At 38.0% G+C, this 144,179-nt stretch overlaps 6 protein-coding genes, 2 long non-coding RNA genes and 1 pseudogene across 12 annotated transcripts; 2 read left to right on the forward strand and 7 right to left on the reverse strand.

The window, feature by feature from the left end:
• Positions 1–15,541: 15,541 nt before the first annotated feature.
• Positions 15,542–18,520, reverse strand: LOC103401898 (probable glycerol-3-phosphate acyltransferase 8). Its single transcript, XM_008340616.4, has 3 exons — positions 18,124–18,520; positions 17,708–18,020; positions 15,542–16,655 (listed from the first exon to the last, which is right to left on the reverse strand). Exons 1-3 carry the CDS (start codon positions 18,441–18,443, stop codon positions 15,786–15,788), a joined length of 1,503 nt encoding a protein of 500 aa, XP_008338838.1. The 5' UTR covers positions 18,444–18,520; the 3' UTR covers positions 15,542–15,785.
• A 3,157-nt stretch (positions 18,521–21,677) lies between these two features.
• LOC103401899 (uncharacterized) lies at positions 21,678–24,213 on the reverse strand. 4 transcript variants are annotated; one of them, XM_008340618.4, is made up of 5 exons: positions 24,057–24,213; positions 22,832–22,973; positions 22,618–22,737; positions 22,250–22,352; positions 21,678–22,169 (listed from the first exon to the last, which is right to left on the reverse strand). In XM_008340618.4, the coding sequence occupies exons 2-5, from the start codon at positions 22,924–22,926 to the stop codon at positions 21,918–21,920; spliced, it is 570 nt and encodes a 189-aa protein (XP_008338840.1). In that variant the 5' UTR covers positions 22,927–22,973; positions 24,057–24,213; the 3' UTR covers positions 21,678–21,917. The 4 variants fall into 4 exon arrangements, with proteins under 4 accessions (XP_008338840.1, XP_070680860.1, XP_008338841.1 ...); XM_070824759.1 differs by having other exon boundaries at positions 22,832–23,079; positions 24,057–24,210; XM_008340619.4 differs by having other exon boundaries at positions 22,832–23,073; positions 24,057–24,200.
• Positions 24,214–25,956: 1,743 nt separating this feature from the next.
• On the reverse strand, positions 25,957–63,054 carry LOC114825865 (aquaporin PIP1-3-like; annotated as a pseudogene).
• On the reverse strand, positions 46,635–47,483 carry LOC114826060 (uncharacterized). Its single transcript, XR_003774884.2, has 3 exons — positions 47,253–47,483; positions 47,051–47,164; positions 46,635–46,945 (listed from the first exon to the last, which is right to left on the reverse strand). It is a non-coding gene; the product is annotated as an uncharacterized lncRNA (long non-coding RNA).
• Positions 63,055–68,835: 5,781 nt separating the features above from the next.
• Positions 68,836–69,201, reverse strand: LOC139197857 (uncharacterized). The gene is made up of 2 exons (XR_011583230.1): positions 69,084–69,201; positions 68,836–69,004 (listed from the first exon to the last, which is right to left on the reverse strand). It is a non-coding gene; the product is annotated as an uncharacterized lncRNA (long non-coding RNA).
• Positions 69,202–79,724: 10,523 nt separating this feature from the next.
• Positions 79,725–86,458, reverse strand: LOC103401900 (signal peptide peptidase-like 4). Its single transcript, XM_029105692.2, has 14 exons — positions 85,931–86,458; positions 84,170–84,328; positions 83,912–84,023; positions 83,600–83,719; positions 83,239–83,390; positions 82,932–83,114; positions 82,761–82,795; positions 82,409–82,571; positions 81,593–81,646; positions 81,166–81,258; positions 80,899–81,041; positions 80,480–80,550; positions 80,173–80,256; positions 79,725–80,031 (listed from the first exon to the last, which is right to left on the reverse strand). The coding sequence occupies exons 1-14, from the start codon at positions 86,063–86,065 to the stop codon at positions 79,922–79,924; spliced, it is 1,614 nt and encodes a 537-aa protein (XP_028961525.2). The 5' UTR covers positions 86,066–86,458; the 3' UTR covers positions 79,725–79,921.
• Positions 86,459–90,933: 4,475 nt separating this feature from the next.
• LOC103401901 (U-box domain-containing protein 33) lies at positions 90,934–98,139 on the reverse strand. The gene is made up of 9 exons (XM_008340622.4): positions 97,058–98,139; positions 96,567–96,688; positions 96,205–96,326; positions 95,796–95,900; positions 95,080–95,536; positions 94,791–94,928; positions 93,746–94,273; positions 91,512–92,276; positions 90,934–91,320 (listed from the first exon to the last, which is right to left on the reverse strand). Exons 1-9 carry the CDS (start codon positions 97,320–97,322, stop codon positions 91,138–91,140), a joined length of 2,685 nt encoding a protein of 894 aa, XP_008338844.3. The 5' UTR covers positions 97,323–98,139; the 3' UTR covers positions 90,934–91,137.
• A 24,976-nt stretch (positions 98,140–123,115) lies between these two features.
• On the forward strand, positions 123,116–123,712 carry LOC139197745 (uncharacterized). The gene has a single exon (XM_070825698.1). The coding sequence runs from the start codon at positions 123,116–123,118 to the stop codon at positions 123,710–123,712; it is 597 nt and encodes a 198-aa protein (XP_070681799.1).
• Positions 123,713–131,318: 7,606 nt separating this feature from the next.
• LOC103401937 (putative recombination initiation defects 3) lies at positions 131,319–135,601 on the forward strand. 2 transcript variants are annotated; one of them, XM_029105693.2, is made up of 12 exons: positions 131,319–131,476; positions 132,343–132,490; positions 132,730–132,883; positions 133,070–133,204; positions 133,484–133,536; positions 133,626–133,829; positions 134,093–134,164; positions 134,260–134,309; positions 134,440–134,638; positions 134,913–134,994; positions 135,125–135,227; positions 135,429–135,601. In XM_029105693.2, the coding sequence occupies exons 1-11, from the start codon at positions 131,412–131,414 to the stop codon at positions 135,223–135,225; spliced, it is 1,263 nt and encodes a 420-aa protein (XP_028961526.2). In that variant the 5' UTR covers positions 131,319–131,411; the 3' UTR covers positions 135,226–135,227; positions 135,429–135,601. The 2 variants fall into 2 exon arrangements, with proteins under 2 accessions (XP_028961526.2, XP_070681951.1); XM_070825850.1 differs by having other exon boundaries at positions 131,331–131,476; positions 135,131–135,227.
• The last annotated feature ends 8,578 nt before the right edge of the window (positions 135,602–144,179 follow it).

Genomic DNA, 144,179 nt, shown 5'->3' on the forward strand with positions numbered 1-144,179 from the left:
TTTCAATGTGATCTAAACACGAGATGGTTATTATACAACTAGTGAGATATGTGTGTTAAAAAGTTAATAACTTAAAAAATAAAATTTCCCACCACTTACATAAAAACACGTGATGTACCATCCGTGTTCATGTTACAATGAAATATTTCTCGTTATTATGGGAGCGCCCCTAGAGATAGTTTAGGTTAATTTTTATGAGATATTTTTATGTAATGGAGATGGGAGAGTCTTTTTTGTTGTAGGCCTATTTGATTGAATGATCTATGGTTTAGAGAGAGGGGGGCCGGCTATGGTTAGAGAGAAAATAGATTGATTTAATTGCGGGCTATGTTTGATTCACCCCATTGTATCTTTACTTATAGTAGTAGGATAGGTAAAAACTTTTCCCCTTAGGATTACAATATTTAATAGGTAGTCTACTCTTAATAGGAATATAAGATACATTATCATATCTACTAGGATTTATACAATCACATTCCTATTCTAAATATGATTACAACGCTCCCCCTTAAGTGTGTAAATACTCAACAAACCATCGCACCAGATCTTCAGCAGATAAAGTAGAATAGTTGATAAAGTCATCGGCACAACGGGTGATCACGAGTATCAAATTTAAGTGAAGTATGCATTTGTAGTAAAACTCACAAAATCTCGCTATGGTAAAACCCAAGGCATGGGAAAAACCCATAGACTAAGGAGAAAAGTGAGAAGTATGCATAATGTTTAAAACAAACGTCAAACTGGACGAAAGTAATGAACTTAACGGAGTATGATCATCCCAGGATGGGTGCCTCATTCAAACCTTATTAGGTAGTAAAACCCCAATGGGAAAAATGCTCATAATCGTAGGAAAAAGAGTACATTAAGATCATGTGAGTATGCTTCTAGATACTCCCCTTGAGTTAGACATAACTTCAAAATAAGAGAACTACAAGCGATTCAACTCAGATAATTTACGCATACTTCCTTGGACGAGCTTTTGAAAAGCATACTTGGGCAATGACTTGGTGAAAAGATCAGACAGGTTATCCTGGGAACGAATTTGCTTGACTTCAATGTTCTAATGCTGCTGCTGGTGTGAGTAAAAGAACTTCGGCGCTATATGCTAGGTGTTGTCTCCCTTGATGTATCCCTTCTTCAACTGCTAGATACATGTTGCATTGTCTTCAAAGATTGTCGTAGGAAGATCAACGACTGATGTAAGACCACTAGTGCTTCGAATATGTCCCATAACTTCTCTCAACCAAAAACACTCATACGATGCTTCATGCAGGGAGAAAATCTCAGCATGGTTAGACGAAGTCACAACTAGCGTTTTCTTGGTAGACCTCCAAGATATAGCGGTGTCTCTAACGGTAAAGACATAACCCGTTTGAGAACGTGCTCTATGTGGGTCAGACAAATATCCAACATCTGCATAACCAACAAGGCAAGAATCAATCTTAGGACCATAGAGGGCAGCAACACTTGGAGATTTGTGGGTAAAGAACAAGCCCAAATCCATTGTACCATTGAGGTAGCGAAAAATGTCTTTAACACCATTCCAGTGTCTGCGTGTGGGCGCATTGTTGTATCTTGCCAAATGATTCATAACGAATGAGATGTTAGGTATAGTGCACTGAGCTAAGTACAATAAAGCCCCAATTGCACTTAGGTAAAGAACTTCAGGTTCCAAAATCTCTTCCTCATTCTCATTTGGACGGAAAGGGTCTCATTTAGCATCTAGAGTCCAAACGACCATAGGTGTACTCGAAGGCTTCGCTTTATCCTCCTTAAAATGACGTTACACCGTTTAAGTGTCGTTCGATTGATGTACTAAGATTTCATCCGAACAATGCTTGATCTCTAGGCCGAGACAGTATCAAGTTTTCCTAAGATCTTTCATCTCAAATTCCGATTTCAAGTATGCAGCAATTTCCTCAAGCTCTGCAGGAGTCCTAATAAGGTTCATGTCATCCACATAAACTGTAACGATTGCAAATCCAGAAAGTGACTTCTTTATGAACATGCATGGGCATAATTCGTTGTTCGCATAACCCTGACTTGTCAAATATTCACTCAGACGGTTATACCACATCCGCCCGGATTGTTTCAATCTATAAATTGACTTTTTCAACCTAATTGAGAGAGTGTTCCATGGTCTAGAACTATTTGAACCAGTCAATGGAAGTCCTTCTGGAACTTTCATGTAAATTTATGTATCTAGATCCCCATAGAGATACGCGATTACCATGTCCATAAGCTGCATATTCAGTTTTTTGGAAACTACTAAACTGATTAGGTAGCGGAATGTTATAATGTCCATTACGGTAGAATACGTCTCCTCGTAATCAATCCAGGACACTAAAAGAAGCCTTGTGCTACGAGGCGTGCTTTGTATCGCACTATTTTATTCTTCTCATTACGCTTCCTCATGAAAATCCATTTGTAACCAACAGGCTTCACGCGTGATGGTGTAGGAACTATAGGTCCAAACACCTTACGTTTCGTGAGCGAATCGAGTTCGACCTAGATTGCTTGTTTCCATTTTAACCCATCAGTTCTACGTCGGCATTCACGAATGAACGTGGTTCAATGTCATTGCTACGCATAATGTCAATAGCTACTGAGTACACGAATGTATCGTCGACGATCATCTCATTCTTATTCCAAACCTCATCTAATACTGCGTAATGGATCGATATCTCACAATTTTCAGAAGGCCGGCATGTTTCGTCTAAGCATCATCGTAATCTAGAATAACCTCATGCGTTGGAAAGGATGAGTGAGCGATGGTCGGATTCAAACTAGGATTACTAGTTAATGTCATTTTCTTTTTTCAGGGTTGTGAATCCTTTGAACCAAGAGGTCTACCACGCTTCAGGGTCGGAGCAAATGATTGGCTAGTCGCCAATGTACCTTGCCGCGTGGAAGGTGCGGCCTCCCCACCTTTGGGGACGGTCCTGCCTTCCCATGCGGGTTGTTGACGTACACGGGGTACATCTATCCTTGTAAGTGTGTTTGCAGCGGTTTATGTGATCTTGTCACCTTGCTAGATCATTAAAACATCTAGAATGCTTTAAGCAATGCTCTAAATATCTATAATTCGTCGCACCTCAATTTCAGACTGGTGCAGTGCGGGAATCTGAATGAGACATAATGGGAGCATACCACGACAATTTGTGGTGTTCTACGGGAACGTTAGCATGCTTATCTCCCCATAACGACGGGACAACTGTCTCATTAAAGTGACAATCTGCAAAACATATGGTAAAGAGATCTCCTGTCAAGGGTTCTAAGTAGTGAACAATTGATGGCGAATCATAACCGACATAGATTCCCATTTTTCTGTAAGGACCCATTTTGGTACGTAGTGGCAACGCTATTGGCACGTAAATGACGCACCCAAACATCCGTAAATGCGAGACGTCAGGCTCGTATCTAGTGACCAACTGTAATGGTGAATGTAGTTGAGTAGCAGTGGGCCTCAAGCAAACCAATATAACTGCTTGCAATATTGCATAGCCCTAGGCAGATACAAATAATTTGGTTCTCATAACCAAAGTCCGAGCTATCAATTGAATGCGCTTTATGAAAACTTTTGTCAGGCCGTTTTGGGTGTGAACATGGGGTACAAGATGTTCTACATCAATCCCTACTAACATGCAATAATTGTCAAAAGTCTGTGACATAAACTTTCCAGCATCATCTAGTCAAATCGACTTAATCGGATAATCAAGGTGGTGAGCCCTTAGCTTAATGATTTGAGCTAGGAGTTTAGCAAATGCAGCGTTGCATGTAGACAACAAGCAAACACGTGACCATCTTGCTGATGTATCAACCAACACCATAAAGTATCTAAACCAACACCTTAAAGTATATAAATAATCTGCATATTGGTTGGATAGGTCCACAAATGTCCCCTTGAATCCTCTGAAGAAACTTAGGAGGGTTGTGAATAATCTTTGTATATGAAAGTTAAGTATTCAACTTCCCTAAAGAACATGCTTTGCATGGCGGGAGTTCAACATAGGGATGTAATTTATACCTGTGTGAAGATTTGAGGATACGGCGTATCATGTCACGTCCAGGATGTCTCAAACGATCATGCCAAAGCAACAAAGTGTCCTAGAACTCAAGCATAAGGCCAGCCACACTGTAGGCTTCTATGTCGCGAATGGTTGTGATGTACAACCCACTCAGCAGATGTTCCAACCTCTCATGAATACGCTTATGACCCTATTCTTATGAAGTGATACAAAGAAATTCAGAACCATTATCTTCAGTGGTTTCAATATAATATTGATTATCTCGAATGTCTCTAAAACTTAGCAATGTTCTTTCGGAATGTGGAGCATAGAGGGCCTCCTTAGTGGTCAAGATTGTACCATTAGACAACATGATACGTGCACTTCCGTATCCTTCAATCGGGTTGGATGAGCCTGAGAAAGTTGTCAAATGAGCTTTCTTGGGTATTGAGTTAGTAAAATAGTGTTGTTCATGCAAGATGGTGTGCATGGTTGCACTATCTGCCAAACAACTAACTTCTCCACTAGACATACCTAGAAATAAATTGATTGAATTGGTCACATGCATAAATATAAGTCCATTCATTCAATTAAGCAATTCGAGAAAATAATATCCATTCCAATAACAATCCATAATTCAAAACAAACTAAAACCAAACAAATTATTCCAAATACTTAGAAAAATTGTTCAAAATTACACCATAAACCTAGAAAAATAGGGGGTAGGGCCAGCCACTCCTAGTGGGTTCGACCACTAGGGGTAAACACCCTAAAAACATGTCTAATTTATTCATCCATAGGCGTTGATGCCTCTTGAAAATCCAATATCTCAACTGATGTAGTTACATCTTCCGGATGATCCACATGTGCAAAGTTAGACTCACGACGGGAATGATACTTAGCAATAGCCTCAGGGGAAGCTTGGCATACGCATGACCAATGATCCCTTAATCTACAGCGATAGCACATTTCCAGTTCAGTAGAAGTGGGCTGAATGGGAGCTTTACCCTTATTCTTGAAGTTTGGGGCCTTAGGGGCGAGTGGTGGACACTGCTGGGTCACATTTCTTCCCTTAGGTGTGGCACTCTATTGACCTTGGGCCCATGGTTGGGCTTGCCACCCATTTCTATGGCCATGACTATTCTTTCGTCGTTTATGGCTGCTAGAATAGGTCGCATGCGCTTCAGGCGCGGCATTCGAGCCAGTGGGTCGAGCTTGATGATTCTTCATTAAGAGTTAGTCCTGCTTTTTAGCGAAAAGTAAAACAGATATCAAATCCGAAAACTTGGTGAATTTATGTGGCCTATATTGTTGCTGCAGGACAATATTGGTGGTATGAAAGGTGGAATAAGTCTTATCCAGGATATCTAATTCAGTTAGTTCCACTTTGCAGAATTTCAACAATGAACGGATTCTACAAACTTCTGAGTTGCATTCATTAACGGACTTAAAGTCCTGGAAGCGAAGATGCTGCCAGTCGTGTCTTACTTCAGGCAAGTATATGTCTTTCTAGTGATTGAATGGTCGGCCATAGCAAGCTAGAGGGTGCGTGGGTCCTCTTTAACGAGATACTCAGTTTGCAATGCATCATGGATGTGTCTTCGAATGAAGATCATTGCAGTAACCTTTTAAGCTTCATCAACAGGTTTGTCGGTGATAGGTGCCTCGATGGTGGCTCTAATGCCCTTTGTAGTCTTTTAGAGCGGAGAAATTGAGCTTGTTTAAGTTTGACATGTCCCTAAAATAGAGGGAAAAACGTGAGTAGTCATATGGTAAGCCATAGACATATATCGCAGTATATACAGGTTCTATAGACATGTATTGGTTTAACTGATGCATAAAAACTACAGGTTTCATGTGGTATGTTTTGAATGAAAACTTTGGGTTTCAAGGGCACTAAATTTGAAACTACAGGTTCAATTAGTTTTATGAACAATTAGTTCATAATAAGAGGTTCCTGCAAGAAACACATAATGCATATACTAATTTGAATATAGTGTATTTAAGGTTCTTCAGGAACTCAAGTGTGAGAGCTTCGTTACTACGAAAGTATGTGACGGCTCAAAGTATAAAAATAAATTATTGAATCGTTAATGTCTAAAAGTGATCTTCAGGTCAATAATTTTGGATTCATTATCAGATTAATGGACTGCAGGTCACTTTTAATTAATTCAATAAATCGAGTCATACAGGGTCGATTGTAGAAGCTAAATAATATGAACATATGGGTTAAAATTATTTAGAATGCTAAAATAATGGCATTTGGGTAAAAAAATATTGCCCCAAAAATAATTGGGGCTCGGGTTGGGTGCCTTGAACAAAAGTATTGCCTAAAAAGGTCCTCGGGTGTGAACTTCAGGTCACGGGGTGAGGGAGAAACCCCAGCCACAGCTGGGTTTCAATTTTGGACCGAGGGGAGGGCACGAGACAAAGCCCAACATGAGCTGGCCATGGGTTTGGCACGAGGAAGCCCAGCCACAATGGGTTGGCTGTCATGCAAGGCGAGCCGAGGTGCTGCAAGGCCTAGCAAGCTTTACTGCTTACTGATGTGGACTGAAAGCCAGGGTTGCAGGCCCTTTGCTTCTGTACAAGCCCAACAACCATAAGGTTGCGACATGCAGGAGAGTGGACTCAGCCAAACGGGGCTAGTTTCAGCGTTTTGGGCTCGGGGCTTAAGGCCCTAACGAGGTGAAGTCCAAGTCATGGCCTGGTTGCTATGTCCATAGTGATGGTGCAATGGTGTGCCACACCATGTCCAATTCCCTTCTCTCTCTCTCTCTCTTTTTGAAATCCCTTAGGGTTTAGGAAACCCTAAATGTGCTTCTAATTTATTTTATATAATTTGACTCACAAATTCCACATAACAATTTAATTGTGCGATGCATGAAACAAATATATATATATTGACAAATATATGAACATATACAATATATATATATATATATATATATATATATATATATATATATCGAAAGGAAAATATAAACATAAAGGGGTTCATGCATCATGGGGAATGTTTTCATGCTTCGTGGACGTTTCAAATATCTTCTTTTATTTTAAGCATACCAAATTAGTAGAAAACGAATAAGCCTTTGAATTTGGTGGATGATAACCTCCTTCTGCGATGCGTCAATTCCTCATCTTCTGGCAAGAGCGTGCTGACCACGTGTTGTAAGCTTATTTGATTGAACGATCTAGGGTTTAGAGAGAGGGGGGCCGGCTATGGTTAGAGAGAAAAGAGATTGATTTAATTGTGAGGTGTGTTTGATTCACCTCATTGTGACTTTATTTATAGTAGTAGGATAGGTAAAAATATTTCCCTTTAAGATTACAACATTTAATAGGTAATCTAGTTCTAATAGGAATATAAGATACATTCTCATATCTACTAGGATTTGTACAATCACATTCTTATTCAAAATATGACTGAAACACTTTTATATTTATCACATTGTATAAAAATATTTTTAAAATTTTGTTTTTTCAATTATGTGAAAAAAGATGTTGGATGTTTTGAGATAAATTCTAGACATATTTTTTTTTTAGTTTGAATTAGAACAATTCGAAACTATTAATAGGAGGAAAGAGAAAAATTCGAAACTTATGTGGCTTTATTTACTATTAATAGGAGGAAAGAGAAAAGTTCGAAACTATTAAAATAAAATAATGGTTCTCTAAACCTGTTACTCATTATGGCTACCCAGTCCTACAAATAACTAATTTCATATACATATATCACAATTCACGAATACATACTTCTTCTCTTTTTAACGCTCATTAAATTAAAAAACTATTTTGTTTTATGAATCATAAATGAAGATACATGGATGAAATAGAGTACAACAAAACAAAGAAGATACATTGACATCACCACTCATTATTTTTCTTCTTCTCTTATGCTTTTTAGATGTTAAGCTCTTTGGAAAGTATACTAAAATGAACAATTATTTATGTCATCAATATTTCATTATTGTGATTATTGATGTAGAATAGATGATCGAGTAGATTGAAGACAAAACGAACTGAAAGAAGAAAAAAGGACGCAGCGGGAATTTAAAAATTTGGCATTCGAGCTTCGTTTTGGACGCATAATACCTTTCCGGAAAGAGCACAACATCCCTTTTCAAGCTCACTATTTCTTTGTCACATAGGGTGGATTTTAGCCATCCGAGGTCGTTTAAACATCCAAAACATCGTTTTAAAGTTTGTAATAAAAATCGGACTTTTGGTTTTTTGTCCAATTTATGTCATTTCAATTTCCCTAGGACCACTAAACTTCCTCCAGGCTGAGTTTATGTCTATTAAGCCTTTTGGCTTCTTTTGCACATTCAAAATTAATCAAATACACCTTTCAGATTTCTCCTATATTGTAACATCCCACATAGTTCAAGGGAGTGGATCCTGTAAGCCTTATATGTATATTCTCATCTCTACCTAGCATAAGGCATTTTGAGAGCTCACTGGTTTCGGGTTCCATCGAAACTCCGAAGTTAAGCAAGTTCGTGCGAGAGTAATCCCATGATGGGTGACCCACTGGAAGTTCTTGTGTGAGTTCCCAAAAACAAAACTGTGAGGGCGTGGTCGAGGTCCAAAGAGGACAATATCGTGCTACGGTGGAGTTGAGCTCGGGATGTGGTGGGGGACCCGGGTCAGGATGTGACAATTTGGTATCAGAGCCAATCCTTGGCCAGAAATGTGCATACTAGGACGTCGAGCCCTTAAGGAGGGTGGATTGTAACATCCCACATCGCCCAGGGAAGTGGATTATGTAAGCCTTATATGTAGATTCCCATCTCTACCTAACATGAGGCCTTTTGAGAGCTCACTGGCTTCGGGTTCCATCTGAAGTCCGAAGTTAAGCGAGTTCGCGCGAGAACAATCCCATGATGGGTGACCCACTAGGAAGTTCTCATGTGAGTTCCCATAAACAAAACCGTGAGGGCGTGGTCGGGGCTCCAAGCAGATAATATCGTGCTACGGTGGAGTCGAGCCCGAGATGTGGTGGGGGACCAGACCAAGATGTGACATACCCAGGCCGGGATGTGACATATACACTGGTGAATTCTAGAACATTGTTTTTCTATGGTTTACATTTCTATCCCTTGTTAGCTTGTGCTGTGTCATTATCGTCATCAATCTTCATTTGCTATGTAGTCAATATTTTTTCAATAAGTTGTTAATATTTAATTTCATCAATTCAACAATTGAAATTTAATTTCTAATTATTTTGTACAATCACTCAAGCTTTTTTAAATAATGAATATAGTGAATAAACTCTCTACCATATACTGCACATTTCTACATATTCAAGCTCTAATTTTAAGGAGCTTTAATGAAAAAGGTTTAGGTTAAATTTATGTTAACCAAAAATTATCTTTTATTACTTTATTTAATAAAAACTAGCATATGGTTACACACAAAGTGAGGGAAAAAAAAATTTATTTTTGTTTTTTAAATAGAATGAGAGAGGAAGAGAGTGGTAAAGAATGTGGGAGTGTGAAGTTTTTGTTTTTTGTTTTTTTTTTAATTAGAGATATGTTAGGATTACATGTATGTGAGACTTTGAAAAAAAAAGCAACAAAATTTGGTTGTGTGAAATTACATTTCTGCTTCATATTTCTTATTCATGTTTTATTTTAATTATAGGGTTAAACTGGTAATTTCATTGGATTTTGGTTAACAATGAGTGTTTTATTAATTAGTAGAGAAATTAATAAAAATAACTTAAACCTTAATAAAAATGACAAAGATTTAATGTAATAAAAAAAGGAAAAATTCTAGGAGGACTTACTTAAAAAGCAAGTATCTGTGGACTTGCTCAAAAAATGCTCAACCTGCCAATCCCATCTCAAAACCCCATTTACTAAGAGAGAGAGCAACTGTATATTCTAGAGAGAAAAGTACAGTGGCTTTTGGGTTTCATCTGAAAGGGGAGAGAGTGAGGATGAGAAAGGGTGGGATGAGGAATACATGAAAGTTCTACGATGGGTACTAATTTAATTTAGAAGGGGGGTGAATAGGTTCCAACTTAAAAATTCAATTCAATTTTCAGTTTAATTTTCACATCCACAATACATATCAAATTATCACTCATATGCAGTTAAAATGATAAATAAAATGTGCATACAGGATTTAGGATTTAACGAGGCAAAGCCCACCACTAGGAAAATTCTCGAGCTCCCAAGTCAGGACAAACGCTAAGAGAAATGAGTACAAAAAGACTTACAAAACTCATCTGCTAGACATGCATACTAGTAGGTAGTTTTGTCTCTACACTTTGCTACTTGATCTCTCTTCAACCTTCGAGTGGAAGTGGCACGACACTAACGTGACCGTCAATCACTGTCTCCTCGAACTTTGCAAGATACTAACGCGATCATGCAGAATGTATGTAAAATAAAATGATTTTTCAAAATTACTCAATTACAAAAATCACAAGACACATTTTCATAATTAATTTCATTTAAACTCCGAATAAAAACAATGAAGAAAAACTGAATTTTGTCTTTTAAAATCACAAGGTTGAAACTGTTTTTCTCACACTAGCACCCTGAAGTAAAGATTAAATTGTAACACTCTCTGTGTCTATTAGCCTAGCTATGCTACAAGAACCAAATATATAATCATATATACTCATGCACCATGAAGTGACTATACCATCTATGAAGCACTCATAATCTCGGCCATGCTATTTTTCTCGGAGTAGGATTTTCTTCCCTCCTAGTTTCCATCTCATTCCCTCCCATCCTATTTGAATGGTTACGGTTAAGTCACATCAACGTTTTGTATTAATTTTTTAATAGCCAAAAGAAGACAAAAAACATTTTGTGAGAGAAGATGAGGGTATTGAGAAAAGATATTTTCATTCCATTGAATGAATAAGATTACAATCTGAGTATATATACCTGAGTATGCGCTTGATAGCTTGGAAATGAGACACCTTGGGAGTATGCATAAACTGACATACAAGATTTACAACAAAGCTGAGATCTAGTCTTGTCCAGGTTAGGTATTGAAGAGCACCCACCAAAGACCTATACTTGGAGGCATTATCAAGAAGAGAAGAATCATGATCGAGTTTGGAAGTGCTGAGTGGTGTGCTATAGGGTTTGGCGCTAACCATTTTGGCTTTAGTGAGCAAATCTAGAATGTATTTTGTTTGTGATAGGAAAATACCAGTAGAAGATTGTTTGACCTCAAGGCCAAGAACATAGTGTAAAGGACCAAGATCCTTAATCGAGAACAAAGTGTTGAGCTATTTGATCACAGTTTGACAATCAATGGATGAAAGACTAGTGACTAAAATGTCATCCATATACACGAGAATAAAGACCAAGGATTTGTCCTTTTTTGACAAAGAGAGAGTGGTCACTGGGAGAGCCAACAAAGCCAAAGGAATGAAGAACAGCATGTAACTTATCATACCAGGCTCGATGAGCCTGTTTTAGACCATATAAGGATTTATGAAGCTGACACACATGAGTTTGCTTGGTTGAGTCTTCAAATCCAAGAAACTGCTGCATAAAAACAGTTTCAGAGAGAGTGTCATGCAAGAATGCATTACTAACATCGAGTTGGTTAAAAAACCAATCAAATTGAGCAGCCATGGTGAGTAGGATTTAGATTGTCACAAGTTTAGCCACAGGGCTAAACGTTTTAGTGTAATTGAGGCATTCTTAGTGGTGAAAGCCCTTGGCAACCAGCCAGGCCTTGTATCGATCTATCAAGCCATTAGGTTTTCGTTTGATGCGAAAAATCCATTTGCAGCCTACTATGTTATGAGAAGAATGATGTGGAACAAGAGACCATGTTCCAGTATTTAGAAGAGCATTGATCTCCTCATGCATTGCCCAGCGCCAATGTGGGTGTTTAGAGGCTTGTAGATAGGTTGTAGGAATATAATCCAGTGACAAATGAGATGGAAGAAGATGTTTAGTGGCAATAAGAGCTTTAGGCTTGTAGATACCTGCCTTAGATCGGGTTTGTATAGGGTGATTGTTAATTGGAGTTATGACAGGGTTGCTTAGTAAAAAACCTGAGGAAGGAATTGGTGAGGAAGTGGAAGTTGATTGAGGTATAAAGTGAGATGAGGATGGGGTTGGTACAGGTAAGATAGGTGGGGAAGGCATGTTAGGATTGAAGGTAAAGGTTAAGGTTGATAGTATGACATGAGATAAAATAGGAGAATTATGGTGAGGGATAGGAGAGTGAGGATGAGGTTGACGAAATGGAAAAGTACCCTCATCAAAGAGCACATGTCGAGAGATATAAATTCTCCCTGTGATGGGATCAAGACATTTGTACCCCTTATGATTGAAACTGTAGCCCAAGAAAACACGAGATTTACTTTTGGGATCCAATTTTGAAGAGGAATAAGGCTTCAGCCATGGAAAACAAAGGTAGCCAAAAACCTTCAGTGTGTTATAAGAAGATACCTTCTTGAATAAAGACTCCCATGGTGAACAATGAGTAAGAGTAGGCAACCTGTTGATAAGATAAATAGAAGTTGCAAATGCTTCAACTTAATAGTGATAAGGAACTTTAGATGCTGCCAAAAGGGTTCGTGCAGTTTCCACAAAATGTCTGTGTTTATGTTCTGCACACCCATTTTGTTCCAAGGTGTGTGGACAAGAAAGTTGATGTTGGATACCATACTTGGCCAAGAAATTAGAAAAGAGGTTGCTCATGAATTCACCACCAGAATCAAATCGTAAAGCAATAATCTTTGTACACAGAACATTTTCAACCAAGGATTTATATTGCATGAAGATGGAGAGTACATCAGACTTGTTCCTCAGATGATAAAACCAACAGTATCTGGTAAAATCATCCACAAATATGAGATAATACCTAAAACCACCATGAGATTCTATAGGAAATGGACCCCAAACATCTGTATGAATGAGTTCTAGTGGTTTCCTTATGGTACAAGTAGTAGATGCAAAAGGTAGACTAGAGCATTTTCCTAATGCACAATCTGAGCAAAAGGATTTATTTACATTCTGTACAATTGAGATACAAAACTAGAAGCTAGTTTATTGATAATATTGGCTGAAGGGTGACCCAATCGACTGTGCCAAAGGTTCCTTAAAGCTTTGGTGGTAGCAGTGAATGCTTGCTGCTTATCATCAATTTGAGAATAGTGATGAAGTGGATAGAAACCATGTTGGACAGGACCTTTAAAACGCATCCTCCTCAAAGAAAGATCTTTCACAGTGAAGTGAGAGGGATAAAGATACATAGAACAGTGATTATCAATTAAGAATTGATTTGCAGAAAGTAGATTGTGTTTTAAAGCAAGCACATATAACACATTCGTGAGTGCAAACTTGCTATGTGAAGTAGTAATAGTAGAAGAGCCAGAATGAGTGATAGGCAAACCTTTGCCATCACCAATATACACTTGTTCAGGGCTTGTGTAAGCATCATGATTCTGGAGATTAGCATAGTTGTTGGTCATGTGAGATATAGCTCCGAAGTCAACAATCTATGTAGGAGATAGAGTATAGGCACTAGCAATCAAGGCCGATTGAGAGGACTTGCCATTGTAGTGAAGATCCATACGATGAGGACAATCGCATACTTCATGGTCAGGTTGACGACAGATTTGACAATAGAGTTTCTATTGGATGAAAAATTAGACCGAACTCCACAATTATAATGTTGATTATTGCCCCAAGGGAATGATTGAACCTCTAATTATTATTGTGCCTGAAGTTTCCACGATTGTTGTTGGTGGTGCGATTGAAATTACGCTCCATTCCACAGCTTAAAGTGTTGAAGGAAGATGTATTCTTAGCAGCATAGCCTTGAAAGGTGGAGTTAACAGGTAGAGGAAGAATACCAGTGGAGGTGTTATAAGCCTAAAAAGATGACACCGGTGCACTCTCTGCTTGCGATTATTCAGTTGGATTTCTTTGCTAAGAAACAAACCATGTAACTCACCAATTGCTGTGGAACCAAGGTGAAACTAAATGGCATCCACAAAGAAATCAAATTCTGGAGGTCAGCCGTGAAGAATTACAGAGATTAATTCAGAGTCTTCCACCGAAGCACCGGCACTAGCTAGAGCATCAACAATTTCCTCGATGCGTTGAAGATATTGAGTATCAGTGAGATCGCCTTTAGTGAGGCTTCGAATGCGAGATTGGAGTTCATGAATGTGAAAGTGTGAAGTGACGGCAAGACGCAACTCTAATTTGGCCCATAGATCTCGAGCTGAGGAAACTCCAACAGTGTAGGGAATTAGGGATTCAAAGAAAGTTGAGTTGAACCAAATGAGAATGTTTTGATCATTCTCAAACCAAGCAACATACTCCGGATTTAGGCTGCGATTTCCTAAATAATCAGTCAGAAATTGAGGCAGCGCCGGCGAAGAACCATCAATCAAACATGTGAGATTATATCGACGGAAAATTAGAGCAAAGAGAGCACTCCATGTTAGGTAATTGGTAGTAGCGAGCATAATCGGAACCATGGAGCCGATGTTCTAAATGGTAATTGAAGCAGAATTCGAGGAATAAAGGTTTGAGGATGCAAGCGGAGGAAAAGTCTGAGAATCCGATGTTGAGGACGAAGAGGCGGTGACCGCCATGGCCAAAAGGAGAGAGAAGAACTCAGAGACGATCAAGAACAAAAAATTTCACGATCGAAGAGTAGCAAGATCGAAGATGATCAATATGCAAGAAGGCACAGAAAGAAGCTTGTAGCAGAGAGAAGCGGGAAAATTAGGGATCGAATAGAGAGAAGTCGTGAGACGTCAACAAGTGATACCATATTGAGAAAAGATATTTTCATTCCATTGAATGAATAAGTTACAATCTGAGTATATATATATACAAATTGTGTAGGCTAACTAAATCATAACAACTAACAATTTTCCTTAACCTCTAAGTATTATCCCTAGATTATGCATTTACAATATTGCCCTTAATAGAGGGAATGTATGAGAATAGGAGGAAGGAGAATCCTACTCCATTTTTCTCACTAATTCTCGGTGAATGTGTAATTTAAAGTATGTGGAGAATACAGAGAAGATCTTGTTAGAGTAGAAAGAAAGAATCTTGTTGGGCAGAGAAAACAATGGACAACAGACCAAGCTCGACTGTAAATGACTAGAAATGCATACTAGCGTCTACCCTTTTTGGGCAAAGAAATTAGTGGCCAATGGTTTAAAAAATAAATTTGGAGAATGGCTACTTTTCGTTTACCTTCTTTCTCTACATCCTATCTCTCTCTAGATTGAAAAGTATGAAAGATTCAAAAATGTTGATTTTATGCAGATCCTACAATTATTTGATTATGGATGGTTTGGTAATCACTGTTGCCATTTAATATTAAGGTCTAGTAGTATTCCTCTTTATTTGTAAGTGAAATATATTAGATTCGATTCTAGTCAAATGCAAGTTTAAACCATATTATTGCTAGCCCATTATGAAACTAAACAGTAAGCCCACATCTTTTTCTTAGTGTAAATAATATCGTTTGGTAAAACAAAACAAAAACAAAAAAACAAAACAAAGTTGAGGCCAAGATTGACTTTTCCATGAACAATATTATAAATAGATCAACGTTGTTACCCCCAAGAAACGGCTACATTAAGCTGTATCAATGACATCAACCAAATTCACATATAAATTCTCTACACTTAGACCAATATACCCTTCTCAACACCTTCCCAATAGACTAGCAAAATACCCCAAACAGCCGAACATATCCGAACATATCTCGTCATCTGTCAACCGAAAATGACCACAATACCCTTACCCACAAGGCTCATCACTTCTTGTACATGGACTCCACCTTCCCGTCATTTCCTCCCAACAGCAAATATTTATCCTTCCTTGTCAATCCGGTGCGCTCGAACCCCAGCACATCCCCCAACACCTTCTGCACGTAATTCGCCACCTCAATCGACGACTTCCCGGCCTTGCACGACATGTCGTCCGGCAACCGGTCCAGAAATGTCGCCTCGTACGTCGGCCTCGGGTTCATGAAAAAGAAGTACGGGTCCCAGAACTTGACCCCGCGGACGGTGGTCCCGTAGAACATGCTCTGCTTGCAGTCGACCGCCACGGGGACGATCCTATCGCTCATCTCTGCGAACAAAGCACTGAATCGCAGCAGGAACGGCTCGCGACACGTGGTGCCCTCAGGACACACCACGAGGTCCCCCTTTTGGAGGAGCGACGACAGTCGTGCTGCGTCGGCCTCGCGATCGCGAGTCAAAGCGACGGTCGGGATTGGAGATAGGAACCGGGAGAGGCGGGACACGCTGTACGACACGCAGGAGACTTTGCGGCCGAGCGCGATGGCGATGATGATCGGGTCAAGCGCCGAGCGGTGGTTGCAGACGTAGAGGTTTCCTGGGGTGCCGGGGGAGGGCGGCGGGGGACGCTTGCCGCGGATTTTGAGCTTGATCCCGAGCATTGCGTACGTGTAGGGGACGATGCGTTCGGGGAGAGGGAGGTTGATGTACACACGCATAATGCATAGGATGAAGCCAAATGGCAGCCAGAGATAGGTTAAGATGGCGTTGAGCGGGTCCGGGCGCTGCACTAGGCGTCCGTCGTGGAAAATTATTTGGTTTTTGAGACGGTTCTTTGAAATTGGACGGGCTGATTTGTTGGGCGGCACCATGTAACCCTCCTGCTCAATATTGATCCGAACAAACATGGTGAGCAAAAATGTACCAAACGTAATTCCATAGTAATCGAGAGTTTGCATTTCACCAGAAAATAACAATGATACTCGTAATATCCGGCAAATGAAATATCAACAATGTCGTTAAGTAAATGATTTTTTTCATGTCATGAATGTGTAATGTGTTAGAAGCTGTTATTCGCGGGGTTTACTCGATGTTTCGAACTACCAGATATTTTGAGTTTTTAACACGAAAAGTCATCAAAAACTTTAGTTTTAATCAAAATGACAAAATAAAGATGTAAGAAAATGATGCCACGAGTGATTTTTCATGATAAAAATATCCTTAATGTTAAAATAAACAGTACCAAAATGTTTCATTAAGATTCCCAATAAATCTTTGGTAAAAACTACAAAATCAAAATTCTTAAAACGCTCATAATATCTTATCTTTTACTTCGTAACACCATAAATTTTGCTTATTTACACAAAAAAAATGTCATTTAACAGTGCCAATGACAACTGCCTTACATTTCATGAATGGGTACTTTATTCTTTTAGGAGAGTGCTAATCACACTTATTTTTACCATCTACACACCCTGTTAATTTTTTGATATTATTCTTTAATTCATTGACTAAAAATTAAAAAGAATATGAGAAGTAAAAATAATTGTTTAAAGGCTAAATAACACTACTCTTTTTTTTTATATAAAAAAATATCAATAACAACTACCGATATATGTAATGTAATTTATTAAAACGCTACATATATAGTTGTGGAGTACTAGAAATGTAACAATTGAACATAATAAGAGGTCACGGAAAGTGGGATTTGCCTCTATATATTTTTGCATCCAAAAGCACGATTGCCTTAATTATCTTATTTAGCTTTTGCTAGCGCGCCATAATTTCTTGACTTGACCACACCACACAGGGATCAATATTTTAGCTGGCAGGTAGTTGGGGATGGTTAAGATTATGGTGGGTCCCATGATTTTACTACAACAAATTAACTAAAAAATAACAATAATTAGATTAAATTGCCAAGTACCCATACCTTGCAAAGTGACATGTAGTCATGATCGGAGCTCCGATCGCCGATCCCGAGATCCGGCACTTCGTCGCCGAACTCCTTCATAACCGCCAACCGCTTCAATTTTCCCACCAAAACCCCGGGCTTCTTCACGAACCCGGTCGCCTTCTTCGTCTTCGGATTCACTTCGATCTCCGTCCCCAGCACCTTGTCCCCACCCAAAAAGTCCTTCACGAACGGCTCCACCATCACCGTCGGATTCGCCGTCACCACCACCTTTCTCTTGCATTTGTCGAACACCTCGAAGCTCTCCGCCCTCACATCCGCCGCGTAAAACCTAACAATCGTTTCATAAATTCAGAATTAACATTTCAAATTAAAATATTTACGTGACACGAGAAAGATAGATATATGAATACATCCATATAATTTTACTGTACCGGGGTAGGACGGCTCGGGAGGCGAGCTCGATGTCGCGGATTTTGAGGCCGGAGAAGGAGATGAAGATGAGGATCTGGATGCCGACGGCTTCGGAGAAGAAGAAGTAGGAGACGATGACGAGCGGGAGGGAAAGGAGGAGGACAAGGCCGCGGAGGAGGCTTCCGGCTTCGATAGCCACCAGCATGAAGTAAGGGAAGGAGCTCCGGGAGATGAGCAGCGTCCCGTCCAGGTCGGCAGCGATCGACTCGTACGACGCCGTTTCGCCCACGTTGCAGGCCGCGATCGACGGGAAGCTCCGCCGTTGCTTCTGCGACGACATGGTCTCTCTCTCTCTTACTAGAAAGCAACGCGTTTGTTCCGTTTGGCTAATTTTTGGAGTGAGGAGTGGCGTGAGTGAGAGGGGGAAACTAAGCGGGGGTTTTAAATGAGGGTGGTGGGAAGGAAATTACCGTGGTACCCCTAGTGGTTCTAGTGAAATTAATTAACGCTGTAAGCATTTTTCATGATTTTGGCTGGAAATATGGTTGGGTTTTGACTTTGGAGGTATTTTTTTTTTAAACGGAATAACTGATAGTAAATCATAATTATCTACTCTTTTCAGATTCGGAGAGACTATAGAAATTTCAAACCCGAAACCTCTCATACTTTGGAGTTGAATATATGCGATAGTGTTAAATGTCTGTTATTTGCTGTATTTTGTTTCCTTCGTAAATTAATTATTGTTTGCTTAATTATGGACAAATATAGAATGACAATTAAATGAACAGGGAAGACAGTCGAATGCATTACCTACGTAATGACGGTTAAATGAAAGAATGAATGGATCGGTAAGCAAATTGAGATGCAAGCAGGTAATCAGTTCAATTTATTAGTAAACAGAGATAATTGGAATGTTCGTCTTTAATTTTTAGTTGTATTGGAGCTTTGGTTTATGAACTACAAGTTTGTGAGTACAAGTCTCTCAATATTAGTCCTATCGAAGCTTTGGTCTATGAACTACTTATATGCGAGTATTCATTCCTAAACTTGTCACAATACGAAGCAATAGTCATTTTTAGTAACTCTGTTTAGGACCTCGGCCAATGTCGTTAAAAAAAAATGCTTGCATGTTAGGGTAGGCATTTTCAGCAAGAAAAAAAAAAAATGATGCAACCATTTATAAAATTAAATTAAATTCCCCACATGCTAGTTATGTGATCGGTTTTATGAGAGTGATGTCGTATGTAAGAGTTGTATCTTGTATGCTACAAAAAAGTTCATTTGCTAGGTCACACAATGCAGTTCAACAACATACAAAATGAGAAAAAATAATAATCCGGACACATTTTAAAAAGTGGTTGATGGCAAACATTGTTGTGCAACAAAGTTTTTCAACATAACAATCAGATGTTTGATGATGTGCAAGTTTGGCGACGGATGTTTCATTCTTCATAAAGAATAATATTTCTCTTCAAGTAAGGGATAGTTTAAGGACTCAAGTTTGGCGATGGATATTTCATTCTTCATGAAGAATAATATTTCTCTTCAAGTAAAGGATAGTTTAAGGACTCGTGTAATGTTAAATCTAAAACAATGAGGAGGATTCGAACTTGAGTGCAAATGAGCAAAAACGTACTGCTCCAGCCAATTGTCATAATCAACAGTTGCTCGATAACAAATTAGGTCAACTAAGTAAATATAATTAAAGTATGAATACCTTAATTCATTCCAACGAAAAATAATAATTTGTGCCATTTCTTTTATTATTTTAATATGATGATATTCTAAATTACTTTTATTTATGAAAAAAAATATTCGACCTAAGCGACAACACTGCCTTTGCAGCTCATCTAGATTTGCCATGTAATTGACTTTGTGGAGAAGAAAATTGTGTCCCAAGAAATTAAATGCCGGAAGCACAGTGGACACAGAATTTCGTTGGAGGTTAGATGATCAGTCCCAGCAAATATTAATAATATCTTCAGGGTGTTGGTTGGAGTAGGTGAAGTCTTGAAGGGGTTAAATGATTATTTCAGCTCTGCTTTTTATTGGTGGCCATGCTTTTCCCATTCGTGTTTGTTCCATCTATCTTATGATCTTATCAATCTGTCTCAACTTCTGTGATTGCGTGCAAGGTTTTAATTTTAGGACTTGTTTGGTTGCCTAGAAAAGTTTTGCTACCTTATATTATGTGTAAGAATGTTGTTAAATTCATTGTTTATGAGGAAAACCATCCATTAGGTTAAGGATAATACTTACATATTCCCATGTGGTGATGCACATATCTTCGTATTCTATATTTGCAAATGATGTATCTTGACTAAATAAAATTAACGATCGAAATCCTTAGGTTAATAGCAACTGCCAAAACATGATATTTTCAGCTATAGGAAAGGAAATGATAAGCTCTTTTGATTTCCTATCTGTTTCTGGTCATTTATGTTCTTGTTTTCTTATGGGCATCCAAAAAGAAAAAAAGTTTCCTTATTATTTTTAAGGGCATCTTTGGGACTACCCTTAAAACTGTAAATGAATCGCTTACGAGTATAAGTACTTCATACAAAAGCAATCTCAAACGAGCCGTTATTCTCTTCTGTCTCGAGTATATCGTTTATCACTCTCACCAGTAATATTTTCCTTTATACTCCTTTTTCTAGAAAAAGAAATATTCTTTTGTCAAATAATAAAAAATGTTAGAATTGCTGATAGAAGTTGATTGTTATTAAATGTGTAATTTATTAGCTGCTATTATTTGGTGGACTTGATTAAGGTAGAAGGTGACAGCGTTGAACCAAACATTGACTCTAAACAATTGTTTTTCTAGTACCTTTAATATCAAACACAGTTAAAACACCTCAACAACTTTTTAATCGAAATCAAAGGTGGAAATGACTTTTATGACCAATGAGAATCGAATACTGATAGTGGGTGTAGGATTAAACGGAACTTGCGATCATTCATGTGTAAGCGACTGATCGTATGATAGCTCGAGGTGCTACAAGTTCAGTAGTTACTAGTTAGTTTGCCTAACAATGTTGACAGAGATTTTTATGATAGGCTGAGCAGCCTTTCACCCGGGATGCATACTATATACACATTCAAGAGTAGCTGGATTCTTTCCGTCCTATCAAGCCATTCACCATGAGAGGCTTACATCGACACCAATGGTGACAGTATCTCAAGCCTGTCATCCGATATCATGTGCTTTAACGGATGGCATCATGTGATTGGTTGGTAAACAGCCACCTTAGCGTCCCCATTGGATGCAATCACACAAGTTCTCCATTGAAGTGTCCTACATTGTCCCTTCTTTACTAGCATACATATTCTTCCATCTTCAACAAGTTTGGATGCACGTCTGATAAATTAAATATGGTATGATTGATAACTAAGGATTTATACGAAATGAAACTGAAGCTCTATAAGAATTGAATTGCCCACACCGCTAATTAATTAGAAGGAGAAGTATCACTAGACCTAGAGTTGTTAGTCGCACCTTAAAACCAAGAGGTTAAACAGTTCAAACGCTGGAAATAACTATTATCGAGTAAGGCCTTACAAAAGAAGTTGCAAGTGAGCAAGAAGGAAAAGCAGTTCATAAAAATACACAAATCGGAAAATGTAACAATCATATAACGTGATTTTCACAAATGTATAGCATTTCATCAACCTTCGATAAATGGTTGCGAAAGAAAACTATTTAAGAATCCTTTCCAATGCACTTGTCTAATACTTGATCAAAAGCTAAAGCCAATCAGTAAGAAATCTCAAGAACTAACGGACCAAAATTATTATCAAAAGATGGCACTTTGAGTTACCAGGAACCTCCTCCTCCTCTGAATCTCTCCTGCGCTTCAGCTACCTTCTCCTCTTGCAATTTCCTTACAAGTTGAATAATTTTGGGATTGTAAAAGCGGTCGCGAACATACTTCTTCTCCTCAGCTTGTATTTCCTTGATAGCGCTGGGATATGGGTTGGGAGGAGGCCTCTTCCCTTGAAGGTGTGCAATTTTCTTCAAGCGGGAATATGCCTTCTTCTTCTCTTTTCTCTCCATCCGGTATTCCATCTAAAAGACAATATGAAACAAACGTGAGAAAAAAATTTAGAAAGCACATACATACAGGGACAGGAAATCCAAATACATACATCGGCTACTGCCATTGCTTCTTCCTCAGAAACCCCTTGCTCTTTCAACTCAAGCACCCGCAAACCAAATATACGGGCTGGTGGAGGATCAAAAGAAGAAATCCTGTTCAAACATAATGGATAAGTTAATACATCTTGCGTTTTCTAATAAGAAGTTAATATGTCTTCCGGATTCATACAACACACTAAATCCTGAATTACTAACCACATCTATTAGCCAAGGATAAACTCATAACAAGACCCAATTGTTATTTGTAACGAGACCACAACTAATATGCTCACACGCTTGATGGTAAACAACACATGAAATGGGATGTAAATGAACACCAAGTATTGGCATTGCAACAGAATACAAAGATAAATCATACTTTATGGCATCTTCATGTTTGGAATCTGGATGCTTCTGGAAAAACTTCTTTATGTAAACATCCTCTGGGAGAGTGATTTTCTGAATTGCATTTGCACGAGGAAATGTTACAGGCGGTGCCCTGAAAAAGCCACAATACATTATGTTTTTAACAACTAAATAAAAAGAAAAGGCATTACAAGAATAAAAGAATAGCGAGAAAGAGAGAGACAAACTTTTCCATGGCTTTGAGCCAAACAGGCTCGGCCTTGGCTAGGCCCTTCACCAGCTTTCTAGTTCTCGTAAGTAAATCTCCTTTCATGAACGACATAGTTGCCTCCCCTTGGGGATCTCCAAGCAATGATTTTTTTTTTCTACCTAGAAATGAGAAAGCAATAGATGAACTCAGCAGTGCAATACGCTGTTTGGTTGTCCATAGAAGATTAAGGATTCTTTGGTGTTTCCATAATGATATTACCTGTTACTAACCACAAAAAGAAGATAAACACAATTTTAATGTAGACTAAGCTATATTATATTTTCCTACAATATGTACATTATAAATCAAAGGGTTTACTAGGATTATCAAATTATGCAAGGCAATTTATGAAAATCTTTCTTTGCCATTACTAGGGAAACAATGCGCTGCTCCTAGTGATAACAAATCAAAAATTGAAAAGAACAAAAAAATATTCGGAATCAACAGAACAACCGAGTATTACAACAAATTAGAGGTTTAAAAATGTACCAAAAGAGTAGAATCTGTAATCCAAAGAACAAAAAAGGGAAGATGAACACCAGGAAATGATTTAAACATAGAACTGAATCATCAAAAGACGAATTCATCTTTTGAACTTGGATGACTTACAAATACTACAGCACAAGAAGAATTCCTTGAAAAACAAGTTCCATGGTCTACTAAACCCTATTTAAACTACCCCTGATATCAACTAACTTTTATGTTGGTACTAACAACAAACTACTTCACAGATATTCCAAAGATACACTAAGCACAAAAACCAGTTTAATCCATCATTAGTCAAAAACCCATCTAATTGATGTCAAATTAATCAAAATCCACCAAATCCCATATCCAGAATCCTAACAACAACTAAAATTTCAAATTTTTTAGTGAATTCGAGAGGAACAGGAACTACCCACTTCACCGAATTGTCTACCAAGATACCCAGATTGAAAAGAAAACAGTTATATTACTCGAAAGAAAATCAAAATTGGAGCTCTATACTATATGGGTTCTATTTGCTTAACATAGAATTGCATCGTAGCACAGGAGCAATTAACACAACAAAGCAGAAAGAGAGGTTGATTTGTGAGAATTAGATACGCATCGGGAAGATTGAAACCAAATGAACAAAAATACATAAATTGAATTTACTGCTGGAAAAATACCGAGAGATTGAAAAGTCTGCAATTGCAGTGGAGGGTGAGTGGCGGTGTTACCTGGCAGTGGTGGCGTGAAGGCTGAAGACGGGCTGAGAGATGATGGAGAAATGTCGAGGTAGAACCGTACAAGTGGGAGAAGGGTGATGGGAGAGTTTGGGTTATTGGAGTATGGGCTTTTGGGCGGGGTGGAATTGAAACTTTTGTTTTGGGCGTCTTGCCACCCAACTTCTCTTTTGGTTTATTTTATTTTATTTTATTTTTTTATTAAAAAAAAAAGAAATTTATAGCGTCGTCACAGAAGTCCATCTTTTTGGGGTTCATAAAAACTTATAGAGGCAGTTGAGGCTTTGAGCCTTTCCTGATCACCATCATGTGATTTTTTAGCACTAGGAATCAATTACAGCATATGCCGTGTTATATACGGGTCTGAAATTCATCATCAATCATTGAGCTACTTACATATAAGATAGCATACAAAAGATATCCAAAGGAAAATGATCCTCGCCGGATCCTTTTCCTGGGGATCCTGTAATCGTGGTCATTCATCATACATCGTACGGTTAGTTTTCGTTAGATACTATTTATATTTAATTTTATATTTTAAATTTCAAATGATTTTTTACCACATGATGCACGATGAACGGCCATAGTCTGGCAAGGATCCTTTTCCATATCCAAAACCCAAAATGTGACAATCAAGAATAAAAGTTGTGTCTTTTAAAAAGACATGATGGTTGAAAAAACTATCATAGGGCAAAACAAAACAAATTACAAACAAACGGGCACATTGCCACTTAGTACTACGGTCTAATAGTATTCTTCATCACTGGTAAGTGAAAGATCTTAGGTTTGATTGTTGCCAAAGGTGAAATTGACCCAATTATTATGACTAGATTATTGTGAGATTTAGTCCACTCTCCTACCTCTTGGTATTGATAATATCGAATGTATTAAAAAAAAAAAAAATATATATATATATATATATATATATAAACATTAGGGAAATGACTTCACAATTTTTTTTTAGCTTATGATACATCTTTCTTTATTTTTGGCCATTAAATTAAATAAATTAAACAGAAATAATGATCAGAATTAAATATGAATATGTGAGAAATTAAAAAAGATGGGTGTTTTTTTTTTCCCAGAAAAGATGTGTGTTTATCATTCCTAAAAAATTATTAAGTACGTCATACGCTCCAAATATGTCAAAATCACTTTCATTGCAAAACTCGGTGAGTCAGCACCAAATGTTTGTATGCTACCTAGTCATTGCGAGTAGGATCTCTCATGTGGGCTAGAACCGGACTCAATCTTTTCATACATCTAATTACCTTAATATCTAGCTTAGTTGTAACTTTCATTACAAACTCAATTTGAGTACAATCAATAGTACTACTCTAATTAGAGGGAAGATTTAAATCCGAGAACGCAGTCATGTGAAGATAAAAGCTCTCACCACCAGGACTAGCCACCACTTAGTGCAAACTCAATCCGAATTACCCAAAATTTTGGAAGTGCAACTCACTCTACACTATTAACCCCTCTTCATTTGTTCTCACTTGGAATTTGGACTGCTGATTGTCATCCTGTCAAGAACATCTTGTTGTCGAGTGTCGACTAACCGTCGTAAACGAAAGAAATTGAGTAAAGTGACCTTTTTAGCATACCAACATCTTGTATTATTATTTACTTGATCATCAAGCATGCTAATTTTGTTGATTAAACAATTTAAAGGGGGGTTTGCAGCTAAAGATTTCCAATGCAATAACGAGGATTAACATAATTACAAAGTATACATTAATTAAATAAAGCTTTCCATTAAGATAACAGGATAAATAACTTATATGCACATTAGCACCCCAAATACTCCACTCTCGACATTAAAACACTATGAACGAAATACACACAATCGCAGCATTTAGACAGAATCAGGCTCGATGGAGAGACACCGAAGGGGATTAATATGTCAATCTCTGGTCTTGAATGGGATGGCTCTGATGACTATCTGATGGTAGAGTGCAGCAAGTGCAGCTCCAATGAATGGTCCAACCCAGAAGATCCACTACAAACACACAACAAAATCATAGAAGATGTAAGACATGTATTCTCGTCTACGAATTTAGATCGATGCAACTTAATGACGTAACAATTTAATTTTACTCACATGATCATCCCATGCATGGTCCTTGTTGTACTTGTAGATGATGGCAGCCCCAAGGCTCCTAGCAGGGTTTATGCCGGTTCCAGTGATGGGGATGGTTGCCAAATGAACCAGAAACACTGCAAACCCAATGGGGAGTGGAGCCTGATAAGTGAATTTTATATTATATATTTAACCATATTCTTGGTATATTTTGGTTCATATTTTGGAAGAATTTTGATACTTTGAATTGTATTTTCAATATAAGACTCTCAACTTCCTCTGGAGCAAAACGTGGTCAAATGGATGAATTTTGGAGTAATTCCAGTTGGAATACGTTCGTGATTCAATTAGCTTGATTGTATCAAAATTTGGGATTTTTTCCACCACACGGTTATTTTCTGGCGATAAAATAAAGGAGCGATGCGCGGTGCTGGAAAATGATGTTTCTGGGCTTAAATTGCGTTTTTGGAGCCCAAGATGACCTCGGATGGTTTCGTGGCCTTTTGGAGATGTGTTCGGAACGTCCTGATTTTTAAAACAACCTATCTTGGGCCGGATTTGGAGGAGATCTGAGGCTAAAACGTGGTTGGACAAGTACTTGGCAGATTCTCCTAGTTTAATTAGGGTTTTATTTTCTAAGATATTTTATTATTTTTCTTAGTTTCCTAGTTGGAATAAGAAACCTATGTCTTAGGGTTTGTGAGTGCTGAGCAAATATATTGCTTTGGCCGTCTACAATTTTTCTCTACGCTCATTATTATTCAATTTCAGAGACATAGAACGTGGCTAGGGTTCTTGGAGATTTTCTACTTTAATGTGCTTTCATTCCTTTTATTTTTAATAATATTTTCTATGATTTCAATTATGAACATGCATAACTAATTCCTTTTGCTAGGGCGAAACCTTGAGCCTTAGCATGAATATGTAATTTTTATTTAATTGCTTATGATTGATTGCATGCACACTTTGAATTATTGATCACTGTTTTTAAACTATCTAATTATCTTGATGACTGGCCACCATTAGGATGGGGAAATTTGGAAAAATAATCAAAATTTGAACCCCATATAGAACTATAGCCACTTTTTTAAATTTATGATAATTATAACAAAAAATTGATATGTAAATACTAATATACCCTTAAAACAGAAATTGAGAGATAAGGAGAGAGTTTGAAAACAAATCCAAAAAACCCAAATCAAATATGAGATTGTCCTAATGTCTTACCGAGTTCTTTTTTTGGGTTCCAAAGAAAAAAATAGACCGTGTGAACAAAAGGATTTTCTTGGTTTGATTTGTGTGTGATAAGAAAAATTTATTTATTGTCGTTCAAAAATGGTCTTTTGTTGAATCCAGTCCCGAAGAGCATGGTCTGGGAAGCCATGAACACTCATGGCTAAGATCACTTGGAGAACATGTCAATATATATATATTTATTGCCCCACACCACACACATTGATTCGTTTACATTTAGCAATTTTTGTTTTTTACAAGTTTGGGGCATCTAGCAAGCATGAAAAAGAAGATCATTACCTATTAACTGCTTTTTGTCCATTGCAAATTTTGTATCAGTTTTCATTTGGCATTTCTCTTCTGCATTATTTGATTTCGATATGTTTTATGTCTCTGAACTTGTAGTAGAAGGGGATTTAATTGTCCATTTTTTGAGTTTTTATTTTGACTACAGGATAGAGGTTCAGGGCCGAAGGGGTAGAGGAAGACCTAGGAAAACTTTGGAAGAGACCCTAAGAAAAGACTTAGAGTACTTGGATCTAACGGAGAATATGATACAAAACCACGCGCAATGGCGTTCTAGGATTCATATAGCCGACCCCACTTAGTGGGAAAAGGCTTTGTTGTTGTTGTTGACAAAATTATGAAGGTGTATCAAAGGGTATATTAGTACTTTTATATCAATTTTGGGTTATAATTATCATAAATCTAAAATGGTGGCTATAATTCTATATGGGATCCAAAATTTGGTTACTTTTCCAAATTTCCCATTAGGATGTTTAGACAAGTAATTGGATGCAATTCGGTCGGAATATCAACGGAGGATTGAGTATTGCTTCTTGTGATTGATAATTGTAATTTCATCTAAGGCGAATATCACGTTCTTAGGGGTTGCATGGTTCTTCAAAAGGTTTTCATAAAACTTAATGAGTCTTGCATGTTCATATTTGATCTGAATATCACAGACGAATTGCATGTTAGATATACGTTCTTGCTTGAATATCACAAGGAGAATATACATTAGGAAAACCTAACCTTCGGAGTGGCATGTGTAAATCATAAGTAATTGGTAAAAATACATAGAATTGCTAGGTGATGGTGGAACCCTAGTGCCTTTATAAATTGGTATTTAAAACTCTTTTTTTCGATTATTTTAGTTTTTGTTTAAAATTCGTTTTTTAATATTACCCACTCTGAAACTCTCTTTTCTCAAGTTTTAATTCTAAGTATTTAATTAGGAATTGTTTCTACATAAATTATCCAAATAGTAGTACTCTATGATTATCTTTAAGAATTTCATTAAGATCCAAAAATCACAGCGAGAAGATTGACTAATCAGAATGGTAAGTTTGGCACGAGGGAAAAGTTGGTAACCATGGCATTACAACGATCATACAAGTAGACATGCATATTTATGGCATTTACAGAAAATCCTTAAGAGAACAATGTGTAAACAAGTACTCAATCAAAGGTGAGATATACTTACAGGGACATGAGAGTCTCTGGCGTTTCTCTTGGCATCAGTGGCAGAGAAAACAGTGTACACAAGAACAAAAGTGCCAACAATCTCAGCACCAAGGCCGTCACCCCTAGTGTAGCCATGGTTCACCAACAATCTCAGCACCAAGGCCGTCATCCTTAGTGTAGCCATGGTTCACCACATTAGCTCCGCCACCGAGCAACTCATACTGGTTCTTTTGGAACCACTTCACCACCCCCGGCACCAGCAATTGCCCCAAGGCTTTGCATCACAATGTAGAACACAGCTCTAGTCAGGGAGAGCTTCCTTGCTAGGAAGAGACCAAATGTCACAGCTGGGTTTATGTGACCACCTGTCGAAATTATCAATAAATTGACGATTAATATAACAAATATGAAAATTAGTTGGGAAACAGAGTGAGAATTGACAGAGAAAACTGGTAACTAAAATGAACAACAACAACAACAACAACAACAACAACAACAAAGCCTTTTCCCACTAAGTGGGGTCGGCTATATGAATCCTAGAACGCCATTGCGCTCGGTTTTGTGTCATGTCCTCCGTTAGATCCAAGTACTCTAGGTCTTTTCTTAGAGTCTCTTCCAAAGTTTTCCTAGGTCTTCCTCTACCCCTTCGGCCCTGAACCTCTGTCCAGTAGTGACATCTTCGAATCGGAGCGTCAGTAGGCCTTCTTTGCACATGTCCAAATCACCGGAACCGATTTTCTCTCATCTTTCCTTCAATTTCGGCTACTCCTACTTTACCTCGGATATCCTCATTCCCAATCTTATCCTTTCTCGTGTGCCCACACATCCCACGAAGCATCCTCATCTCCGCCACACCCATTTTTTGTACGTGTTGATGCTTCACCGCCCAACATTCTGTGTCATACAACATCGCTGGCCTTATTGCCGTCCTATAAAATTTTCCCTTGAGCTTCAGTGACCTATGACGGTCACACAACACGCCGGATGCACTCTTACACTTCATCCATCCAGCTTGTATTCTATGGTTTAGATCTCCATCTAATTCTCCGTTCTCTTGCACGATAGATCTTAGGTAGCGAAAACGGTCGCTTTTTGTGATCTTCGCTAGATTGCTCCGGTCATTAGTATGAATAAGTATATAAATGGATAGAGATAGGAAAGCGAACACAAGATGTACGTGGTTCACCCAGATTGGCTACGTCCACGGAATAGAGGAGTTCTCATTAATTGTGAAGGGTTTACACAAGTACATAGGTTCAAGCTCTCCTTTAGTGAGTACAAGTGAATGATTTAGTACAAAAGACATTAGGAAATATTGTGGGAGAATGATCTCGTAATCACGAAACTTCTAAGTATCGGAGTGTGGTATCGTCTTGACGTGCCTTATCTGTCTCATAGGTAGATGGGGCATCTTCTCTGGAAGTACTCTTCCTCCATCCCGGGGTGGTATCTTTAACTGGTGGAGATGCACAAGGTAATGTATCAATTTCACTTGAAGCTTACTTGTAGTTTCAGGCTTGGTCAAGCGCGATACAAACCATGTAGTAGGAGTCCCCCAAGTCGCCGAGCTAAGGGATCTGCTGAAAGAGGTGACAGACAAGGTAAGCAATCATAGCTCTGGCTGATTGTTCACAGTCTCCCTATCTTGCAGGCAGCATGAAGGATAAAGAGAAGAAAATGAGAAGAGATGATATGGGATACTTTTGCTTTTGAAGAAGTAACTTTCCACAGGCTTATTCTTGAACTGAGCTGGAGGGTTTTCTGGTTTCCTCCAGAGTATAAGGCCGACTGAAGAATTTGAGGGTCAAAACAAGTCCATCAAATCTAGAGTACGTTCAACCCTGCTGATATGGGATACTTTTGCTTTGACAGAGTAATGGATGTATCGGCACGTGTGCTGTTACGCTTGTCTCCACATGCTTCCTTGTATCCTTCTCCCTTGCCCTATCTGTTCCTCAGGCAGATGCGGTATCTTCCCTGAAAGCATAAGATGTTGAAGATGAGTACTCGAGAGCAATGTCAGGTAAGTAATCAGGTAAGGGGTTCCAGGCAGTCAGTTCCTGGCTGGAAGCTTGATTCCAAGTACTGACTGATTGCTCTCTTTCTCCTTGTCTTGCAGGTAAGAACAAGGTCTAAGGAAAAGACAAGGAAAAAGCATGATATGGGATACTCTTGCTTTTAACCCTGATGATATGAGATATTCTTGCTCTAGTATAGCTTGTTTGCAGAGGGATTATCGGGGGGAAAGAAAGCTGAATATTTCGAAAGGCTTCGTTGGGAGTGCCCTATCAGATATGAGGAAGGGTTGAGCATTTTTGCAGGTCTGCCTGTCCGTTTGGGATGGAGGTCGACATATATAGGAGTCTCCTTAACAACAAGTAGTAATGCTATTCCTTTATCCTACTTGGTCATAGCACGGTAGTGTGAGCTGTCAGCTTCACATGTTTTAACGCTGTCAGAGCACTTTGAAAAAGTGGTTTGTGGTATCTGGAAAGCTGATGTTGCATGTGAAGATTACAGACAGCTTTATCCAAGGAGATCCGGCTCTTGAAGTTGGGAAAGTGTTGCCTCTTCGGTTTTCGAACAAGTAATCCTATCGGGGATCTGGCTCTCGAGATTCAGAGAACGATGCCTCCTCGATTTTTGAGAAAGCAATCATGCTGGGGGTCTGGCTCTCGAGATTCGGAGAGCGGTGTCTCTTCGATTTTTGAGAAAGTAATCATGTTGGGAGTCTGGCTCTCGAGATTCGGAGGGCGGTGCCTCTTCGATTTTGGAGCAAGCAATCTTGTTGGGAGTGTTTTCTCGAATGTGAGTAAAGGTTGGGCATGTTTGCTAGTCTACCTTGCCACGAAGCACAGAGGTTGACACACAGGGACTTTCCAATTATCCAGCAATGGTACTGTTCCTTTACCCTCTTCGATTTTTGAGAAAGTAGTCATGTTGGGAGTCTGGCTCTCGAGATTCGGAGGACGGTGCCTCTTCGATTTTGGAGCAAGCAATCTTGTTGGGAGTGTTTTCTCGAATGTGATTAAAGGTTGGGCATGTTTGCTAGTCTACCTTGCCATGAAGCACAGAGGTTGACACACAGGGACTTTCCAATTATCCAGCAGTGGTACTGTTCCTTTACCCTTGTGTGTAATAATATGGTAGCTAGACCTTCAAAATTTATGTGTCTAAACTTTGTTAGTGTTGTTTCTTTGCTATTCTTTTACCCTTCTTGGTCAGAGCGATGTAGTGGGAGCTGCAAGCTTCACATGTTCAACTTTGGCAGAGAGCTTTGGCAAAGTTATCTGTGGTACCCATGAGCTACTGTTGCGTGTGGGAAGTGGGTGATTGAACAGTAAAACTCATGTGCTTTCTACTTCACCAGAAGTCTTCGACCGAATGCCCATAATTTCCGCAAAGCTGAGTGTGCGTGTGACAGGTGCTGACAAGGCTGGAAAAGTAGGTGCCTCTTCGATTTCTGAGATCGGCCCTCGTGGTCTCTGAGCAGCCCAGCTTTTGAGAAAGCAAGCGCCTCTTCGATTTCTGAGATCGGCCTTCGTGGTCTTTGCGCAGCCCAGCTTTTGAGAAAGCAAACGCCTCTTCGATTTCTGAGATCGACCCTCGTGGTATCTGAGCAGCCTTGCTTTTGAGAAAGCAAACGCCTCTTTGATTTCTGAGCAGGCACCTCTTCGATTTCTAAAGCTCCGTCGAGTGCAGATTTTTATAGGGGCTGTCATTAAGTTCCAAAGCACACTTGAATCTCCACCAGTAGAAGCTCCATTCTTGCACCTCTAAGATCTTGATTTGTCCGACCTCTTCTCTCTTCAACACCTTTGAAAATGTCTGGCCCCTCCGACCGTCGTTTTGACTTGAACCTTGTTGAAGAGGCAGCCCCGCCTTCTTCTGATAACATATGGCGTCCATCCTTCGTCTCCCTTACTGGTCCTCTTACCGTTGGGGATTCCGTGATGAAGAATGATATGACCGCTGCGGTGGTGGCCAGGAACCTTCTCACTCCCAAAGATAACAGACTACTTTCCAAACGGTCTGATGGGTTAGCTGTTAAGGATTCTCTGGCTCTCAGTGTTCAGTGTGCAGGTTCTGTGTCTAATATGGCCCAACGCCTATTTGCTCGAACCCGCCAAGTTGAATCATTGGCGGCTAAAGTGATGAGTCTCAAACAGGAGATTAGAGGGCTCAAGCATGAGAATAAACAGTTGCACCGGCTCGCACATGACTATGCTACAAACATGAAGAGGAAGCTTGACCAGATGAAGGAATCTGATGGTCAGGTTTTACTTGATCATCAGAGATTTGTGGGTTTATTCCAAAGGCATTTATTGCCTTCGTCTTCTGGGGCTGTACCGCGTAATGAAGCTCCAAATGATCGACCTCTGATGCCTCCTCCTTCTAGGGTTCTGTCCAGTACTGAGGCTCCGAATGATCCCCCTCCAGTGCCTTCTCTTTCTGGGGCTCTACCGACTGCTGAGACTTCTCCTAAGCAACCTTTGTGAAGGCTCCCTCTTGTTTGTTTATTTTGACTTATGTACATGTACATATTTGTAGCTTATCGGGGATATCAATAAATAAGCTTTCCTTCATTTCAACGTATTGTGTTAAATACACCAAAGCCTTCTTCGCTAAGTTCTTTGAATTTTCTTTTGTTGAAGCTTTGTGAGTGGAGCATGTAGGTTGAGGTAGTGTTCCCTTAATTTCCTGAGTGAGGAAAACTTCTCGGTTAGAGACTTGGAAAATCCAAGTCATTGAGTGGGATCGGCTATATGGATCTTAGAACGCCATTATGCTCGGTCCTGTGTCATGTCCTTCGTTAGATCCAAGTACTCTAAGTCTTTTCTTAGAGTCTCTTCCAAAGTTTTCCTAGGTCTTCCTCTACCCCTTCGGCCCTGAACCTCTGTCCCATAGTCGCATCTTCTAATCGGAGCGTCAGTAGGCCTTCTTTGCACATGTCCAAACCACCGTAACCGATTTTCTCTCATCTTTCCTTCAATTTCGGCTACTCCTACTTTACCCCGGATATCCTCATTCCTAATCTTATCCTTTCTCGTGTGCCCACACATCCAACGAAGCATCCTCATCTCCGCTACACCTATTTTGTGTACGTGTTGATGCTTCACCGCCCAACATTCTGTGCCATACAGCATCGCCGGCCTTATTGCCGTCCTATAAAATTTTCCCTTGAGCTTCAGTGGCATACGGCGGTCACACAACACGCCGGATGCACTCTTCCACTTCATCCATCCAGCTTGTATTCTATGGTTAAGATCTCCATCTAATTCTCCGTTCTTTTGCAAGATAGATCCTAGGTAACGAAAACGGTCGCTCTTTGGTATTTCTTGATCTCCGATCCTCACCCCTAACTCGTTTTGACCTCCATTTGCACTGAACTTGCACTCCATATATTCTGTCTTTGATCGGCTTAGGCGAAGACCTTTAGATTCCAACTCTTCTCTCCAAAGGTTAAGCTTTGCATTTACCCCTTCCTGAGTTTCATCTATCAACACTATATCGTCTGCGAAAAGCATACACCAAGGAATATCATCTTGAATATGTCCTGTTAACTCATCCATTACCAACGCAAAAAGATAAGGACTTAAGGATGAGCCTTGATGTAATCCTACAGTTATGGGAAAGCTTTCAGTTTGTCCTTCATGAGTTCTTACGGCAGTCTTTGCTCCTTCATACATATCCTTTATAGCTTGGATATATGCTACTCGTACTCCTTTCTTCTCTAAAATCCTCCAAAGAATGTCTCTTGGGACCCTATCATACGCTTTCTCCAAATCTATAAAGATCATGTGTAAATCCTTTTTCCCATCTCTATATCTTTCCATCAATCTTCGTAAGAGATAGATTGCCTCCATGGTTGAGCGCCCTGGCATGAACCCGAATTGGTTGTCCGAAACCCGTGTCTCTTGCCTCAATCTATGCTCAATGACTTTCTCCCAGAGCTTCATTGTATGACTCATTAGCTTAATACCCTTATAGTTCATGCAATTTTGTACGTCGCCCTTATTCTTGTAGATAGGCACCAAAGTGCTCGTTCGCCACTCATTTGGCATCTTCTTCGTTTTCAAAATCCTATTGAAAAGGTCAGTGAGCCATGTTATACCTGTCTCTCCCAAAACTTTCCACACTTCGATTGGTATATCTTCTGGGCCTATTGCTTTTCTATGCTTCATCTTCTTCCAAGCTACAACCACTTCTTCCTTCCGGATTCGACGATAAAAATAGTAGTTTCTACACTCTTCTGAGTTACTCAACTCCCCTAAAGAAGCACTCCTTTCATGTCCTTCATTGAAAAGATTATGAAAATAACCTCTCCATCTGTCTTTAACCGCGTTCTCTGTAGCAAGAACCTTTCCATCCTCTTTAGGTCCCTTGTCTTCTTTTCCCTTGCTCTAGCTAGTTTATAGATATTCAACTCTCCTTCTTTGGTATCTAGTCGTTTATACATATCGTCGTAAGCCGCTAACTTAGCTTCTCTCACAACTTTCTTCGCCTCTTGCTTCGCTTTTCTATACCTTTCACCATTTTCATCAGTCCTATCCTTGTATAAGGCTTTACAACATTCCTTTTTAGCCTCACCTTTGTTTGTACCTCCTCATTCCACCACCAAGATTCCTTTTGGTGTGGGGCAAAGCCCTTGGACTCTCCTAATACCTCTCTTGCTACTTTTCGGATACAACTAGCCATGGAATCCCACATTTGGCTAGCTTCCCCATCTCTATCCCACACACACTGGGTGATTACTTTCTCTTTGAAAATGGCTTGTTTTTCTTCTTTTAGATTCCACCATCTAGTCCTTGGACACTTCCAAGTCTTGTTCTTTTGTCTCACTCTTTTGATATGTACATCCATCACCAACAAGCGATGTTGATTAGCCACGCTCTCTCCTGGTATAACTTTGCAATCCTTACAAGTTATACGATCCCCTTTCCTCATTAGAAGAAAATCTATTTGTGTTTTTGACGACCCACTCTTGTAGGTGATCACATGTTCTTCTCTCTTCTTAAAGAAGGTGTTGGCTAAGAAGAGATCATATGCCATTGCAAAATCCAAGATAGCTTCCCCATCCTCGTTTCTCTCCCCAAAACCATGGCCACCATGAAAACCTCCATAGTTGCCTGTCTCCCTGCCCACGTGTCCATTTAAATCTCCTCCTATAAATAACTTCTCCGTCTGAGCAATTCCTTGCACCAAGTCTCCAAGGTCTTCCCAAAATTGCTCCTTCGAACTCGTATCCAACCCTACTTGAGGTGCGTACGCACTAATCACATTGATAAGTTCTTGTCCTATTACAATCTTGATTGCCATGATTCTATCTCCTACCCTCTTGACATCTACAACATCTTGTGTCAAGGTCTTGTCCACGATGATGCCAACACCGTTTCTCGTTCTATTTGTGCCCGAATACCAAAGTTTAAACCCTGAGTTTTCTAGATCCTTTGCCTTACTACCAACCCACTTAGTTTCTTGTAAGCACATAATATTTATCCTTCTCCTCACCATAACTTCCACTACTTCCATAGATTTTCCCGTTAAGGTTCCTATATTCCACGTTCCTAAACGCATTTTGCTCTCTTGAACTCTACCCTTCTGTCCTAGCTTCTTCACCCTCCCCCGTCTAATAGGATCAAAGTACTTCTTTTGTGTGTCCCGTGTAAAGTTGATAGGAGCATATGCTCCCAAACAACTTTGAGTGGAGTCGTTCGAAAAGAAGTTTCTATGGCCCCCTTGCTCATTTAACACTGCATCCGGGTGCCGATGGAGATACAGCGACCCTTGCTCACTTATCACTGTGCTCGGGCCACACAGCGCGCCACTTACGGGTGACGCCCTAGCTTTAGCGCAATTTTGTTCTGAATTCATTTTCATAAGGATTCGACGTGATCATGGAGTGCCGGCTGTCGACTACCTGACGCCCTCCCCCTCCTCCTTTATCCGGGCTTGGGACCGGCAATGTAAGTACATAGGCGGAGTTGGTAACTAAAATGAACACACTTTCAAAATTTTACTGCAAAGCAATTCTTTTTTCCAGAAATTTGGATTTGTAAGGTAAAGTTATAAAAGGCCAGTAAGTCCAATAAGAAAGATGAGGAACAAAGTTTGCACCTTCAAATCCAAATTTTTTTACTCTACTATTCTGATTTTCTGCTGTAAAAATCGTTAACCAAACAAGAATTGAAGAAAAATAACCCTCTGAAATTTCAGTTAATCCGAATAATATAAAGTTCTAAACCTAAGCTCACTTTTTTCTTCTTTCTTTTGGTAAGTGGTTTCTTTATTTTTCACAAACCCTAGTAAAACAGAAAATCCACCAATCCTCCAGTAGGTTCTCTCAGAAAGCTAAAGTAAAATAAAAGAAACTTTATTTCCCTCATTTTCCTGGGAACCAAACATCAACTTAAGAAACAACTCAAATATTCTTGTACATATCTGCACATATATATTTAACCCTAACTAAGGAGAAATTGGATTTTCATCCCTATTTTTACTACTCCATTGATTAAAACCTTATTCCTTTTCAATTTTTTGTCAAGATCCTTAGGTTTTAATAAACGTCATTAATTATTTAAATAATAAAATATTTTTTTTATTTCTAAATATACTAGCCTCTTGCCACACGTGTATGCGTGTGGCAATTGGCCTTTTTATATTAGACCATGTTTCATTTTTTAAATTTTTTTATTTAAATAGCTAATATACATTTTTATTAAAAATCATTCAAAAAAAATTAAGCAAAAACATGAAACCTAACCACCTAATAACGTGGGAGATTTTTTTTCTTTTCTAAAGTTTTAAATTTATATTCATTGAAAATTAAAAAGTGGTGAATCAATTAAACTTTTTTTGGTTCAATTGTAATTTTTGAAATTCTTAAAGGGCAATTTATAGTATTTTGAATGTTTCACCTTTAGAGGGTGCTGTCACATCCCGGCCTGAGACGAATCACTTCTCGAGCCCGTTCCACCACCGTAGCACGATATTGTCCGCTTTGGGCTTACCATTCCCTCACGGTTTTGTTTTTGGGAACTCACGAGCAACTTCCTAGTGGGTCACCCATCCTGAGAGTGCTCTGGCCTCCTTCTCGCTTAACTTCGGAGTTCCTACGGAACCCGAAGCCAGTGAGCTCCCAAAAGACCTCGTGCTAGGTAGGGATGTGAATATACATTTAAGGATCACTCCCCTGGGCGATGTGGGATGTTACATGTGCTCACTTTATATATATATATATAGATTCATTTAGTATTATAAATGTTACATTTGGTATATTTATATTTATGGCTAAATTTTTTATCATATATTTTTATTTTTATTTTTAGTTTATACCCATTTTTAATTTGCAACCCTTTTTTAATTTGTACCAAATTTCTTTTCAGTTTTAATTTGTACCCATATATTAATTTCTTTTTGTGCCCATATTTTTTTAAACTTTTATTTGTATTTGTACCCTGTGACGACCCGTCCCGAATAATTATATATTTTATCCTCGACAGCATGGAAATGACTATTTTGCCCTCGTTGGCCTTGTGACATGGATGTACGTAGATAATTTTAAATTATTTTTCGCTGATGTAATTAAATTGTGCTCGACGTCACGAGAGCACTGACGCGAATTAAGGTCGAATCATGTTTGTAATGAAAATGTTACAAATAGATAAAGATAATTTGGGTTGTCATCATATGCCACCAATCACCCTAATTCCTACAATTGATAACCCAATCAAAATTGGATTGGTTTTATATTCAACTGGACCCAATTGTTATGCCCTAATTTCCATATCCCAATTAGGGCTTATGATTTTGTTTATTGCTGGCCAACTCGTGACAAAACACACACACACACACACACACACACAAGTGCAACCTTCATCTTTCCTCTCTCTTCTCGAAATTTCCTTCCCGTCCATATAACTATGATTTCCAACTCCTAAACATCACCTAAACACCACATATTGAACCTTTAAGGACTTCCATTGTGTTCCTTGTAAGCTCACGATCCCATTTATACCATTTGTTTGACGTAAGGACCTTGAGAACCCTGGAACTCGTGAGCTCCGGCGAGACACCCTGTTACTTCGACGTGATCGTGGACATTCCATGGTATTTTAAGGCTAAAAAAGGGTCTTAAGTAATACTATTAGGATTTTAGGCTGATTTTGGAGTGGTTAAAACATCAGAACATTTGGGTTTGTCAAGTTTCAAATTTGGCTGGTTGTGTCGAGCTACTTTCTGACTGTTTTCTGTCGGTTTTAGGACCTTTAAGAGGTAGGACCATGTTCTTCTTGTTTAGGGCTTAAAATTGATATAAAATTCGTGGAATTTGGTTGAAAAATGAGTGAGATATTGAAGTTTTAAATTTTTCCAGAAACCGGCGACGCAGTGGCGATCGGCGACATAATCCAACGATCCACATGCCAGGCACGTGCCTGCGCATGGCCGGCGCATGTGGTTTTGCCTTGGCCAGCACGTGAGGGCGCGTGGGTCATCGAAAAGTTATTCTAAAAAATGGGGATGCTCGTGGTGTTGAGTAGGCCACGATGGTATATTCAAACACCCCAATTAAGCAATGTATGAGAAGTTATTATACGGTTTTGATTATGTGCTTAAATTAACGTTAAATCAGTGGTTTCACATATAAGCGAGACGTTCCCGGAGGATGAGCGTAGCCAGGCGAGACTTGGGGGCTATGACCCTGCAACATACTAGTGAGTGGGCTTTTGGTTTTCTATATATATATATATATATATATATATATATATATGTTTTACATTTTCCCAGAAATTGTTTTAAATGGATTTACGATTTTAAATGCCATGTCAATTGCATTACATTTTAGTATGTGTATTACTATAGCTATGCATATTATTGCATAACGTTGTGGATGCCCAGGTAAGCTTCAAGTGAGTATATATTAATGGTAGTGATTGCAGTGTGTATGGTATTGTTTAGAGGCATTTAGTGCTCATTATCCTACACCCTAATGTTAGTGCTCCACCCTAGGCCAGGCCCTAGCCTTTACGTGATCATTTACCTCCCGCACCGTACGCTCACCTTGGATCCATGGTAGGTGCTAGCCTGTCGTACAGACCACATTAGGTGGTTTCGACTCGTTCGTGACTTGCGATTCATCGCACAACCTTCACGTGATCGTAGCACTTGAGTGTATTTATTTACACCCAGCCTGTCGTACATACCACATTAGGTGGTTCCGACTCGTGTACATGATTTGGTAGATAAGCTATAGGTTCAGCCGTACAAGTCACGTTAGGTGACTGCGGCTGTCATATCACTTTATATTGATTTATTTCACTTGGCTCACTTAATTCATTGCTGAAATGCTTGACATGGCATATACTTGGTTTCACTACTTCGAGCATGATTTCTATATACATACGTATTATTTTCTGGGAAATTATACGAGTTTTACGGTGAGGGATTATTATTTTTGGAAAGAGAAATGATTCTAAAAAGCTTTGCTTTTGCCCACTCACGTTTTCTACTTTGCGCCCTTCCATGTTCTAATTAGAAGTTCGTGTTGGTGGCTCATGAGGACTCTACGGCAGTTTTGACAGACATCCATCAATGTAGGTTTTCTTCATATCCTATATAATTAGTATTTAGCCTGCTAGATTACGCTTTGGTACCTACACTCTGATTATGTGTATCTACACTCTAACACTTTCACTCGTACTTATATACTAGTCTAGTGTAAGTTAGTTAGTTTGGTTTTTATTTACCCACATTATCTTATCACCTTTACGGGCACGGCACACATGGCTACGTCACCTTCACGTGACGACCAACATGTCTCGATTTAGGTCGGGGTGTGTCAGTTTGGTATCAGAGCCTAGGTTTGGCAGTCTTGCATATTATTAGGAGTATTCTAAGCATTTTGATTTCTTATGCCAGAACCATGCCGCCTCGAAGAGAGCCACGTACTTCCTCCAAATCTTACTTTCCTGATATTGGCCAGTTGGGTGAAGCCATTGCTAATGTCATTTAGTCTTCATTGCGCCCTCCGTAGAGGTATCCCCTGGAGACAGTTTATAATTTAAAGTTGAATGATTTTGTTGGTACCAAGGGGCCCGAGAGAGTTGAACGTTGGCTCAATAATGTCGAGAAAACTTATCGAGTAATGCAGAGGCAGTGGAATTTCCCTGAGGATAGATGGGTAGAGACGACTACTTGGTTTTTAGGTGAGGAGGCTGCATCCTGGTGAAGGCAGGAATCTTTTCAATTGTCACCAGAAGAAGCCGCGGACTGGGAGATTTTTAAGCAGCTATTCCAGAAGAGATTTGTACCTCCAGAGTATATAGATATATAGATCGTAAGAAGCAAGAATTCATGGGTCTAAAGCAAGGGAAAATGTCAGCTAATGAGTACTATAGAAAGTTCACTGATTTATCTCGGTATGGTCACGAGATTGCTGAGAATCCTGCTGAGATGCTTAGAAGATTCAAGTGGCGTACTCGAAAGAAGTGGCGTTCTATGGCGACCACGACTCCCTGCTCTACATATCAGGAGTTTTATGAGATTCTATTGCGGGTTGAGGATTTTGAAAACATGCCCAGTGACAGTGAGGAAGAAGAAGAAAAAGATAATAATCAGAAGAAAAACAATAATAAAGATAAAGGTCAGTCATCACAGGGACCTCATAAAACGTAGAGTTTTAAGAGAAGTGGTACTAGTTCTGGCTCTTCTAGCAGGGGTTTGAGTTCCACGGTACCGCGGATGAGCGGCCATTCATGAGGTTCCCACTTTTAGAGACAGATGGATTTTAGTGGTTCTAGTGGTCCATTATGTCATAGATGTAATGGTCGACATTTTGGGGATTACAGATAGGGCAGCAAAGGATGTTTTGTTTGTGGTCAGACGAGATACCGAGCTATTCAATGCCTATAGAGCCAGCAAAAGCCTCAGTCATCTGCCTTACCACCACCAGTTTCTATTCAGCAGATTCCCAGGTTTAGTAGTTATACTAGACGAGTTATGGTAGAGCATATCATTATCAGGGTGATATAGCTCCATATTCTGGATGATAGTATTAGTACTCGCACGATTCGTATCATCAGAGTGGTTATGCTCAGTATTCAGGAGGTTACCCGCCATAACCATCATATCCAGCTGGTGGATCACAGAGGTATCCAGGAAGACAATTCCAGAACGTTAAGGTTGCTTCTAGTAGTGCAGGATCATCGAGGCAACCTAATCAACCTGCTCAGGGACGAGGTTTGCAGAGACTTGGAAACCAAGCTAACAGAGGTCGTGGAGGACGATAGCAGCTATAAGGTCATGTTCACCATATTACTTTGCAGGATGCCCAGAACAATCCTAATCTTATCATGGGTACGTTGAATATTATTGGCCATGTTGCTAGAATATTAATTGATTATGGTGCCACACACTCTGTTATTTCTCATATGTTTGCTCAGACGATGCAACTTTACCCCACACCTCTTGGCTATAAATTAAAGTTTTTGATGCCTAAAGGTGAGACATGCTATGTTAGCTGGGTATATCAAGGATTTCCCGTTCTAGTGGAGTACATCGTTAGGCTAGCTAATCTTGTTCTATTAGATATTGTTGACTTCGATGTTATTCTAGGCATGGATTGGTTACACTACAATCGTGTCAAGATGGATTGTTATGAGAAGACAATCACTTTTCATCGGTCAGGCTTGCCCGTGGTTACATTTATGGGTGTACATAGTGGACTAAGGCACATTATTATCTCTGCCATGAGGGCTAAAAGGTTATTAAGGAAAGGTTGTCAGTGGTATTTGGCTCACTTGGTATTAAATGAGGATACGCCTACCCGTGTGGAAGATGTACGGGTAGTTAGGCATTTCCCTGATGTTTTCCCGGATGATTTACCTAGATTACCACCAGATAAAGAAGTGGAATTCACTATTGATTTACTCCCAAGTACAAATCCTATTTTCTTAACTCCCTATCGAATGGCTCCTGCGGAGTTGCGGGAATTGAAAACCCAATTGCAGGAATTGGTTAATAAGGGTTTTATTCAGCCCAGTAATTCACCTTAGGTCAAGGCCAAGAGCCTCACACGCTCACGATGAATGGGAAGCTTTGGCAGAAGAACCTTTGATGCCAAAGTTAGAATTTAGAGAGAAAAAGTATTTGGAGAGTTTTTGGGCGTTTTGCAAGAGTGTGGAATATGTTTTTGGTGAGAATGGGAGCCAATATATTGGGCATGGCCGGTCCCTTTTGGAGAAGGAGTGGTCGACCATTAGGTAGGGTTTTTTAGGTTTTATTTTGGTTTAATTAGGGGTTATGAAATAATTAGCTAATTAATCAAAATAACTCTCTAATTAACTTAGCTAATTATTATCATAAAAAGGAAAGATGTGGTAGAAAAGGTATGAGGCATGGCTAATTTCCTTGGTGTGGAGGATAACCGGCCTTTATGGTGTTTTTTGGATATAATGGATGGTTTAATTGACAATTAATGGGTTAATTAGGTAATAAACCCATTAATTAGCCAATTAACATAATTTAAAAGGAATGTGTTTGAGAATTACCTTGTAGGAAGGATTTGATGTGGTTGGATGAAATAGGTTTTGAATTGTTACCTGTTTTGGGCAATTTTGACTTGGTTGAAAGATGATTCTCCATTACTCGCGCGTATGAATCCCAATGCACCTTAAGGGTATTATTGTCCTATGTGGTTGGATGAAAAAGGTTTTGAATTGTTACCTGTTTTGGGCACTTTTGACTTGGTTGAAAGATGATTCTCCGCTACTCGCACGTATGAATCCCAATGCACCTTAAGGGTATTATTGTCCTTTTTTATCCAAAGATCCACGTGTCGCCTTGTGATTATTTTTGGCTCCACAAATACCCCCACACCTGTTCGGCTGCTCGCAGGAAAAGGCAGTAAGTGTAGAGATCTTCTTGCTTCAGGAAACATAGGATTGTTTCCTATTTTGATGTTGATTCTCTCTTTAATATGAAATTAGATCCTTCTAGGAAAGGGAAATAAATTTCTCTCAAAGCCTATTTAAGTTCACCTTAAGTGGATTATTAAGTCAACTTTGGAGAGCGATTTATTCTACCCAACAAGAGAGAGAGAGCTTAGAGGATATTTGTTCCCCCTTCTCTAGCAATCTTCTACATCTTGTTCGTGCAAATGACCGTTTTTCGTTGATTTCTTCATCTTCTCTGTGCCACATCGATGTAAGAAAAAATTTAATTTTTTGGATAATGCTATTGCGGGGCAGCCGTCGGGGTAGTGCGGCATGTCGGTCGGCAGGGGCCAGGAGTAGGCTAAAGAGGTGTTGTGGCAGTGACCATTGCTTTGGGCTGCTCAACTTAGCTAGAGCCATGGACAGCTTGTGCAGCTGAGGCCATAGATTGAAACGCTGGGACGTAGTGCTAGACGAGCTGCATGGCTCATGTCTTTTGGACTCTTGGTCCTGACACGGGCTAGGTCGGTGATTGAGAGAAATGAGAAGGTCGCAGGCCTCATAAGCTGCTGGAATGCTGGGCATGCAGGCCTCATACCTGCTGGAATGCTAGGTTGAACTCCATTGCTGAGTACCGTGAATGGCATTGGCTGCTTAGTTCTCTTCACTGAGAGAAAGGTGGACTGCCCCGAAAGATGAGGTAAAAAAGATCAAGGCGGATGCATTGGCTCATCTGATCGCTGTCGTGGAGCCCACTATGAATGAAGGTGGAAAAAAGAGATCTTCCCCGCCTGCTCAAGAGATGACGGTTGAGAAAAACTGAAGACTTCCTCCATTGCTCATGAGGGTCTGCCTGCTACCGAGATACCTGTGATTAACGTAACTTTTTCCAATGGGAAGAAAAAATGAGGTTGCTAGATCTGTGCATGTGGCACCTGCCATGTCGAGAATGGCTAGTATGATTGTTGATAGGATTGTTCAGCGTAAAGGTCCTGTCATGCCCCTAGTGCCGAAGTCTGTACCAAGATGTCTATGGGGAGCTAAGTCTGGTTCACCTTTAGAGAGGCTTGCTACTATGAATAATGATAAGGTGGACTCTGCTGCTAAAGTGGCGCTAAGGCCCACTCCCTTTACAGTTGAGACTGATTTGCCCATGTTGAACAACAAAAATATACAACATAAAAAAAATAGAGTCCATACAAATTGGGTCGGACTATAAGGCAAAACAAAGATGTAAACCAGCCCAAAAGTTAAGAATGGGCTTTATATACAAACCAAATATCCATAAACAAATAAATAAAATATAAATAAGTAAATAAGAAAAATTTCCTACAAAAGGGGGAAGTAATAAACAGGTTCCCCCCTTTCCTGCAACAAAAAAACATGGGGTCAGTTAAGAGAGGTTAAGAGAGAGTGGTAGGAAGTCATGCCCTCCATCTTCCCCCCACATAACAAGCTCTAGAACCCTCTTATGATGCCTATAAATAGGCATCAGCTGCAACAAGAGAGCGGGGACAGAAAAAAGATAGGGGATACTCTGCTAAAAAAATAGAGAAACATTGAGAGAAAATACTCAGAGCAACGAAGTGCTGCCAAAAAGAGAAGGAATTCAATCGTTCGAGTCAAGAACCAAAGAAGAATATTCATCACCAAGTATGAAACAAGTTATATTTAAATTATTATTTTTCTCTTGTTTCGTTGTAGGAAGAACAAAAAACAGAGCAACGTAAAAAGCGTTGCAGCATAGACCACCATAGAGAAACAAATAGAAGGAAAAAATAAAAGAAAGGGAAAGAATATGCAGAGGTCCACAACAACGGATTTGTTTTTCCTAATCTTTCTTTTAGCCTTCTTGATTTTTTTTTTGTTTGGTATTTTCTTGCACCAAACAAATGGAGGTGAAGACTTTGAACAACCTAACTCCCCACTAACTGCAGCAGAAATAATCTCCAAGGATCCCATAAATTTCTTTGGGGTGGCCTAGATCACTCCGTGAAATTTTAACCAAGTCTAAAGGGTCTATACCCCCTCACCGGACTGTCATGTGCAATTTCAAAATCCCAAGCTTGGTTTCTGTAAAGAAAGACAGCAAGGAAGAGACAAGGAAAAGAAAAAATACCACATGACTGACTCATGGTTGGTCCAATTCCACAAGAAGAAAAGTTTTCAACACAAGACAAATAAAAAGAGGAAGGAGACGTGAAGAAGTTTCAAGGGGTCAAAGTTTCAAAGTTTCAAAGTTGGGACAAAAGGAAAAGGTTCACAGTTTCAAGCTTCTCTGCCATGTGAAAATGGGACAAAAGGAAAAGGTTCAAAGTTTCAAGCTTCTTTGCCATGTGAAGTTTAAACTTGAAAAGGACAAGTAACTACTATGTTCAGGCCGTGTAAAACACTTCAAAGACAAACCATATTTACTCATGCCTACTAAAGACAAAATGTTATGGAGGGCTAATATTGATGAGAAGGAAAAACAAGCAGGACAAAACTACTATTAGCACGGTTATTATAAAACCACCCACGGGACATTCAAATGGAAAAGTATAATTCCCAATCTTTAAATAGCTAAAAGAAGGTTCAAAGCCTTCTTTGTCACGTGAAGATGGGACAAAGATTTTCATTGTGTCAAAAAATTTCACTTGCTGCTTTGCCATGTGAAGAAAAAAAAAAGGTTCAAAGCCTTTATATTAAACACTTGCCATCCCAAATTTACAAAGAGGGAAAAGCTTACTGCCAAATTTCCCATATTATTTGGGAAACCCATTCACATGGTAACCTTTGTATTAAACACCAAGAAGACTTGGTAGACAAATCAAAACTACAGAAAGATTTTTGGGAAAAGGCATCACACTGTACAAATGTTAAAGAGAAAATATGGCAAGTATCGAAGGCGCAACATGAATGGGAACACAAAAAGGGTGTCAAAATGACACTGTCAAGGCCAGTCAAGTAAAATCTCTTTGTGGAAACAGAAATACCAGAGTGATAATTGCACACGAATACATCAAAACTCATTCAAAATATGGCAGATATTATGAGTGCGTTACTACAAATTTCAGAGTACAACTTTCACCTTTGGAGCCATGAATCAACAATTGTCTTCAACTAACTCAGGGCTGCAAAATGGTTTGTCCAACAACCAATCGAAGAGATGCCGTTGCATGTGACTCCTACATGGAAAAAGTTAATAAATTTATCACAGTTTAATAGCTTCATTCCACCCCCAAAGACATAGGCAAATCCAGAACTTAAAGAAAAGAAAATGGGTAACCTACTTGATAAAAGGAAGCACAAGCAAAGTGGCGAGCTTTCGATCCACAAAAAGAAGAACAAGCAAAATGGCAAGAGCAAGAAAACGAGGCAGCAAAAAAGCTGAAAGCTTTTGTGACCTGTGCAAAAATGGGTTTGCGATTTAAGGAGAAACGGTGGTAAATTGAAGTAATTTGAACAAAGAATCTGAGCTCCAACAAACCTTACCCATTTTTACTCTGAAATCAGCAGATACCCAATCCAAATAGAAGTCTGAAATATAACGAAATCCACGGGAGCCCAAGTATATCGGATTAGCTTTTTATTTCCGAAGGGAAACCACCGGGTTTCAGAGCTAAAGAGAAAAGGGAATGTTGAGGCCACCCTGTGGAGGGGGGTGATTATTGATCTGCACCTGACGTGGGAATTGACAAAGTAAGGAAGGAGAAATGGTTCACGTGGGAATTGGTAATGAATGGGAACAAATTGACAACGGTCCCAGAAAGTAAACAAGAAAAAAATAGGCAACCTCACCTCTTTGATACCAAACAAAAATTAGGAGAAAAGAAGTCAAAGCACCACTGAAGAAAATGGTGATGTGACGTGGCAATCAAAACAGCCAATTCTTTTGCCAAAAGTAGAGTATATCTACAACCACCAAAATGCACCATGCTAAATATTAGTCTGATGCTAGACTACATCAAGTTAGCTGTTACTTGCCTTCAAATCATGAGGCTAATTGAATAAACCAAATTCTAGTGGTACGAAACCACAAAAATTCTTCAATGGGTCACCCACCTATTCAATCAAAATTCCAAAATTCAAATCTCAAAATCCAAATTCCAAGTTCGTTCAAAATCAACACAAGGGCTCTAAAACCCTTCTAAATTGTTATACTTAAAATTCTAAATTAATGGGTCATTTACCTATTAATTATACAAATCCAAATGGCTTCTCATTTTTCCAAAGGTCCGAACACAAGATCAAATCAAACTTTATGAACTACGCCGGTTTGATTCCGTTAAGGATATGTACGCAGTCTGATATCAAATTATAGACGCAACCGTGAAATCAAGACGAATCCCTAGTTTATATAAACTAAATTCACTTCTAATTACAAATTCTATGAAGAGTAAAAAAGAAGCGAGCCGGTTCAAATTACGAATGATGCGAAGCCGTTTCAAATGGTACAAAGTCGTTTCACATTACAAATGGCACAAAGCCACATCAAATTCCAAATGGCATGAAGCTGTGTCAAATCCCAAAAGGCATGAAGCTGAAGAAAAATCTCAAATGGCATGAAACCGAATCAAAAGCTCCAATGGCTTAAAGTCCTCGCCTGCAAGAGCCTAAACTGCACAAGGCACGAACGCTCCAATGGCGCAAAGTCCTCACCCGCATGAGCTAAAACTGCATAAGGTATCAAATCCAAACAAGTATCAAGCATACATGAACTACGAGTGACTTGATCCCTCAAGAGGGTACGTAGGGAATCTAGGGTTCGACCTAGGTGCAGTCACAAAATCAAACAAACACCAAAATCCTCAAGTTACATTTTATTCGAATTGGAATCAAAAGGTATTCCTTTCCCAAATGAAGGGTTATAATTAATAGGCGCATAGCCTAAAATGGGTCGAACTCGAATTAATAAAACCCTCTTCAGAAAAATGAACGAGGGTGAAATTGTGTCAAGTGAATTATTTGTTTACATATTATGTACAATTTTTGCTCAACAGCCCGCTAGGAAGGAAGAGACTACTCGCGTGGGCAGCTGTGAGAAATCCATTAAGCCTGCTTCTAGGGAGGCTGCTGAGATTTGTGTGTTTTTTAAACTAGATCTGCTTGAAGACATGGACGTTTGTGCTAAGTTTGTTGATGGCGATAGAAATGTTGTTTGCCCAAGTTCCTTTGTAAAGCATATGACCCAATATAGAAGGACTGCTCTGCTTGCTATGATGCATATATAGCAAGGTTGCCAAGAAGGTAGTGAAGACTATGGCAGCTGAAGCTTATTCCTCAGCCGAGGAGATCAAGAGGTTGGATTCTTAGCTTGTTGTTTTGAAAGGGTCTAATATTTCTGCCCCCACTTCTCTATAGCTTGAGACTGTTCGCCAAGATATTGTTGACTTGAAGACCAAGCTTGACACGATCTAAGTTAAGTATGAAAGTGCAGAGAATGAGATTGGATGTTACATACCTCATATTCAAGATCTTGAGTTTGCAGTTTCTAAGCTTCGTTTCGCTGCTTATGTAAAGGATGATGAGTCGATTGTTGCTTATAATCAAGTGATCCACTTCAAGAAGGTTGTTGATAGGCTTGAACCCCAAGTGTTGGAACTTCAAGGTGTATTGAAGATCAACAAAAGTTCAAAGAATGAAGTGGATGAGCTACAATGCGTCCGTGTTGGTCTGCTTGAGAAGAATGAGCAATTGAAGGGTGAGAAGGTTGGGCTTGAGGTTTCGAGACCTTCTCTATTTCTCCGGAAGACTTACTTGCTTTTACTTTTGAGGCTTCCATTGGTAAAGTAGTTGGAGAAGTTAGTGCCTAGGCTGGGGTAGTCGGAGGAGAGGCGCCGGATGATACCGCTGCTGAGAGCGTCGCAACTGCTGAAAGTGTGGCAATCAAGTAGTCGTGGGATGTCCAAGCTGTTGTAGTCTTTTAGGTAGCCTTTAAGATTTTATTTGTTTTTCCTTCTAGCTTTTGTTTTGCTTGAACTCCTTCGACCTTTGCTAATTGTTTATAAACATGCTTCTTTCACTTTTCTTCATCTTCACTTCTTTTGTTCATGCCCTAACCTTTAGACTTGATAGACCAGTGGAAAACATGATACTTTTTTATAAGCAGACAAGCTCGCATAGCCTATGCAGTCGTAGGTGTTGATGTAGAACTTTGCCAAGTTGTTAGCCATAGGGTTGGCAGCCGGATGCCTTGCTTACAGAAGCAGACAAGTCCACGTAACCACTAGGTTATTCCTTGGCTTTCTCCAATTGCGTAGGTTGCGTAGCAAGTATCACAACAATTTAGGACTTGGTGTAGGTTGTTCCGCGCTTGGCAAAGGTGAAGCTTATCGACTACGTAACATGTCGGCAGTGGATAAAACTTCGTATATACACGCTAGCTTGTTTAACCTTTCATAAGAATGTGCGGTTGTATAAGTCTAGCACAGCTTTACTGCTCGAAAGGCAAGCCGTAGGCAGTCTTCCAGAAACCGTAGGATACCTTAGTGCACTCGGTAGCAGTTTTCAGGTTCCAGGGCAGCCGTCTGTAGGGCATATTGCATAATGTGCTCCCTCCTTCTCTAGGGCCCGGTTCCTCGCGGATTAAGCCAAGAGACCCAAAATTCTTAAGTTAGCTAAACCTTGAAAAAGACCATTGTGGCTACTTTTAGGAATCCCAACGTAAGCCATCGTGCATCTAGCCAGCGTAAGCCATCGTGCATCTAGTTATACTAAGGCAACCAGGCTCATCCACATCTAGATATTCGGAGTGTAAATTTTATCCTCTTGTCTTGGAGAGCTGACCCATGTGGGTGTCGAGGAATTGGTTTACCCTATCGCACTGGAGAGCATGGTTAATCCCTCGAGAGGTGCAATTCCTGCGATGAATCCCTAAGAATGGCACAATCTTCTTTTGAAATGCAAGAGTGATTAGTTGTTGTAAGTTGCAGCCAAGCCAAGTTATGATTACTTCTGAATTCCTCATTGAAAAACGAGTGAAACAAACGAGAACTTAGCTGTAAGGTAGAAACTGTATAACAACTAGATAGTCTTCAGCTTGTGAGGTGGTGCCTGTCGAGCTGCTTGAGTCTTCGGGCTTTGATGTAGCGGGAGGTCACACATGGTACTTCCTTAAATTGTAGGCGTTCCACTATTTTTCGATCTTTTTGTCGTTTCATGGTGGCAAGGGTGTAATTACTCTTACTACCTACTATGTTGATCTTGTATGGATCTTCCCAAATAGGATCTATCTTTTTGGAGCCTTCTCCATGGGCAGTGATGAAGGCTTTTCTTAGGACTAGATCTTCGAGCTAGAACTGCCGGACCTTAGCCCTTTTATTGTAGCTGGAGATGAGCTTCTGTTGGTAGGCTGCAAGATGAATGATGGTATGCTCACGCTTCTCCTCTGCCATATCTAAGCTTGTGACCATTTCCTTACTGTTCTGCTCAATGCTTGGTAGTAGAACGGTGATACTTGGCTTGATGACATTGGGATAAATGATTGCTTCCGAACCAAATGCCAAAGAGAAATGAGTCTCACCAGTTGCTTGTCTTTTGGTGGTGCAATATGCCCATAAACATCCGGGGAGTTCATCTGGCCATTTTTCCTTCTTGTTGGTGAGGGATTTCTTGAGGCAATTGAAGATCATTTTGTTGGATGCTTCGACCTTCCCATTGCTTTGAAGATATCTCGGCATAGACATGTGCTGCTTGATGCCATATTCTTAGAAGAACTTATCTAAATCTATGCCCAGAATTACGGGCTTCTTCTCCGCCAAGTCTTTTGCCATTCGGATGCCTGCTAGTAAGGCCTCGTACTCTACTTCATTGTTAGATGCTTTGAAGCTTAGAGTGATTGACTGCTCGAGCATTGAGTCGTCTAGGGTGACAAGAATCACGACTGCTCACGAGCCTTTGTAGTTGGATGTGCTGTCGACATGCAAATGCCAGAAATCTCCATTGAGGGAGCAGGTGCGGCTAAAGTGTAATCGGCTGCCTTCGGGGCGTCGTTGGGCCACTATGTTAGGTGGTCAAAGCTAGGCGTGAATGCGTGGTAGGGATCTATAGAGCTGGGGCCATGTTACATGTAGTAGGAGATGCTCAACTACCAGTATTGGGCCACTCTAGAGCTGAATAATGGAGCAAGGGTTGGCTAGGGCATTGTGACGTGAGCGGGAAGTAGTGCTGAACTACCGATACATGTTGCTCTTATGTAGAATCTTTTGGGGCGACGATGACAAAACATGCTTCTGAGTGTTCCTTCCAGTGTTCATTTGCCTTTGGCGTGTCTTTTGGGTCGAGTTGTTGCATTCATCAGAAAACTTTGCATCTGCCAAGGTCTACGCCTTTATCGTCGCACGTCTAGATTCGGTAAAATAGTATGTCATGATGATGACTGTGTGAGCTTGAAGTTAAAACTTGAGCTTCTGGGTTACAACAACTATCGCCAAAGTTAGCTTTTGAATTTTTAATAACAGCGATGAGAGCTTTTGAACTGTAGAATACAAGTAGTCGGGTCCTCAGCCCTTCTCGTATGATAATAGAGCTTATTGCTGCTTCAGATATCGTCAAACATGCGAATGAGTCATCCGCTGCTTCCAATTTGGATAGTAGGGAAGTGATGTCGGGTACTTCTTCAAGTCCTTAAATGTGCATTGGCGTGCCTCGTCCCAAAGTGCATGCTTTTCTGCCAAAGTGAAAGAGTCTGCCAGAGTTAGATCTTCTTTCATGATCAATTTTCTGAATAGCGGGTGGTCTGCTGAAAGTCATTTTTGGAAGGCTGCTCTAGCTATCAAGTCGTTGTATCCGACTATCCTTGCCTTATCTGCTTTGAACCTCTTCACATAATCACGAAGCGACTTCTTTGGGTTCTTCTTGATGTTGAACAAATGGTCGGACATCTTCTTGATCGAGCGATAGGATGAATATTCTTTGGTGAAAATCAAAGAAAGTTCTTCGAAACTCCGCATGGATTGTGGCGGCAGGGTGTAGAACCAATCTTGCGCCTCGCGTTGTAAAGTGGTGGTGAATATCTTGCACATGAGACTGTCGTTGTTTCAATAAAGGATCATTGTGCTTCGGTAGTGCTTTAAGTGTCTCTCCAGGCCTCCATCCCCTTTGAAAGATATGAAATGGCATATTGAACTCGCATTGAGGCTCTGCCTGCTCGATCTCATCCATGAAGGGTAACCTACTTATGTTGGTCATGTTCCGTCGTAGTGCCTCGTTGCGTTGGCAATTATGTAATTGCTTGGCCAAGATTTTCTCTACTTCTTCCTAAATTTGCCTTTGTTGAGGTAGTGGACCGCTCGATTGCCCCCAACCGTGACTTGCTGGTCTAGGCTACTCTTTCATGTGTTTGGCTAGTCTATGTCGCGGATGTGGTGCGTGTAGCTCGTTCCTAGCAGGCGAGCGAGTCCTTCGTAGGCTGCCGGTTGAACTTGAGCTGTATTGAGTGATTGATTCTCTCTGTCCGTCATGCTGCCTACTCCAATGTGAGGTGGATGATGCTCCTTGTGGGCTTAGTCGTAAATGAACACTTCGCTTGGAAGGTTGCTCATGTTGATTATCGGAGTGTGACCCCAACCCTGAATGTATGCTTGTTTGTGGGCTTAGTCGAGAGTTCACTCTTCTCCGCACTCTAAGATGGGAGTATACGCTATCTCGGGGGCCCAATCAGGAGTGTACACTGCCTGAACACTCAGTTCATGGCTAGTCGAGTGGCTGCTTGCCGAGACGCTGCTAAAGAGATTTTTTGTCAGCCCTTGTCCTACTTCGGAACACCTCGTCTGGGGCACGTTGCATCTTAGTGCGCTGCAAGAACTGGTTCACCAAAGTCGTCTATTGTGCAAGGGCGATCGTCAACTCTATGACCTGTCGAGACAAGTGTTGTTTGCTACTTGGATTGGAAGAGCTTGGAAGGAATGTGCCTCCTTGGGTAGTGGAATGGTGGTAAACTCCGGGCGTGAGATTTGAGTTAGGAAATGTCAAATCCGTGAAAAAATATAGTAAGAATGCCCCCGGCTTGATGGTAGGTCCAGATGGTTGAGAAAATCTTGGGCCGACTTGGGCTACTTGGAAAGCCACAGAAGCAGGCTGGGCCACGAGAACAAGCTGGGTCGCGAGAGTGGGCTACTCGGTGAGAGCAGGCTGGGCCACGGGAGTGGGCTGCTCGTTGGGAGCAGGCTGGGCCATAAGAGCTGGTTGCTCGGCTGGAGTAGGCTGGGCCACGAGAATGGGCTGTTCGGCGTGAGTAGGCTGCTCAATGCGTGATGCATGTGAATGCGAAGCTTGGGCTCGGGCTCGTGCAAGCTTGGATGGCAAGGCTTGGGCCATCGTGAAACCTCGTAGTGGTGGTACCACTCCGCCTATGACCATATTTAGCCTTGTGGATCGCCGCGGTCCTATTTCTTGAGTATTCGAATTTTCACTTGTGGAATTTTCTAAATTTCTAGCCATTATATTTTTCTTATACGTTTTATCAAAAGAACCTTTGCAAATAAAAAATTCTAATAATAAGAACGTATGAAAAATATTCAAATGGACTAGAAAATAGAGAAAAACCTTTTTTATGCAAGAGTCTTCTACGAGTATGGATCTCAACTCTCAATGAAAGCACCAATTTGTGGATGCAAATTTCTTCCTCCTTGATCTTAGACAAAATTGCACCTACAGAACAATTAACACCTTAGGTCAAGGCCAAGAGCCTTACGCACCCATGATGAATGGGAGGGCTTTGGCCGAAGAACCTCCGATGCCAAAGTTAGAATTTAGAGAGAAAAAATATTTGGAGAGTTTTTGGGCGCTTTGCAAGAGTGTGGAACTAGGTTTTTGGTGAGAATGGGAGCCAATATATAGGGCATGGCCAGTCCCCTTTGGAGAAAGAGTGGCCGGCCATTAGGTAGGGTTTTTTAGGTTTAATTTTGGTTTAATTAGGGGTTATGAAATAATTAGGTAATTAATCAAAATAACTCCTTAATTAACTTAGCTAATTATTATCATAAAAAGGAAAGGTGTGGTAGAAAAGGTAAGAGGCATGGCTAATTTCCTTGGTGTGGAGGATAACCGGCCTTTATGGTTTTTTTTCGATAATTAACCCATTAATTGTCAATTAGCATAATTTAAAAGGAAGGTGTTTGAGAATTACCTTGTAGGAAGGATTTGATGTGGTTGGATGAAATAGGTTTTGAATTGTTACCTATTTTGGGCACTTTTGACTTGGTTGGAAGATGATTATCCGTTATTCGCTCGTATGAATCCCGATACGCCTCAAGGGTATTCTTGTCCTTTTCTATCCAAAGATCCACGTGTCACCTTGTGATTATTTTTTGCTCCACAATTGTGAGTGGAGTTGCCAGCAACTAAAGTATTGTTTCACTCACACACCTGTCTGGGCGCTTCCAGACAAAGGTGGTAATTTTGAGATTTACAGTGATGCTTCCTTAAATGGCATATGCTGCATATTAATGTAGCATGGTAGGGTGATTGCATATGCCTTGCGAAAGTTGAAGCCACACGAGATGAACTACCCTACCCGTGATCTCGAGCTACCAGCCATCATTTTCGCCCTGAATATTTGGAGACATTACTTATATGGAGAAAAATGCAAGATTTTCACGAATCATAAAAGCCTCCAGTACCTATTCACCCAGAAAGATCTTAACCTTCAACAGCAGAGATGGATAGAATTACTCAGTGATTATGATTACACGATTGAGTATCATCATGGTCGTGCAAATGTGGTTGCAGATGCACTTAGCAAGAAATCTCGAGGCCGTATTAATGCTTTATATGCTTGCTATATCCCTCTTCTCACATAATTGAGATCTACTGAAGTTGATTTGGGAGTGATATATTAAGAAAAAAGCTTTACTTGCTAGTTTCCCGGTTAGACCAATTTTAATTGATCATGTATAAGAAGCTCAAATAGAGGATAAGGAATCCCATGAATTAGCCGAGGCAGTGTCACGAAGGAAGAAGAAAGATCTCAGAATTCAGGAATCTAATGGCATGCTTATGCAGGGAAGTCGAATGTACGTGCTGAATATTGCAGAATTAAAGAAAGATATTCTTGATGAAGAGCATATATCGGCCTCTGCGATGCATCCTGGGAGTACCAAGATGTATCACACTATTCGACCTTTCTACTATTAACCTGGCGTGATGATGCGAAATATATAAGCACACAAATTAAACCCTCTTTTTATCAAATGTAGTAAAGTATGTAAGTAGGGATCGTTCTAGGCCTGGGATTAGGAGGGATTGCTAAATCACTTGGAAACTGACTTGAAAACGTAAAAACAAAGTTTAAAACACTAAACTAGACTCAAAGAATGCAAAACTATACTTTGAAATACTAAGATAAACAAAAAGATTCAAAACAGCAAATAAACACTCAAAACTGCCTTAAAAACACTTTCTGGGCAGTTTTGAACACCTAACACAAACTTGGACGAATTTTGATTTTCTAATGGACTAAAACACTTAAAAACATAATCTAAGACAAGTTCTAATTAATATGACTCAAAGAAATAAGATGGGGTTGATTTTGGACGAAAATAATTAAATTAAGACAAGAACAAAGTAAACAGATTCTTAGACAAATTTGGGTGAATCAAAATAGATTGTAAATGAATTTGAATTTAACTTATGGATGGAAGGCTAGCTAGGAGGTTCTTCTCCACACATGTCACACTTGCATACAAAACGATTTCCAGTTGCTTTCGATAAACTATGAATACTCAACGCCCCAAATTAACCATGAATTGCACTAATTAACCCTCAGTTTTTCCACAAGTTATTAGGTTGGATGATTGCATATGACAACCCAAAACATTCCCTACAAGTTCCCTACATGAATTGCATAATAGAGATACAAGCAAGAATCATTAAGTTCTATGAAAAACATAAGCATTGACGAGGCACTCGTTACTATGATTTGCATGAAACTTATGCCAAGAATTTACTTAACGTGATTGTAACTAGCAACCTTCACTACTTGTGAATATAAGTTCATAACGATTAGGTGAAACTCCCTTATATTCTAGCGTCAAATTCATGCATGAAAATTAAGCGTACACTCTCAACCAACATACACAAATCAGTTTTTATACGAACGGATAAGTAAATTGAATTCACAACTTATGAATCACAACTGGATGTAATCAAATCATATTGCAAGCATGAACATAGTTTCGAATCACCCCCTAACTAAGAGGGGTTTAGTTCCTCATACTTACAAAGCAAAGATGCATAAATTTAGACATTAAAAACAAAGATAGAAAACACCTAGAAACGCTCCAACACTCCCAAGGCTTGGGCATAGGCACGGCACAAGATGTTCCTTCTCTTTCCTTCCTTGCAAGCAGCGGCACTAGAGGTTTTGGACGGTTTTGGGTGGTTTTTATGGTGTAGAATGGATGGGGAATGGTATGGAAAGGTTTAGGATTGATGGGTGGTGTGGCTAGGGGTGGTTTTTGGCTGAAATTAGAGAGAATGGTGGTGGGAAGTTTCGGCCAAAGCAAGGAGAAAAATCTGTTATGTTGATGAATATGGGAGGTGGTATTTATAGGCTTGAGAGAGGACCACTCCATTTCCTTTGCATGTGCAGCTTGTGTGGGTGTGTGTTGTCATGTTTCCCCTTTACATTTACACACACATGCTTCATCATTTCAACCACCAAACACACACATTTTCTGCCATGTTTTCCTTTACATTTACACACACATGCTTCATCATTTCAACCACAAAACACACACAATTTCTACCATGTTTCTCCTTTACATTTACACACACACATGCTTCATCATTTCAACCACAAAACAACCCATTTTATGCCCATGTGTGTGTGTTTCCTTTGCCCATGTGTGTGTGTTTCCTTTGCCCATGTTTATGTGTTTTTCCTTTGCATTTGCACACACATGTTCGTCATTATTTCAGCCAACAATCCACCCATTTTCTGCCCATATCAAACTGTCCATGCCTTGCCTTTCTCTTTGTGTATGTGCTGTCCATGTTTCTGAACCTTTCAGTGTTACAATGCCCATAACTTCTTCTTGAAAAATGATATTAACAATCCGTAAATTTCTCCAGAAAGTAGACATCTATAGCTTTCCACGCATATAAGGCACATTTTCTCATTCATTCTGAGCTGTTCGTAACATGCTTTCAAAGTTAGCTAATCTGCACAGGCAGTTTTGACGAATTTGTTACTTAATAATTCACTTGTGCTACTTTTCTTTTCTTTGCTTGATAAATCACACAAAACACAAAAACATAGTAAATAGCTCAAAAATATAAGGAATTAACTAAGAAAAGACAAGTGAATTTTATGTAAAATATATATAAATATGAGCTTATCACGTGAAAAGAGAGATTGTTGAATACGTGAGTAGATGTGCAATTTGCCAGCAAGTCAAAGCTGAGAGGAAGAAGCCTTTTGGATTGATGCAACCACTTCCTATTCCCCAGTGGAAATGGGAAAATATTACTATGGATTTCGTATACAAGCTTTCTCGTACGCCAAATGGTTATGATGGCATCTGGGTAATAGTGGATCGACTTACTAAATCAACACACTTTATACCAGTTCGAGAGAACTATTCTTTAAGCTGATTGGCTAAGTTATTTATATAAGGGATTGTTAAATACCACGGGGTTTCAGTTAATATTATTTCTTATCGAGATCCTAGGTTCACTTCTAAGTTTTTGGTGGCATTTCAAGAAGCTCTTGGTTCGAGATTGCATTATAGTACGGCGTATCATCCATTGACAGACGGGCAATCCGAGAGAACCATCCAGACATTAGAAGGTATGTTAAGATATTCAATGCTACAGTTTGGCGACATTTGGCATAAGCGTTTAGATTTGATGGAGTTTGACTACAATAACAGCTACCATTCTAGTATTGGTATGTCACCTTTCAAGGCACTCTATGGTAAATCATGTCGTATTCCTCTATGTTGGTCAGAAGTTGGTGAGAGGGTGTTAGTGGGCCCAGAGATTGATGATGAGACTACCCAGAATATTCAGGTAATTAAAGCAAACCTGAAAGCGGCCCAGGATCGACAAAAGAGCCTTGCTGATAAACATGCCACTGATGGGGTGTATAAAGTTGGAGATTGAGTATTTTTGAAGCTATCTCCATGGAAAGGCGTTGTACGGTTCGGTAAGAAAGGTAAGTTAAGTCTCCACTACATTGGACCATACCAGATCACCGAGCGAGTCAGTGAAGTCGCTTACAGACTTGAGTTACCTCCAGAATTATCATGGGTGCACGATGTTTTTCATGTTTCTATGCTTCATAATTATGTCTCTGATCCATCACACGTGATACCTCCTCATCCACTAGAAATTATTCCAGACTTGACATATGATGAAGAACCAGTGATGATCTTAGATTGGAAGGATAAGGTTCTTAGAAATAAAACTGTGTGCATGGTGAAAGTTTTGTGGATGAACCATTCAGTAGAGGAGGCTACTTGGGAGATGGAGCATCGTATGCTAGATTTATATCCACGTTTGTTTTATGGATATTGATATGTTGTATGCTAGTGTATAGAAATTTTGGGGACGAAATTTTATTAACGGGGTAAGTTGTGACGATCCGTCCTGAATAATTATATATTTTATCCTCGAATGCATGGAAATGACTATTTCACCCTCGTTGGCCTTGTGACGTCAATGTACGTAGACAATTTTAAATTATTTTTCGCCGATGTAATTAAATTGTGCTCGACATCACGAGAGCATTGACGTGAATTAGGTTCGAATCGGGTTTGTAACGAAAATGTTACAAATAGATAAAGATAAATTGGGTTGTCATCATATGCCACCAATCACCCTAATTCCTACAATCCATAACCCAATCAAAATTGGATTGGTTTTATATTCAATTGGACCCAATTGTTATACCCTAATTTCCATAGCTCAATTAAGGCTTATGATTTTGTTTATTGTTGACCAACATGTGACAAAACACACACACACACGTGCAACCTTCATATTTCCTCTCTCTTCTCGAAATTTCTTTCCCGTCCGTACAACCGTGATCTCCAACTCATAAACACCACCTAAACACCACATATCGAACCTTTAAGGACTTCCATCGTGTTCCTCGTATGCCCACAATCCCATTTATACCATTTGTTTGACATAAGAACCTCGAGAACCCTGGAACTCGTGAGCTCCAGAGAGACACCCTGTTACTCCAACATGGTCGTGGACATTTCACGGGATTTTAAGGCTAAAAAATGGTACTAAGCAATTCTATTAGGATCCCAGGCTAATTTTGGAGTGGTTAGAAAGTCGGAACATTTGGGTTTGTCAAGTTTCAAGTTTGGCTGGTTGTGTCGAGCTACTTTTCGATTATTTTCCGTCTATTTTAGGACCTATAAGAGGTAAGAACATGTCCTTCTCGTTTAGGGCTTCAAATTGATATAAAATTCGTGGAATTTGGTTTAAAAATATGTGAGATATTGAAGTTTTAAAATTTTCTAGAAACCGGCAACAGAATCCGATGATCCACAGGAGAAGAAAAGAGAACATTCCATCAACTTTTACGGAATATACTATCGGTGTCAAGTATATTTAACGGAATATTCTCTAACGGCTTTAAAGTTTCCATCCAACGTGCCAAGCGCGTGCCTGCGCGTGGCCGACGCATGAGGGCGCGTGGGTCATTGCAAAATTATTCTAAAAATATGAGGATGCTAGTGGTGTTGAGTAGGCCACGATGGTATATTCAAACACCCAAATTGAGCAACGTATGAGAAGTTCTTATACAATTTTGATTATGTGCTTAAATTAACGTTAAATCAATGGTTTCACATATAGGTGAGACGTTCCCAAAGGACGAGCGTAGCCAAACAAGACTTGGGGGTTACGACCCTGCTACATACCAGTGAGTGGGTTTTGGTTTTCTATTTATATATAGATATATGTTTTACATTTTCCCAAAAATTGTTTTAAATGGATTTACGATTTTAAATGCCATGTCAATTGTATTACATTTTAGTATGTGTATTACTATAGCTATGCATATTATTGCATGACACTGTGGACGCCTAGATAAGCTTCAAGTGAGTATATATTTCTCTATATATATGTTTTACATTTTCCCAAAAATTGTTTTAAATGGATTTACGATTTTAAATGCCATGTCAATTGCATCACATTTTAGTATGTGTATTACTATAGCTATGCATATTATTGCATGACACTGTGGATGCCCAGGTAAGCTTCATGTGAGTATATATTAATGGTAGTGATTGTAGTGTGTATGGTATTGTTTAGAGGCATTTAGTGCTCATTATCATGCACCCCGGTGTTAGTGCTCTGCTCGAGGCCAAGGCCTAGCCTTCACGTGCACCTCCCGCACCGTACATTCACCTTGGATCCAAGGCAGGTGCCAGCCTATCGTACAGACCACATTAGGTGGTTCCAACTCGTAGGTGGCTTGCAATTCATCGCACAGCCTTCACGTGATCGTAGCACTTGAGCGTATTTATTTACACCCAACCTGTCATACAGACCACATTAGGTGGTTCCGACTCGTGTGCAGGATTTGGTAGATGAGCTATAGGTTCAGCCGTATAGGTCACGTTAGGTGACTCTGGCTGACATATCACTTTATATTAATTTATTTCACCTGGCGTACTTAATTCATTACTGAAATACTTGACATGGCATATACTTGGTTTTCAGCATGATTTCTATATACATATGTATTATTTTCTAGGAAATTATACGGGTTTTATGGTGAGGTTTTATTATTTTTGGAAAGAGAAATGATTCTAAAAAGCTTTGTTTTTGCCCACTCACGTTTTCTGTTTTGCACCCATTCAGGTTCTAGTTAGAAGTTCGTGTTGGTGGCTCACAAGGACTCTACCGCGATTCTGACATACATCCATCAATGTAGGGTTTTCTTCATATCCTATATAATTAGTATTTAGCCTGCTGGACTGTGCTTTGGTACCTACGCTCTGATTATGTGTATCTACACTCTAACACTTCCACTCGTACTTATATACTAGTCTACTGTAAGTTAGTTAGTTTGGTTTTTATTTACCCACGTTATCTTATCACCTTCACTGCCACACAGCGTACATGGCTACATCATCCTCACATGACGGCCAGCATGCCTCGATTTAGGTCGGGGTGTGTCATACCCCATATTTTTTAAGTTATTTGTACGTACCCATTTTCAATTGTGCTAAATGTACCCATGCTAATTATATGTATTTATTTTATGTTTCAAAATATATCAGTAGTTTTTTTTTTTTAAATATGTTAATAATTATGTGGCTACATCATCCTCACATGACGGCCAGCATGCCTCGATTTAGGTCGGGGTGTGTCATATCCCATATTTTTTTAATTTATTTTTACGTACCCATTTTCAATTGTGCTAAATGTACCCATGCTAATTATATGTAATTATTTTATGTTTCAAAATATATCAGTAGTTATTTTTTTTAAATATGTTAATAATTATGTGGGTACATTATTTTCTTGCTATAATTTTGTGAAGGACAATATTTCTATAATATTTATTTTTAAGTATTAATTATATTTTGAAAATATTATTTGAATTTGTTTAAATTTCATAATTTGTGGGACATTAAATACATAATGCATGAGTTAATTCTCTAAACACCACAGTAAAAGGAAGCATGCCAAGCAACAAATATAACCAAAGAACAAAACAAGAGAGAGAGAGAGAGAGAGTATACCAGAGATACCAGCAATGCAGTAAACAAGGGCAAAGATAGTCCCACCAAAGGCCCATGCAATGCCCTGAATACCCAGAGAGAGAGAGAGTATACAAGAGATACCAGCAATGCAGTAAACAAGGGCAAAGATAGTCCCACCAAAGGCCCATGCAATGCCCTGAATGCCCACAGAGGCGCACTTGTTGCGTGCTCTGGAAACCCCCATGAATGTGAGGACAGTTATGTACAGGAAGAAAAGGGTGGCTATGAACTCAGCAACCCCAACCTTCTAGAAAAACCAGGACTTGAGCTCGCCGGGCTCGAACAGTAGGGCCCGCGGTGGCTCCCTGTAGTCCTTGTCTATCTATGCGGAAGTACCTATGGGCTGCCTTTCTGAGAATTTGTTGGCTCTTCTTTTCCTTTAATTTCTCTGGTTTTCTCTCTAGAACTCTCTGGTTTGGGGTTTCTCTCTCTAGAAAGGTTGGAAGGGCTTAGCTTTTGAAGTGAGGTTATGATGGTTGTGTAAGAAATGGAGTGAGATATATAAAGGAAAACTGTTTGTCTTTGTGAACTGTTAAAAGTATTAGGAAAATATATTTTCATTTCACGAATGAATAAGATTACACTTAGGTATATATATAACATGTGTGAGCTATCCCTGGTATATCAACTTTCTAACTAAGAGGAATCTTATCATAACAAACTAACAATTTTCCTTAGTCTCTAAGTATTGTTCCTAGAAGATGAGTTTACATTATTGCCCTTAATAAAAAGTACGTTAGAAATGAAATGATGAAAAGGCATTTTATTCCTTTCTTTTCTTTTCTTTTTCTTTTCTTTTTATTAAAAAAACACTGAATTCCACAACCTTCTCGTTTCATCATCTATTCTTTGTTATTCTTTTTATGATCACTAAGTTTTAGGTCCTTCTTTAAAACTTAACTCTAAGAAAAGTCAATATTGTCAAAATTTTATGTTAATTAAAAAATATGATTCGTTTATTTATTAAATTAGTGTAAAATGACTAAACAATTTTGAAAATAACTATTTTTCTTCTTTTTTTTACAGATGATATAAATTGTCAATCATTATGCAATATTGTAAAATGAAAATGAGTTTCAAACTATAGCCGAGAATGTTCAAATAAAAAGATTGCTAACGTGTGAAATAAATTCATTTCCCTCCTCCAGCTAAAACATTTGCAATTTTTTGTTTTCGAATTGTGTTGCTAATCGATGAATAGAATCAACACCTTCCAGAGCAGAAAACAACATATGACTGAGTCTGACACCCTTTTTGGCATTTTAGTTGGTGAATTTTTTGGAACCATTCCTAAAATGTGTGCGCTTAATTTTTTATCTTAACCTTTCTACCCTTTTCTAGTAAATACAAGTATTTAGTGGTAATGGAATGTTTTCTGTGGTTAATCAATCGGATGAGGATTATCTCTCCTCTTAATTTCTCTCATATTTTTTCTCCTCCTATTTGAACAGTTACAATTAAATCACGTTAATATTTATATTAATTTTTTTTATAGACACAAAAAGGTAAAAAACAAAGTGTGAGAGTAAAAGAGAGAAGGAATGAGAATAAGAGATTGAGATAATCCTACTCTAATCAAGAGATGTTTCTGGAAAGTGAAGAAAAGAGGAGAGCTTTGCTGTCACCAATCCATGTCATGAATGGTGGGTGGGGTGTCTCCTTATCATTCTGCAGACCCGTTTGGAGTCTGGACAATTTTATCTTATCTTCCTCCAACCTTCCTTATTCACTTTTATTTTTTAGAGTATTAACGAAAAGTTCGCGGTACTGTTTACTTTAACGAAAAATCATATTTTTACACTAAAAAGTCAAACTTAGTACTATTTATTTTACATTTTATTTTGTCCTTATCATTAAAACTCAAATTTTTCAAGCCTTTTTCATTAGTTTTCCTTTTATTTTTTCCTTCGCTTTTAATCCACTTATCCAATATGTTAAAGCTAAGTTTCCCTTGTATACAGTCTATTTACAGTCTGTTTCATTTGTTTGTAGGGAAATTTAGGTTTGATTCTCATGTTCTAATATCAAAATTTTGCGTATTCTCGGTTGTACATGTATTTGCATGTCATTATGTAAGTCGATAATACATAATTTCATCATAATATACTATTTTTTCTTTAATAATCTGAACTATTAAGTAATACAGAAATAGACGATCAAAATTGAATTAAGAATATACTATTTTTCTTACCTGTCAATCTAATAATTGTAAAATCTATCTAATAGTACGAACTACTGAGATAAACACGTAGTATAGCACCAAATAAAATAAAATGTGTAGAGTGATAACGACGAGTGTAAAAAGAGGCAATAGAAAGACCCTATTACCAAGGCATTTGTTTATAAGGCCGAAGGTAACTTTGGGCAATGAGACATCCAACGGTATATAATTGTCCCATTAGGTTAATGTAAGTGGAATTATCTCAAGAACAAGGCCCACAGAAGAAAAAAAAAGTTGTGAAATTTCTAATAGGGGAAATGTCATCAAATTTCGTGTCGATATTATTAGGGGTGGAATTTTTTCCCGAAAATCCCGAACCGTCCCGATCCCGTCCCGAAATTTGATCGAAAAAATCCCGAACCGAATTTCCCGAAACCTTCGGTACCCGAAACCGAACCCGTCCCGAAAGTTTCGGGTTAGGATTCAGCCACAGCTTTGAAAGCTTTCGGTAATCCCAAACCGAAACGATTATTATATATATATATATATATATATATATATTTATTTATTTATTTTTAATTTTTAATTAGAAATTACTTGAACCGTTGGATTTGTTAAAATCAAATCCAACCGTCCATTGAGTTAGGTTAGGTCATTTGTTAGGTGGGTGTTCTCTCTCTCTCAGACTCACTATTGCTCTCGCTCACAGTCTCTCGGTCTTTTCGCTCTCGCTCACAGTCCCTCTCTCACAGACTCACAGTTAGTCGGAGCGAACCCTCTCGCTGTCTCCTTCCTCTCCAGACGTAGTGTCCTCTCACGCTCGGTCATGGTCCTCTCCAGACGCTATCGTCTCGCACTTGCTCTCCCGGCTAAAGTCCAGGTTCGTCTTCGTCTTCTTCTTCGTTTGAATCCCACCAGTTTTCTTCTCTCTCTTTCTCACAGTCTCACAGTCTCACTCACAGTCCTACCGCCTGTGCTCCCGTCGCTCCACGCCTCCGTCGAATCCACGCCGACTCACACTCTCACTCAGAGTCCCGCCGCCAATGCTCCCGCCGCTCCACTCCTCCGTCGAATCCACGCCGCTCCTCATCCTCCACAACTCATGCAGACGCAGGACAAGAAGGAACCAATTGAGTCCTAAAATCTAGGTTAGGGTTTTTTATTTTCACTGGGTTTTGTTCTTTAGCATTTTCGGATATCGAATGCCTCTTTAATGGAGTGTGAACATATTCGGAATTAGGGAATGCCTCTTTAATGGAGCAATTTCGGATATCGAATTCTAAACTATTTGCGTATTTTGTTGAGTTATTGCAAATTGGTTCAACTGATGAACCAAAAATTAACTTGATTATATTCAATTAACCTGATTATATTCAATTAACTTGATTATATTCTGAGATAAATATGTGTTTTGACTTTGATATAATATATGTGTTTATGGATCAGTTTATGGAATGTGTGTGATATATTATGGAATGGATCAGTTTATGGATCAATTAACTTGCTTTAATCTTATATGAATATTATATATATGCTGAAGTGTGTTGTGATATATTATTGTGCATTATCAGGATGGACGGGTCTGGTAGTGGTAGTGCTAGTGGTAGCCAATCACAATCTACTAGTACACCTAGGACCCTGGATTCGAAACAACCATTGTTGTCACAAGGGGTGATGGGGGATCAAGTTGTTGCTCACACTTTCAATAAAAAAAGACTTGATATGAAATGTGTGAAGTGGATAATAAAAGTGGAGATGCCTTTTAGGGTGGTTGATCAAGAGGACTTTAAAGATTAGATCCATGACTTGAATCCAAAGTACAAGCTTCCAAATAGGCACAAGGTGGCGGCGGCGGTTTTAGAATTGTATTTTACAGAGAAGGGAAAAATCAAGAGTGGTTGATTCATCAACAAGGGGAAGGGGCCGAAGGGGCAAAAAGGAATGAACTTACTTAAGCTTCATTTTGGTTGCATGCACTTTCTTGCTTATAAACTATGTTTTGCTTTTGGTTTGTAACTTAATCTAAATTCATTCGGAAGTTTGGTTTGTAAAACTTAACTTATTTCATTTTGGTTGCATGCACTTTTAATTAACTAGTTTGGTAGACAATTGTGAACTTAAGCTTAACTTGTTAGTTGTTGCTTCCTTGGTATGAAAATTGAAACAAATGGTAATGTGAAACTGAAATTGTGATATTGTGAAACTGAAACAGGCAAGCTGCCTGCAATTGTTAACCTTTTTTTCTTTTTTTTTTCTGAAAAATGGGTGGGTTTATTTGTTCAAGAGCTTAAAATTGTAAAAAGTTTTAAAAGCCCAACATTTTGGGCTTCAAGGCCCAATCCCGAAGTGACCCGAAAATCCCGAAACACTTTCGGGAATCCCGAATTTCGGGATCCCAATAGTTTCGGTTCGGTTTTGAGATATAAAATCCCATCCCGAAATGTTTTGGTTTGGGATTCGGGTTAGGGGTTTCGGTTCGGGATCCCGACCCGAACCACCCCTAGATATTATATAATATCATGCATAAAACACAATGCGGAGGGTCTTACTTTTAAAAGATTATCCGTAATATTTCTTGAAGTGGAATATTTTGCAACAACATAGAACACAACGGCTAGTAGGCTACATTCATAATTTAATTTTTATGAAATTCAAAGTTCCATTTTTTTTTTTAAAGGACCATCTAATGGCTCCACCATGGCAGTTCTTTTTTAGAGGCCAAAAAGACTCACGGAGGCATTTCAGCCTCCCATGACCTTTTTTTTTTTTTTTTGAGTACCTCGATAATTTTACACTAAGGAGATGAGAGTTCGGCTAAGTCACACAATGAGCAACCTAATTTGACATCGAATTCGCCATCCACGAGATTCGAACCTAAGATCTCTCACTTCCAAGTGAGGAGGAATATCACCAGACCGTAGTGCTGTATAGCCCCCCGACCAATATTTAATAATTTTTGCTTAATGAAATTGACAATTCTATAAAGTTATAACAATTTGGACTACCTGCTCTAAAACTTGAATTCCAATGCCACTCAGTACTACAGTCTGGTGATATTTCTCTTCACTTGAAAGTGAGAGGTCTTAGGTTCAAATCTCGTGAATGGTGAATTCAATACCAAATTAGGTTGCCCATTGTGTAACTTAGTCGAACTTCCCCTCCTCTAATGCAAACATATCAATGTACTAAAAATAAATAATGAAAAAAACTTGAACTCCAAGTCTCCAAGATGATGATTGTATTCTCTTCAGTAATGGGCCTATCATATATTAAGGAGAATTTTATAATGCTGCACCAATAACATATATTTCTGGCGCGTTAAAATACTGGTTATATATAGATATGTAACATATTTTGTTTGCACCTGGAAAGTCTCGTTATATTACAATTGAAATTTAAGTAGTGATTTTTTCGTTCCGTTTTTTTTAAGCATGATTTGAAAAGTCCCTCAATGCTAGAAAAACAAAGAGCGCATGCATTTTACAAAAGTCACTACACTATAGAAACACATCATTTATGTACAAACTATGTTCAAATTACTCAAGGACGAAGTTCGAATAACATCACTTTGCAAATCTTGCACACATTTTTTATTTTTACAAGCTCTTATCAAACGGTTTCATGCCATTACATTATTAGTCAAGACTGTCATAATGACTACAAATTTTTAATTTAAAACGCCTCGATGAAGATAAGTCCGTTTTCATAAAATTTCTTTGCACGCTGATGTGCTTGTATACTCAGCATGTACATACAAATGAACCAAGATGCTTAAATTAAATAAATTTTATTTTATTCCTGTTGGGATTATTTTGTGGAATATTGTGAACTGTTCAATTTAAAATTGGCATGCCTTTATCAATAGATAATCATGACCAAACATTGATTAATTAAAGAAAAAAAATGCTCAGTGTGGTTATATTTAAAACTTTTAGGGCACGTTTGTTTGGCCTCTTTAGATCTCACTGGACAGGACTACCTTAGATAGAAGTCCTAGCTCGTGTTTGGCGCTGCCTTTAATGAGACTAAGTCGGACTCGCACCGACTAATGAGACTAAGTCGGACTCGCACCGACTAAAAGCTTCACTAGCTGTTCTTCGCTAGTACCCCCGAAAACTGACGGATTGTTAATCCCGTCTCTAACGCCCACGTCGTCTGCAAGCATGCATCCCGGTTCTCCTTCTTCCCGCGAACCCAGTTACCAAATCATGCCTTCCGCCCTCTTCTCCAGTCACCAAATCTGAAACGGCTCTGCCGATTCCGTCCCGCAAACCCAACCCCCTCTTTGCTTCAGAGATGAGTTCATTCAATTAAGCTTCCAATAAGCTTAATCCACACCATACACAACACTTCAATTCGAAGATTAAACCTTATAAATCCCAAATATAGAAAATATCAAAATCTGCAATAAACCTAGACATCTATTACCTTGGGTTGCTGTGCACTTCTCCAGAAATTTGTAGGCAAAAAAACGAAAGACCTCCAAAAATCCACAGTGCTCTTCTCCAAAAACCCAGAAATCTATTACCTTGATTTGGGATTTTTGTGAAAAAAGAGAGCTATCTCTGGTTAGAGGAACAAGAAGAAAGACTTGTTGGTCTTTGATCCAAATTAGGTGCAAAATGCACAGCTTCCTCCGTTGAAGAAGAAAACAGGGAGAAAAGGGGGAGAAAAAAGAGGGATGAGAGGGAGACTGTGTCGGTGAAAACAAGGGAGAATGGTGGAAAAATGGTGGATGTTTCCAGAAAAAGGAGGAGAATGCAAAAAGAAAAAAAATAAATTAATAATAAATATAATAAAATATTAATAGATACATAAAATATTAATAGATATAAATATAATATTATAATAGATGTCAATTATATAATATAATATTATAATTTATTAATTAGTCTGCTTCTTAGTCCGACATTGCACCAAACACTTCACTAAATTAGTCCAGCTTAGTCTAGTTTAAGCCAGTCCAGCTTAATCCCTGCAGCTAGTCCAGTCCGAAACAGTCCGGTACAACAAACGCACCCTTAAGTTTTTAGCCTGGAACGTTTGATGATTTCTTTATGTAAGGTGTGCAGCATTAGTGAAACTCCGAGTTGGTTATATTTTTCGATTTACATCCCTAAATCAACCAAGGAAGCCGAGTTGGTTTTAGAATTCTTACGCGAGTGAAAATTAAGTCCTTAAATTATTTATATAAAAAAATTAAAAAAAAGTCCTTATACTCATTAAAAATTGTCAGATTTTCATTCTATTATAAGATTCGAAGTTATTCTATTAAAATTTATGTCAATTTAAGTCACATGACTAGCATGAGGTAGACTTTGAAGGGTAGAATGACAATTTTTATGAGTTTAAGATTTTCTTTTTTGAAAAAGTAGTGTATGCAATGTTAAAGGCTTGTAGGCTAGAAAATGATAAGATTACACTATAAAGTTTCTCACATGTAAATCATGTGACTTAAATTAAAGAAAATATGAATACAGTAGCTTTGAAGCTTATAGTATGAACACAATTGACAATTTGTAATGAGTATTAAGGACTTATTTTTCAGGAAAACAAATGGGAATTGTTATTGGCACTCCAAAAATCTCATTGTACACTCCAAACTTTTTATATTTGGAAAGAAAAATACACTCGTGAGGAGTGTAGAATGAGATTTTTGGAGTGCCAATAACACTTTCCAAAAAAGTAGTTTAAAGGTTTAATTTCCACCCATGTAATAATTCATAGACCAACTTGAAAGATCAATCTATATACAAACACAAAAAGGCCTTATTGTCTAGGCAAATGAAGTAAAACGTTGCAGTGTGCAAGTATAGTATGCAACCCTTAGCTAATTGAAATTTTATATACAACAAGTAGTAGATTGTTCTGAAAAATAAAGTATTCAGTTTCAAGTAGTAAATAAAACCCTAATCAGAGAATTTGAGCATGAACTCATGCATGCCAAACCCCACACCACCAAGGTAGTTGGTTGAGGCCCAACAAGTGATCAGCAATATCAAGCCTAAAAGAATCCGAGAATGGCAGGCCAAATGGGCGTAAATGATTAGCAGTTGTTACAAAGTAGAACTCATATTAAAGGCCACCTCAATCAATGTATGGGTAATACGAGCCGTCGTACGATATCATTCTAACCACTATCGATCGATGGTTGAAGATCACTTTTTATTAGATTTGGATTAGGATTAAATTAGGTCAAATGTTTCATTTTCATCTATTGTAACTAAGAAAAAACACATTTTCTGATCCTAAGAGTGCTTGGATTGAAAAATTGTGAATCGGTAGTGGTTTTCATACTGGTTTGATCAACTTGTAGGGTTTGACTTTAATGCTATGTTAGCACTCAGTGTTACTTTTTTTAGGCTTTTTATCACAAATGATTTTTGAAATTGACCTATCTTATCAAGATAGTCTCTAAAATTAAAAATCGATCAATGTTGTCCTTAAATATGACACCGCAAATCAATGGTATCCACACACTCATTTTTACTTCTTACACGCTCCTTGTTAATTTATATCATTTGATCTTCTTTAATTTAGTCGATCTGACAGCCGCAAATTAAAAGAGTGTATGAAGTAAAAAGGGGTGTGCTATATATTTGATTTCCATAACTGTTAGATCTTCTATTCTAATTTAAGTTATTCATTTTTTCATACCACTCAATACTACGGTGCATTGGAAAAAATTGCAACTTGTAATATCAAGATTTTTTGGGGGTCATAATGTATCAAAATTGGTTCTCTTACCCAATTTAAATTGATTCCCCGATTAATATCCACCCCTACTTAGCAAGAATAAGAGTTTGAATGAGATTTTCTCGTTCAACCAAAATTTAGTCGCAATGAATATAACTAGTAGAAAAAATTCATATGTTTTAAAAGCGCATTATCCATCTTATGAACAATAGTCACGTGATGAATTAGCAAGGAGAATATGTCCTATGCAAGCTCTAACTTAATATTCTGGGTCCATTTGTTTGGCTTCACTAACTTTTCTTGAACTAGATTGGGCTAACCCTTAGTTTAGTCTCGTGTTTGTTTCACGGGGGACTGCGTTGAACTAGACTGGACTAATCTATCACACTATTACTTTGTTTCCTAGTTTCATTTATAAAGAGGAGGGTTGCAGATGGACGTGCGGACATGGCCTCTCCGGTTCACCTCTTGTCCACAAAACTTTGAGATCCCCTATCATGTGCCCCAAAGTCAATAAGGTACCTGCAGAAATGCAACTAGCTTATGTCAATGGATGCTCATGGATTATGGTTTCGCAAGGAACGATCAGCGCAAAACCTAATTCCATTCCAGTGAGCACTAGCAACATAGATGTTAGTGAAGATTAGCCAAGCTTGCATCTTACTAAGTTGACAACTGAACTATATACAACAAAGCCGGTTAGCCATGGCCGTCCATCAAGTTCAAAGCCACATATGTGATAAGAAAACCTATAATTGCAAATCGCCAAGCAACCATTCATAAGTAGGCAATTGTCAGTTATGCTAAACATCATTGAATCCACTAACCTTTATTTTCCACAAGCAAACAGAAAACACCATTCCGATAAAATTCTGAATCTAGCTCAATCTCAATCGGATGCATTTTCTGAATGTCTTGTTTAGTAAAAAAGAAAACAAGTGCAAAGTGCCCCAAATGTTAGCACATTTCTATACCTAAACCTTAAGCGGTCATTGCCCACACAAAGTAACCATCTCAGAGATTCTTATTTGCTAACCAATCGTACTTGCAAAGTCACCCACACAATAATCACATTAATGAACTTTTGACACAATGTGCAACATTATGAACCCTCGTTTGTAGTAAAGGGCGACCCCAAGCTAACAAGGCTCTCTGTGTTGCAAGGGTCGGGAAGAAATGTCTTTCGTATTTACAAAGAGACTTTTCCACAACTCTAACCCGTGACCTTTCGGTTACAAAGGAACACTACTTACTGCAATGAAGGCTGCTCGTTGCAAGGGAATGTGCTCGCCGCAAAGGATGCTTCTCACCGTAAATAGGTCATTCAACTGCACGTACTGTTGTTGTTGTAAAGAAGTTGTTAGATTGCACGCACTATCGTTGCCTGAGAAAATGAGGACACATTGCTACTTGCGAGGATGAGCCATTGTGACAACAAGTTGTGATGCCGCTGTGAGGATGAGGACACACCACCACCTTTGAGGATACATCGTTGCCTGCTGGACAAGGACATGTGGCTGCTTACAAGGATGAGCTGCTGTGACGACAAGTTGTGATGTCGTTGCTGGTTGCCACCGCTGCAAATGCCGCCTCTACAGTCGACCACCTCTAGGACTGCACTGCCTCTGATGCATATTACGCTTGCGTCTGCACTGCCTCTTCGACCGCACCACCTTCGAGACTCTTTGCTCTACATTGCTCTTGCCGTTTGCTTGTCCGTGGAAGACACCGATGCATTGAAGACATTAGGAGGCTTGCTCAAGCGGCACAACTTCAAATATTTAGTCTCGGAGTGATGGCTTGATCTTGCATCTTCCTCTCAAAGGTTGGAACCCTCATTTTCATTTTGATGTGACTGAACTCGACTTTTGTTTTCGAGCTACCTTTACCCTTCCGAAAAAAAAAAGATAAAGTCATAATGTAGTTCAAATATGTTTTGTTTGTGTTTGCTTTTTTTTTTTCTTGTGTCCTAACTTTTGCTTGAGTTGCCCTTTCAGGTTCTTTTTTCTTTTTTGGCACCTAACTTTTGCTTGAGTTGCCTTTTTGTGTTTTAAACTCAACGGACATTTTTTGTCAACTTTTTTTTTTCCATGCGCCGTTTATGCTCTTGCGGGCTAGGAGCATTTTGGTGCCGCATTTTAAGCTCGTGCGGATGAAGAGCGTTTGGTGTGGATTCGGTGCCATTTGCAGTTTCAACTTATGCAAGCAAAGAGCGTTTGTGCCTAGTGCAATTTTAGCTTGTGCAGGCAAGTAGCGTTTGATGCCCTGTTGCAGTTTTAGCTCGTGTAGGCAAGGGACTTTTGATGTTAATTTGTCAAGTGATCTTGGAGAGGCGTTCCTCGCAAACTTTATAGCTATGAGTCTTAATCGATTGATTGAAGAAGTCTTCAGGGAAGAAATCGTGCACCATGTCGAAATTTCATCATCTTCATTTCATGTCGCTTTGGAGGTTGATGAGAGCTTATTTGGCTTGACTTGCACAGTTTTGGAGCATGCCCCCAGCAATCAAGGTGATGATATTGAGTAGAAATGGCCAAAAGTGATGGTGGTATGGTTTGACTTCACCACATCGTTTTGATCTAGCTCAATGATTCCTTCTTGAGCCAGTTTCATGATAAGATCTTTCAACACGAAGCACTTTTCCACCAAATGACTAATGATGCGGTGGTACTTGCAGTATCTTGGGTTGTCAGTGCGATTCATCTCTCCAGGCCGTTTGCACCCTGGGAACTCGATCACCTTCTTTTGGAGCAAATCTTCTAACAGATGAGTGACGTCTAAGTCGGGAGAATGATACTTCTCTCTTCTACTCCTTTCAATGTGCGTCGTCACCTTTCTTGGACTTGACTTGACTCAGCCTTCTTCACACCATTCTTGTCTCGTACCGAGGACTCGAACAAACCAGTACTTATCGCCATAGACTCCGTGATGAGTTTCTTTAAATATGACATCTAGTCACCAACTGTATCATTCCTTTCATCATGGCTAGCGATGCTTAGCTTCATGTCATGAGCTTAAGTGGCTAGTTCTTCAAATGTACGAGGTTTAATCCCTTAAATGATGTATTGGAAACCCTAATGCATTCCTTGTATGTACATCGGTACCAGTGCTATTGCATGTCTCGATGAAGTGAGCAATGTGTTGTTTAGGGTTGCCTTTTCCATCGAACTGCAAGAATTTGTTCAAAGATTATCAAGTTTCTTCATGTACAGCTTGGAGTACATGAGTGAATTTTTGGAAGAACCTCTATATTGTGCTTTAATAGTGTTGGTGATCATGTCTTGGAGTTGTTGGATTGACAAAGACGCCACTGAAACGAAGTCAGGCTTTGACTACTTCTTTTTGTCGAATGTGAATTCTTGACGCGCCTCTTGCTCCATATGAGGCACACATTTGCTTGACTCTCCGCCATGCCTTTCTTCTAGCTTGCTTATAAGCGACGTTACTTGCATGTCTTTGTCAGCATCTTGATTGCTTGAGCCATATAAGCCAGTTGTTCATCAGCATAAGTAACTCTCACCATCATCACCTACATGGAACCTATGCATGGGTGCACTTTTAAGCTGACACTGGAGATATGTAATGGTGACCTCTCAGTTGAATTCTTGGATTTTGGCGAGCCCATTTCATTGCTTCGAGAAACAAGCTTCTTTGCCCCATGTGAAGTAGTAGAGATGATCGGCTTGTGCGTTTGACTTACTTCATGTGATTTAGATGGATACGCCATGGCAACAGTAGCCTTTGACTTACTTCGATTGATGAAGTTGATGGCTGGTTGATTCTCACGACAACCTTCATATGATTTTGGTGGAAACGTTACCGGAGTAGTGTGTCGGGTTGCATTCATCTTGCCTCGCGAGATGATGCAAGCCAAGTCGCGCTTCGTTGCGAAAGATGTCATGTTCTTTTCTGCATGCACGGTGCAACTTGAGGCTTCATTGAGGCCATCGCTTCGATTGGAGATGAGTAGCAACATGACGAAGAAGTATCCGGGCGATGGTTGCTAGTCAGCAATCTGTGACATAACCCCGTGCTTGAGTTTGTGTCTGAATTCTTTGAAGCCGAAGAACGCCACTCATCATTTCGGGAAGTGCGTGTTGCAAAAGCAAGCTTTGGTGCCCTGAGATAAGCTAGGTTGATGACGAGCTCATGTCTTTGACACTCATCTTGCTCCCTTAGCAGCACTAATTTTGAAGTGGCATGAAGCATGGTCACCGTCTTTGCCTTACTTTGTGTCGTGACGCCAATGGATTCTTCACTTGTAACGGAAGTGCTGATGCTCCTTCCCTTGGTTGTGAAAGCAGCTTGTTCCTTCTTTCAAGTCATTGGTTTTGACGATGTGTGAAGTTTGAACGGAGAAAAATATGAAAGGTAGAGATTGTCCCACTGGGCGTGCAAAATTTTTAAACACGAAAATCCTACAAAAAATGACAAAAGAACACGTGTACAAAGAATATTTGTATTAATGTAATTTAGGGTTACAATCTCTTTATAGCTTGATCCTTTGATTCAATCTCTGAAATGTAAGGTATAGTGTTGTTGATCCAAGGGTCGTGATGACTTGATCCTGGATGAACGGATGCCTCAAGGTTTTGGCTCATGGCAATGGAGGAATCGGCACGTGTAGGGGTGTTTGGTGATTCTTCAAGGGTTTGACGAAGAACATGGAGGGTTTTCCAAGTCTTCTTGAGTGTTTGAGTGTTTGAGTGTTTGGGGGGTTTGAGTGAGAGCTTTAGAGTTTCAAAGCTTCAGCGTCTGGGCGTGAATGATTTTCTGGACCTCTTTCTTTGTCTTGGAGCCTCCTATTTATAGACTCTCCAAGCCTTGACTACATATAGATTTGGTCTTGATTGTGGGCTTGATTAATTAACGAAAGAACAAGGACTCGATTTGTGGGCCAATTCGTGATTTGACTCCATCAATTAACATTTGATTTAATTAAATTAAAATCAAATAATTCATTTCCTGCCAAGTGTTAACACATGTCCTTCTTGATGACTCGTCCGATTTTGATGAGTCACATCCATGTGTACAATTTGTGAGACACATGGCACATGCCACGTATGCCCTGGCATGTCAAAATTTTATTGTGTTGGTGAACATTTATTTCACCGAAATTTCAATGTCTACAGAGAGATCCATAATTTGAATGTGTTTTAGATTACATAACTACAAGGGAATGCTTCCATAAAAGTAATTAGAACGGAGGATAAGGATAGCCAAATTTGGAAGTCCAACTCCTAACCATTCAAGTATCCTTCCTAATAAGTTATTTTCTCCAACATCAAATACACTTGGATTTCTGCAATTCTTCAAGGATGAAGGCAATTGTCCCACAAATACCTTCTTTGTTTAGCTTCAGTGTTTGAATTGAAATAAAAGAGCCCATTATGGTAGGAATTTTTCCAAAAAGAGCATGTCACTCAAATCTAGAATGGCTAGATTTGCAAAATGTGTCCAACAATCTAGAAGTTGTTCATAAAAACTGTTGCTTGAGAGATCAAGAAAGGCTATATTACTAACATTGTTTGGACACAAAAAAAAAAGAAGGAAAAACAACGAAATTAACCCTGAAAGCTTATTGTTGGAGAGATCCAGAATTACCGATTTGGAAAGGAATGAAGGGATTGGTTCTTCCAATTGGTTCCAACTAGACTTGGCATTCGTGTCATGTTTCCTGTGTTCGTGTCGTTTTCGTGTCATACCTGATATCTTAACAGGTCGTATCGTGTAACACCCATTAAAATAAATAGGTAAAATGACCCAATCCGAAATCGACCCGATAATATTAACATGTAATATGACCCAACCCGTTACCCGTTAAGGAAGATATATTTTAAACCAATAAATAATCAAATGAAAATCATAATACTAAATAAGTATATACATACCTTATTATCATATTCAAAACATAAAAATGCATTTGTCTTTCAAGTATTACATATTTACATACCCAAAATAAGACCATAAAAAAAACATTAGAACATTACAAAATATCAAATGTTCAAAAGATTTGCAAAATTAAGGGAGTTATGTTTCAAGGTTTGGAACCTTGCACATTTTCTTACAAACAAACTCTTCAATTTTCTTCAATCACCATGGGAAACGGTATTGGAACTTTGGCTTGATATATTGTCTTCAAGAGTTATATTGATGATATTTTCAGTGAGGCTTTCCACATTAGCACTCTCTTCTCATTTATCCTATGGCTATTGTTTAAGTAAAGTCTTTAATAGTTTTTTAATTAATGTAGAAGTGTGAAAAATATAGAAAAATATATATAAACGCTCATAATGAAAAGTTTTACAACTTTTGTAAAGGGCTTAACTTTGAAATGTGCCACTATAATCATATCAATCATAGATTAAAATTTAATTGTCGATTGTTGTTTACATTTATACTTCATTTTTCTCACCAAATTTTGTTTTTTTAGATTTTCTTTTTTGAAAACATGATCTATTAGAGGATACAGGAAGATGAGCAGTTCGGATCGTTGATATTATGTTCAGAGTTTTACCGTTAGTGAAAATATTGCTTGATGTTTATAAAGTCTCTACAAACTATATAACATCAACTCATATTTCAATTAACCGTAAATATCGGGACGTGATATCAAATATCTGAACCGTTCATCCTACATCCCCTAGAAGATCATGTTTTCAAAAAAAAAGAAAATTTTAAAAATGAAATTCAATATAAAGAATAAAGCATAAACGACAATCGACAGTTAAATACAAATTGAAGGTTTATGGATTATAGTGTCGGATTTCGAAGTTGACCCCTTCACGAAAGTTGTAAAGCTTGTCACTACGAGTGATAGTGTGTGTATATATATATTTTACATTTCTTACACTTCTACAATAATTATTATTAATTTTATTACTTTTACACTCAAATAAAAAACACTATTCATGACGGTTTGGAGGGTTTTAAAAATCTAAACGATAATATAAGTGTAACCATTGGTCCATTGTCTACTCGTGGAGTGACGAATCACGAGTGTTTATATATTCTTTCACATTTTTCATACTTGTAGGGATGTCTTATTGCCTATACTAATACTATACAGGTTGATTTTAATTTTGGACAACAACATATTAATTAAAATTTATCCTATTAATGATAATAAGAAACTCTCATAATAAAAATAAATAAATGAAAAAAAATTAATTTTTTTAACTCATATAGAATAATAATACAAAAATATATATTTAATATAGAATATACCAATATATACAATATGACTATTGTATTTTATAATAAATTTTTTAGTAATTAAACTTTAAAATTATAATTTAATTTTCTTAACCAGTCAAAACGGGTTACTCACGTATTAATAGGTCACCTAATAATGACCCAATTAGTTATCGTGTTGACCCGAAACCGGTTATTTTCGTGTCGTGTCATTGTGTTGTGTAAGAAACTGCTGAGTCTAATTCCAACTCAAGTTCACTTGAGTAATGGAATATAAGAGAAACTCAAATCTTGAATTTGGAATTATCCCTCCAATTCGGTTGTTGGAAAGATCTATATACCCAATATCATGATTATGAGACAGCCTGTCCCAAAACCAACTTGGAAGGATATTGGAAATTCTTGCATTAGAAATATCAAGATACCAATAACTTTTCTAAGTTTGAAGCCATTTTTGGAAAATGCGGACCTATTGTGCAAGAGCTCAAACTTAAGTAAACCAGTTGGAAATGAGAAATCCAATTAGAATTGAAGCTTAAAGCCAGTGAGTTAGAGGACAAATCCAAAAAAGTTAATCTCGAGAGATTGGAGAAGAGGCTTTCCGAAACCACCCCTTCCAAAGCAATCATTCTAAGGTCGATATTCTCGAGCTTAGACATTTGCTCAATGCTTTCAGGTATTGTTCCACTCAATTGATTTCCAGAGAGGGAGATATCTTTTATCGATGAAAAGTTTGTGAGATTAGGAATTGATCCATAAAGATGATTGGATGAGAGGTACAAATTCTGGAGTGAGTTCTGATCGGGCATGTAGACATTAATATCTGGAACAGCTTGGGAAGATGACCACTAACAATGTTGTAGGAAAGGTCCAATGTTTGCAGATTGCATAACCTCGAAAAATATTGCGGAATCCCTCCTTCAATTTGGTTATAAGAGAGGTCTATATGAACAAGAGAGCTCATGTTTCCTAAAAAATGGGGAATTGAACCAGTTAATCGGTTGTCCATGAGGTCAAGATGAACAAGGCTGGCATTGCATTTGGACAGCCAAAGAAATGTGGAAGACAAAGAAATACTATAGGTTTTGGAAAAAACCTACGCCCTAACTTAGTCAATATCATTCCATTATTTGCACAACATGTTTGGAAAAAAAAAAATTAAAAGTAAACATCACAACCTTCGTAAATGTCTCTATGTTATAAGATGACACCCACTTATAAGAACAATGAGTCCGGATGTTATAAATGTCTCCATGTTATATCAGTTGCAACCTTCGTAAATGTTTGCTATCCTCTACAACTATGACAAGTAAAGAGGTTTTCTGAGTTACTACTGATCTAATCTGCCACACTACTCCTTTGTTTCCTAGTTTCGTTTATTGAGAGGAGGGTTGCAGATGGACGTGCGGGCATGGCCTCTCCGGTTCTCCTCTTGTCCACAGAACTTTGAGATCCCCTCTCATGTGTCCCAAAGTCAAAAAGGTACCTGCAGAAATGCAACTAGCTTATGTCAATGGCTGCTCATGGATTCTATTTCGCCACAAACGTTCAGCGCAAAACCTATTTCCATTCCAGTGAGCAATAGCAATATAGATGTTAGTGCAGATTAGCCAAGCTTGCTTCTTACCAAGTGTGAACGGAACTATATACAACAAAGCTGGTTGGCCATGGCCGTCCATCAAGTTTAAAGCCACATATGTGATAAGGAGACCTGCAATTGCAAATTGGTAACCAGCCATTCATAAATAGGCAATTGTCTGTTACGCTAAACATCATTGAATCCATTGACCTTTATTTTCCATATACAAATAGAAAACACCATGCTGATAAAATTCTGAATCTAGCTCAATCTCAATCAGATGCATTTTCTGATTTTCTTGTTTAGCATAAAGAAAAAGAATGCAAAATGCCCCAACTTTTAGCACATTTCATACCTAAACCATAAGCAGTCATAGCCCACAAAAAGTAACCAGCTCGGAGCTTCTTATTTGCTAACCAATCATACCTGCAAAGTTACCCAACCAATAATCAGATTAATGAACTTTTGAGACAATGTGCAACATTACAAACCCTCATTTGTAGTAATAGCTGAAAATTTGCAAGTATCTTAGATGCTGCTCTCATTTTGTTAATTATGAGTCCCATGGTTTTCATCATTAATTGATCCAGACTTCGTGATTAACGCGAGAACTGAAATGCCTAATCAATCTCAGCATGTTTTCACTTTCCGTTTACGCAATTTAAAAAGGACATAACAGAATCGAAACACAGTATCTGAAACAGTGACATTCAAGGTTCAATTCTAGGGACTTAGAAGGGATGTTGAAGATATATTTGGAATCTCTTTTCAGACCTTAGTGAAAAGGCTACAACCAATCCTGGTAAGATAATATCACCAAATCCGATGATACTGTAGCCACCCCAGGGATCAAACATCCGTGGGATTTTCAGTAGCATTGGTATACCGTCCTCTCCACTTTTATCACCACGAGCCACCTGTAAAGGAGAAAAGATTAATACTTAAATCTCTATCACTTGCAAGGCAGGTCTCCATAGTCAAAAAGCAACCTTTATTTAGGGTGGCAGAAAGGAAGGAAGAGAGTTCTTATGATTTACTCACCACTATCATTACGCTCTCATGGAACCACCATTTAGAAACAAATACCCAGAAGATGTCGTATAAAAACGCACAACTCAGAAGAACTGTTCCAACCTGATTAATTAAAGAGAGAAAAGTTATAAAATAATCTAGAAAAGCTAGATATGATTGCCAGATGAATAAATAAAAAAATTCTGGTGCAATTTTTCTCAACAAAATAAGTATACGATAAGGATTTAAGACAAAGTATTTACTTAACCCAGAAAAAAAAAATCAATATAGGTTAGTTAAGTACCTCCTTGCATTTCTTACATAAAATCCTCAAAAAAGGCAACAAATAACTGATGAACAACTAAAAATTCATATTCTTCTCAACAAGAACCAGAAAATTAAAAATTAAAAAATTAAAAAACTTAAAAAAAAAGAAGATATGTTTTTGAAATATCACCTTGAGATTCGGTATACGAACAAGCTGAAGAACTGTGATTATCAGTGCAATACCCTGATTTTGTATGACCATATGTTAGCGTCTACCAACATTTTAGAGATTACAAACTCACTTTGAAAGTGAAAGATAAATTGCACCTATTAATGTAAAGGATTATGTAAAGACAAAATGTGCAGTCCAAATATACGATTTCTTTCTTCAGGTACTAAATACTAATCAACAAGTAGTATATTTGTAGGAAAAAGGAGCCAACCAAATCAGCACATATCACATTTAGACAATTCTAAATACTAAATTTTTTTTCATAAGAAGATAAATCTGAAATTGCTAGCTTAAGAGCAGACTAAGTAATAATAGACGGAAAACAAAAACACGAACAAGCCATGTATAGAAGTAAGAATTCCAGATATCTGCCCACATATGTAGCACAGACAAACTGCAACAAACTTTTTAATTTAGGAAACATTCACAGAATCCATCAATCCTTATTTATGGGTCATCAGCTCCACTTGCCTACTTACGGGTGATGGACTTGAAAGGCCTTACAAAATAAAATACAGTAATGCCTGCAACATAAGGACAGGATAGTTCCACTCAGTCAAAGCAGACAAAATATAGCTGTCCAGTTTTGAGAACCATTAACATACTTTTGCTTCCATAAAACCTCCATGTGTTTACCAGAAGAATATACAACAAAATTATGATACCCCAACCATTTTAAACCTTTAAGTATGATTTTAGACCTTGTCAGATACTTTTTTAATCAAAGTTTACCACGTCAGCACTAAAACCAAGAAAAGAGAATTAATTTCTTACAAGGATATCTTGACCGATCCAAGCAAATGAAATGCGGCGATACACTGCCCACAAAACAGCAAATGCTATGCAGAAGGGAGCAACAGCTAGTGTCAGATATGAAACAGCTCCAAAGATTGGCAGCCTAACATATGATTCCCCAGCACGTTTAAACCGTCTGAAACTATATTTGGTTAACTGTTAGCTTCATACTACCAAAAAAAGTCATCTACACACATAAGGAACAGCTCAAAAGTCAAAATTATGCTTTTAACAAATCATTAGATCACATTCTGGAGTAAATAAGGGTCGGAGGGCAAAGACAGCCCTGTAAGGAACAAAAACCTTAAACAAAAGTACAAAAGTAGCATACCATGATAGCAAAGTCACCAAGCAAGTCTGCAGGCCCTGCAAACAGAAGGGACTGCAAGGTTCAGCATTAACCTCAGAAGAGGTGTGCATAATAACTAAAACAATTCATCTACACCTAAATAAAAGTTGTAATCATAGTGACAAAGTCTGTATTATAAAAAAGAGAGTGTACCTCTATCCCGCCAATGCAAAACAAAACCACCAGAATCTCCACAAACCAGAATGACATGAGTTTGTAAAACATAATCAAGAAGCATGAAGCAATCACAACAAAAAGGATTGCTGCTGTGGTGCTAATCTCCACTAAAGCATTGGAACGATCAACTTCGATAGGTAAAGAATCATCGGAAGCATCCTGCACAAAGAGGACCAAACCATATATGATTTGATCGAGGAATTAGTGAATTACCCTGAAAGGGTTCAAGCCCCATGTAAAATAACTGCTAAAAATTACATAGCTGCTCTGGAATCAATATAACCTTCAATAGCTTCTCATGCTCAATAGCTGCTTCTCTTGCACTCCACGCAGACCAATAAGAAGCAAACAAGATGGTACCAACAGCCATAAGCCACAAAAAAACTTCTGCAATATCAACCAGTGGACGCAAAGGAGAGTACAGCTGCACAGAAACTGAAGAGAGAGATTTCAAAGGCCATGATAGAGACAAAATAAAACTCACTCAGAATAAATAGCTGATAACGATATAAAAAAAAATAAGATAACTATTTTTTTTAAACAAGATAAGGCTTGGCCACTATAAACAGTTACGTGTATACAACAACAAAGCCATTTCCCCTAAGTGGGGAGCTTCGTGTATAATAGCAGAGAGAAAACCATACCCATGGAGTTGTTCTTTAAATCAGTTTCGAAGATTGCACCAACATCTTGGGGAAGCATAACAGCTGGTATGCCTATCTCGACATCAGGTTCATCATTTTCACAAACCATCTTGAAAAGTTCTGTAGGTCAGACAACAGTACTTTATGCAACAGAAACTTAACTTTACAATCAATTTTGACAACCGTTTTTTTCTATAATGGTAAGATCTAATTTTTCTGCAAGATATAATTTTTTCCCTTGTAACTCATATGGTTGTATTGGAAATTCTTACCTAGGATTAAAAGGTTTTTATATCAAGAAAAGAAAAATACCTGTGCGGTTGTTTATAATGAGGATGGCTGAAGCATTAGCAGCTTCAGCCATATTTGCCTTGGTTGTGAAACTGCAATTCCCTCGGTGCACCAAAATGACCTCTTTAGCGAGCTACAAAAAATCCACACAATCCCCAATATGAACCCATAAAATGAATTAGCATATCTTACACCTTTAATTAGGAAGATGCTTAATTTTCATGGCTCTTAAACTCGTGTAAGTTAAGAATAGAACTGAAAATTTTGGTCGAGTATTACCTTATTCTTGGGTAGGCTACAACAATCAGGGGGGTCTGCAAGAACCACTCTAGTGTTGGTGGCATGTTTTTCCTTTGATTCCAAGGTAGGTCCAAATCGAGCACCAACACCAACATACTCAGCGTCTTCTACGCCATTGATCCAAGTTGGGACCTTTACCTATAGACCAAAACAGAATTTAAATGTAATGGCAAGCCTGTAGTCACAATATACATAAGTGAAGAAAACAAAGTGCAATGCCTCCCTTACAAGCTTAGGCTACATTTGACTACCTGTAACAGAGCTAGGGTAACAAAAAATAAAACAAATTCAACTATCCCAATATACTATCTTGGATCCTTAGCTGAATTGAATTTTCCACTAAACTTGTGGGAGCCAAAGAAATAGAAGATTGGTTCTTACACGTAACTGTTGATAGGTGGCCAAGATATGCCCAATAAGGTAAAGATATGTCTAGGAAGCATTTGAAATAAAATATTAATAACTGAATCGAAATTCGTTTTCATTTTAGAACAACAAAGCCTTTATCCCACTAAGTGGGGTTGGCTGTATGAATCCTAGAAGGCCACTGCACTCGATTTTCCCCCAAGTCTTCGTTAGCTCCAAGTACTCCATGTGACTTTCTTGCAGTCTCTATCCAAGTCTTCCTCTACCCCTTTTGCCTTGAGCCTCTGTCTCATAATTGCATTTTCTAACCAGAGCATCTATAGGTTCGTTTCACAAATTCTTAATTAAAATCTCTATTTTATGATTGGCTGAGTCTGGTAAAAAATTTCCAACGATTGGCTGAGTAAAAATTATAATTTTCAAGGAACCTAGATGATTATTTTCTTAGAAACCAGATAAAGAATCAGATGAAAACTTGAAAGATATGTTAAAATTTAATAAGTCAGAGCCTCAGAGGTATTGCCTAAAATCTAACCACCCATCTGGTAATGTTTCTGTTATGTTGTGTTTTCTTTTCCAAATTAAGGATAGCCGGAGAGATGAAAAAGGGAGATGGGAAATGGAAGAGACAGAGAAATGTCATGAAGACACGAGGAAGACAGCTTAACTGACTTTAATTGCAAACACTAACAATTCTAAGAAAAATCTAATTCTAATTCTATTTGCTGTCTATCGTCACTCGTCCCTCCTCTACATCTCTCCTTTGTTAAGGACACAGAAGACGAGAGATAAAAATGCATCAAAGTAAAAATAACATCAAACAGACATTTAAAATTCTGAGCAGAAAAGTATGAAATTTGTCTGCGACAGCTTTGATTGCTTAAACTACCAGATGGCCGTGGCATTGAAATCGAAACTAAATTATCATTTCTAACTCCAAAATAGTTGGAAATTCACATTTTAATTTTGTATTCACTAATCTTGCTCTATTTTCTCAGCAATCAAACAGCAAGCTCGAACTTCTTGGTCCCGAAAGCATCACAAAATCTTGATACTTAGAAACAGAGATTCTAGTTTTTTTCTTTCTCTTTCATTACTTACCTAATCAACATCTCTACTAGCAACTACTCGATCCCCACGCCACTGAAATCAAAACTAAACTCTCACTTCGAAAATTCACAAGAAATTTCCTATCCCCTAATCCTGCTCCATTTTCTCAGCAACCAAACAGCAAGATTGAGCTTCTTGGTCCCCAATGCATCCTTCCCAAACAAAAATCCCATCTTTTCCCTCCCCAGTTTTCTCAGCAACCAAACAGAAAATCAAAATTAAACTAAAAAAAATATTAAACTTCAAAAAAGTCAGTGAAATTACCAGAACGAAGTCGTTCTCGCATCCAGGCCTCTTGGGAGCAATATTATCGTGGTGAACAATGTCACCAGCTGAGCTCAGACTCAGACTAACCACCAGCACTCCCACCACCACCCACACACCTCTCTGTAAATCCATATTTATCCACAGCAACCAAACAGCAAAAAATAGTATTGATTAGAACTTAATTTTAATTCTACCACCAAAAATCCAGAAGGGGGTTTAGGGTTTCAGAGATGCAGAGGAATATGAAGAGGAAGAAGAAGATGATGATGATGGAAAATGTGAGGGAATGAAAGGAAAAAAGAGAGGGGGAGAAATATCGCGGATGGTGTCTGCGTTTTGTTTCCCCACGTTGTCGTTTTTGGGCGTTTGGCCGTGTAGGTGGGTAACCGTTGAACAGGTTCTCTTTTGTGCATTGGCGGTGTCGATTGTGGGCTTGCTTACCGGCACTCCGTGGACTGGGTAACTGTAGTCTGTAGCGGTGGACTGTGGAAATTAGACGAAAGAAAGTTGAAAAGTAATTTTTCTGTCTGGGTTTTGTGCTTTTGACTGGGATTTGATTTCATCTTTTTTATTTGGTTTAGTAACCATCCTTAGCTAAGCCAAGGAGTTTTGGTGAGTAATCAATGTCATAAATTTCATTATCTATTTTAAGCAAAAATTTATATATATTCAACTATTCTAAAAATTTCCGTTTAGGGTTACTTATACTACAATATAGTAGTATTCTTCTAATTTGTAAGGGAGAGGTCTTAGGTTTGATTTTCGTCAAAAGTGAATTTGAACCACATTATTATGGCTAGCCCAGTGTGAGACTTAGCGCACTCCCCCACCCTCTTAGTGTAGATAATATTGTTAGTTAAAAAAAACAAATTATGCCTAAGCACTAGGCGGCTGATTACCGCCTCGATTAGTACGAAAGCGTTTGAAAATTAAGAAAGTGCGCCTAGAGCTGCTTAGGCACCCCCTAGCCCGTCCAAGCACCCACCTAACCTGCTTAAACCAGTCTACGCACCCGACTAGGTTGCGACTTTCACTTAGACGGAAAATCAATAACTTTCTTTTTTTTGCACTCTATTTTGTCAATAAAATGTAAGAGACTTGTTGAATACTTGGATAAACACTAATTATATGTTTGTTTCCCATGTTTTCAACATGTCCTAACACTTTATATGGGGTCTATATTTTGGATTGCAACTTGTGATTGCAAAAGCTGTTACTGGTCTCATTATTGAGATGGACTCTCTGTCTACTGTTACTTTGCTTAAGCAGAATTCATCCAATAACTTCCATCCTCTTCATACAATTGTGACCAGTTGTAGGACAATGATGGATAGTTTGGCCAGATGTCAGTTGAACCATATTTTTAGGGAGCAAAATTGTGTTGCTAATCAGATGGCGATGTGGAGTTTCAATACTAATTTGGGCAGCCTTGTTTTTCATGTGTTGGAAAATTTAATAATATTATTATTATATTAAATTTATGAATTGAATGGAAATTAGAAGTGGAGCCTTTTGGTAGAAAGATGTGACTACTCAAATGAAGAGTTGCAACTTTTGACTCTTCATGAATAGTCACATGCTTTCTAAAGAAGTATCTCACTTTCTATAAATAGGGAAGCCCCCTATAATCACAAATTAACTTTTCATCATACATATATATAATGCATTAAATATTAGAGAGTCTCATTGAGTTCATATGAGAGAGTTTTCAACACAACCATGGTTCATAGAGCTTTGTGATTTTGAGTGCTACTATTACAAGGACGTGGTCGTTGTATCTTGGGAGACATGCGCCGATCAACCATGAGCACCGTAGTGGGGCGTAAACTTGTCTTAAGGACAAAGTGTCAAACACTTGCCTCAACCGTATTTTCTAGGTTTTTCTAATCCATTATGTCATGTTCATTTAGCATTGGTTACTCATGGCATTAATTTTGATATATAATTGCATGAATTATTTCTTAAATTTTTATGTGATTTAATATAGCAATTAGACCCAATTATTCCAACACCATGATCCTCCTACTTGGATTGCTTCTGCTCTTATAGATGATGTGCTTGGTATTCGCAAAACAAGATATGTTTGTTCTGATGGTTTGAGTCAAGTCGTCTTGGGGTGTTTTTCCCCCTTGTTTTACCAAAAAACATGTCCTAATACTTTATAATCTACATATCATTTTATTTTGTAATTTATATATGTTAATATAATTAGGTGTTCTTTTAAGTATAAGTAAACACTTATTTATACAATATATAATAAATTTATTTAAATCCACCTAGTGTGCCTAGGCGCCCGTCTAGCCACCTAAGCGTTAGATCCCAACTCGCTGCCTGACTAACGCCTATTTAGAACCTTGATATATTCCCAAGTTTTCTTTGTCAAAATATCTTAATGGGTGATTAATATTCTGAATTGCACCCATCTTAATTTTAGAGAAAACTTTACTGTATCATTTTCTTATAGTACGGAACTTCAAAAGAGTTTGCACACATATCACAATTCACAAATCACCAGTTATTTTCCTAACTTTAAAGGCGATTATTATCAAGACATGGTAATTTGAAACATAATTATAATTATCAATACATATCAAGCAACGATTTTATGCTATCAAATTGTGAATTTAACTTTTTAATTGATAATTATCAATATGTATCAAATTAACAATAGTAATACCGTACAAAATGTTATTAATATATGTCAATTGTGTATTTGATTTATCAATTTTATTTTTATTCGATTAACATAAATTTATTTTGATTAGTTTAATGATGGATTCTTGCCACTAGTACTACAGTCTAGTGGTATTCCTCCTCCCTGATTAGAGAGAGGTCTTAGGTTCAACTCTCGCCAAAGGCGACACCCCCTCCCCTTAGTGTAGATAATATCGATTTGTTCAAAATGATGGATTCTTTATTCCACTTTCAACCAATAAAAAAAATCAACAATTTTTTTTAAATAAATACAACCATTTGAAGCTCTACATTAATAAGAAAACAATATTGTACAATTCGGTTGGAGAATCACAAAATTTGACATAAAACTTCAAACTACCACATTAGTCATCAATTGTAATTTGACATTTTTATTGAAGATAATATTTGTGCTCTTGATATTCAGGGATGGTCAGTTTTCAAATCTGGTTAATATCTTTATTGATCAAATATTTGGAATATTGTGGTATTAGTTATGTGGTTGGGTGGGACTTGATTATTATTTTTTAAGGAAAACTAATGAAAAGGGCTTGAAAATTTTGAGTTTTAATGATAAGGACAAAATAAAAGGTAAAGTGAATAGTACCAGGATTGACTTTTTAATGTAAAAATATGGTTTTTCGTTAAAGTGAACAGTACCATGTGCTTTTCGTTAAAGTTCCCTATTTTTTATGTTTTAGCGGGCTAGGAAGTCGGATTAGTATTTAATCAGGTTGCTGCTAAGCCCATTAAAAGGCTAAAATTAATAACGAAGGAACGGACTATGAATTTTGAATGAGTTTATGTAAACAGGGACTAGTTCTCTATATGTTCGCTTGGTCATAGTTGTACCTGAGACCTCAAAACTTCTCTTTGTTTTCCTCTCCGCATCAGATCTTCTTTCGATCCGACAATCGAAGTTGAAAACTGACAAGTGTGTTGAAATATAAAAACAAGTTTGTGATCACCAAGAAAAACAGGACACTAAGAATTCAAAAGCGCGTGAGTGAGAGAGCCTGTGGACTTTTTTCACAGGTTACCGGCTACTGTCCGAACTGGTCTGAAGCCTTCGTATAGACCGTACAGATAAGACGGCTGTATAAATTATTACAGACTAGAGAGTCCCTATATGCGAGTTCACCGTAAACATAAGGGGGCATGTCATCATAGTAAGCGGTAATAATATTATTCCTTCTGTCCTTTCGTCGTACCATCCACTGGCAAGCGAACACGTGTATAGCAGTGCGCGGGGTTCCGCTCGGGAGAGGATCCTCTCTGGACCCAATCCCACCGGATCATCCGGGTCCTCCTTCTTCTTCATTTTTCTCTGCAGTTTTTCCCCGCAGTTCGAATCCAACGCTAACGACTTCTCCGATATTTGGCTTTGTGAAGGTCGCCCGAAAGCTTCTCCAATATTTGGTTTTCTGATTTTCATCATGGTGAAGGCTTCACCGTGAAGTAGAGGAGAGAGGGCTGCTTGTAGACAATGGTGGGGATTTGGGGGAGTAAGGCTCAGGGGAAGCACGACGCCGACTCCGGGGAAGCCACGACTGCAGAGAAAAATGAAGAAGAAGGAGGATCCGGTGGGATTGGGTCCGGAGAGGATCCTCTCCCGTTCCGCTCATCGGAGCACTGATGTTTCGTTAAACATACGGCACTAAATCCATAAAGTGGGGCCCGCACATGTTTTCACTTTTCTGTGGTCAGCTCTCCACACATGCCACCGTACTTAATGGTGGGACCACACTTGCGGATGGCCTGTTTTCAGTCACATGTGGTGGGCCTAACTTTGCTTTTCGCTGTGCTTGAGATGTGATGGGCCCTAACATCACTGGGCCTTTGCTCTGAGCGGCCCATTTGGTTATCAAGTTCCTAAAGCACGTTTGCCAAAGCTTTTAAGCTTTATCTGAAACGGGTACTTAATACTACAGTTTAATGGTATTTTTCTTTAGTTGTAAATAACAAGTATTAGGCTCAATTCTCGCCAAATACAAATTTAAATAACATTATTTTTCACCTATTGTGAGGTTTAACCTACTTCTTCCTCTCATTGTAAATAATATCGTTTATTAAAAAAATAAAAAATAATAAAAAAACCTTTATCCGAGACGGGTAAAGTTAAAAAGTCATTTATGAAGCACGTGACTAAAACCATGTTTGCAAGTGTTGTTTTTTTTTGTTTTTGGAGTTCTGCAATTGCTTTTAAAATGATAAATAAAACATTTGACAAAAAAATAATAAAAGTGTTTCTGTTATAAACATCGTTTTTCCGTAATCATAATCGTAACCAATGTCAACATACATGATCAAGCAAGAATATGATCAGTTTAAAGAAGGATCAAAGTGTTGGAGCAAATACGTGCATTCTTCGGTACATAAAGAGAGCCACATAATTTATTTACACGTGAATATATATATATATATATATATATATATATATATGTATGTATGTATGTTGTTATCAAAATATCTACGTTGAACAAAAATATCCAAAGAAAGGAATAAAGAGATCAATGCTGTTGCAGCCACTCCTGAATTGCAGAACGAAGAGCGTGGTTAGGGACGAGATTCTTGTGTTCAAGCTTAAGATTTGTCATGGGCGATGTGTCGTGACCACTGTCCAACCATCCTTTCAAAGCTTCTGCTTCGTAAGTGAAACCGTCTGCTGCAACATGCGGATCCTGCATGACTTCCTGCAAGTTTGCATATAAGAGGAACGCACTTTACTTGACGACATATTCAGTTAATTAATGAAATTCTTCAAACAAATAAGAATGCTCGGAAACTATATTCCTTGTAGATCGATAAGCCTGTTAATGCAATATAATATAGTCATTATGACAATGTTAATGCAATATATAATCAAATAATGAACAGAGCTTACCTGGAAAATGGGACAAATAAAATATGAAGGAGGTTGGAAATGCTCTTCAGTACCCAACAGGAATGATGATGAGCAACCACATGAAGCTCTCATGGGTTCAAGTACCCTCCAGACATCCGATACAAGGTCCGCCCTGCACTTCCGGCTCATCTCACAACACCTTAATGCCAAGCGAGCCAACTGTTCAGCCTGTACAAATGGCCAATCCCCAGCCAAAGGATCTAAGAGCATTTCCAACTTTCCGGAATCTAATGCATACTGCACTTCCTTTGTTATCCCCAATGCTTGTTTCCCAGTCAGCAACCGTAGTAGTATAATTCCAAATGAGTAAACATCTGACTTTGGCGTAAGCTCTCCTGATGCGAGGAACTCAGGATCCATGTATGCGAAAGTGCCCCTTAGGTCAGTTCTGCAACAGAGTGTTGTGTTGTTGCTTGAACCCTCCCCACGAGACAACAGACGACAGATTCCAAAGTCGCTGAGTTTGCTAACAAAGTTAGCATCTAGGAGAATATTGGACGGTTTTAAATCACCGTGCACTATGCTATGAGGTTTACTGGAGTGGAGAAAGATTAGGACGGAGCACAACTCTGTGGCAATTCGTATTCGAGTCTGCCATGACAAAGGGGAAGTATTGTCCTTGCAGCTGAGTCGATCTTCAAGACTTCCATTTGGGAGATACTCATAGATAAGTGTCCAAGCTTCTGGGCAGGCACCAATGAGTGTGACAAGATTGGAGTGTCTTAACTTACTTAATACATCCACCTGAGAAGCATCAACTAAATTTAGTAAATTGGCAATCATGCAAATTAAAGTACTTTCCAAGCAGTTTAATTCTTCCAATTTTAAGTTGTAAAATATACATTTGTAAACAAGACATCAAAGGGAAAAAACTGCATAACATTGAAAGTTCTGGCATCTGCAAAGCAATAAAATCTAAAACATTTCACATGCTCAATTTTTAACTTCTGAACGGCGATGCCATCACATGCTGTTGACTCTAAACTTATTAAGTAAAGATAGAAAAGCAACAAAGAGAGAGGACAGGTGATAGTATAGGAGAGGAAACTAAATGAAAACCATATATAATTAGTGTAGTTTTCAGCTCATTGTATTTCATTCGTTACTTTCTCAACTTCGTCATCTCTCCCTCATTCATCCACATCCCCGCCCTTAAAAATAAATAAATATGACATAATCCGATGGTCTCTAAATTATTGCATCAAAGAAACAAGAAATGCATCCTAAACAAGGTTTAGCTTCTTGGCTAGTCCACTGGATAATCAAGAAATCACTAAGGTAACCTATTAAATGCATCAACCCAGAAACTACCCCGATATGTTCTTAGTATGTGGACAAATCAGTGTTTTAAAAAATACGCCTTGAGGCGGCCCTTGGAGGCAGGCAGCAGCAATTTCGCCTCTGTTTTGTGGAGTAGGCGGAAACTCGCCTAGGCTTGGTCGGGGTGTGTGTGTTTGACTGGGCATTTCCAGGACCCTTCAGCAATCCAAAATCTTGCTTGAAATTTGAAATTTTCTGGGAAACCTCTGCTCTGGTTCTGTGTTGCAGCAGTGTCTTCTTGAAGAAGATGACCGCGCATAGAAGAAGAGGGATTTTTATTTATTTATAAAGACTCGTGAAGATCAGTGCAAAAAAGAAGAGGGATTTTTTTATTTATTTATAAATGACCTGGCCTAAAACGATGTCGCTTTGGCCAAGTCTAATTTTTATTTTTTTATAATCACAGCAGGTCCCCTCCTTCCCCACCCAATACCCGAGTCTCTCTGCTATATTTCACCCAATACCCATTCCCCAATTCCTCAAACCCTAAATTCTCAATCCCAATCCCATATTTCAATTTTACCCCAATCTCATACCTCAATTTATTTCAAAATTCAAGTAAGCTTTTTAGTAATCTAATCTCAATTTGGTACCGGAAAGTTTGATTGTTTGTTTTATTTTTGGTTAATTTGTTTTACAAAGCATAATATTATATATATATATATATATAAAATTTGAGGTCCCGTGAGGCTTCGCCTCTCGCCTCATAGGCTTTAGCCTAGGCAGGGCTATCCATAAAACTCCTCGCCTACTCCTTCGCCTTTCAAAACATTGGGACAAATAAGTTAAGCATTACCACACAACAATTAGACTCCTGATTATAAAATTTCACTCGAACCCTAATATAAATTACTGCAAGTAAGGGGAAGCATACAATATTCAGGTTATCGTACCTCTTGCTGAAACTCAGAGGGGCCTTGCATACTCTGAGCATTTAGCATTTTTATAGCAACCTGGGTGTGACATAGGGAACCTTTAAAAATGCTCCCATATCCCCCTTCTCCGATCTTCAGAGATGGGTTAAAGCTTTGAGTTGCTTCTTCAATCTCTGCAAATGAGAACTCAGAGAAGAACCGAGGCATGTGTGCGCTCGAGGCTTCGCCTTGTTTTTTCCTCAGCTCCTCAGCTTCTCTAAGTGCATTGTCACGCTCCACCTGCAACTCATCCCGTTCTCTTTTGTAATTTTGTAAAAGTTCCACAGCTGAGATAACCTTCTGCTCTAAGCTCATGACCATCTGATTAGACTCTGCAATTTGGCTCTCAAGTAGTAATTTCTGATCTAGGGCAGCCCTCAATTCTTCCATGACTTCATCTTGTCGCTTCTTCATCTTTTCAAGTTCTAGTCCCTCTTTTGCCAGTGCTTCTTCCATTTCTTTCCTTTGTCTCAACTCCTCATTATATAAGACCTCTGATGCTTTAGCCTGTGAATGCAACAATTCACAAGTTTCTGTTTACGGAGTTTTTGGCTATGAAAAAAGAACGGAGATCATGGAACATATTATGTTTTCTTTTCCAAATTACATGTAACCAATAATGTTATGCAGTTAAATGCAATGCCAAAGCCACTAACACTTTAAGTGGTACAAGATCAACTACAAGCATCAGAGATATATTAAGGGGTTGGGGGAGAGTTGGCACATATGCCCCTGCCTCTAAGAATCACCACCATAGAAGAAAAAAGTTGACATTTTGCGTCTTTTCCATTTAGGAATAATACAAAGGATCCTGTTCATATTCCCATCTTAGATGATCAAGTTCTATGATAGTTAACTGAACATAGTCAATTCTAGATATAACCTTATTTGATGAACAATTTAATGTGTATGTTACATCTGTAAGTATTGGAGAACAGAAGAGAGGAAAAGATAACTTTTATGATTTATGTTGGGGGAAAATGGAAAAGGTAGAAGGAAGCACCAAATAGAAAAGAGTCTTTACCCTCCGTATAGCGTCAATGGCATCTTTTTCAGCTTTCCCACGCCTAATTCCCTCATGAAATGCATCTCTCTTTGCATTTTCAGCCTCTGACATTGCTTGTTCAAGATGATCGTACAGAGTATCATCTACATTTCCATCCTGCTTGACCATCAAGGGTTTTAAATTAACTCAGTTGATTCTTTCTAAGGTGACTGTTGAAGTACTAATTCCAGTATTTAAATTCAGCACGTGAAACATGCAGATGGTTCATGAAAAATCTATGCACGCCCAAGGGTAGTTTGGCACTTACCAATACACTGGGAGGGGATGAGTGATTAAGATCTTTAAAATGAGAAAGTGAGCGTGAGTCACTTGACCCATTTTCACTTCCCTCAGCTTTCTCATACTGAATCAAAGCTAAATCGCCCAATCCAGCAGAAGAGCCTGTTGAATATCCTGAAACACTCCTACTTGATACCTGATCCCATTCCACAGGACTTGCTCCTGGTTCATAGCTACTTCTTGGAGTTGAAAACCCGTCAGTACCATCTGTGTAAGTGACATCTGTTGTGCTGCTTCCATTCCCCAAATTTATGGACCTTACCCTGCGGAACAAATCTTGAGCTGGATTGGTTAGTTTTGGTCGATTATTCCGCTTGATTGTAACAGATTGTGATCTAAAGTGGTGCGGTGACTGTTCTATATCAGTGTTTGGACTTGGTCGCAGCAATGGAACCTCTGTATCAAGTCCATCAGAATTCCCTTCCCTATTTTATCACAGTATATGCATTAGTAGTCATGATCATCAAAATCAAACAACAGTTCATGATTTAAAAGAAAATAGGTGTTGAGAAGAAAATTATTTGTACAGTTATAATTATAATAACCAGTACACAAACAATTAAAAACCATATGGTTGTTTTGAAGCTTGGATTTTCCGTATGTAATGATAAATAACAGAAGTATCAAGAAAAAACCTTTTTCTTTAGTATTTTAGTTTTACTTTCTAAGAAGTTTCAAGTAAACCTGGTGTGTATAAGGTGCCCCTTGCAAATAAATTGTATGTGACAGGAAACAGGTGCTTGTTGGCAGACATATATGGCTTTCTTGGACCTGAGGTCCATCATTTTCCTGCAATGTTAAATTGTGATTGAGCAATCTCAATGTAAAGGATTCATATAATAAATGAACCCCCAAGTAAAATTTACTAATATGTAACAAGAATTATTAAATACTTTCATTTTTTACACACACAAAAACTGCATTGGTAAAAAATAAACTCTTCTGTTGGAAATCCCATCAGAAGGGGAAAGAAAACAAAAATCTCATCTATGCTGGATGCATACAAAATGAATCATTAAAGCACATCCGGGGTAATTAAACATTTGAAAATGTTCATAGGACTAAAAAAATAACAGACAAAAGGCATAAATACCTTGAATGGTGCTTGTCCGCTGCTGCTCCCATAACAAGTTTCCTGATCCCAAGCTGAGAGATGAGTTTCACAATTCCCTTCTCAATACAGTCCATTTCAGTATGTATTTTTTCAGCCCGAATCTACATTGGACAGACGAAAGCAAAATATGTCATAAAACTTGGCATTTTACAAAGCATTTGAAAGGGATCTCCTAAAATGACAAAATTTTAAGTTTTGCAATATATGACAATACAAGAATGCATTCTTTTATCCTACAATGTACCAACTTCGTATCCTGTTATCTTGTTATTCAAACTTCTTTAAGAAAAATTGCTCTATTTTGTACAAGAAAACAAAGGAAGAGGCAGAGGAAAAAATACCCCCATTTGGCGACATATACAAAGGTAATCATCGAGAATCTTATTCATGTGTTGCCTTTCTATTTCCCGATATGCTCGAACTTCCTGGTCCTTCAGTGAGCTTGCTGGGAACCTCGTCCCCACTGCAAATCAAGGAAACAGCAGAAAATTAAATCCAGTCGGAAACCCTAAAACAGAAAGGCAGAATAGAAACTTTGGCATACAAAATATCTGATTCAAACCCCAGCCAACTCATGAAACTTTGATTGTGCCTAATTTACTTTATATATATACATATACACACTTCTCTACTTTTCTTCAATTTTTGGCAAATTTCTCGAATTGCTCGTGCTGCCCATCAAACCGAAAACCATGGTCCTCAACAGACAAAGCATTATCAAGCTAGTAATTGTGAGTTGAACAAATTATATCAACCAAAGTAATTTCAACAAGTTACAAGATTCTTATTACAACATTCACCAAACAAAACATGTGTGTGACTGCAGACTTACTCAAGGGAATCATCTGAGCAGGCTGGTGAACATGAAGTATGCAGATTTTCTTCCCTCCTGAATTATGCACCGCCCACACCAGAGTTGATTTGCTATCTTTCACATCTTTTCCCACTGCAACATAGATCATATCTTCGATTATCCGCACCACCGCAACCGGCTCCTCCACAATCTCTCCGCTGCGAGCCATGTATGCTGAAATATCAGGGTACCTTATCCGTTCTGTTGGTTGAGCAATTGCAGGCACAGAACTCACTACAGCCATGGCCAAAAGCTATTGAAAACCCCAAGCATCAAAGCCTCGTACCTATCTCTGAATTTCCCTCTCAATCTTTCTCCAAAACTTTACATTCCTCTAAAACCCCTCTTTTTTCCTGAACTTTTAGAACTTGATCATCAATTTCTCACTCTACCCACACAAATTTCTCTCTACAAATTCAACTCACTCTTGCTCCTCTTCAAACTATTTATCAAAATTCCACTCTACCCAGAAATTAATACAGCGAGGGGAAGCAAATTCAACTCAGAAAAATAAACCCACCTCTCCAAATCAAGAAATTTACCAAAATCTAACCCAACCCAGTCCAGATTTTTCCCTATAAACTCAAAATTTAACCAATTCAGCAAAGAAATCACCACCCAATCTGATAAATTGAACTTCTTTCCCAATCCAGAAACTCTATGGCATAAAACTCCCAAACCCAGAAAGCGGAATTCAACTCTCCACTCCCTAAAGTGAACCAAAAGGGCTAGTAGAAACAAATGGATGAATGAAGAAACACAAAGGGGGCGATGGTTCTTGAAGGTCGCTATCGATATGATTAGGTCGTCTAAATTAGATTGCTTGTCTTGATTGTCCGTTGAAACACTCCTACATTAAAAACAGTATATTACAGATGAGATTCAAGGGAGTAACCTCAACAATTCCATGGCGCGCTCCAGTTTTGCTCGAGTCCACTCACTGCCTCGGCTCTCGGCGGCTCAGCCCCTCTCTCTCCCTCTCTCTGTGTGCTGACTCAGCTCGCATAGCTTCTTGAGGTTGAACAAGCGACGTGGGATCCACTGTTTGGGAGTGGGACCATAAATGAGGTGTCATTCTCCGGTATGGAAAATCTTCGGCAACTTAACCGACTAATTTTCAGTATATTTGGACCAAAATACCACTTGAAAGTTGAAAGCCTATTTTACTATTTTAAGCTACACTAATTCACGATGGTATCTCAAAAAAAATTCAGGATGGTATGAGTTAAAAATAAATGTCACTCCATCAAAGTCATTAGCTTTGTACATGTTTGTAAATTGTTCGGCGATAACTGTTAAGGAGACTCTCAAAGTGACATTCACAGTTTAACGTTAATTTAAATGTTAACGTTATAAAATATTATGTCAAAAACATGAGATGACAAAAAATCTACATAGAGTACTATTTTTTAGATTAACTCCATAGTATTTCTAATTGTTGGGCTATTCTTGTCAAAGAATCTCCAATTATGTTCTCTGTTTTTTAAATCAAATTTAGTTCAAAACTGAAAAATTATTTTGGGAGCTCCTTCTAAATTTTACTCCAAACATACTCTCTAATTTAGGAAGTTAATATAATTTTCAACCCATAAAAAAAAAAGTTTTTCATAAAAGAATAGTTCCAATCATACTCTCTAATTTAGAATCTCAATTAGGCAGCCTATAGAAGATGTTCTCATTTGATTTTATGGTGGAACCTCAACTGCCTTCCATAGTTAGTAATTATACATGTATGTATTTATTTTTTTTAAATATTTTCATTTTGGGTAAATCTCTGTTTACTACCCCTCAAGTTTCATGGTTTTCAACATTTGGTCATCAAGTTTTTTTCATCCCAGAGTCATACCTAAAGTGTAAATTTTGGGACAGTCTCATACATCTGTTAGTCAAACTTTTAAGTTTGCTGTTAACTGATGATATGACGCCTATGTGGACAATGATTGGGCGCCACGTGTCTTTAAAAAAATTAAAAATATTAAACTATTAAAATAAATAATTAAAAAAAGTATTAAAAAAAAAACTTAGAACCCATTTGTCTTCCCCACCCTGACTGTGACAACCTATCCCAAATTTTACGAGTTTATAAATTTTAAAATATGAATTTACGAGAATACCCTAGAGGTGAGGGTATTGATTTTCGTTGACCGCTAGTTCATGACGCGTATGAACTATTACCTTAATATATTCCAAAAGTATTTGGCGGTGCGAACGCGTAGACGCACGCAAATTGAATTAGGAACTACGACAGAGGTTTACAGGACTATAAATTGGGAAAGTACATGGTAAGGACTGTTATTTATTATTTTATTCATTTATCATAAATACCACTATATTATTTTAATAGTTTGTTGTTAGGAATTTGGGGGAAAGAAGAAGGAAACGGGGAGGAAGGATAATAGAGGGAAAAAAAGGGATTGGGCAAGGATGCCCAATCGGAAAAAGAGGGCCATGAGGAACGAATTAGAAGAGGAGGGAGGAGAGTCTGCCAATGAGAAGAGAGGAAAGGATGGGAAATGAGAGAGGATAAAAGGAGAGGATTGGTCGGATCCCTTGAACCCGCGACCTTGACTCGACTCTTGACGATGGTCGTTTCGACGAGTTTTCCGTTGAATTCTCCAGCTTTCTTCAACCTCCCATCACCCCATACACCTTTATGACATCCCAGCATCCAAATTGACCCAAAAATCGACGAGTTTCATGTGATTTCACAAAGAACCCCCGTATGGGTGCTGTGAAACCCTAGCCCTCAATTCATCAATTGTGAAACCATCTCCTCCAATTACCACCACTAGGGCACTCCCCTAGAACCCAGGAACAAAACCCAGGCAGTGGTGAAGGCGTCAGAGCAAGTTTGGAGGTCCAATCGAGCACACCTAAGTATAGGGTTTCCGACGGGTTTTAGTGAAATTGAAACTTTTCCCTGCCAAATTGGCCTTGATACTCTGCTCATTGAGATCTTCATTCCTGTAATTTTTGGTAATTTTTTGAAATAGTTGGATTTTCCGGCGAGTCGAGGTGGCTTGTGGCCAGGGGACCGTCAATGTCATTCTTAGGCTAAATTAGAGGCCTTGAGTTCAGTTTTGGTAATTGTAGGATGTAGGTTGATTGTTAGAATCTAAATTCTCCACGTTACGTTAATAGGTCATTATTTGAATCAACGATCCGACTGTTGGATCGTCACCAAACTTTAATATGTTATAGTACGTAATATTTGAGAACCATAGAAACTTACGGATCGGGAATCCGACATACGGATCTTCCCTAATTGGATTTGTAGTTCATAAAATAAAATGTTGCCGCCACTTGATTTTGGGCAATTGGCGGAGATCCGACCGTTGGATCATAATGAAACCTTAGGATGTTGTTCTAGAAGTATAATGTGAATCTTTGGAAGCAATGGATCGGAAATCCGTGATGCAGATCTTCCGAATTGAATTACGTAGGGATGCGTTTTATCTAAATTATGTATTTTATCGGTCAGAACTCTGAGATGTGATTTGATAATTGGTCATAGGCGACGATGGTTCGTGATGTCTTGACATGTGTGCTAGGGAGTCGTGGCACGGATCTCAGGTGAGTGGGTCTTTTTCATTCTATCGTGTATTATATATATATATATATATATATGATAGACAATTCCATAAATGTTTATAAATCGATTTATTGCTTATGATTAATGTGAATGCTTTGAAATACTATTGTGAACTACGAATGGCTTGATCCTGATTTAGGGTACGTGGGCAGTCTAACTAGACGTTAGATGCAGGCATACAATATTTGAAACAAAAACCTTGTTTGGGAATTGAGCAATGTGAAGGAAATAGGTGAAAATATGAGATTTAACCTTATGTTTTTAGTGATTGGATGTTGTTCATAAATCAATGTGGAAGGAATCAAGAAACTGAAATAAGGAAGCGTAAGTAATGATAGTTAATTAATTTAGTGTTTAGTTAGACTTATCCTCAATAATTATTTCTGAAAATAAATAACTCAAGAGTAGGGCATTATAGATTGTGCATTTTACGCCACATTATATATATGTGTATATATTGAAAAAAATACTATGATATGGTTGAATTTTAGATTTGTTTTATGGCATATCCATGTGTATACTACCTACACAAAATTATTATGAATGCTTTGAAGTGCGAAGATGAACGCGGAACACACAGGTAAGTTTAGGTGAGTTATGGTATTAGTTGAAATGATTGAGTTATGGCATGATCACGTTACTTTTAGGCAACTCCGACATTGTCGTACAAGTAGCCTATGAGTTGTATATGTCACATGAGATGCACTTAGAGCTCATAAACCTGCACCCCCAGTGTTAGTGCTCCTGTTCGTGGCTAGGGCACAGTCCTTCACGTGATGTTCACCTTCCGCACCTTACGCTCACCTTGGATCCAAGGTAGGTGCACAATCTTGTCGTATAGACCACCATAGGTGGTTCCGACTCGTAGGTGACACGCGATTATTCGCACAGTCTTCGCGTGATTGTAGCACTTGAGCGTATTTATTTGCACCCAGTCTTGTCATAAAGACCACTTTAGGTGGTTTCGACTCGTGTGCATGTATACTTATTGAGATATGGATAAGTTGTACAGGTCACTAGAGGTGACTTCTGACTTATGAGCTAGCATATGTGATGAGATATGGATAAGTTGTACATGTCACTAGAGGTGACTCTCGACTTATGAGCTAGCATATATGATGAGATATGGATAAGTCGTACGGTACAGGTCACTGGAGGTGACTCCCGACTTATGAGCTAGCATATGTGATGAGATATGGATAAGTCGTATATGTCACTAGAGGTGACTCCCGACTTATGAGCTAGCATATATGATGAGATATATGATGAGCTAGTATATGTAATGAGATATAGGTAAGTTGTACAGGTCATCATAAGTGACTTCGACTTGCGTGCTAGTATGGGTTATTGATCACATGATTATTGATATTGCTTATGAGATGCCGTGTTGTAGTATAATTATGGATTTACAGTTGATATACTTTTGATTTTACATTGATATGTGGTATGATTTTTGGAAACTATACAGGTGCGTAGTGAGGGGTTATGATGTGTTATATGGTCTCTATTAAAATTTTAATTCCAGGACCACTCACCCTTGTTTTGTCTTCACCTTTCAGGTTTTATTAGTTGAGCTTCCTTATCGTTGAAGATTCGTGGAAATTCTTAGTATTGGAGATTATTTCAAGGGTACGATTCTTAATTCACTATATTGTACTTGCTTATACTCTAACGTCACGTGTGAGGTGGGTTCATTCCCGCTCATCAGTGCACTCTGGTATTTAGGCACTCTTAAATTTAAATTTATTCACATTTTTCCACATCATCACACTTTATGGCTTCATCATCTCCAGGTGTCGGCCAACACAGCTCGATTCGGAGTCTTAGTAGACATTCCGAATCGGAGTGTGTCACCGACCCCTTCCCTTCTCCCTATCTTCTCTCCACTGCACCTACCCCAATGTCTGCACATCTATCCTTCCCTCTCCTCCGACCACCATTCCAACCACATCCCCTTCCTCGTGGATCCACTCTCATCCTCTTCTCTGTCGTCTCCACCCCAATCTCATCTCCAATTCTCTTTCATAAATTTCATTCCTAACCCCACAAACATGGAGAAATGAAGGCCTATCTCTACCGTCGTCCGAGCACTTTTCTCCCTTCGTCGGAAACCTCGTTGTCGTGACTTACACTGAGCACGCCAAGAGGAAGACTATGACGATGATGGACGTCGTCTATGTGCTATAGAGGCAGTGTAAGACTTTGTACGGGTTCGGGGGTTAGGTTGTTAGGTTTTCAGATTGGGGATTTTGTAAATTGGTTGGTTGGTGGGCTGGTCGTTGGGTAGATTTAGGAAAGGAAATGCTTCAATTTTTATATTTTTAGTTTGGATTTGAATGGAAAATCTACCTATTTGCACTAGCGTATGAGTCGCCACATTCGCTGTGCTCGTCCTGCTCATCCCTCTTTACCTCCCCGACCCACCTCCTCCCTCTTCGACTCCCCTGATCCATACCATCATCGTCTTCTTCCCGAAATCACGAAAGCTGCAACCTTCCCCAAATCAAAACAAAACCCAATTACAAGACATGAATTAAACCCTAAAAGTCAAATCAAATTCAATCACATAAATAATTAGAAAGTTTAGAAATTGGAGAACTATAAGTCAGACTTCAATTGGGGTTTTGATGGTTTAGTTGTAGACCATTTGAGAGCTCAGGTTGAAGAAGAAGGGTGGCCTTTTTTTTGTTGTGATTTGGCGGTGCAGAGAGGAGGGGAGGCGAGGTAGAAGACGTGCAGTTTTTTTTTAAAATACTTTTTTAATTAATTATTTTAATAGTTTAATATTTTTAATGACACATGGCACCCAATCATTGTCCATATGGGCGCCACGTCATCAGTTAACGGCATACTTAACAGTTTGACTAACGGATGTACGAGACTATCCCAAAATTTACACTTTAGGTATGACTCTGGGACGAAAAAAACTTGATATACTAAATGTTGAAAACCACGAAACTTGAGGGTAGTAAACAGAGATTTACCCTTTCATTTTCTATATTGTTTTAGTAATTTGTTAAATTGCACAATTTTTTTTGTAAATACAAACAAATGATGTATGTACATATGTACTTTTCACATTTAATACACATTATTGAACACGTTTTAAAATAACACATTTATTAATAACGCACAATTTTTTGTCATGTCTTGTTTTGAAATACTAGCAGACATCATGAAAATGTAACTAGCAGCCCATCGTGACACATCCTGACCTGAGATGTCCATTAGGACTCTGAATCGAGTTGTGTTGGCCGACACCTGGAAGGTGACAAAGCCATAAATGTATTGATATGGAAGATGTGAACAAATTTAAACCTAAAAGTGCCTAAGTACAAGAGTGTGCGGTGAGCGGGTGGGAACCCATTTCACATGTAATGACAGAGCATAAGTACAATATAGTAAAATAAGGTGATAATTATACCATTGATGGTAATCGTCTACCCTAAGATTTGCCAATAATCCTTGTCGGTGCGAAAACTCTGCTACTAGAACCTGGAGGGGCGAAAAACAAGGGTGAGTGGGCGTGAAAATAAAGTTTTAATAAAAACTTTTTGAAAACGTTATAACCCCTCGTCGTAAAACTCATATAGTTTTCAAAAAATACTACTACATAGTTATGAAAACCAATGCACAAGACTAGCGAAAACTGAGATATGCCATGTCATAATATTTTAGCACTAAAAGATGTAAACCAGATGTGCAACTAATATAAAATAGTATGCCAGTCAGAGTCACCTAATGTGACCTGTACGATAGGCTAGGTATAAATATGTACGCTCAAGTGCTACGATCACGTGAAGGGTGTGCGATAAATCGCGAGTCACCTACAAGTCAGAACCACCTATTATGGTCTGTATGACAGGCTGGCACCAAACTTGGATCCAAGGTGAGTGTGCGGTGCGGGAGGTGAATAATCATGTAAAGGCTGGCCCTGGCCCCAAGCGGGAGCACTAATACTGGGGTGCAGCCATTTCAATCACATAATAACTCACATGAACTTACCTGCACTTCTGTAGGATCATTTGGTATAATCACAAATCTCATCATAATGCAATATTTAAATCATGGCATGCTATGCATAACTCAGTTCAAAGCATTCATGGAAACTATAAAGTACACACACACACACACACACACACACACACACACACACACTATAAAAAGGAAAAAGACCCACTCATCCGGAGTTTGCGCTACAAGTCCCTAGCACAAGATCGAGGCGTCATGAACGAATGTCGCCTAGAACAAATATCAAATCACAACTCAGGATTCTTATCGATAGAACACGTAACTTACGTAAAACACATCCCTAAGACGTTCTAGAATGATTTGAAATTCATTGACCAAAGGTCAACCGTCGGTCAAAGATCGATGGTAGGGTCCACAACCCTACATAACTTGATTCGGAAGATCCGCTCCTCAGATTTCCCATTCGTAACTTCCAAAGATACACATTATGCTTCTAGAACAACGTCCTAAAGTTTCGGAACAATCCAACGGTCGAATCTCCACCAATTGCTAAAATTAAGTGGTGGTTGACGTTTTATTTTACGAACTTACAAATCCAATTCAGGAAGATCCGTAAGTCGGATTCCCAATCCGTCAGTTCCTATAATCTTAAAATATTATGTACTATATGGTACTAAGGTTTGGTGACTATCCAAAGGTCAGATCGTCAATTCATATAAGGACCCTGTGATGGGCAATTAGGTGGTCAACTACGAAACTATATTAAAACATTGTAATTTCACTAAACGAATGTCAAATATGGAATCAGTGATTCAAAATTAGCCTAAGATGGTCAGTGGGGTCTCGGCCCACGCGCCGCCGCTCGCGGCGGTTGGCTGCCCGACTCATCGGAAAATTCAACTATTTCTAAAAATTCTCAAATTTTACAGGAATGAAGATCTCAATGAGAGGAACAACTTTCATACCTATGACTAAGACCAATTTCACTCAAACTCGTCGGAACCCTAGATTTGGGTGTGCATTGATTCGTCCTCCATACTCGCTCCGACGCTTCAACCAATGATTGAGAATTGTTCTTGAGCTCAAGGGGAGTTGTTTGATGGTGGGGATCGATGAGATTACCTTCAGAAATGGCGGATCGCTACCTAGAGACTCATGGGTTGCCAACGGCTTTGAACTTCATAATTTAAAGCCCAATTCCTTCGATTTTGGGGTGGAATGTGAAGAATGAAGGTCATGGAGTTGGTTCTAGGTGGTTAGGTGATGTAATTCGCCGGAAAAACCGACAAAAACCCTTCGGATTCCATGGCTACCGTCCAGGTTGGGTCGAAAAATGAAAAACAGGTCGTGGATCATGTGCTTCTCCTCTCCCTCTTTTCCCCTCCTTTCATGCTCTCCCTATTGGTCACCCTCTCTCCTCCCTTCATTGATTGGTCCGCACTCATCTTTATTCCTCATTTGATTTCCATCACATCCACACATGTGGCATGACCATTCTTTGCTCCAGAAATCTAGAGCCTTCCAAAAAATGGTCAAATGACCATTTTATCCCTATTTTTACTTGCCCACAACTTCTTTGTTATAATTCCGAATTATGTTCCGTTTGCATCCATGTGTTCGTACCACCGAGTACTACACAAATACGCTAAAAGAATAAGTCATACGTTTCTTTTGATGATGGTCAACAAAAATCAAAGGTCCTTGCCTCTAGGGCATTTTCCTCAATTCAAGCTTTTAAAATTAATAAAAATGTTGAATTAAGGACGGGTTGTCACACATCACCCAAATAAAATAGGCTTATTTTTAGCTACACTTGCTGGAACTCAGTCTTTATCCCATTTTGCCCCTTGAAATGTCAAAGTCGTCACTTTACTCTTTAAAACTCGATTTTGATCTCACTGTGCTTCCTAAAACTCAAAACTCACCAGTCTACTCCTTAAAACTCAAAATTCGCTTTACACTGCCTTGTTTCTATTTTTTTTTAACAAACGATATTATCTACATTAAGGGGTGAAGGAGTGGGCTATGCCTCATAATGGGTTAGCACTAATGTGGCTCAATTTCACTTTTAGGGATAATCGAACCTAAAACCTGAATACCATTAGACCATAGTACTAAGTGACTCATTATTTCTATTTTTCAATGAAACTAATGATAAGGTGGTTGAAGATGGAGGGAGAAGGGATGAATGTATGGGCAACAATTAGAGAGAAATGAGAGAGGGATCGGAGAGATGAAATCTAGAAATTGTTATTGCTATTTTTCTTACTTTTTATGTTTTTAATATATTATACAATGTTTGGAAATTAAATTTTTTACAGTATATGTGACACCATTTGATTAGATACGTGAGCTTTATACTTGTGCCATGTTAGTCATACGTGTGGCTCAATTATGCTACATAAGTAAACTTAAATGTTATTTAACAACATACATAGAAACAAACCAAAATAGAGTGAATATTGAGTTTCAGGGAATAAAGTGACAACTTTGGAGAGTAAAGGGCAAAGTGGGATCGAAATTGAAGTTTTAAGAAGTAAAGTGATAACTTTTAAGTTTCATAGGTCAAAGTGAGATCAAAATTGAGTTCCAAATAGAAAATAAAGACTTTTGAGTTTTAAAAATTAAAATAAAATCAAAATTAAGTTTCAAGGAACGTAGCTAAAAATAAATTAATAAAATATTCAAAGTCAACATATGTGGAGGAAACGTGGGCCTATTGCAAAGGTACAAATGTGGAATATCCTGTCGCACGTTTGTGATCCGTTCCCTTGAAAACGTCACGCACGGCCTTTGTCCGCGCCATTTGGAGCCGCGGCTGCCAGGCCTTCGGTTTCACCGCCATTTTGACTCGTCTGCACTGGCCCTCCCTCCTCCTTAACTGCAGTAATTGTTGTTGATCATAATTTTTTTTTTAAATGGAAAGTTTAAATATCTTATTTCTACTGTAATTAGTATCGAGGTTTTTGTCACACATGATGAATTGTGTATGTGATAATTATCAAACTTTACCATATCAATATTGTTGGTAATGAGTTTTCGACACACCTCTCTAATAATTTTACAATTGTTTCTGCATCGTACGTCGTCCATCTTAAAATATTAGAATAAATTATAATTGAAAAACAATTATTCGACGCTACAAATTAAAAATATTGATCATGGATTGTCCTTATGCACTTGTGTTTTACTACGCTAACATCTTCATTATCTTCTTTTGTTTGTTAATTAACAATAAGACAATAATCCATCATTATCTTCATGCCGGGTTCTTCTTCTGCTTGCTCCCATGCCAAAAACTCCAAACTAGAAAGTACATGTTCACCTAGTTTGCGGGTTACTTGATTCTTGACAAACACAAAAAAATCGAGAACTAGGTTTGATTATTGTTTAAGAGAGTTTGAACTACATTATTACTAGTTGATGTGAGGTTAAACCCCTCCATCCCTTCAGAATAATATCAGTTTGTTAAAAATAAAAAAAAAATAAAAAAAGTTTTTGACACTTGACAAAGTCCGTAGGTATAATAAGAAGGAAAAGAAAAAAAAATGAAAAAGAAAAGCTCACAGATGCCAAATTGGATTTTTTTTCACGTCGTTTGTTTGATGTCATTGAATGAGTTTGAAATTCATGCACTCGATGGATACCTCCCAAGTTATTATTTCATAAGTAAACACATGGACCAATCGGTTTGTGGATAGTATTATGTGTCAATCATCCTACTAGTATTAAAAGACCAAATGCAATGAACTTGTATACCGTTCAACTGATTATGAAAAGTTTTTAAGTTTAATTCACTCTCTTGTTATCGACTATTTTAATTGTCGATTAATTTAAGGTTACTATCATCTCCACTTGTTTGACATGCTTTAGAGACTTTTTTGTTTCTACATTTGAATTTTTTTGGACATTCTGGTCTCCATGTATATCTCCCTTTCTTTGATTTGTAATTTTCTTTTCCTAATCCTTTTGGTCTAGGAGCTTAGGCCATCTCCAACCGATGGCTGGCCAGATGGCTCATTTTAGCCATCTGGCCCTTCAAGATTCTCTAAGATATTAATATTTTAATGAACAGTACATGCCATATTTGCCTCCGTCTCCAACCGAGGGCCAAAGGGCCAGAGGGCTCGTTTTAGCCATGTCACAAAAAACCGTCTCCAACCGAGGGCCAAACATAATTTATTATTTAAATTTAAAAACTACAACAACTTAAATTTAAAAACAACAACTTATATTTAAAAACTACAAATTAAATTTAAAAACAACATTAACTTAAATTTAAAAATTACAACGACTTAAATTTAATATCCATAATCAACATCATCTTTATCATCCGCCATTGTAGGAGTATAGTCAGAGCCTTCGTAGAACTCTAAGTATTTTTTGGACACACGAGTCCAAACACCTTCACTTGTTTGAGAAATCCCCCCTCACACTATCTTCCGAGACCCATTTATAAGCCCTATAAAGAGCTTCATCTTCTTTTCGGGTCCACACCCTACCTTTCATTGCAGATGAGGCCATTTTTATTGAAAAAAATTGAAGAAAATATTGAAGGAAATTATTGAAAAAATATTGAAGGAAATTATTGAAAAATTGAAAAAAATATTGCAGATGAAGGAAGTATTGAAAAATATATTGAAGGAAATATTGAAAAATATTGAAGGAAATATTGCAGATGAAGTGAAGAATTGAAAGAGCTTCACCATATTTATAGAAGTAAAAAAAGGTTTAAATTAAAAAAAAAATTTGAATACAACGACTAGCTGCAGTTAGCTAGCCGTTGTATTCAATTTTTTTCAAACTATATGTGTCGGTTATAACCAACACTAATACTAATTAATAAATATCCTAGTAGCCGTTAGCTTTAATTCATTATATTCTATACTATTCCTGTCGGTTAAAACCGACAGGAAATCCAACACTTCAAAAAAAAAAAAATGGCCAGCCCGGGGCTGGCTGGCTAGCTGGAAGTGGCCAGCCCTTCAGCCTTCCCAGATTCCAGAGCCATCTGGCCTAGCCCTTAGTTTGAGACGGTTTTCGGGCTATTTTCCGCTCTTTGGCCCTCTGGACCCTTCGGTTGAAGATGGCCTTATATACCTTTCCAACATAGCCTCTCTTTTTTTTCTTTTTTCTTTTTCTTTTCTTTTGTCTTTTTCTCCATGTAGCTAGAATAGACTTAAATTGCATAGTATACTAGAAAAAAGTAGACCACTAAAATTGCTTTGGAATACACAAGCGGTGAATTTCTCTGGTGGTTAAGGTCTTATTCTTCAATTTATTGTGAACTGGTTCAAATCCTCCCTTTGTAGTATAGATTAGTGTACAATATCATTTGTAAATAAAAAATTTGCATAAGATATTACTATAGTCGTTAGCCTATTGCATTTTTTTGAAAGCAACGGCAGCAAACTTTCATTGATAATTAGAAGAACAGTACATCTCATGCCGGGAGGGTAAAGCTGCCAGTCCCTATTGCATGGTTACAACACAACATATTTTTTTTTAATTATAAACAATATTACTGCTCTTAAGTTACACTAAAAAGAACTAGTAAAGTTTTTCATAATGTAGTGGGTTAAAGAGAAAGACATCATTCACCAACGTAATTTTTAATACTAATACTCCACTTATAAATGCAACACAATCTAAGAAAACATAAACACGCAAAAACAATCAGATACATCTAGCGATAACCTTTACTTTTAACCTAATAATACTTCATTCCTTGTTAAGAAAAAAATCTTAGATATATGATTTACTCTTTAATCAGAGTTAATCGACTTACTGTATGTTGATGACATTATAATTATTGGTTCTGATGAGAAGATTCCACAATCTGTTATCACTTATCAGTGACTTGGGTGAAGTCTTTGAGATGAAAGACAGGGTACCCCCCTAAAAGAAAAAAATCTTAGATATATGATTTACTCTTTAATCAGAGTTAATCGACTAAAATATCTTCCAATGAAGGTTTGGATTCCTGTACAAGTTGACAAATTGGTGATAAACTGACTCATGAAGGCAAAAGTAAAGAGAGAAAAGGAAAAAAAGGAAAAAAAAATATACATAAATAGCCAAAGAAAGGGACATTAAGCATTTCCATTTGTTGATCAATTCGTCTGGTGATGAAACTTAATTAATTAATGACCTTAATTTATCACCATCATTAAGCTTAGAGTAAAGGTTGATAAAATAAAATAAAAATTGATTTAAGGATATATTAAACATAAACAAACCGTGGTTTGTGAAATATAAATTATAGTTATAAATCATTAAAATCATTATAATTATAAGATATTTGATGTTGCAGAAAGTATGTGCAGATTCCAGAACGTGTACATAATCCACATAAAGTACAGTTGGTCCATCACCATGCCCATAAGTACATAGAGAGAGTTGCAAACGATTCCGAATCCGATTGTGAGGATCCTGAGATTTATGAATCGTGTCTATTTATCGTACATCGTGCGATCAGAAATTATTTTAAATATTTTTATTTAAAAATAAACATAAACAGTACTTGACAAAAACTGACCGTACAATATATGATGAACGAACACGATTTACAAATCTCCAGGATCTTCACCAAAAGGAACCGAGGAGGATCATGTTGGGTTGCATACTAAGGAATTTAAAAGAAAAAGTAGTAGGCTAGTAGCATAAAGAAGGAGCAAAAAATATTTTCAAAAATTCTGGAGGCGACGCATGGATTTTATATCAAGAAAGACAGGATTGTCCTCATTGAATGGGCATGGCTCTCAAATACTCCAACGCCTAGCTCAACATCCTGAAGATTCAAGCAGCTGACTACGACTGCTCAAGATTCCCCTACTCGTGGCATGGAAAAGTCAAAGGCCTTAAAGATAAGATTAATCACCAAATCTTATATTTAATACATTCGTGATTAAAAAACAACTCAAACAAGTAAGGAATCCTCATCACCATCAATCAAGGATACTTACCTCATTATCCTAAGATATTATCTCCTAATTAAAACACTCATTGTTCTTAGAGAAACTAACTTAGGTATAGAGACCCATTGCCCAAACTCGTGGGCGCGTGAGGCTTTGGTCTTTTGATTAAAGGGGTTGATTGTTTTGTAGGTACAAATTCGTCAAGATTGAAGACGGCGGATTTTTGCAACCACACAAATTGATTCCACTTGTATGTATCCTGATTAACAAATAAAGCTTACGTTAAAATCTCGTAAATAACGAGTTCGATCGTTTTTTTTTTCTACTCTTTAGTGTAAGTATATGGTTGATTAAAAAAAAAACACTAAATTCATCAATAATATGTGAAAACAATTTTTTTATACCATTATACCAATAGTAATACCAACATGCTATGATACCCGCAGACATGAACCTAGCCAAATTGATAATAGTAGTGAGCTCATTCTTCTGCATTCAAATTTGAATCTCATTTTCAGTAGGTTAAATGAATTTAATATTGATTATCTTAATTTTTTTGCTAAAACATATGTTTTGATATTTGGCAAAATTTGAATCTGCATATATATACTAGATAAATATGGGATAAGATCGAGGGACAAATGTGACAACTCGTTCCTAATTCTACGATTTTATAAATTTTAAAAGTGTGAATTTACAAAAATGCCCTTAGAGGTGAGGGTATTGACTTTCCTTGACCAACGTATAATGAGACGTACAAAATATTCTTTTAGCGTATTCCAGTAGTACTCGACAATACGGCTGCGTAGGCGCAAGTAGAAGCAGATTGGAGTAATGATATTACCATTTATTATTTTACATAATTTCATAAGTACCATTATATTATTTTAAGATTTTCTTAGGGTAAGAAATATGAAGGAGAAGAAGAAACGGAGGGGAGAAGGGAAAGATAAAAAAGAAAGAAGATGGGCATTGCTCAATCAGAAATGAGGAGAGAGGGAGAGTGACGAATGAGAGAGAAGAACCAGGAGGGAAATGAGAGAAGAAGAAAATGAGGGAACCCAAAACGGGTCTTCCTCGACCCGTGTGACCCGGTCGACGAGAACCATAGAAATTGATGGTTTCCTGGCCAAATTCCAGTGAATTAACCCAAACCACCACCTGTAAACAACCCCATGACCTCCCCTCTTCCTTTTTCATCCATTAATTGGTGGATTTTAAGCTTAGAGTTTGTGATTTTGCACCGACGGCTTCGAGGGCACCCACGGCGGCAATCCACCATTTCTGAAACAATTCCATACAATTACCACCATCAATTGACTTCCCTTGAGGTCTAGAACAAAGCCCAAACAACCTTGGAGGTGGCAGAGCACCAGAGGTGACTGATCGAAGACACCAAATCTAGGGTTTCCGAAGGATTTTAGCAAAATTGGAGCCTTTCCATGCCAAATTGTACTTGACCGCAGGTATAAAGTTTGCTCTACTCTTTGAGATCTTCATTTCTGTCATTTTTGAAAATTTTTAGAAATAGTTGAGTTTTTCGGCGAGCCAGGGCGGCCGACCGCCACCCACGGCGGCGCGTAGCCAGGGGGCCGTTGATGTTATTCTTAAGCTAATTAGATGCATTGAATTCAGTTTTGGTAGTTGTATGACGTAGGTTGATTGTTGGAATCTAAATTCTCTACGTTAAGTTAATATGTCATTGTATGAATCGACGATCCGCCCGTTGGATCGTTACCAAACTTTAATACGTTATAGTACGTAATATTTGAGGACCATAGGAACTTACGGATCAGGAATTTGATATATGGATCTTCCCAAAATTGGATTTGTAAGTTCATAAAATAAAAGGTTAACCGCCACTTGGTTTTGACAATTGGTGGAGATCCGATCGTTGGATCGTAATGGGACTTTAGGATGTTGTTCTAGAAGTATAATATGGATCTTTGGAAGCAATGGATTGGAAATCCGTGATGCAGATCTTCTGAATTGAATACGTAGGGATGTGTTTTATGTAAATTGTGTATTTTATTGGTACAAACTCTGAGATGTGATTTGATAATTGGTCATAGGCGACAATGGTTCGAGATGTCTCAATATGCATGCTAGGGAGTTGTAGCGTGGACCTCAGGTAAGTGGGTCTTTTCCTTTTTATAGTATATTATATATATATATATATATATATATATATATATATATATATATATATGTATAGGAATTGCTTAAGGGGAGGGATCCCCATTTTTTCAAAAAAATGGGGACACGCTCCCCACCGTTGGATTTGACTTAAATGAAATCCTGTGGTTGAGATTCTATGGCCTGTGTTTTAATCTCAACCACACAATTTCATTAAAGTCAATCTAACGGTGGGGAGTGTGTCCCCATTTTTTTTGAAAAAATGGGCATCCCTCCCCTTAAGCTCCCTGTATATGTATATATATATGGGAGACTTTGGATGCAGTCCCTAGTTATGAACAATCTTTGACTGAAACTTTGTTGGTTTTCAATTTTTGATCCAAGTCCCTAAAATTAATTGATAATTTATTTCTATGTACGTTACTATAAATTGCTTATTGCGTATAATTACTGTGAATGCTTTGAAGTACTAATGTGAACTACGAATGGCTTGATCCCTGTTTAGAGTACATAGGCAGTTTAACGAGACATTAGATGCAGCCATACAATATTTGAAACAAAAACCTTGTTTAGGAATTGAGCAATGTGAAGGAAATTGGTGAAAATATGAGATTTAACCTTATGTTTTTAGTGATTGGATGTTGGTCATAAATCAATGTGTAAGGAATCAAGAAATTGAAATAAGGAAACGTAAGTAATGATAGTTAATTAAACTAGTGTTTAGTTGGACTTATCCCCGATAATTATTTCCGAAAATAAATAATTCGGGAGTAGTGCGTTATAGATTGTGCATTTTACGCCACCTTATATATATGTATATATTGGAAAAATACTATGATATGGTTGAGTTTTAGATTTGCATTATGGCATATCCATGTGTATATTACCTACACATAATTATTGTGAATGCTTTGAAGTGTGAAGGTGAACGCAAAACACTAAGGTAAGTTCAGGTGAGTTATGGTATTAGTTGAAATGTTTGAGTTATGGCATGATCACATTTATGTTTTAGGCAACTCCGACATTGTCGTACAGGTTGCCTATGAGTTGTCTATGTCATATGAGATGCATTTAGAGCTCATAAACCTGCAATCTGGTGTTAGTGCTCCTGCCCTTGGCCAGGGCATAGTCTTTCACGTGATGTTCACCTCCCGCACCTTACGCTCACCTTGGATCCAAGTGTCACGGGCCATGTGTTAAAAACAAAGAAAATGCCCAAGACATCATATATCTAAGCCCATGAAGCCATGTCTTCATGGAAGCTTCTGGAACGTCCCAGAGAAATCAAGAACGTGGCGGAGCATTCAAGATAATCTAGGGCATTCCGGAACATTCCACACAAGTGTACATATTTAAGCCTCACCTAGAATAATCTAGATTAGGCAAGTTGTATCTAGAACTATGCTAGATATTTTTGGATGTAAGTAGGGGATTCTAGAACCCTCCATTGAGGAGGTGACTTAGGCCTATAAATAGGAGGTAAGGCCATTTGGCCAACCATCCAAGAATTGTAAGCAATTGTAAAGTTCTCCTAAGTTTCAATACAAAGCTTCCTTTCTCCCATCTTCTAAGTGATTTTAGCATTCTCCAAGCTATCTTAGCTTTCTTTGTGATTCGATCCGGGGAAGCGAGGCTTCGAAGGCTTACTTAGCTTGTTCATCGAGGTATTCAAGTCTAAGTGCCGCACGGGCGGAAGGCTTAAAGAGTCATCCCGTGACAGCTGGTATCAGAGCCAAGCTCGTGAATCACTTGAAGGAAAGTAGGATATGGCAAGTGGAGAGATGGTGTCCGGAGTCTCCGACCTAAGGGAGCGTACTGCCGAGGTCCAAGACGTTGCCAAGAGCAAGCCAAAGTTAAAGGACTTGCAAGCATCGATGGAGACCATGGAAGAGCGACTCGAGAAGGTGGAACGAACCATACTCGAGTTCGATACTCGACTTGATGAGGACGTTGTCGACAAGGAGGAAATCCAAACCATGGTGGACAATGGTAAGGATGAACTGCGTGGCTTGGTGGAAGGGCTACGAGATGAGCTCCTTGGCGCTCTCAACACCATGGCAGACAAGATGCGGAGGGAAGTCCAGGTTCACCTTGACAACATAGAGGCAAGGTTTGTGGCGCTTCAAGAAGAGATAAAGGACACAAGGGAACTTAAGGGAGATGTGGCGTTTTGTAAAGAAGCAGTCGTGAAGCAATTCGTGCAAGGGTCGAGGGAAATCAAGGCGTTGGACTCCAAGGTAATCGACTCCTTTAAACCCAAATCCTATAATGGGAAGAGGGAAGCAAAGGAGCTCGACACATTCGTGTGGAACGTGGAGCGATACTTCAAGTACCTAAAGCTTGAAGATGACGAGTCCAAAATCTCAACGGCAACCATGTTCTTAGCTGACAATGCCCTTATGTGGTGGCGTCGTCGGAGCATGGAGATTGAGCAAGGTACGTTCTCTCTCACCACTTGGGATGAATTTAAGAAAGATCTTATGTTGCACTTCTATCCCCAAAATGCCAAGTACGAAGCCAAGGAGAAACTAAGGTGGCTCAAGCAAACAGGGAGTGTCAAAGACTATGTCAACACCTTTGTGAGTTTGTTGTTCGAGGTGCCCAACATGTTAGAGGAAGACAAGCTCATGTACTTCATGAGTGGACTGCAAAATTGGGCAAAACTCGAACTACAAAGGAGACACGTGCAAACATTGTCTGATGCCATTGCCGCTGCCGAATCCTTGATTGAGTTTAAATCAAGCCACCAAGGTGATTCCAAGTCCACGGGGAAGAGGGGTAACCATGAGAAAAGTGGGGGAGAACATAAACCGAAGGATAAGGCCGAGACAAGCAAACCGAAGGAGAAGAAAGCCGATAAGCATGACAAAGGCAAGGGTAAGTCTTGGCAACCCAACTGTTACCTATGCGACGGCCCTCACATGATGCGAGATTGCCCACAAAAGAAGGCCCTTAAGGCCATGGCCTTCAAGGAGGACAAGGCCGAGGAAAGTAATGATGCAACGATGGGATGCATCCGTCTACTGAATGCCATCCAGACAACCCTCCCACAACCTAAGGCTCAAGTTGGGGGAGGATCATTGTTCGTCGACGTCAAGACTGGTGACAAGACGACGCGTGTGTTGGTGGACACGGGAGCAACACACAACTTCATGACGTCGGAGGAAGCCACAAGGCTTGGCCTCCGAGTCACAAAGGAGCCTGGTAGCGTGAAGACGGTAAATTCCGCTGCCACCCCCATTGTTGGAGTTGCACGCAATGTACACGTAGACATTGGCACATGGAAGGGAACAATCGACTTCACCGTAGTTAAGATGGACGACTATGGCGTAGTCATTGGGTTAGAGTTCATGGACAAGGTACGAGCCTTTCCCATTCCCTTCTACAATATTTTCTGTATCCTGGCCGACGGAAGACAACCTTGCCTGGTGCCATTGGAAAGGCAAGCCAAGAAGTGTACCCAGCACTTGTCAGCAATTCAATTTGCCAAGTCTTGGAAGAAAGGCGAGGCCACATTTCTTGCAACCCTAATGTTGAATGAAGGGGAGGAGAAGCACGGGCCTTTGCCGAAACAAGTGGAAGACGTCCTTGTGGAGTTTGCGGACGTGATGCCTAAGGAACTGCCAAAGAAGTTGCCACCAAGGAGAGAGGTCGACCATGCAATTGAGTTGGAGCCTGGTGCTAAGCCTCCCTCCAAATCACCTTATAGGATGTCGCCACCCGAGTTGGAGGAATTAAGGAAGCAACTCAACGAGCTACTTGATGCTGGCTACATCCAACCCTCCAAGTCCCCATATGGTGCACCCGTCTTGTTCCAACGCAAGAAAGAAGGTAGCCTAAGGTTGTGCATCGACTATAGAGCATTGAACAAGATTACCATCAAGAACAAGTACCCACTTCCGTTGATCGCCGACTTATTCGATCAACTTGGTGAAGCAAGGTACTTCACAAAGTTAGATCTTCGATCAGGATACTACCAAGTGAGGATAGCCCCTGGAGACGAATCGAAGACGGCGATGGTGACCAGATATGGAGCGTTCGAGTATAAAGTCATGCCATTTGGTCTAACCAATGCCCCCGCAACATTCTGCACATTGATGAACAAGGTATTCCATCCTTATCTTGACAAGTTTGTCGTGGTTTACATTGATGATATCGTTGTCTATAGCAAGACATTGGAGGAGCACGTCAAGCACTTGCGCATAGTGTTCAAGACCCTTCGAGAGCATGAACTCTATGTCAAGAAGGAGAAATGCTCCTTTGCCACAAAAGAAGTAGAATTTCTTGGCCACAAGATAAAGGAGGGGAAACTTATGATGGAAAAGGGCAAGATCAAGGCCATTCAAGAGTGGGAACCGCCGACCAAGGTACCAACACTACGATCCTTTCTGGGGCTAGCCAACTACTATCGAAGATTCATTAAAGGGTATTCAGCCATAGCAGCACCCTTAACAGACCTTCTTAAGAAGAACAAGGCATGGGAATGGACGGACCGGTGTCAAGAGGCCTTTGAGAGGTTGAAGAAGGCCCTAATGGAGGAGCCTGTACTAAGGTTGCCCGACCTTAGTAAGCCATTCGAGTTGCACACTGATGCTTTCGACTTTGCCATAGGAGGAGTGTTGATGCAAGAGGGACATCCAATAGCCTATGAAAGTCGCAAGCTAAACAATGCCGAGAAAAGGTACACGACCCATGAAAAGGAGATGACCGCCATCGTCCATTGCCTTAGAGTTTGGAGGCATTACTTGCTTGGTACCCCATTCATCATCAAGACGGACAACGTTGCCACTAGCTACTTTCAAACCCAACAAAAGCTCACACCTAAGCAAGCAAGGTGGCAAGAGTTCTTAGCGGAGTTTGATTACAAGCTAGAGTACAAGCAAGGAAAGGAGAACGTGGTGGCCGATGCTCTAAGTAGACGAGTAGAGTTAATGGCTACGGTACTCAAGCCGCAAAGCCATCTCTTGGACCGTGTCCGAGAAGGTTTATCACATGACGTCCAAGCCAAGAACATTGTGGAGTTTGTCAAGGAAGGGAAGACAAGAAGGTTTTGGCTTGAGGACGGCTTGCTATACACCAAGGGCAAGCGGATCTACGTCCCAAAGTGGGGAAGCTTAAGGAAAGAAATCCTTAAGGAGTGCCATGACTCAATGTGGGCAGGACATCCTGGCACTCACCGCACGTTGGCTTTGGTGAGCGATGCTTATTATTGGCCACAAATGCGGGATGATGTAGATTCATACGTGAAGACTTGTCTTGTGTGCCAACAAGACAAAGTGGAACAAAGGCAACCGGGAGGACTGTTGGAACCACTTCCCACCCCATCAAGACCATGGGAGTGTTTGACCATGGATTTCATCACACATTTGCCCAAGTCTGATGGATGTGGATCTATCTTCGTCGTGGTCGATAGATTCACCAAGTATGCCACTTTCATACCCGCACCCGTGGAGTGCACAGCCGAAGTGGCTGCACGCTTGTTTCTAAAGCACGTGGTGAAGTATTGGGGTGTTCCGAGGAGCATAGTCAGTGATCGAGATGCTCGCTTCACGGGTAGATTTTGGAAGGAGCTCTTCAAACTACTTGGCTCGAAGTTAGACTTCTCCACAGCTTTTCATCCCCAAACTGATGGACAAACGGAGCGGGTTAATGCATTGTTGGAGACTTATTTGCGGCACTATGTTAGTGCCAATCAACGAGATTGGGCTAAGTTACTTGATGTTGCCCAATTCTCTTATAACTTGCAACGTTCGGAGTCAACGGGGAAAAGTCCGTTCGAGTTGGCTATAGGGCAACAACCCTTGACCCCGAACACGGTCGTGACTGGCTATACGGGGAATAGTCCAGCCGCTTTCAAAACCGCTAAGGAGTGGCAATTAGCCCACGAACTTGCTCGAGCTCATTTGGAGAAGGCTTCAAAGAGGATGAAGAAATGGGCGGATCGCAAGCGAAGGAATGTGGAGTTCCAAACTGGCGACCAAGTCTTTGTGAAGCTCAATGCGTCTCAGCACAAGAGTACTCGTGGCTTGCACAAGAGCTTGTTGCGGAAATATGAGGGACCATTCCCTATCATCAAGAAGATTGGCAAAGCCGCGTATGTTGTGGAACTCCCACCCCGCCTCAAGTTTCACCCGGTGTTCCATGTGAGCAACTTGAAGCCTTATCATGCGGACGATGAGGAACCAAGTTGAGGTGAGTCTCATCGAGCACCCCCTTTGATGACGGAGGCATTTGACAAAGAAGTGGAGAGCATTGAAGCCAAGCGTGTCGTGGTGCGACCAAGACAACCAAAGCATGTGGAGTACTTTGTCAAATGGAAGGGGCTACCATACTCCGAAGCAACATGGGAGAAGGAGACGTCCTTATGGCAATATAAGGACTTGATTCAGACATTCGAGAGGCAAGAGTCGACGAGGACGTCGACGGCTTAAGTGGGGGAGGATGTCACGGGCCATGTGTTAAAAACAAAGAAAATGCCCAAGACATCATATATCTAAGCCCATGAAGCCATGTCTTCATGGAAGCTTCTGGAACGTCCCAGAGAAATCAAGAACGTGGCGGAGCATTCAAGATAATCTAGGGCATTCCGGAACATTCCACACAAGTGTACATATTTAAGCCTCACCTAGAATAATCTAGATTAGGCAAGTTGTATCTAGAACTATGCTAGATATTTTTGGATGTAAGTAGGGGATTCTAGAACCCTCCATTGAGGAGGTGACTTAGGCCTATAAATAGGAGGTAAGGCCATTTGGCCAACCATCCAAGAATTGTAAGCAATTGTAAAGTTCTCCTAAGTTTCAATACAAAGCTTCCTTTCTCCCATCTTCTAAGTGATTTTAGCATTCTCCAAGCTATCTTAGCTTTCTTTGTGATTCGATCCGGGGAAGCGAGGCTTCGAAGGCTTACTTAGCTTGTTCATCGAGGTATTCAAGTCTAAGTGCCGCACGGGCGGAAGGCTTAAAGAGTCATCCCGTGACACAAGGTAGGTGCACATGCTTGTTGTACAGACCACTATAGGTGGTTCCGACTCATAGGTGACCAGCGATTATTTGCACAGCCTTCACGCGATCGTAGCACTTGAGCGTACTTATTTACACCAAGTTTTGTTGTACAGACCACTATAGGTGGTTCCGACTCGTGTGCAAGGATATATGATAAGCTATGGATAAGTTGTACAGGTCACTATAGGTGACTCCGACTTATGAGCTAACATATGTGATGAGATATGGATAGTCGTACAGGTCACCACAGGTGACTCCGACTGGTGTGCTAGTATGGGTTATTAAGTACTTGATTATTTATATTGCTAATGAGATGATGTGATATGGTATACTTCTGGATTTAATGCTAGTATACTTTTGATTTCATATTTTATTAAAGCTTTATTTTTTGGCCTTACTTTTGTTTTATCCCTCCAGGTCTAGTAGCAGAGCTTTCGTATTGACGAGGATTTGTGGCAAGTCTTGGTATTGGAGATTACCTTCAATGGTATGATTTTCAATCCACTCTACTGTACTTTACTTATGCTCTGATGTCATGTGTGAAATGAGTTCATTTCCGCTCACGGTGCACTCTTGTATTTAGACACTTTTAGGTTTAAATTTATTCACTTTTGCCACATGATCACACTTTATGGCTTCGTCACCTTCTAGGTGTCGGCCAGAACAGCTTGATTCGGAGTCCTAGTGGACATTCCGGGTCAGGGTGTGTCAACAAATATTTTTACACTTCTTTTTAGCCATTAGATTTTATAACATCCAAAGGTCTTGATTAAGAGTGATGTGAAGGATTTTGAATATTAAATGATGTGGATTATAATTAATAATATAAATAATAAATAAAGCTAAAAATAATAAAAACTAGAAGAAAAAAAAATAAGAAAGAATCGTAAGCGTTCGAACTTCAAATTTAAGGGGAGGGTAAGAGACCTCCATTGCTCTACCGCATATGGATCTTCTCCTGGTCTTTATTTTCCTGATCTTTGGTAAAAAAAAAACCCTTTCTTGATCTCTTTACTCTACAAGCGCATGTGTTTTGACCATTTATCGGGAGATATGTTTTCCCATTCAGATTGTTCTTACGCTTGGCCAATGAGGGAAAAAATCGTTTTCCTCAATCAAATTTATCACTCAAAGATATCAGGAAAAAAGACCTAACAAAATGATTCAAAAGATCGAGCGATAGCTTGATACGCTTTGTGTGATTCTTAATTTTATATCTTTTAGAAATTTAATAATTTAAATATTAGTATTATTAATATTTAAATATTAAATATTCAAGTGAATGAAAATTAAAATAGAAAAATGGGTTAGTCTTGAATTGGCTATATATTAGCAGTCTGCAATAGTTATTTTTAGTTTTATTTTGTTATGAAAGTGGCCATGGGTTTGACTGGTTCTTATTTGAATTCAAACAAAAATTTCGAAAGACACATTGGTTAAAAAAAAAAGGAACTGATACATGTGGGCACTGATACCAACTATCAGACGCCTCATTTTGTTTGAATCACTTGGAAACCAAAGTGGTTTCCTCCAGCTTTTCCACAAGGTTGGGATATGACTGTTGAACAAAGATTGCATCATTTGTCTTTTGGAAGCAGACACAACCTTTGAAAATGGGCATGTCAAAGCCTATAAATAGACTACCAAGTCAAGCATTTTAGATATACTTTTGCATCCAAAAATCATATAGAAATTAGAGTAGTTTAGTGTTAAAGAAAGAAAGAGTTTTAAACACTTTTGTTTCGATGTCCTTCGTGGATTGGAGTGCTACTTCCGCAAAGAGAAAGATCATTGTATCCTGGGAGACATTTGCCAACGCAAACCTTGAGGCACCACTGAGGGGCAATCTTGTCTTAAGGCTATAGAATCAAATTCTAGTCTCGATCTCTTAAGATTCTTCTATTCCTTGTTCTTCTTGCATTTATTGAAATTTTAGTATGTATTATTTAATAGTTTATAAAAGAATATATAACAGTTTTTCCATAGTTTTTCCAACAACTTAAGACAAGATTTTGGATTGATTGCTATGTTTGTTTGAGAATTAAATTATCACGCTAGTAATACTTGGTCCTGATTAACTTTATGGGACAATATAGTATCTAATCTTGCTTATGAAGCGGTGGTTTTGTTTTATTTACTGAAAATAATAATAATAATAATAATAATAATTATTATTATTATTATTATTATTATTATTATTATTATATTCTTAATTAGTTGGTTACATGCCTTGCATTAAATTTTAATTTTGTGAAGCTTGAGCGTTAAGGTTATGTTGTATGGCATGAACTGTTTATTTGATAGTGGGTTATAGTATTAAGAAATTAACATCTGTTTGTTTCCTAAATACTTTGTTGTTTTTTTTTTACTTTAATTATAATATATTGAATTGTGTGATTTTCTCTCTTAAGGGAAAATGGATGATGCTACTAATTCTTCTAGTAAATTGGGCAACACGTCAGTTGCGAGTGTTGTGCCTGTGGTGATCCCAACTTCTACAAATCATGGTGAGAAGCCTGAGAAGTTCAATGGGACAAACTTCAGGAGGTGGCAACAGAAAATGTTATTTTACCTCACCACTTTGAACTTGGCGAAGTTTCTGACTGAAGATGCACATGTGTCTGGAACTACCCTAGAAGAAGTAGTTGCAGTAGATGCATGGAATCATTATAATTTTCTTTGTAAGAATTACATCCTCAATGCATTAGATAATGCACTATACAATGTGTATAGTCCAATTATAAGTGCAAAAGCCTTATGGAACTCTCTTGACAAGAAATATAAGACTGAAGATGTTGGCATGAAGAAATTAATGGTTGGTCGATTTCTTGACTACAAGATGATAGACACCAAGAAAGTTATCAATCAAGTCCAAGAGCTACAACTTATTCTTCATGAAATACGTGCTGAATGGATGTCGCTAAGTGAGACCTTTCAAGTGGCTGCAGTAATTGAAAAATTATCGTCTGCTTGGAAAGATTTCAAAAATTATCTCAAGCATAAGCGCAAATAGATGGGACCTGAGGATTTAATCGTAAGATTAAGGATTGAGGAGGATAATCGTGGCTCTGAAAAGAAGTCTAACAGTCAACTTATGCAAGCCAAGGCACACATTGTGGAGGGTGGGTCAAAGAATAACAAAAAAAGGAAGCATTCTGGTGAAAGTTCAAGCCAAGGGAATTCTAAGAAGTTCAAAGGCAAGTGCTTTGTTTGCAACAAGATAGGATACCATGCTAGCGAATGTCGAAACCGCAAAGGCCAAGACAATTCCAAAAGGAAGAATAATGAGGTACACATAACCAAGGAAAAGAGGTTGTCCAAAGAGATCTCTGACATAAATCTCGCGGCTGTGGTATCTTAAGTCAACATGGTGGGAAACACGAAGGAATGATTGGTTGACAATGGGGCTACTTGCCACATCTGCTCTGATAGAAAAATGTTTACCACCTATCAAGAAGTTACTCATAGAGAGCAACTGTTCAAGGGGAACTCTTCTACATCCAAGGTTCAAGGCCTAGGAAAGGTAATTCTAAAGATGACTTCTGGAAATGAACTCACTCTTAACGATGTGCTTCATGTGTCTGACATTAGAAAGAACTTAGTATTCTGACCATTGTTGAGCAAAAATGGTTTCCGTTTGGTTTTTGAGTCTGATAAATTTATACTATCAAAGAGTGGAATGTATGTTAGGAAAGGATATCTTAGTTATGGCCTTTTCAAAATGAATGTAATGACTGTTGTACCCAAAATTATCAATAAAATTAATTCTTCTGCTTATATTGTGGAATCGCCAAATATATGGCATGGGAGGTTAGGACATGTAAATTATGATACTATACGTAAGCTAATTAACTTGGACCTATTACCTAAGTTTCATACTGATATAAGTTATAAATGTGAAACTTGTGTGGAAGCAAAGTCAACTAAAGCACCATTTCACTCTGTTGAAAGAAATACATAACCTCTAGAATTAATTCATAGTGATATTTGTGATCTAAAGTTTGTGCAAACTAGAGAAGGCAAGAAATATTTTATTACTTTTATAGACGATTGCACAAGTTACTGCTATGTGTATTTGCTAAAAAGCAAAGATGTAGCCTTAGAAGCATTCACAAATTATAAGATCGAAGTTGAGAATCAACTTGGCAAAAAGATAAAGGTTATAAGAAGCGACATGGGAGGTGAATATGTTGCACCATTTTCTGAATTTTGTACTCAACATGGGATTATTCACCAAACTACTGCTCCTTATCCACCTCAACAAAACGGACTTGCTGAACGCAAAAATCGTACATTGAAAGAAATGATGAATGCTATGTTGATAAGTTCTGGGGTGACCTAGAATTTGTGGGGAGAAGCATTGCTTTCTACAAACCACATTCTCAATAAATTACTTCATAAGAAGTTAGATAAGACATCTTATGATTATGGAAAGGTAGAAAGCATTCTTATAAATTTCTCAAAGTTTGGGGGTGTCTAGCTAAGGCCACGGTCCCTGATCCTAAGAAGATTAAAATAGGACCTAAAACCATTGATTGTGTTTTCATTGGTTATGCTATAAATAGTAGTGCATATCGGTTTCTTGTACATAAATCGGATAATCCCGAAGTACATGTTAATACAATAATTGAGTCAAGAAATGCTACATTTTTTGAAAATGTATTTCCATGGAAAATTGCACAAGAACAAAGTTCTTTGAAAAGAACTTATGATGACTTTAATAGCAGTCATAAAGAAAGTAATGATAATTCTGTTGACTGAGAACATGTACAAGAAATTGAACCAAGACGTAGTAAGAGGGCTAAAGTATCAATGTCTTTTGGACCTGATTTTCTTACTTACTAGAAAATGACCCTCAAACGTATAAAGAAGCTATATCCTCTCTAGAAGCTCCATTTTTGAAAGAGGCTATTAATGCTGAAATTGAATCCATCATGCAAAATCATACATGGGAATTGGTGGATCTTCCTCCTGGAAATAAACCTTGAAGTTATAAATGGATTTTCAAAAGGAAGATGAAAGCAGATGGATCTATCGACAAGTATAAGGCAAGACTTGTCGCCAAAGGTTATAAGCAAAGAGCAGGCTTAGACTATTTTGATACATATTCGCCAATCACGAGTATAACATCCATCCGTATGTTGATTGCTATTGCAACAATTCATAATCTTGAGATTCATCAAATGGATGTCAAGACTGTTTTTCTAAATGGTGATTTGGACGAGGAAATTTATGTGGAACAACCTGAAGGTTTCATAGTGCATGGCCAAGAGACAAAGGTATGTAGACTTGTTTAATCACTTTATGGTTTAAAACAAGCACCTAAGCAATGACACCATAAGTTTGACACTGCAATGTTGTCAAATGGATTTAAAATAAATGAGTGTGACAAATGTGTTTACACTAAAAGCACACAAGAGGGATATGTCATTGTATGTCTATATGTCAATGATATGCTAATTATTTGTAGTAATCATGAGATTATTAAATCTACCAAAAGAATGTTGGCTAGTAAGTTTGATATGAAAGATATGGGAGTTGTAGATGTTATACTAGGAATCAAGATTTCTAAAACATCTGAAGGACTAATGTTATCTCAATCCCATTATATTGAGAAAATACTTACAAAATTTAGTAATTATGTAAGTAGTCCTGCAAAAACACCATATGATGTTAATTTGCATTTATCAAAGAATATTGGTCAATGTATATCTCAAAGTGAATATGCACGCATAATTGGTAATCTAAGGTACATTACAAATTGCACACGTCCAGACATTGCATATTCAGTTAACAGATTGAGTAGATACACGAGCAATCCTGGAAAGGATCATTGGAAGGCAATTGCAAGGGTTCTTGATTATTTGAAACTTACACAGAACTATGGATTGCATTTCACAAGATATCCAGCAGTACTTGAAGGCTATTATGATGCTAACTGGATATCTGATACACAAAACTCAAAGTTCACGAGTGGATATGTTTTTACTCTTGGAGGCGGAACCATTTCATGGAAATCCTCTAAACAAACGTGTATAGCTAGATCCACTATGGAATCTGAGTTCATTGCTTTAGACAAAGCAGGGGAAGCAGCTGAATGGCTTCGCAATTTCTTAGAGGATATTCCCAATTGGCCAAAGCCGGTGCCTGCCATAAGTATACATTGTGATAGCCAATCAGCGATTGGAAGGGCACAAAATCATATGTATAACGGTAAGTCTCCACACATATGTCGTAGACATAATACCATTAGGCAACTTCTCTCAAGTAGTATAATAACCATTGATTACATAAGGTCAAAAGAAAATATAGCGGATCCGTTTACTAAAGGTTTGACTAGAGAGCAAGTTTATAAGTCATTGAGGGGAGTGGGTTTAAAGCCTATGTCTTAAGAATCACCATAATGGCAACCCAACCTAGTTGACTGGAGATCCCAAGATCTAGGTTCAAAATGACAACTGAATTGTGAATGATTCAGTGGGAGCACTGCGGAGATAATCTCCTACCCATGTCCTATGATGAAACAGTGTTATCTGCAACGTGTTTAGGATAAGCATTGCTTTTAATGATTCTTATACTTGGAAATAACAAGTGGGGTATTGTGCAAGATACTCTTAATGGGATATCACCTACATGAGTGTGAAAAGTGGCCGATTATATGAGAATTATAAGGCTGAATGCTCTAAAGTACTCAGGATTACCAAGAATTGTTCAGGGCTAAAATGAACACAACCGTAGAACCATATGTGTTCGGAGGAATACCGTGTGAATATTATTGTTTTGGTTTACATCAACGGCTGAGCAGTTCAAGACATCGCGTTCACTGATTAGCCAGTAAATTCGATAATATTTCACTAAGGAAGGTTCAAAGCCAAAAGCCACCTCTCCACATACGGTATTTGTCCAATTAAACTCTCTCTATGTGTTTGCATCTTCATTTGCATTAAATTTTATTAATTTTCATTCATGTGGGGACTGTTAGAAACTTAATAATTTAAATATTAGTATTATTAATATTTAAATATCAAATATTCAAGTGAATGGAAATTAAAATAGATAAATGAGTTAGTCTTGAATTGGCTATATATTAGCAGTCTGCAATAGTTCTTTTTAGTTTTATTTTGTTATGAAAGTGGACATGGGTTTGACCGGTTCTTGTTTGAATTCAAACAAGAATTTCGAAAGACACATTGGTTAAAAAAAAAGGAACTTATACATGTGGGCACTGATACATGTGTCTTTCAAAATTCTTGTTTGAATTCAAACAAGAACCGGTCAAACCCATGTCCACTTTCATAACAAAATAAAACTAAAAAGAACTATTGCAGACTGCTAATATATAGCCAATTCAAGACTAACCCATTTTTCTATTTTAATTTCCATTCACTTGAATATTTAATATTTAAATATTTATAATACTAATATTTAAATTATTAAATTTCTAACAATATCAATTGAATCAAATCAACATGGAGTGAAGATGATGGATTTTCTCTTCTCCTTCTTACGTTCGTGGCCAGTCCCTATTCCTGGATTTCAACGTTGTTTTGAGTTTAAATCTATTAGTTGATTCTTATTCATAACATATAATTGTTTATTTATTAATTATAATCCATGTCATCATCCATGTCACTTAATGTTTAAAATTTGAGAAATTTTATTTAAACCCATCTAATCTATTTAACACCCAACTTACCCTTTGCACCCATTTGATTTTTAACTAAACTATTAATATATCTTTAAACCCAAATTTAATACCTAATATACCCTCATATACCAAATTTAATATGTGAATTTATTTTTACACCCATTGAACATTAGTGATTGTCGGTCTTTGTCCCTGTTATGCTCTGCTCTGCCAAGCTAATAACTTTCCTCTGCAAACATCTAGTCAGCCTTGGTTTTTGGGGCAATGGCTGGGTAAAGTATCAATGTGTCGTCATGATTTGCTTGTACTAGGCTTGTTTGTGAATTGGAAGACCTTAAGGGTTGAGGTGCAATTTTCGTAATGCTTGCGTTATTAAAAGAAAAAAAATTAAGCTTTCATAAGATCTGTAATGCAGATTCATTCTGTTGCATTACACAAGAAAATCATACATGTAGTGATTGGAATTGGAGCTGATCCTCGAGCATTGATGCCATCATCTGGACGTTTTGTTCCTCCTTTGCCAAGCAAGATAATGCAAAGGAATCATGGTTTTCGCTTCATGATGCTTCTATTTGTTGAAAAAAATTATAGTAAAGTAACTTCTACACTCTAAAAACTTGAAATCAAACAAACAAAAAATTCATAAATTGAGTCATACCTTGGTTGAAGGATTCAAAACTTCAAAATCACCATCCATCAATAAAAAAACTTATTTTTCTCTATGAGAGGTATTAGAGTTTTAGCCAGAATGAATGTAGGATAAACAAAGACTGATCGCAGGGTTTAATTATAGTGTTTGGGTTTATTGATAAATTTGAGTTTTATTATTAATTTCATTTTGTACTTAATAGTAATTATGCAATAGGGTAAAATAGACAATTAACATTTAAAATTTAAGTTGGGTGTAAAAAGAGGTTAAATGGGTTTAAATAAAATTTCCCTTAACATTTTCAACATTACTCTTAATCAAGACCATTGTGAATGTTATAAAATCTAATGGCTAAAAAGAAGTGTAAATATATTTGTCAAATTATTTGTCCCTTGAACCTATTCCTATAAATATAAATACACCTCTATGAAATTCTAGCATGCTTTGAAACTGCCCAGTCCATGTCTCAACCGAGTCCAGATTTTTCTATGTTGATGATACAATGTATATGTTCAAAACTAAATCGTTTTAAGTGTTATACAAACGCATTGAAAATGGATTTAGTATATGAAATTAATATACTAATTAGTAATTAGAGCATTAACAATTGAGGATAATAAAATGCATAGAAAATGGATTGAGTTTTATGTTTGTTTCGTCTTAACCAACATTTTTATGCCACTTAGTACTACGGTCTAGTAGTATTCCTCTTCATTTATAAGTGAGATATCTTAGGTTCAATTCTCGCCAAAGGCGAATTTGAACCACATTATTGCTAGCCCATTGTGAGGCTAAGCCCACCCTCCTCCTCTTTAGTGTAGATAACCACAATAAGCTAGTGCCAATTTCAGGGAACCTTCTGACCAAAATTGCATCAAATTACCTTAGATAGTTTAAAACGGTGATTAATAATTCAAAATATGCATGCATAATATCATAAGTAAATTGAAAAGAAACTACATATTCTTGTGAAGGCTCGTGGCCTCGCCCTATCAAAAAAAATTAGTTAAGAACAATTATAAAACAAAATATTATTAAAAACAAGGAAAGAAAACACCTTGAATATAAACTTCAAAAGCTCACTAAAGTAGTACGCGTGTTCTACTCCCCTTCTCCCTCTCTAATGGCTAAATAGCCTTATTTATACTATTACAAAATAAAACCCTACCTAGAAAATGTCTTAGAATAAAACTAGAAAACATAATAAATTATAAAAAATAAAATAAAAGGTTTCCTATTTAAACTGAAATTCAGATTTCTCATAAAATCAGACTTTTGACCAACCAAATCAACTCTGATTTGGTCCCAAAAGGTCTATTTTGAAAACTTAAGTTGTCCCCTACAAATCCTCAGAAGGAAAATCTTCCTCAAAATATGCCATCTTGACCTCTAAAATATCCAAAACGTCTAAAAACGTTAATCTGGGAAAGTTGCGCGCTGGGCTTTTATTTAATTGCACAGTCAAACGGCTAAGTAGAAAAATCTGAAACTTTAATACAATCATCTTGAACGACTCACGAACATCCTTCAATTAGAATCACTCCAAAATTCGTCTATTTCGTTACTTTATGCTTAAGATGAAGTCGAAAGTCCTATATTCTTTCAAAATAATAACCAAAATAAACTAAGATTAGGACAATATATAATATAATATTGACTCATTAGTAACTATTTCGATCAGCCTCACTCCGGCCCTCAAAAATCATATTCTCACAGTTGGATTACAAATTCAATTTAATTGGCCATGACCAATCATGTCGACCCACCAAACATGCCCTGAAGGAGTGAGGAATCTACTCGGATGGATTTTGACATTGTCATATCCCTTGCTTATGATTCAATGCAATGCTGTAATGAAATTGAGGCCCCAAAGAAAATGAAAAACTCACACATAATAAATTGTCAAAATGTTCTATTGTCGGACAAACATTTACCTCACTAAATTGCGAATTAGAAAATTTTAAATATCAATCACATTTGAACATGTTGAAGAATTTTAAGGGTCTCGAGAGAGCTCATCTGCTACTTGAGGTGGGTCAGGAGTGATTACGTTTCAAATTAACTTATGAATCTAGGAGGTGCTCAAGCATTGATCGAGAGACCTCGAGAGTGCTCAACTGCTACTCGAGGCAGGTCTCGAGTGATATTTCAAAACTCAATTGTGAATCTAGGGGGAGTTCAAAGCATGGAATTGGATGAATAATGGGCCTCAGTAACAAAATTGTTTACTATAGTCCGGCCCATTAAACCAATCCAAGCAATTCTCGAACCCCTTTCCCGCCAGGCTTCCTATATAAAGGATCCCTCGAGTACTTTTTAAAAATCAAAGGTCGATCTCTCTTCTAATCTCGTAGTTTTCCACTCTGCATTTTCCGTAGAGCCCAAACGACCTCAAAGTCGTACTGATTCGAGCGAATGAAGTTGAAGATCAACAAGGTCTGTGATCTCAGCTCCATCTCCGTCCTTCCTCCTCACACAAGGTTCGGTAATTTCTTTCTGAATTTTCATTATTCAATCGCAATGTGCTGTTTGGTTCACGAGAAAACGCAGGGAAACGATTCACAAAAATGTCGAAGTTGTTGAAATCTCTAATTTTCACTGTTTCAGAAAGTTTTCACTTAATCTAGCTTGTTATTTGATTTTTTTTTGTTTCTACTTCTTGTGTTTAGATGACAAATTATCTAGGTTCGATCTCAGTCTGCATCCTTTCACGAGAGTTATGTTTGGCTCGCGAGAATATAGGAAAAATGCTGATAAAATCGAGTTTTGAATCTGAAGCGTCTTATCATCTCAGATTTTCACTTATTTGAGTAAACTGTGAGCTCGAATTTGATTTTTTTCTTATGAATTTCAGGTTCGATTTGTAATTCACAGTATCTTTCATTTGATTTGTATGGAAGTACGCCTAGGAAAATAAATTTTTGACCTGTGAAGCACATGGATCCCAATCGCTTCCGGCTCTAATTGGTTCTGTTTGATCGCTGAGAAAACATAGAAAAAGAGATTAGAATGATTGGATTCACAGATTTTGTTTCAGTAAGCGTTTTGTAACTCATTGTAGGTACCGATTTCACTTTCTGATAGGAAAAGGAAGTCTTAGCATTTCATTTTCTTTCCATGATACTCACAGCAACTAGCCTATGGGAATTTGATTGTTCGAATTTGCTTCTGTTTCTTTGTTTCTTGCTCTTTTCAACTTGCGTCTGTTTATGTGAAGTTCTTGCAAAAACGTAACAAATTAAATATGATTTCATTATTAACTGTGTTTAGGATAATACTGTGGATTTTCCTGAAATCTCTTGTTTTCGATATTCTAATATATATTTTCTTTTAAATTGTTATGTAGGAGACCAAATGCTGTACCAAATGGACAAGCATCACAGTTTCGATCTCAACCATCAGACCAGTCATACTCTCAGGGACTCTCATCTCAGCATAACATGTTTTCTCAACTGTCTCAGAACTCCCAATGTGACGTTCTCACAAACGATCAGGTTAAATCTCGTTTCAGCTTCAAGCCAAGTGTTAAGCTCTTATATGCTTGTTATTGAAGTGGAGAAAAAGAAAGCTTAATTTGTGTCTTCGTCATTTTATTTTGATGAACAGACAATTCAAAGAAGTAGATAGCATTCATTGTCATTTCTTTTACTCAGAACTTAGTTGGATACTTGGATTGATTATTAGAATTCTTTCTCATTCAAAGGTTTTGTTTCTGTTTATACTATCTCTGCAGAGGTTTGGGTCTCAAGAACGAGCGAATTCTGCTAAGAAAGTTGCTTACTTACCCCTAAGTAGTCATGCACGTGATGAGAGTCAAGTGCAGATCTCAAGATCTTCCACCAACCTCATGCGCAAGTGGAGTTCCGCTTCTGTTTTAGATCATCAATGTAAGTTTTATCCAAAGTTGGACAGGAATATATAGTGTCCAGAAATGCCCTTTAAGTATATTGGTAATGTCTATTTTGTTAAGTATTACGGAAGGTTGTTAAGATTAATTTGTAACTGGGTAAGCATATCGGGCCAATAAATTCTTGCTCTTTATGTGTAGCCTAATGTATTACATGCCTGAGCAGGTCTGAATAGTGAGGAATTTGAACACCGGATTGGAGTGATGGAAACTTCATTAAATAAGTTTGGAATGATCTTGGATTCTGTCCAGAGTGATGTCATGCAAGTAAACAAGGGGATGAAGGATGTTTCTATGGAGAGTGAGTAATCTATTTTTCTGCGTACTGAATATATAGGAGTGGCTTTGAAGTTGAATTACTAAGCATATATTTTAACTTGTTTGTTCCATTTCTCATTAATCTAATTGTTAAATTATTCTAACTTACCACCATTTTTAAAATAAAGAACTTCATTATGACCGATAGGACTTATACATTACTTGTTAAGGGGAAGAAAAACTGATCTCGGCTGCACACATTGTCAAAAGTTTCACATCATAATTAATTTGAATATTATTTTCCATTTCAATTTTAATTCAGTGGAAGTAGTGCGGCAGAAGTTGATGGCTCAGGATCACTTATTGCAGTTAATGGTAATAGCACCCGCATAAAGTCTCTGCTTAGTTCCTTCATGCGTCCATGATTCTGGACTTTCGAACTAAACTGATATGTGGTGAAGCAGATTAAGGGGCAAGAAGATTTCAAAACTAGCCTTGACGGAGGCATCAAGTCTATTTCTGAAGAAGTGAGCAAAATTACCTATCAAGACAAATTACAGGAGATTTCCTTGGCGCTTTCAGCCTTACCAGAAAAGATAGGTGTCACTGAAGCAACTTTACTGAAATCACAAAACAAGCTGCACGAATCCTTCGTCAAGGAAATGCAGGTCTGTATGATGTACAATGGACAGCTCTACGACACATGCAAATATATAAGGCTTTGAGATCATCAATTTTGAAATATCCCATTTTCATTGAGATAACATAGAGCAACTCTTTAATAAATTGCAACTTTTTTTTTTCTGACGCAAGAAATGCTGATCTGGGTTTCCAGACATTTTCTATTGACCCATTGAACTTTCGGTTATAAAACTTTCCATGCTTAGGAGATTATTAAATCCGTTTTTTTCTCATCTTTGTTTTCTTGCAGAAATTTCCTTGCAGCCAGAATCAGAGTACCTCCATTAAAATATGTGAAGCACCCTCTATAATTCCTCCAAAGGTGACCTACATTTCCATTTACACCACATTAACTTAGTCAAGCACGCACGGACTATGGTACCTTACTGGGAAGCTTTTTATATCTGGAAATTGCAGGGTGCTGCCTATTGTGCCATTGCACAAGGAAATCCACAGCCTATTAAAAGGTATGGGAGGAAGTGTATTTCAATTGTTTATTTGATACGAAAGAGTAATGTGTTCTTTATACCGTTTCTTTGAAATATAGGTGCATTGATCACCAGCAGCACCATAACAGGGTATTTTGTGTCATTGTAGTGTTTTGCCCTCTGGGAAATTTAAAAAGCCTCGTCTTGATTCCAGTTCAGCTGTGCCTCCGAAGGTTGGTGTACAAGCAGTTGTAGTTCCAAAGATTGAAACAGGAGGCTGGAACTCTGTTAAGGTAAAAAGATCCACCGTGAGTGATAATGGGTTGCAGAAAGTACAAAAGCCTAGCAGATTTGCTTCCATTCAACAGGTAGCCTGTAGTTTTGTTTCTCGCTTTCCCTGTCTTTTGTGCTGATTATATAGAATATTTTATCTGATTTAGATATGTTTCTGGCGTTAAGGTGATTGTCTTAATATCGTAGGTGTGTGTTTGATTCATTCTACTAATGCACTTGAAGCAAAGTTGCCCTTTTATCTTATGTGCTGCTTAAAAACCTGTTTGATTGCTCATTTGGGATATAAGTTACAGTTTAGTTGCCATATCTAGTTCCGTGGCCCGTAACAGATGACAATTCATGATGCAGGAAAGAGAATGCCGAGTTATCATTGAATCAGATGAGGAGATTGATGACGCTTTTTCCTGCTTGTTTGGTGAGAAGGAAACAGGTACTTTTTCAAGTAGAGGGTAAAAACTGTACCTCTTCTTGTATGTTGTATTTGTACTTGTATGCACATGTATGTATATAATCGATCTGCTCAAAGTGCAAGTGTAATCATATTCGTTCCCTCTGGAAAGGCGTAGATATGGCTGAGGAGGTAATGGAAGAGACCGATAGGATCTTGAGGAGGGCAAGAAGGCGAAAGAGAAAATGCAGCAACACTATAATTATTATCTGAAGGTATACTGTTACATCTTCTATACAAAATATTCTAAACACCGTTGTCCACGCATTGTTTGATTGACTGAAATTCATGGATTAAATCGGGACTCATCGCGAGGCGTAAACTAATCAACGGCTGTCAGTTACACACAGACAACTCACAGTTGGATTCTCCTCACTTTCTTAGCTGATTTATTGTGCCTTTTGCTATCTGTACAGGCAGTGGATGTCTCCTCCCATGTGCTGGGGGCAGAATCCATAACTGCAACATTAGGTGGTTCGATCGCTTTTGGTATGTCCAATTGTTCACCTTCTTTTTTCTTCCCCTTTTCTATACTTGTACCTTCCACTCCAGATCTTACAACGTGAATAAAATTAACCAATTGATGTTCCTTGGGACCCACATAGTTGCAGAAATTCGAAAAATTCAAAGCACTTCACAAATTACACAATGTTATCTGGCAGTTCTTGGTTATATGCAGGCCCATATATTTTTGATGCGTTTAGGTTCTTACAATGCTAAACTTGGGCTCTGTGCTTTTATAGAGCCCACAGTTTTGTCTATTCAATTTCATAAGGGTTGGATTTTAGTACTTTCAGTTTAGTTTTTGGCGCACTCATGTCGAGTGTTTACATAAAATCCTCAATTTGAAGTGGTAAAAAGGTTCTTCGTGAATAAGCTTCTTAAGGCATCATTTTATAGTGAAAAAACACTTGGAGTTTTGTAAGTCTCGTTCTCTTTGTCATTTGGTGATTAGAAATTTAAGGTCTCTTACTTTTGCATCTGATAAGAACAGAGGAGAATAAACAAATTTGTTTAAAGTCTCGAATTGACAGTAAGTGGCTATGTATTTAGGATGGTGCTATTTACACCCATTTCGCTTCTCATTACTCTTTTTAATTTTTGACCTTCGATCTTATTAAATTCATTAAATTCGACAACCAAATATTAAAGACGTGTGAGAAGAAAAAATAAGTTTATGAATAGCAATAGGGTATATTTGTTATTTGAAAACTATGAGTAAATCTATGAGTTCTCTGACTTAACTGTTATAGCAATTGACTAATATTAAAAGATGAATAAAAGTCAAATCCCCTACCTCTAAGCCCTAACGTCCCTTACCTAACATAAGCTTGACAAAAGATGCTTAGCTGCCAACGATGGTCCCTATCCAGCTCGACACAACCCGTAGCATCAACTAGAAACTGCCCCAATTTTTACCGTCGGCGGACGACTCTCCAGGACCAACACGTGCGACCAAACTAAGTACAACCTCTTTTAATTTTTTTTTGAATAAGGACAAGATATTTTTGTTTTACAAACAAATAATCACATAAAATAAGTAAGAAAGGATAGTATTTTCACACAAAATTTGTATTTCTCATGCGTTTGTATTATTATTATTTTTTCAATTTATTCGATTCAATGGTAGAAAATTAAAAAAAAAATATTTAAAAATAAAAATAATTATCTGTATCACTACTCTTAAAAATCACATAAGCATAGGGCCCTCCAAAGGGCTAGGTGTCACACTGCAATTTCCCAGTGCTTATCTTCCTAACGAATCTCAAAAGAGACTGCTTAGTGTATGGATTACTTTAATGGATTATTATAAGTTTCTTTTTTATTCAAATTTGTTGAAAGGAAAGGTGATTTAGAATTCTAAAATGTTGTTTGTAAGACAAGTTGCTTTTGTTTTGTTTCTCTAATATGACATATAATTTGTCTTATTTGGTTGGTTCTATGTTTAAATAGTTTACAAAGTTAGATTTCGAGTATTTATATGCCATTATAAGAATCTTTCAAACGCTATCCTCCATACCTTCAATCTTATTTTTATCAATTTCATGATGTAACGAGAAAGCTACCCATTGTGATGCTCGTCACATCTAACCACTACAAAAAATGATAGATTATTAGATAGGTGCTTCTGTATCACATCCTTTTCGTAAACTCAAGACATATAGAAGGAGACTCTCTACAATTGAGTTTGACAATTGACATGAATCCGTTTTGGTGGACTCATTTGCAAGGTGGTTCTATTTCTATTTTGAACGTACGAATGATGTGGTAAGGAAGTCTCTGCCTAGATTTCTTTCATAATGGTTTCATTGTTTTTTTTTTTGAGTAAATTGTAGCAATGGTCCCTGAACTTTAATCAAATTGGAGCAATGGTCCCTCAACTAAAAATCCATTACCATTGGTCCCTCAACTTATCAAAATGTGTAGCTATAGTCCTTTTCATCAATTTCTTCAAAATTTTGTCAAAATATGTTATGTTGGAATAACCATTTATATAATTAGGGTCCCTCAACTCATTAAAGTGTGTAATTATGGTCTTTTTCGTCAACTACGTAAAAAAATTTGTCAAAACGAGTTATGTTGGAAGGACCATTGCTACAATTGAGTTAAAGTTAAGGGACCATTTATCCAGTTGAATTAAAGTTGAGGGACCAAAGGTAATGTATTTTTAGTTGAGGGACTATAGCTGCACGTTTTGATGAGTTGAAGGACCAATGGTAATGGATTTTTAGTTGAAGGACCATTGCTCCAATTGAGTTAAAGTTAAGGGACCATAGCTACAATTTACTCTTTTTTTTTTTGGTGGATAACGGAGCTAGGAGTTAAAAAAAGTTAAATTAAATGGCAATAAATTTTAGGTTTAGAAATTCTGACTCGGCTACTTTGATAAAATTTTGACTCCCTCACCGGCTTCTTGTGACAAGTTCACTCAACCATCATCACCAAGGGAATACTCTTACGATGTAAACATTTCCCAAACAAAAGATCCTATGGTGGTGGTCAATCATCGAAACAAACATCAAAATCGTGGCGGACATTTCCATGAAATTTGTAGTTGTCAAAGTTATAATATGGGCAGGACTCCGATACTTTCTCTGGATCACCACTCCCCTCATACATATCATATTGAACAGAGGAGTGAGGATCTTTGCAAGATCCTTTTTGTGAGGATTGCGGAAATCTTCCAATTACATTTGTTTATTGTACATCGTGCGGTCAGTTTTTGTTATGTACTATTTATATTTAATTTTAAATAAAAAAATTTACAATAATTTCTAACTGCACAATATACGATGAACATATATAATTGAAGGATTTTCAGGATCATCATAAAGAAGATCTTACGAGGGATCTTCTGGTCAATAAAGTAACTAGTCTATATTTTCCCGCCAAATCTTTCATTACTTGTCGAGTATACGTGTCATGCAAACAAATCATGAAAATTTTACTTTCGAGGCATTGTATTCTAAAAAAGATGGAGGAGAGCATCCAATGCGTAAACAAAGAGTAATGTCGGGATCCCCAAATTTGTCACAAAATACTTACAAGGAGGCAAAATTACAAGTTTGGTGGTTTTTTAGTTTATTTTGCAAAGATAAAATGTTTTTAATTACTAGAGTTATAAGTTTCTTATTAATACATTTTTTTAACAATAATCTTTTACACTAAGTTAGGAGAGATTTGAGCTAATTACATAATATGTTAAGTCATGACAATTATGTTCAAAGTTATCAATCAAATGAATCAAATATGAAACTTTATACTTATAAATAAAGAGTGATATCACTGAATTGTCGTGCTGATAACAAAAAGATACTAAAGTTTTATTTCTTCACAATGTTAATAACTATTTGGCCACTCAAAGTTCATTCTTTGTTCTTCCATAGTCGTTTGTTCATTCCACTCACCATTTTGGAAAAGGACTATATTTGAAATCTACCCCATATGAAACTACTTTTAAGGACATTAAATAAAATAAAAAAACTTTGGGGACGATGATCATATATTGCCATGAACTTCTTGTAAATATGAATCACACCAGTTCTAACACCTATAGTGACTAATGTGATTCATCATTTTTTATTCTTATTGTCGGTTTTAAAATGAACCCAGATCCTCTCTGGATCTAAAAAATCTAAGCCTAAAGATCAAATGATTAGGGCCGTTAAAATTTGATCCAATAACTACAATTATTATAACTTTTAGAGGGGCCATCTGTTTGTAGCAGTTGGATTAAATTTCAATAGTCCAGATCATTTGATTCTTAGACTCAGTTTTATAGATTCGGAGAGGATCTGGGTTCTTTTAAAATAGGTAGATGATATGAGTAAGTTGGGGCAATGACACAACATATTAAATAAAGGATGTAGAATTTGGCATTCAAAATTTTAAAGAGTTTTTTCTTTTTTCTTTTTCCTTTTAAAAAGACCAGCTGATGACTTTGCCATGGCATTCCATTTTTTAAGGGGCTGAGAAAACTCACAGAGGCATTTCAGCCTCCCCTGACCACCATCGTGTGATTCATCATTGTCAGGAATCGAACTCAAAACGTGTTGTGTGAAATACATACCCTGAATTCGTCTCCAACCATTAAACCACCCGTGGTGGTTAGAATTTTAGAGAGATTCAAACACACCCGTAACTTGTGGTGTTACTTTAGATTAACATGCGTTCAATTTATATTGAGAATAACATGAAAGCACGTGTGACTGTTAAATCTAACACGTGAATAGTTTACTATAACACTATATGTGTTAGAATATAAACAACTAATTGGCAATGAATAGCAAGCAACTTATTTAGGCCGAACTTCTACTTACAATATGGGATACTCTCACCAAATATAAAATCCCTAAAGTTCATATATTTCCTAAATCTGTTTTCAAGGTTAACACCAATTTTTTCTATTAAAACATCAACATCCCATAACCTCTTAAACAATGACAATGGATCATTTCCACCAAGTCCACCAAGGCACACAATTCGAGTCTTTAAAATTTGATCCAACAGTTACAAACAAGGGTTCACTTTAAAAGTTATAATAACTTTAGCCGTTTGATCAAATTTCAAAGGTTTAGATTGTATGCCTTGGTAGACTTGATGGAAAAGATGCGGCCAACAAAAATAAATATGTTTGAATTTTATACTATTTTTTTTAATTGACGATGGAGCATTTAGGGTAAACCGAGTGACATCATTTGGTATGAGCTTTACATTATAACCTTAACACAAACGTAAATATTAAATTTGGCTGTTCTAATAAGATGATGGGAGTAATGGCCAAATTTGATAACCCAAGCTCAACAATTTTATAGACACCTAACGAAACCCAAATTATCCTAAATTTGCACCAAAATAACCTACCAAACAAATAAATAAGTTGCACCAAATAACCCGTTACGTCTTTAAGCAACCATGCAACATTTATGAATTGAAACCCTTTTTTTTTTAAGGGTTAAAATTAAAACTCTTGTGGAGCGTTTGATTGATCAGACCAAACTAAATTGAATTATTTAACACCAACTTTAGTTTGGACGAAACATGAGATTAATTCAGAATAAGCTGGGATTATACGTTATTTATGTTGGCTTATTTTACACCATTTAAAATGAGGAGCCTAAATAGAACTAACCAACTCAAGCCAAATCAATTCAAGCTAATCAATATGGTCCAAACTATGCTAATCTTGTCACTTAGTACTATGGTCTAGTGGTATTCCTTTAAGTGAGAAGTTTTAGATTCGATTATCGCCCAAAGGCGAATTTGAACCACATTAATATGACTCGTCCATTGTCAGGCTTAGCCCACTCTTCCACCCTCCAGTGTAGATAATATCGAGAGAAAAAGAAGAAGAAAAAAAAAAAACTAAGCTAAGTTAATCCTATGTATGAAACGTATCCTAATGTGCATCTATTTTCCCACCAAATCAGTAGAAAATGTTACAAGCAGAAGGAAAGTTGAATGGTAAATCCAAAAGTACCAATTGTCTCCATTTGCATGCAAAGTTGGTTGGAAATGATTGTATTTGAGTGAGTGGTTCTTGTGGTCCTTGAAATTCCACTAACCCTTGTGCATCTTCAACTTCAAGACAAAGCTGCATCATTGTTTGCTCTCCGTCACTCTCCCTTCTCTAGCCTTCTTCTATTTGACTCTTTTATATATTAATACTAAACTAATTTTTGTTAATTTGTTTTTGGTTATTTGGGTCAATCAAGACTCAAACAATCATAAATGAATCAATCCCCATCATCGTCACCTTCGTGAAAAAAGTTGGAAAACTTACTGGACATCGTTGATCATACAATCACGTAATATTACTATTTAAGTGTTAGAATATGAGATAAATATTGTCGGTCATGCAATCATGTAATATTATTAATTTGTTTGGTTGTATTTTTGCATATGGTCTAATATCCTAGTGAACAGGGTGTTGGGTTTCTATTCATGCATCCTGAGTCATTCTCCTCTCCCCTAAATTATTGTAATAGTTTCATACTCTTTTCCTTCCCCTTAATAATGATACATTTGAAGAGAAAAAATGAGATGGACGATATTGTTAATATTTCATGTTTCTATAGTAATACTACTAATAATTAAATTAATAGATATACATTATATACTATATATGAGTGAATCGATAACACTATATGGAAATGTGACCGTTAATCAGATAAAATTTTGTTGGTATGGTTCTAAAACTTCTAAAGTTGTAAATGTTTGTACCATACTTAGGGCCTCCGTATTTAGATCTCGCATAAATATTCGGAGGACTTAAATATAATTATGTAATAAAGGAAGGGGCAAACATGTAATAAGTGAGGAGCCCTTATTCTATAAAAGGACTCCTCACCCTCACAATTAGAGGAGACCATTTTCTTAGGCCATGGGAAGAGTTCTCTCACCCTCAGAAGCTCTCTCCCTCACTCCCCTCACTTCTCAGAGAAATACAATATCAATGTGGACGTAGCCCAAACATTGGGGTGAACCACGATAAGTCTTGTGTTATTTACTTTCATGCAAATTCACGGTCGGATTTACGTTGTTCCAAGACCTCCAGTTTTGTGCATCAACAGTAAATAAAAACGAGTATTGTACTTTACAATATAAATATGTCACTTCAAGTATATTATAACATGTAAATTAATAACAATATTAAGATGAATTATAAAAGTTATCAACATATTTGGTGATATAATTCATGTTAGCTAGCTAGTAGTGTTTCCTTAAATAAAAAACAATTCCCAACATGATCCAAAACTTGGACATTGTCCTTAATGGGCAATTTCCACTGTCCAAACAATAAACAACCTTGTTTTCCACTTGTGTGTTAGTTGGCAATTTGGCATAGTCAATGTGTCATTGTTATTGTGTGATCAGATAAAGAGGTCCTTTCCACACTGTAAGTCTAAATTTTTTGAACAAACGGTATTATCTACACTAAAAGGAAGATGAGTGAGCTTAGCTTCACAATGGATAGCAATAATGTGGTTCAAATTTGCCTTTGACGAGAATCGAACCTAAGACCTCTCACTTACCAGTAAAAAAAAACATCACTAGACCGTAATATTAAATGGCACTGCAAGTCTAAACTTATAATTTGTAAATTTTACCCACCCCAACACCTAATAAGATGACTTTGGGATGAACGTATAATAGTAAAAAGAAACATTTCAACTCCAAGTTCTTGTCCTTTTACAATTGGTTTTCCCTCTCTTTTCTAAACAACAAAATTCCCACTTGATTAATTTTTTTAATCGATTTGTGCTACCCCAACTTTTTTATTATGGCCGTAATCAAGCTGGTTAGAGAAGTGAGCTCAACTCGTTGTACTTAAGTTCTAATTGTTCTTATAATATTTCGAGATTTTAGGCCGTTAGATTCTTTAGTTTCCTTGACCAAATTAATAAAAAATGATTTCAATCCATTGTTCGGATGCAAGCTACATAGTAGAGTAGAATTTTATTTTTTTCCATAAATTTTTATAAATATACGTGACATGTGAAGTGATTCGATGGACATTAGGGGAGAGGGGCAAAGTACTAGCTTGTCTCATATGGGCCCTTTTTTTTTTTGGTAAAACGATATATTTTTACACTAAATAAAATGAGGAGTTTGGTTAAGCCACACAATAGGCAACCTAATTTGGTATCGAATTCACCATCCACAAGATTCGAACATAAGATCTCTAATTTACAAATGAAGATGAATACCACCAGACTGTAGTACTTAGTGGCTCATATGGGCTTTTGATTAAACAAAAAAGGGTTTTTATCACAAATGGTTCTTGAGATTGATCAAACATATCATTTTGATCCCTTACTTTCAAAATCAATCAATATCGTCCTTGACATTCATTATCGAACATCAATTTGGTCATTCTGTTAAGATTCCGTCAACTACCCACAAAGCCAATGAAATGGTGATTTGTGGATTACACAAAAAAAGGTCTTTTATCGCCAATGGTCCCTGACATTGATCCAACTCCTCATTTTAGTCCCTGAGTTTGAAAAATCCATAAATGTGGTCATTGACTTTCAATACTACACGTCAATTTACTCTTTCTGTTAAAGTTTCATCAATATCTTTTGTCCCACTAATTCAATCATATGGCACCACGTGGATTAACTATAAGAATTTGTTTTTTTGTTTTTTTTTTTTAAGATTTAAAACTAAAAGCAAAATAAGAAACTAAAAACCAAAACTAAAAGAAAGAAAAAAAGTCCTTGTCGTCTTCATTAGGGTATGCTAAAAAAGAAAAGGAAGGCACCATGACACCACTAAAGTACTTGACCTCCTGAACTCATTCCTCATTATCTCTAGTTGGTAATAATCCTATCAAATTTGAATTGAATTTGGATTCGATTTTATCAAATTTAGATTGAATTTTTTTTTCCAATTGGGGTTGTGGGATGCGAGAAAAATGTCAACGCGGAATACTCGTTCGCTGATTCTCTCTTAAAAAATAGTTTCTTATATTGAATCCACGTGGAGCCATATGATTGAATTAGTGAGACCACATCAGCACATAAACGAAAAATATTGATGAAATTTTAATAGAATGACTAAATTGATGTGTGATAGTGAAATTCAGGGACCAAATTTATCAATTTTTGAAACTCATGGACCAAAATGAGGAGTTTGATCAATGTCAGGGACGATTTACGATA

This window comes from Malus domestica, chromosome 07, assembly GCF_042453785.1.
Source record: "Malus domestica chromosome 07, GDT2T_hap1".
In the NCBI taxonomy this organism is placed as follows: domain Eukaryota; kingdom Viridiplantae; phylum Streptophyta; class Magnoliopsida; order Rosales; family Rosaceae; genus Malus; species Malus domestica.

Bases quoted from the DNA above. Each gene is read 5' to 3' on its own strand.
- LOC139197745 (XM_070825698.1), top strand. From the start codon at position 123,116: ATGGATGATGCTACTAATTCTTCTAGTAAATTGGGCAACACGTCAGTT.
- LOC103401898 (XM_008340616.4), bottom strand. From the start codon at position 18,443: ATGTCGTCGCAGAAGCAACGGCGGAGCTTCCCGTCGATCGCGGCCTGC. The intron at 18,021-18,123 runs GTACAGTAAAAT...AACGATTGTTAG, and splicing joins TCCCGAGCCGTCCTACCCCG to GTTTTACGCGGCGGATGTGA. The intron at 16,656-17,707 runs GTATGGGTACTT...AATATTGAGCAG, and splicing joins ACTACATGTCACTTTGCAAG to GAGGGTTACATGGTGCCGCC.
- LOC103401937 (XM_029105693.2), top strand. From the start codon at position 131,412: ATGAAGTTGAAGATCAACAAGGTCTGTGATCTCAGCTCCATCTCCGTC. The intron at 131,477-132,342 runs GTTCGGTAATTT...ATTGTTATGTAG, and splicing joins GTCCTTCCTCCTCACACAAG to GAGACCAAATGCTGTACCAA. The intron at 133,205-133,483 runs GTGAGTAATCTA...ATTTTAATTCAG, and splicing joins GAAGGATGTTTCTATGGAGA to TGGAAGTAGTGCGGCAGAAG.
- LOC103401901 (XM_008340622.4), bottom strand. From the start codon at position 97,322: ATGGCTGTAGTGAGTTCTGTGCCTGCAATTGCTCAACCAACAGAACGG. The intron at 96,689-97,057 runs GTAAGTCTGCAG...CTTGATTTGCAG, and splicing joins TGCTCAGATGATTCCCTTGA to TGGGGACGAGGTTCCCAGCA. The intron at 92,277-93,745 runs GTACGATAACCT...GATGCTTCTCAG, and splicing joins CCTCTGAGTTTCAGCAAGAG to GTGGATGTATTAAGTAAGTT.
- LOC103401899 (XM_008340618.4), bottom strand. From the start codon at position 22,926: ATGTCGTTCATGAAAGGAGATTTACTTACGAGAACTAGAAAGCTGGTG. The intron at 22,738-22,831 runs GTTTGTCTCTCT...TGGCTTTTTCAG, and splicing joins TGGCTCAAAGCCATGGAAAA to GGCACCGCCTGTAACATTTC. The intron at 22,353-22,617 runs GTATGATTTATC...ATGTTTGAACAG, and splicing joins AAACATGAAGATGCCATAAA to GATTTCTTCTTTTGATCCTC.
- LOC103401900 (XM_029105692.2), bottom strand. From the start codon at position 86,065: ATGGATTTACAGAGAGGTGTGTGGGTGGTGGTGGGAGTGCTGGTGGTT. The intron at 84,024-84,169 runs GTAATACTCGAC...GATTTTTTGTAG, and splicing joins GTAGCCTACCCAAGAATAAG to CTCGCTAAAGAGGTCATTTT. The intron at 83,391-83,599 runs GTATGGTTTTCT...CTCTCTCTTCAG, and splicing joins TTTAAAGAACAACTCCATGG to TTTCTGTGCAGCTGTACTCT.